A 144179-nucleotide genomic window follows, 5' to 3' on the forward strand; every position below is an offset into this window, starting at 1 on the left:
CTCGGGCCAAAAAGTTTTCCCACCCCTGACCTAGCAACAGAAAATCCCCATAAAAAGAAACTTGGAGAGGGGTAGGAGAATGGAGGGTGGGGGGGAAGTGCACCTAACAAACATACTCTAAATGTAGGTCAATAACCACCCCCACCCCCCAAAAATACTTCAAGAGTAAAAAGAATGCAGACAGCAGCTGAGTGGGGATTATCCAGTTTATTGCATGGAATGCAGCATGTATGATTACCTGCCTTGTGGGTAGGTGGTATATGTATGCATTTGGTACAAGCAGCTCATGGCCCTCAGAGACAAAGTATGGGCTCTTAAGATCAGATTGGCTGAACTGGAGGAGGTAAGGGAGACACACAGAGAAGATTTTCTGGGACACAATAGAGTGGTCCCACATCCCCTCTGGCAGCCTCTATCCTGTTATGGAGAATGAAAGTCTTGGGGAAGGAGAACATCAAGCTGCAGCAGAGGGAAACAATATCATAGGTGGGACCCTCCCTCCAGATGAAGTCATGGTATCCTCTCGTATCCCTCCTGGAAACCCAGTTACTAGGAAAAGACAAGTTATAGTTATGGGAGATTCAATTATTAGAAATATAGAGATTTGGATTTGGAATGACTGGAAGAACTACATGATAAATTCCTTGCCAGGTATGAAGATTTAGACTCTCAAGAAACATCTATACAGACTTATACTCAGTGCTGGGGGGAAACAGTGGTCACAGTACATGTAGGTACCAATGACATAGGAAAAGGTAGGAAAGAAGTCATGGAGGCCAAATTTAGGCTGCTAGGTAAGTCCAGGACCTCCATTGTAGCATTCTCTGAAATTCCTCCAGTTCCATGTTTAGGGCAACAAAGACAGACAGAACTGCAGTGTCTCAAAGCATGGATAAAATGATGGTGTAGGGTGGAAGGTTTTAGGTTTATTAGAAACTGGAGAATGTTTTGGGGAAGGAGACACCTATACAGGAAGGAGGACTCCACCTAAACTAAAACAGAACCAGGCTGCTGACATGTAAAATTAACATGGTTGTAGAGGACTTTTTAAAGTAAGGGCTAGGCAAAAGCTGACAGATGCAGAGGAGCATATGATTCAGGTGGAGACATCCCTTAGGGATGAGTTTATTAAAGGGAAAGCTATATAGCCTGATAAAACTGGTAAAGAAGTTGATAAAGCACTGGTAGGAGCTAGTGAGGAACAATGAAATATAACAGAGTCCCTTTTAAATATCACACATGAAGGGAAGCAACTGAATATTGACAAAATGTACAAATGCTTATATACAAATGCTGGAAGTCTAAATACTAAGATGGATGAGTGCCTGGCACTACTACTGACAAAATGAGGCTCAATTTAAATGTATACCTCAAGTAAAAACAGTAAAAGAAGACCAAAAAAATGAAACCATAGCTAAACTGCTGAGTAAAAGAGGAGGTTTGAGGCAAAAAGGAATCCTTTAAATATTGGAGGTCAAATCCTACTGAGGAAAATAGAAGGGAGTATAAACTCTGACAAGTCAAGAGTAAAAGTATAATAAGGCAGGCCAAGAAAGAATTGAATAACAACTAGCTAAAGACACAAACTAAGAGAATTATTTAATTACCTCTGAAACAGGAAGCCTGCAAAACAGTCAGTGGGGCCACTAGACGATCAAGGTCCTAAAGGAAAGACATTGTGGGAAAACTAAATGATTTTTTCCATTAGTCTTTACAGCAGAGGATGCAGGGGGAAAGCCCCACACCTAAGCCATTCTTTTTAGGTGACAAATTTGAGGAACTGTCCCAGAGTGAGGTGTTTTTGAACAAACTGATACATTTAACAGCAATAAGTCACCAGGACCAGATGGTATTCACCCAAAGGAACTCAGATATGAAATTGTGGGGCTATTAACTGTGATATATAACTTATCACTTAAATCAGCCTCTGTACCAGATGACTGGAGGGTAGCTAATGTAATTCCAATTTTTTCACAAGGCTTCAGAGGCAGTCCTAGCAATTATAGGCCAGTAAACCTAATTTCAGTTCCAGGCAAATTTATTGAAACTATAGTAAAGAACAGAGTTATCAGACACATAGATGAACATGATTTGTTGGGGAAAGTCAAATTGATTTTTGTAACGGGAAATCATGCCACACCAATTTACTAGAATTCTTTGAAGGAGTCAACAAGCATGTGGACAAGAGTGATGCAAATGATACAGTGTACTTGGACTTTCAGAAAGCCTTTGACAAGGTCCCACAGCAAAAGCTCTTAAGCAAAGTAAGCAGTCATAGGATAAGAGGGAAGGTCCTCTCATGGATCAGTAACTGGTTAAAAGATAAGAAACAAAGGGAAGGAATAAATGGTCAGTTTTCACAATGGAGAGAGATAAATAAGAGGGTCTCCCCAGGATCTATGCTATTCAACATATTTCATAAATTATCTGGAAAAGTGGGGGAAACAGTCAGGTGGTAAAATTTGCAGACAATAAAAAACTACTTACTGCTAAGAGTTACAGGAGGACCCCACTACATTCTGTGACTGGGCAACAAAATGGCAGATGATATTCAGTGCAGATAAGTGCAAAGTTATGCACATTGGAAAACAATCCCCATTATACACAAAATGATGGTATCTAAATTAGGTGTTATCACTCATGAAAGATCTTGGATAGTTCTCTGATAATATCGCTCAATGTGAAGCACCAGTACAAAAAGCTAACAGAATGTTAGGAACCAGTAGGTCGACCTGTGGAACTTGTTGCCATGGGATGCTGTTAACACCAAAAGAATAACTGGCTTCAAGAAAGAATTAGATAAATTTGTGGTGGATGGGTATATCAGTGGCTATTATCCGACATGATCAGGGATGAAACCCTATACTCTGGGTGGTCCTAATCCTCTGACTACCAAAAGCTGGGTCTTGACAGAAGATGGATCATTCAAAATTGCCTTGTTTTGTTCATTCCCTTTGAAGCATCTGGCACTCTCCACTGTCAGAAGACTGGATACTGGGGTAGATGGCCCATTGTTCTGACCCAGTAGAGCCATTCTTATGCTATTAGTATAAGTTGTTATTTGGGCGGGGTTCTTTCAACCCAAAGCTCTTGGTAACTTTTACTATATGCGAGGTGGTGTCAGAAAATAAATCAGGGGAGACACAGCCATCCGACCGATAGATGGCTGGCACAAACAGGACAACACAAGAGTGCTTTCACTTAAAGCTAAATTTTACTTCGTCTCAAGCACTTATACACACATCCGCAAGAGGTTACTAAAACACCCCCAATCCTTGATGATTACCAAAGCTGAGCATGGCTTTCGAGTGGCACAGCGGCAGCCCGTCTGCCGCTGAGAAACACAAGATGCACCCAGAGAGAGAGAGTCCAGTCCTGAAGAGTCCCACTACCTCAAACTTTTTCCCCTTATTTATACATTAGTAATAGAATGACATGTCCCTTAAAGCAAACTTGTTAAGTAAGCAGTTTCAATGGTCAAGTGAGAGGTTCCTTCTGATTATCGATTAACCAGGTGTGGGTTTTTCCAGCATTTGCAGCCTTGAGGCCCCAATAGACATTCCTGGGGCACATCCTGCTCTTCTAAGATGCATGTATCAGCAACTTCAACACAATTCTTATCAGGAAGGACGCAGGGTCAAGCTGCCTTCTCTGTGGCACCCCAAAAAAACCCCTCCCCTCCTGCTTTAGTCAAACTGAGAGTGCTGAATGGCCAATTTACAGCCTGCTGACTAGGCTGCTTTTAGTAATAAGCCATAGTGGTTTCAGGCACTTTACTGGTTTGCCAAAATCTCCCCATACATAAGTGAGAGTCAGGCTCTTATAATTTAGCGGATATCAAAAGTGTCCCTTGAGATAAATAGTTATATCAGCTTTGTCTCAGTAACTGTTAGCTCACAGGAAAGTAAATCTTGATTCTTACCTTAACAGAAGATAGTATTACTTATTATTGGCATAAATGCAAATGTATGTATGTATTAAATTAGTTACTGAGATAAACGTACCTGGTCACTTAAGGTTGAATTCACCTAATTGTATAGACCGGCACAGGGTTTCCATACTACTTAAACCCTGAATTAAGCGTTTACATAGGGACAAAATGGTTCAGTAGGCCATATACAGGACTTTTGCATGCCGGGGGTAGGGGTTGGGGGAGCGGAAAGCTGTCTAAACTAGGAGCTTCCTTGACATAAATTAGCTCATTGTATGAATGAGGTTAGCATATTGCCCTTTTTTCTCTTTTAAAACAGAAATTTAACTGGGTTTGATGTCCAACATGATCTCAAAAATGAGTTCTCTGCCCTATGCAATCAATTTAGTTCTGAATCTAAAACTAAAACTAAACTCGATAGTGAGTGCATTAAAGCCTTTATCAGCAATTAAGGAAAAGAGGAAAGGGAGAGGCAGTTGTGCTGATTCCTCTTGTCAAAATTTAGCCAAGATGATCAATTGCTAGATACAAATGCCTCATACTAGAAGACTGGGCAATACTGGAAGACAAAGTAAGATTTACTAACTAGGTACCTATTCAAATGCACTTAACACCTTCCCTTCACTCTGCCAGTCTGCTTCATTTGTACGAAGAAGTATGGTACTCAAACATACAAAGGCTTCTGAGAGCAGGATTAATATATCTTTCAATATCCTGCTTCCTCATGAGAACAGAAGAGACAGGCAGATCATAAAAGACACTCTAAGTTTTTTTGTTGGCTCCACACTTGCAGTGGTTAGCATTTTATAAGATTTGCTGTCTCTGTTTTGGGAAAGTAGATAACATTTTATTGTCCTCCCAATTCTGAACAATCTAACTCTTAAACTAAATCCATTATTTTGAGCCTGTCTCCCTTGGCAGGGTAGCTGTATGAAAAAGATTGTCAGTTATTTATTAACACAGATGAACTGATTCTGGGTTATGTGGGCCAGATCCTGAGCTAATGTAAATGGCCTCATAGGGATCAATATAGCTATGTCAGTTTACACCAGATGAAAATCTGGGCTAATAGACCACTTCGTGTAAGTAAAATTACACAACTGCTCAAGTGTTTGCATGATTGAAGTTTTCCCTCCATATTTCCCATGGCCTTCTCCAGCCTTCCCTTAGTACCAGATTATAAGAAGAAAAGAACTCATTCTAGTGCTCATAAATATAAATGGAAGGGTAACCACCTTTCTGTATACAGAACTATAAAATCCCTCCTGGCCAGAGGCAAAACCCTTTCACCTGTAAAGGGTTAAGAAGCTAAGATAACCTCGCTGGTACCTGACCAAAATGACCAATGAGGAGACAAGATACTTTCAAAGTTGGAGGGGGGGCGGGACAAAGGGTCTGTCTGTCTGTGTGATGCTTTGCTGGGAACAGATCAGGAATGCTCTTCATAACTCTTCAGAACTTCTGTTAAGTTAGTAAGTAATCTAGCTAGAAATGCGTTAGATTTCCTTTTGTGAAATGGCTGGTAAAATGGGTTGCGCTGAATGGAATGTATATTCCTGTTTTTGTGTCTTCTTGTAACTTAAGGTTTAGCCCAGAGGGATTCTCTAATTTTGAATCTGATTACCCTGTAAGGTATGTACCATCCTGATTTTACAGAGGTGATTCTTTTACTTTTTCTTAAATTAAAATTCTTCTTTTAAGATCCTGATTGCTTTTTCATTGTTCTTAAGATCCAAGGGTTTGGGTCTGTGTTCACCTCTGCAAATTGGTGAGGATTTTTATCAAGCCCTCCCCAGGAAAGGGGTTGTAGGGCTTGGGGGGATATTTTGAGGGGAAGACATCTCCAAGTGGGCTCTTTCCCTGTTCTTTGTTTAACAAGCTTGGTGATGGCAGCAAGGATTCAAGGACAAGGCAAAGTTTGTACCTTGAGGAAGTTTTTAACCTAAGCTGGTAAGAATAAGCTTAGGGCGTCTTTCATGCAGGTCCCCACATCTGTACCCTAGAATTCAGAGTGGGGAAGGAACCTTGACCCTGGCTCACAACAACTGAGAAGAACATTTCAGATTCTGTAGGCCAGTGCCTCTCCGTGTTACAAAAAAGAATCAAGCATAAAACTGTTCACAAGCCACTCCAGCTCATTAAGGGTATGTTCCTTCTTGCATTGACTGAAGTTGTGCAAGATTGTCCACTAAAAGAATTATAAATATTATATCACTCCAAGCACCATCTATCAAACCGAAGTATTATAAAATATTTCAACTAACCTCAAAGATCAAGTACATACAAAAGCCCCTCTCTTGCACCAGGGTAAATCAGGAGTTGATGGAATGACATGAGTGTCAAAATTGGTGTCATGTTCTATTAAACTGCAATTGTATTCTGAAAAGCAGCTATGTAAAAAAATCACTGTCCTGCTCAACAGAACTATTCCTTGAACACATTCAAAATCCTATTTTCTTTAGCGACAACAATAAATTATTTCATTATTCCTGCTAGCCATTTTGACTTGATAGTGCTAAGAGAGTGTGAGTGGGATTCTGTTCCTTCTTGTTGTGCTCCAACAGAATTGTTTACCAAGTTCTAAACAGTTACTCCTGGGTGTAGCTCCATTGGAGGCGATGAGGTTGTACAGTTGTAACTGGGAGTATAGTGTGACCATCAGTAGTTAAGGTTCTGTAGAAGCTGCATGAGAACAAGAAAAACTCAATTTCCAGATCCTTAGTAAAGTTTTTTAGGGATGGCAGTAAGAAAAAGGATTTTGACTTATAATCAGAATGCATTTGGTTGTTAGTCGGCAATGGAGCTATACCAGTTCACAACTGCTGAGGATCTGGTGCTTGATCTGGAGTCCTTAAAAGACATGAAACTCTGTGATAGCTTTTTTAACAGTCAGTTTTCAGAGTAGAATTGTATATCGAGTGGCTTAATAGTGCAGACAAGAGAACCTGGAAAAAACAGCAGCAATAATTTCTGAGTACAATCTCCCAAAGACCGGATGTTTATGTGGGGTGGGGAAGGTAGGTAGGGCCAGATTTTGCATTCATTTACAGCATTGTAAATCTCCTTTAGCCTTCCAATATATATTAAAAAAAAACAATGCAAGGGAATTATTTAAAGAAAGGTAAGTTGAAGAAATGGGTTGTGTATTTAGATCTAAAAGTTGTAAAGTCCATGTTCATTCTTATCGTTTGATTGACACTATGAAACTCACTGTTACAACACAAGTTCTGTCTTCTCAGCCCTCCCTTTGGCTGAGTGTTTTCTAGTTCTAGTGGACTATAATAGCTGTCACAGGAGGTCATGATTTGTGAAGAGAGAGACTTGGACCATTGCCATTGAAGGCTTTGAATATTAAGATTGAAACCATACATAAGATTCTGTATTCAGTGGGACGCCATTACACAGAGCAGACTACTGGGTGACATGTCCAGGGACCTCTGTTCCCGAGAAGCGAGGCTGCTGCATTTTGAACTTTTCTTTAAGTGTCTGCTTGGCTTTATTCCCAGATATAAAGAGTTGCAATATTTGAGTAAGGAGGTCACAAAACCTAGATCGCAATGGCTAGATCTACATCTCATAGGTTGGAGTTACTCCAGATTTTCATTGGGTGTAAATGAAAGCAGAATCTGCCCCCCTTTCCATTTCCTGTTATTTTAACTACATTGACAAATCATGTAATACATATTAAGAGATGGAATTTTGATTCCTGGTTCTTGAACATAAGAACATAAGAATGTAGGGTTGCCAGGTGTCTGGTTTTCAACTGGAACACCCGGTTGAAAAGGGACCCTGGTGGCTCTGGTCAGATCCTTACGCTGCCCCTGCCCTGAGTGCTGGTTCTGCAGGATAGGTGCCTGTGGGAGGAGGAAGCGCGCACTGCACAAAGCTGCCCGGCTGCACCTCCGCCTTGGAGCCAAGGGATAAATTGCCACTTCTGGGGAGCTGGCTCACATCCTAAATGCCCTCCCACGCCCCAACCCCCTGCCCCAGTTCAGAATGCCCTCCTGCATGCTGAACCCCTCGGCCCCAGCCCAAAGCCCTCTCCTGCACCCTAAACCCCTCATCCATGACCCCTTCCCAGAACCCACATCCCCAGCCATAGCCCTCACCCCCACACTCCAACCCTCTGCCCCAACCCAGAGCCCCCTCCTGCACCTTGAACCCCTCATTTATGGTCCCACCCCAGAGCCTGCACCCCCCAGCCGAGAGCCTTCACCTCCTCCCACATGCCAAAACCCTGCCCCATCCCGGAGCCCCCTCCCACATCCTGAACCCCTCACTTCTGACCCCATCCCAGAGCCCCCACCCCCAGCCAGAGCCCTCACCCCTTCCTGCATCCCAATCCCCCGCCCAAGCCCAGTAAAAATGAGCAAGTGAGTGAGCATGGGGGAGAGTGAGTGACAGAGGGAGGGGGGAATGGAGTGAGTGGGGGATGGGGCCTTGGTCAAGGGGTGGGGAAGGGGGCAGGGCAAGGGTGTTCTGTTTTGTGCAATTAGAAAGTTGGCGACCCTATAAGAATAGCCACACTGGGTCAAACCAAGGGTCAATCTAACCCAATCTCCTATCTTCTCAGAGTGGCCAATGCTAGGTGCTTCTGAGGGAATGGACAGGTAACCATCAGGTGATCCATCTCCTGTCACCCATTCCCAGCTTCTGGCAAACAGAGGTTAGGGACACCATCCCTACCCATCCTAGCTAATAGCCAATAATAGACCTATCCTCCATGAACTTATCTAGTTCTTTTTTGAACCCTGCTATAGTCTTGACCTTCACAAAATTCTCTGGCAAAGCTTTTACATGTTAAGTCTGTTTTCTAGAAACTGAGTTGAAATCTAGTTGTGTTTAACATAGCACTTTTAGCTGTTAATAAAACTGGAAAAAAGCTAGGTGTAAAAATATGAAGTGCTTTTATTGTGATTACTAATGTGAAAGGGGAAAGAAAAGATATCAAGCCATTATTAAAAAAACTTTCATTTAAGCTGAAGTCTCGCTTGAATGAAAGGCTTTAAAAACCATACCCATACAGTATATTTATAATATAGTTAAATTGTTTTCCCTCTAATGTTAGAATACATGAATAGATTCAGACAAAACTACTTAACCATGTTTTATGGTTTATAACCTGGTTATACATGGTTTATAACCTTCCATGTTTTATGACAAACCTCAACTGCTCTCTAGTCTCCCCTGTGGCCTGATACTTAGCAGTCTAGCTCCCTGGAAAGAGCAACTATACATCCTGGTATAAAGTTGGTATGTAAGGAAAGGTGTAAGTATGATAGCACTAGAAACTAACTTACTCAGTTTATCCACATAATAGGGTGTAGCACAACAGTGAAAGATCCTCCACTCTGCCTCACTGATGCGTTTCATTCCTAATCTGGATGGTTAGAGTCCTTTGTTCTCAATGCTTATTTAATTCCTTGGTCTCTTTCTTAAGAAGGGTGATGACAAGGACTAACTGTTTTTTTTTTTTCAAAGCCACTTAAATTGTCTGCAATTAGAAACCTACCTTTGCTCGTGCAAATGATTAATTCCACAGCAAGTGCTTGTTTGTGCATGCAATTGGCCATTTGGATATGCACCTTTTGTATGGATGTTTTGCTGTCCTTTTTTAATTTGCCCTTTTGAAAATTTGCCACCTGCTCTAGGTATTGGGCATTGTAAAAACCCCATTATTTACATGGGATTATAATGCCGGCACAAGCAGCCAGATTTGAATCAGTCACCTGGAGGTAAAAAGGCACTGTTTCTCATCAGCGGATCTGAGATGGCCAATCCTCCAGGCTCTCTGGGACAAATTCTGTTCTCATGTACACTACTGCAAAGCAGAAGTAACTTCCTTGATGTCAGTGTAAAACCATTTCAAGTGACATCAGGGTCAGACCCTTGTAGATCCCAATCTTTTAATCAGAGCCAGGCAGGGAGACACTGGGGTATATGCAGAGCCCAGCTGAAGGCAATTCATTATTATTGTATATATCCCTATGAGATTTCACATTTTTTCATCAGTTCTTAGAGCAAATTCATAAGCATAGTGACAATCGAAAAAGCTGGTCCAGATACTTTGACTCCTATAGAGTGACACAGATAAACACCAGCTGGCATCTGGCTCACTATGCTTATTCAAAGAGATATTTTGAGAATTCATTTACAGCAGAGGATGGTGTTCTGATTAGCATATTACAATGTATCCTTTATAAACATGATGTATTTCACCAATATTAATGATACGTTCAGAAGGCAATGTCTAGATCCAGATTAGTTTGAGGCCACATTTGGGGATTCAGGTAATAGACTGTATCAGGATTATGAACTGAGTTCTGATTCAATGGCACTGAAAAAGAAAAATGAAATAGTTATCGGTGAAAAACTTATAATTCTTCTTGTGAAGATTTCCTCCAGCTTGAGCTAAAATCTCATAAAATAAGCAGGAGCTGGGACTGGGTCCCTTCTAATTTTGTGTCCAGTCTGAGATGAAAACAGAATTTTGATTCTGAAGCACACGTATAGCCCTTAATTTGAAAGAGTTCAGACTCAGGGGTTTGGCTTTGTCCCTCCTTCGACTAGTAATGCTACACACTAGGAATGTCTACATTGTAATGAAACATCCAGAGCTGGCCTGTGTCAGCTGACCCTGGCTCACGAGGCTCAGGCTGTGGGGATATAAAACGGCAAGATAGACATCTGGGTTTGGGCTGCAGCCTGGGCTCTGGGACCAGGGCCGGCTCCAGGCACCAGCTTTCCAAGCAGGTGCTTTGGGGCAGCATTTAGAATGGGGCGGCAGTCCGTGTCCCGCGGCGGCAATTCGGCAGCGACTGCTTGGGGCAGCAAAATTGGTAGAGCCGCCCCTGACTGGGACCCTCCTCACTTGTAGGGTCTCAGAGCCTGGGCTCCAACCTGAGCCTGAATGTTGATATTGCAGTTTTTATCACTGCATCCCGGCCCTGTGAACCAGAGTCAGCTGACATGGGCGTTTCATCACAGCATGGATATGCCCACTAGTCTCTCCCCTTAAATTAGCAGAAGCAGCACTACATTTATTCTACAGTTTAATAACTGCGGCTAGAGGAGACCACACTGCACATTTGTTGGCATTTGATTTCTTTGCCCTATGTCTTAAAATATACTGGCTCTTAAAATTGCTTTAAGATCTACATAAAATTGACAAGACCTTCGTTCTTGGGAGTATAATAGTGAGACAAGAGCATAAAGGTAGCATTTTATCATTCAGAGTAAGTACTGGAGAGCCATGGTAGAATGGTTGGTATTTTGCATTTCGAGAAGCAGGTTACACTGACAAACTTTGGCTTGATTCATAGATTCATAGATATTTAGGTCAGAAGGGACCATTATGATCATCTAGTATGACCTCCTGCACAATGCAGGCCACAGAATTTCACCCACCACTCCTAAAAAAGACCTCACACCTATATCTGTGCTATTGAAGTCCTCAAATTGTAGTTTGAAGACCTCAAGGAGCAGAGAATCCTCCAGCAAGTGACCCGTGCCCCATGCTACAGAGGAAGGCGAAAAACCTCCAGGGCCTTCCAATCTGCCCTGGAGGAAAATTCCTTCCCGACCCCAAATATGGCGATCAGCTAAACCCTGAGCATATGGGCAAGATTCATCAGCCAGATACTACAGAAAATTCTTTCCCGGGTAACTTGGATCTTACCCCATCTAAAAACCCATCACAGTCCATTGGGCCTATTTACCATGAATATTTAATTACCAAAACCATGTTATCCCATCATACCATCTCCTCCATAAACTTATCGAGTTTAATCTTAAAGCAAGATAGATCTTTTGCCCCCACTACTTCCCTCGGAAGGCTATTCCAAAACTTCACTCCTCTGATGGTTAGAAACCTTCGTTTAATTTCTAATCTAAATTTCCTAGTGGCCAGTTTATATCCATTTGTTCTTGTGTCCACATTGGTACTGAGTTTAAATAATTCCTCTCCCTCTCTGGTATTTATCCCTCTGATATATTTATAGAGAGCAATCATATCTCCCCTCAACCTTCTTTTAGTTAGGCTAAACAAGCCAAGCTCCCTGAGTCTCCTTTCATAAGACAAGTTTTCCATTCCTCGGATCATCCTAGTAGCCCTTCTCTGTACCTGTTCCAGTTTGAATTCATCCTTCTTAAACATGGGAGACCAGAACTGCACACAGTATTCCAGGTGAGGTCTCACCAGTGCCTTATATAACGGTACTAAAACCTCCTTATCCCTACTGGAAATACCTCTCCTGATGCATCCCAAGACGACATTAGCTTTTTTCACAGCCATATCACATTGGCAGCTCATAGTCATCCTATGATCAACCAATACTCCAAGGTCCTTTTCCTCCTCCGTTACTTCTAGTTGATGCGTCCCTAGCTTATAACTAAAATTCTTGTTATTAATCCCTAAATGCATGACCTTACACTTCTCACTATTAAATTTCATCCTATTCCTATTACTCCAGTTTACAAGGTCATCCAGATCCTCCTGTAGGGTATCCCTGTCCTTCTCTAAATTAGCAATACCTCCCAGCTTTGTATCATCTGCAAACTTTATTAGCACACTCCCACTTTTTGTGCCCAGGTCAGTAATAAAAAGATTAAATAAGATTGGTCCCAAAACTGATCCTTGAGGAACTCCACTGGTAACCTCCCTCCAACTTGACAGTTCACCTTTCAGTAGGACCCGTTGTAGTCTCCCCTTTAACCAATTCCCTATCCACCTTTCAATTTTCCTATTGATGCCCATCTTATCCAATTTAACTAATAATTCCCCATGTGGCACAGTATCAAATGCCTTACTAAAATCTAAGTAAATTAGATCCACTGCGTTTCCTTTATCTAAAAAATCTGTTACTCTCTCAAAGAAGGAGATCAGGTTGGTTTGGCACGATCTACCTTTTGTAAAACCATGTTGTATTTTGTCCCATTTACCATTGACTTCAATGTCCTTAACTACCTTCTCCTTCAAAATTTTTTCCAAGACCTTGCATACTACAGATGTCAAACTAACAGGCCTATAATTACTTGGATCACTTTTTTTCCCTTTCTTAAAAATAGGAACTATGTTAGCAATTCTCCAATCATACGGTACAACCCCTGAGTTTACAGATTCATTAAAAATTCTTGCTAATGGGCTTGCAATTTCTTGTGCCAATTCTTTTAATATTCTTGGATGAAGATTATCTGGGCCCCCCGATTTAGTCCCATTAAGCTGTTTGAGTTTCGCTTCTACCTCAGATATGGTGATGTCTACCTCCATATCCTCATTCCCATTTATCATGCTACCATTATCCCTAAGATCCTCTTTAGTCTTATTAAAGACTGAGGCAAAGTATTTGTTTAGATATTGGGCCATGCCTAGATTATCCTTGACCTCCACTCCATCCTCAGTTTTTAGCGGTCCCACTTCTTCTTTCTTTGTTTTCTTCCTATTTATATGACTATAGAACCTTTTACTATTGGTTTTAATTCCCTTTGCAAGGTCCAACTCTACTTGACTTTTAGCCTGTCTCACTTTATCCCTACATATTCTGACCTCAATAAGGTAGCTTTCCTTACTGATCCCTCCCTTCTTCCACTCCCTATATGCTTTCTGCTTTTTCTTAATTACCTCTCTAAGATGCTTGCTCATCCAGCTTGGTCTACAACTCCTGCCTATGAATTTTTTCCCCTTTCTTGGGATGCAGGCTTCCGATAGCTTCTGCAGCTTTAATTTAAAATAATCCCAGGCCTCCTCTACCTTTAAACCCATAAATTCTTCAGTCCAATCCACTTCCCTAACTAATTTCCTTAATTTTTGAAAGTCAGCCCTTTTGAAATCAAAAACCCTAGTTGCAGATTTATTTTTGTTAATCCTTCCATTCAATTTGAACTGAATTAGCTCATGATCACTTGAGCCAAGATTATCCCCTACAACCATTTCCTCTATGAGATCCTCATTACTCGCCAAGACCAAATCTAAAATGGCATCCCCTCTAGTCGGTTCAGCAACTACTTGTTGAAGGAATCCATCAGCTATCGCATCTAGGAAAATCTGAGCCCTATTATTATTACTAGCACTCGTCCTCCAGTCTATATCTGGGAAGTTAAAGTCTCCCATGATCACACAGTTTCCATTAGTATTTACTTTATTAAAAACATTAAAAAGGGCTCTATCCATATCCAAATTAGATCCCGGCGGTCTATAGCACACCCCAAGCACTATCCCAGGGGAGGCTCTAATAGTTTTCTTCCCCAATTTAATTATTGCCCAGACAGACTCAGTCATATCCATTTCATCGCTTCTTATTTCTTTACATTCTATCTCATCATTGATATACAGTGCTACTCCACCACCTTTACCTTTATTTCGGTCTTTCCTAAACAGCACATACCCTTCAATACCTGTAGCCCAGTCATGACTACTATTCCACCAGGTCTCTGTTATACCTATAATATCTGGTTTCACTTCCTGCAGCAGTAACTCTAGTTCCTCCATTTTGTTACCTAGGCTCCTTGCATTAGTGTACAAACATCTTAATTTTTGCTGTTTGGCCTCACTCACATTCTGTACCCTATTAGGCACGGTTATTTTACTACCAGTATAACCTATTAGACTTGTATCTACACTGCCCTTCCTCCTACCTACAGCTGTATCCACTCTTACTTCATTTTCTTTCCACTCTATGCTAAATTCTGGCGTGGAGATTACCTGGACATCTCCCGACCATCTCCCCCAAATTCCTAGTTTAAAGCTCTCTTAATCAGTTGTGCCAGCCTCCATCCTAGAAGTCTATTTCCTTCCCTACTCAGATGAAGTCCATCCCGAGAGAACTGTCCTCTATCCATGAATGCCTCCCAATGGCCATACATCCCAAAGCCCTCCTTATAGCACCACTGCCTAAGCCATCTATTGATAGTCATAATCTTGTCACACCTTTGTTGCCCTTCTCTAGGAACAGGCAGAATCCCACTAAAGATCACCTGAGCCTCAATTTCCTTAAGCGTCCTCCCCAGCCTAGCATAGTCTCCCTTAATACTTTCCAGCGAGAATCTAGCCGTATCATTTGTTCCCACATGAAGGATAATTAGGGGATTCTTTCCCGCTCCCTTTAGAATCCTTTTTAACCTCAGGTCTACATCCCGTATCTTAGCACCTGGAAGACAGCACACCCTCCTATTTTCTGGATCAGCTCTGGTTACAGGCCTATCTATTCTTCTCAGTAAAGAGTCCCCAATCACATAGACCTGCCTTTTCCTAGTGACGGTGCTATTCTCCAGTCTATCCCCTGTTCCCTCTGGCTGCAAGTTTTTTCCATTCCCATTCTCCCTTGTAATCCTTTTTAACCCATCCTGTATCCTCCTGGGGCTCATATTTGGTGTAATCTCCATTAACTCTTCCCCTTTTCCTATAGGACTAACCGCTCTTCTCTTCTTCCTTGCCCTGTCACCTTCAGTGACTACCTGCTGAGCCACTTCTTCATTTTCCAACTCTGCAAACCTATTCTGAAGCTTATTTGAGTTTGACAATGGGAGTTTGGCTTGAGTTTGACAATGGGAATTTTAATAGGTGTGTGGTTTGCTGATGACACATGCAGTAAGGAGGGCATCACAGGACGGTTTAGGGACTTCTAAAAATGTTTCCTAAACTTACTTTGATTAGTTATATTTTTATAGCTGTGGAAGGAAGGAGAACAGAACTCCCACCTGGGACCGTCACAGTCACGAAGAGTTAGCTAGTAAATTGCTTCTGGAGCACTGATAGATGGAGGGAACACTTTGGCTGCCTTTCGCTGGTAAAGACTCTATTAGTGAACATTTTTCACCTGGAACAGTTGCAGGCAACTCCAAGACTGAAGTGTACTGCTCCTTCAGAATGGATTATGGCAGTAACACTGACAAATCTTACCCTACATTTGGCAGGGCCCTGTGAGAAGCAAGGTATATGGAGTCTCAGATGTACAAAAGGGCAATTCTTTCCCGTGATAGAACCAGGGAAGCAGCTAGCACCTTTGCTTGTGCAAGGACTGCTCCCATAATCCCTCTAAAGCTTTTGGAAGCAGGCCAGAGCCCAGGACCGCCTGGCTATGCTGCCTCCCTTCTGATTTACCTTCCCTCATGTTTTGACCCATGCTTGCTGTGACCTGGCCTGGCCCTTTCCTTATCTGTTCTCTGTGCCAAGCATAGAGGCCCCCCTGCTGAAGCAAAGGGGATGCCGAGCAATAGTAAATTCTCTGAGTAAATTATCACATGGAAATATTCATTCAGGTCTAGTATCAGACACTTGTCACCAGACAGTTGGGGAGGGAGGGAGGCGTGAAAAGCTGAAGGCTCTTGTGGTTTGGGATGCTCCTCAAAGTTGTGGGGCGTAAAAACAACAGAAGAAAAGGAAAAGTTGTAGGTTGTGTTAAAACAGAGTGCCTACATTAGAATACCTCCAGAAGTGACGCCTCTTATATGGTAATATTACTGGCAGATGCCTAAGGCCAACCTTGAGAACTGGTTATAGTCACCATTTCTCCCTTTTATTTTTTTTAATATTAATTATTTTAGCTAAGAGAGGTAAGTTCCCATCCATTTTAAGCACCTCTTATATGACTCATTGTTTTCCAAATACTTGGTAAGACTTTTAAACACTGAACATAAAAATATCATAAAAAATAAAATTCTCAATGCCCTTGAATTTTTCACATACAATACACCTTCTTCTTTTCAGACACGGAGTTTGCCAAGCCTATTTGCAGCAGCCTTGTCAGTGAAGGGAAGTGCCCTAAGTCCACAATCAAATCTGGTTGGAGGGTGGGCCTCGGGTATGGGTAACATTTTCTGTCTTTGGTCCCAGCCTCATGAGGGAGCTCTTGCTGGCCCCTGGTACAAAGGCTGGCTACAAATTTACCCTGGCTCATTCAAAATCAGTTCAGAAGGGCTCATGAGCAGTGTGGCAAAACCAAAGAGGGAAATCAAATATACAATACATTATACTGCATAACATGGTTGACATAAGGTATGGAAGCCCTGTGGTCAGGTTACTTGGTTGTGACTCAGGACACGTGGGTTCTATTCTCAGCTCTACACTTGCTTTCTGTCTCTTTGCCACAGTTTACTAATCTATAAATGGGGATAAATTTTACCTCTCTCGTTCATAGAGTGCTTAGAAATCTACAGCTGAAAAGCTAGGTATAATTATTATAAAAGTATCAGAAGATATACCTGTGATGAATTGCATCCCTTAGGAAGCCACCTGATGTGTTGAGATACCACTGAGTCTACCTCTTCTGCCAGCATGGGCCCCCTTTAACCTATCTTGCTGAGCCAGGCTCTTAAAACCTCCTCTAACACACACACACACAGGCAGGGCCACACCCAGCTGTAGATCAGCTCTGAGAAGACTCATCTTAAGGGACTTGCTCCAGCACTCAGATGTCCACCTCCCTTGGAGTGCAGACCCAAAGATATGTTATGAAATTTGCCCCCTCCCTCAATGTGGAGAGAGGTGTGCACACTTCTTGCCCCCGCACCCCATTAAAATGATAGAAACTGGGTTATATTATAAACAAAATAAATTGTATTAACTACAAAAGGCAGATTTTAAGTGGTAAAAGGGGTAGCAAACAGAACAAAGCAGATTACTAAGCAAATAAAATCAAACACACAAACTAAAATAGTTTCACTAAAGAAATTGGTTACAAATAGTATTTCTCACCCTAGATGTTGTTGCAGGCAGTTTGCAAAGCTTCTGTGATTCAGAGGTCCAGTTATATTCCTTTTCAGACTAGTCCCTGTCTCACTCTGGACTCCCCCCTTGCCGTCAGTTGTTCTTCTTGGGCAGACAGGTCACAGAGAGGAGGAGTCGTGTTTGCCTCCCTCCCCACCCTTAAATAGGATTTACATAAGGCAGGTGTGATGTTGCACTCTATATGTGTTATGGAAATATGCTTATGAGTGCGAATATGATGTAACTGGAATATGCTTTATGCAAAAGGTCTCTTGTAAGGTATCATAACAAAGGTTATAACCTACTGAATATATTCCTCCTATTTGTATGTATGTATCATTCTTGTATCTGAAGCTAGAAATATGAAGAATAAGTCTGAGGTCCTATTGTAATTATGCAAAGTGTGGGCCATTAATGGTGGTTTAGAATCTTGATGGCTCCCATTGACTAGGACAATTGGCTGTAAATGGCTCTGTTTACTTACAAACCTTCCTGTGTACATGTGGGCCAGCCCAGAGAGAATGGAGGCTGGGGTCTCACAGGACATGTGATCATGTCACCTGATACTGGAATCCATCTTAAATCTGGTACTTTTCCATTTAGAAGGAGAGGTCAGGACCAGAGAGACAAAAGGTTCCCGCCTTGTGCCAAAGCCATAAAACGGGGTGGAACAGAACAAAGGGGGCTGCCAGTCATGAGAAAGCCCCTGTTTTCCTCCTAAGATGTCTGCTGGAACTAACAAGGACTGTACCGGGGAAAGGATTTTACTACAGAGAATTCTTTCCTGGGTGTCTGGCTGGGGAGTCTTGCCCACATTCTCAGGGTTTAGCTGATTGCCATATTTGGGGTTGGGAAGGAATTTTCCTCCAGGGCAGATTGGAAGAGGCCCTGGGGGTTTTTTCACCTTCCTCTGTAGCATGGGGCATGGGTCACTTGCTGCAGGATTCTCTGCACCTTGAAGTCTTTAAACCATGATTTGAGGACTTCAAAAGCTCAGACATAGGTTAGGGGTTCATTACAGGAGTGGGTGGGTGAGATTCTGTGGCCTGCATTGTGCAGGAGGTCAGTCTAGACAATCATAATGGTCCCTTCTGACATTAATGTCTATGACTCCATGACTGGGCCCAGACTAGGAAGCAGTCTAGTCTGTGAAAGAAGCTTACTGAAACATCTCTGGGGGTAAGGTATTATCTGTAATCAGTTTCTAAGGGTATTAGGCTTAGGCTTGCATGTTTTTACTTTATTTTTCTTGGTGACTTACTTTGTTCTGTTATTACTTGAAACCACTTAAATCCTACATTTTATACTTAATAAAATCACTTTTGTTTATTAATTAACCTAGAGTAAGTGATTAATACCTGGGGGAGCAAACCACTGCGTATATCTCTCTATCAGTGTTATAGAGGGCAGACAATTTATGAGTTTACCCTGTATAAGCTTTATACAGAGTAAAACAGATTTGTTTGGGGTTTGGATCCCATTGGGAACTGGGTGCCTGGGTCCTGGAGATAGGTGATCTGCTGAGCAGTTTTTGGTTAAAGTCTTCAGCTTTGGGGGCGTGGACCAGACCTGGGTTTGTGTTGCAGCAGGCTAGTGAGTCTGGCTCAACAAGGCAGGGTTCTGGATTCCCAAGCTGGCAGGGAAAACTAGCTCAGAGGTAATTCCACAGTCCCAAGAGGGTCTCTGTAACCGAACCCATCATAGCGAGAATCTTTTGTTTCCCAAACTTGACCACTCCCCTCCCTCCCCTTACAGTGGAAAGTTACAAGAAGTCCCAGGTAATGTTTTAGTATCAGGTGACAAGACCACCTGACTCTGTAGTATCACAGTGTCCATGAGTCAGTGACAGTATAGAGCATCCACAGGAAGGCCAAGCTTTTCACAGTCCATTGTCCTCACTGATGGGCCATCCTCTGTCTGCCTTTTCCATTGTTGTACCTGAAGTGTTAGCAGTGGGAGTCACCCAAAGTAGCATAGTTGAAATACAGATACATAATCAATATTCCTAACTTAGATATAGAAATGGTACAGGCATACAAATTCGATAATCACATTCAGTAAATCATAACCTTTCCAATGATATCTCACATGAGCCATCTTGAATGAAGTATAGTTCAGTTATGTCATATTCATATCATAAGCATATTTTCATAAAGAATATGGAATGACATGTCACAATACCACTCTTTACAGATTTAATGAACATTTAGAATAATAATCATACTTTTAGAATAAAGTATAAGGATGTTTAATAATCAGTTCCAGTTTGAATGAACAGTATTCTTAGAAAATTGCCTGCCCCTTCATAATCCACTTACACAGGCACAGCTGGTCAGGTAGTTTCCTTACTTCTTTCCTTTCAGTGGCTGTTACTATAAAACAAAGTCTGTCTTTAGTAAAATTAATAGAACAGAAAAGCAGCACCAGCACTGAGAGTACCACATTCAGCAGCAGAGATGTAAGGTTTGCCCTGATGCTTTTAACTGAGGTGCCTGTCAAGCCGAAGGCAAACTCACATTCTCAAAATGGCAAGATCAAACTCTTTCTCAGCAGCCACTTTTTTAGGAATGCAGAAACAAATCAAAGATCTGTTCTGAAGTCTACAGGGCTTCTAAGCCAAGAGAATGTGAAGGAAAACTCTAGGTTCCACCATTTGTAAATGATATGTTTGATAGGTGTTACTTTTCTGTAACTTCTTTAGCCCCAATCCTGCAAACAGATATGCACATGTATAACTTTATTCTTATGCGTAAATCTCAATGGGACTACAAGTGCCTAGCTGTTTGCAGTTGGGGTGGGGGCAGGTTAAGATTGTAGTGAGGGCATTATTCACTTGCAGGCCTTTTCCTATTTAGGAGATCTCAGATACAATTCTTACCTTTGGAGGCTGGTTCTGCTCTTGCTTACAATATTTTACATCAGTATTAACTATGTAGGGCAAGACCCTCAGCTAGTGTAAATCAGCCCACCTGTAACTTCAATGGAGTTACATCAGTTTATATCAGGTGTAGAGTCCATTTCTGAAACAAAATTTCTGGGCACAATTCTTCTCCAGTCTCATACCTTGTGTAGTCATTTTACCCTGTGCAGAGTGATTCTAAGAGAAGTAAGAAACAGTCCCGCATTAAGGACAGGGTGATGGAGAATTGGGCCTAAAGTCTGTCATAAATATAAAGGGAAGGGTAAACCCCTTTGAAATCCCTCCTGGCCAGGGGAAAGCTCCTCTCACCTGTAAAGGGTTAAGAAGCTAAAGGTAACCTCGCTGGCACCTGACCAAAATGACCAATGAGGAGACAAGATACTTTCAAAAGCTGGGAGGAGGGAGAGAAACAAAGGGTCTGTGTCTGTCTGTAGTCGTCTTGGCCAGGGACAGAACAGGAATGGAGTCTTAGAACTTTTAGTAAGTAATCTAGCTAGGTATGTGTTAGATTATGATTTCTTTAAATGGCTGAGAAAAGAATTGTGCTGAATAGAATAACTATTTCTGTCTGTGTATCTTTTTTGTAACTTAAGGTTTTGCCTAGAGGGGTTCTCTATGTTTTTGAATCTAATTACCCTGTAAGATATCTACCATCCTGATTTTACAGGGGGGATTTCTTTATTTCTATTTACTTCTATTTTTTATTAAAAGTCTTCTTGTAAAACACTGAATGCTTTTTCATTGTTCTCAGATCCAAGGGTTTGGGTCTGTGGTCACCTATGCAAATTGGTGAGGCTTTTTATCCAACATTTCCCAGGAAAGGGGGGGTGCAAGTGTTGGGAGGATTGTTCATTGTTCTTAAGATCCAAGGGTCTGGGTCTGTAGTCACCTAGGCAAATTGGTGAGGCTTTTTACCAAACCTTGTCCAGGAAGTGGGGTGCAAGGTTTTGGGAAGTATTTTGGGGGGAAGGACGCGTCCAAACAGCTCTTCCCCAGTAACCAGTATTAGTTTGGTGGTGGTAGCGGCCAGTCCAAGGATAACGGGCGTAATATTTTGTACCTTGGGGAAGTTTTGACCTAAGCTGGTAAAGATAAGCTTAGGAGGTTTTTCATGCAGGTCCCCACATCTGTACCCTAGAGTTCAGAGTGGGGGAGGAACCTTGACATGGTGGCACAGTGGTGGGATTAACCTGAAATCATTTGAGATCCAGTTGAGATTTTTTGAACTAGAAATACAGATTTTAAAAAGGAATTTTTTTTTTCTTTGGAAAGAAAGTCCAGAAAGCAGCTTTGAAACTGAAAGCAGCTTGGTTTCTCTCTGCTTTGTGGCCAAGCAGAGACAAAAGGGGATTATCTTGTGAATTGCAGGTTTTCTTGCCTGGAGGCAGGGTACTTAACTCCTGCAGGGAAATTCACAGTCTTCCAACCGAGAGGTTTTTTTTCTTTTCTTCCTAAAAGTAAATAGGGGGGGTGTGCTCTACCCATTTGCCTGGAGACAAAAGTGGCAGGGGTTTTTTTAGGATTTTGATTTTGTTTTTTGTTTTTTGTTTTACAAGGAGCACAGGTTTGAAAAGAATTTTTTTTTCTTTGGGCTGGGTAAGCAGGTTTCCAAGTAGTTGGAGGTTTTTTGCTTTAATTTGGGCCCAGAGTAGAGACAAGGGAATTGTCTTTTTCTGTAGGCTGACAATCACTATCAGAGAATAGGTATTCTATTCCAGCACAGCAAAATTTTACAGCCAAGTTTTGTTTGTTTATTTCTAAACCTCGGGTGTAAAGTTAGTTAAAAACAGAGAGGTTAGAATGGCCAAATCCTCAGCTCGACTACAGCTGGAATTAGCCAAATTTCAGGCTGAGGGAAAAACAAAGGGAACATGAAAGACAGATAGAACTCATGCAGCTGAAGAAGGAACAAGAAAGGGAGGCAGAACAACACCAAGAGGCTGCCCACAAGAGGGAAATGGAGGCAAGGAAGCATGTGGAGGAGGAGAGGGAAAAAGAGAGGAAGCATATGGAGGAGGAGAAGGAAAAAGAGAGGAAGCATGTGGAGGAGATGGAGAGGATAAAGGCCCAGCAGAATATACCAACAAACCCTAGCAATCCTTCTCCAGGTACCACTTCCCATCCCAGAAAGTTCCCCACCTACAAGGCAGGTGATGATACTGAGGCCTTCTTAGAAAACTTCGAAAGGGCCTGCCTTGGGTACAACATCTCTACTGACCAATACATGGTAGAGCTGAGGCCGCAGCTCAGTGGACCCTTAGCTGAGGTGGCAGCTGAAATGCCTAAAGAACACATGAACAAGTATGAACTGTTTAAATCCAAGGCGAGAGTCAGAATGGGGATAACACCCGAGCAGTCTCGTCGGAGGTTCCGAGCCCTAAGGTGGAAACCAGACATGTCATTTACCCGACATGCCTACCACATTGTAAAACATTGGGATGCCTGGATATCAGGAGCAAGTGTTGAATCTCCAGTAAATTTGCCCTTCCTAATGCAAATGGAACAATTCTTAGAGGGTGTTCCTGAGGAAATAGAAAGATACATCCTAGATGGGAAACCCAAAACTGTAATTGAGGCAGGAGAGATTGGAGCCAGATGGGTGGAGGTGTCAGAGAAGAAGAAAACTGGTCGCAGTTGGAGCGGAGACCAGAAGGGACCACCCCAGACCACACCCTATTACCGGGGGCCGCCCAAAGCCCCACCTACCTCCCAAAGAACCCTCCAGACCCCTTATCGTCCCACCACCCCGTTCTCCAGCAACCCTCCTCGCCCCAGTGACCCGTCAGCTGGACGATGTTTTAAGTGTAACGAGCTGGGGCATGTAAAGGCCAACTGCCCCAAGAACCCCAACAGATTACAGTTCATTGCACCGGAATCACACCAGAGGTCCACAGGCCCAGATACCTCCCAGATACCCTTGGAGCGGAGGGAAACTGTGAGTGTGGGCGGGAAGAAGGTCACCGCGTGGAGGGACACCGGAGCCCAAGTGTCAGCTATCCATGCTTCCTTAGTGGACCCCAATTTAATCAACCCAGAGATCCAAGTGACGATTCAACCCTTCAAGTCCAACTCTTTCAATTTGCCTACAGCCAAGTTGCCTGTCCAGTACAAGGGCTGGTCAGGAATGTGGACTTTTGCAGTCTATGATGATTATCCCATCCCCATGCTGTTGGGGGAAGACTTGGCCAATCATGTGAAGCAGGCCAAGAGGGTGGGAATGGTCACCCGCAGCCAGGCTAAACAAGCCGTGAGGCCTAGCTCTGTTCCGGAAACTTCTATCAGGACCCAGTCAGAGGTGATGGACCTGGACCCCAGGCCAATGTCTGCAACAGCAGTAGTGGATCCAGTCCCAGAGACCCAGACGGAACCAGTCCCAGAACCGGAACCAGCCGAACAACCAACACCAGTCCCCGTGTCAGCACTGAATCCGGTACTTGCAACCTCAACACCAGAGGGCCCCACCGAACCTGAACTGGCAGCAGCCGATAACCCGACCCAAGAGGCTCAGCCGGAGCCTGAATCCCAACATAGTGCACCAGCGGAGAGCGGTTCACAGTCAACAGAAACAGCTCCATCCCCTATATCGCTTCCAGAGGGACCAAGCCTAGGTCCACAATCCCATGAGGAACTGATGTCTCCAGCATCAAGGGAACAGTTCCAGACCGAATAGGAAGCAGATGAAAGCCTCCAGAGAGCTTGGACGGCAGCACGGAGCAACCCACCGCCTCTCAGCTCTTCTAATCGATCCAGGTTTGTTGTAGAAAGAGGACTTTTATACAAGGAAACTCTTTCTGGTGGACACCAGGAAGACTGGCATCCTCAGAGACAGTTGGTAGTTCCAACTAAATACCGGGCCAAGCTCTTGAGCTTAGCCCACGATCACCCTAGTGGCCATGCTGGGGTGAACAGGACCAAAGACCGTTTGGGGGGGGGTCATTCCACTGGGAGGGAATGGGCAAGGATGTTTCTACCTATGTCTAGTCTTGTGAGGTGTGCCAAAGAGTGGGAAAACCCCAAGACCAGGTCAAAGCCCCTCTCCAGCCACTCCCCATCATTGAAGTTCCATTTCAGCGAGTAGCTGTGGATATTCTGGGTCCTTTTCCAAAAAAGACACCCAGAGGAAAGCAGTACATACTGACTTTCATGGATTTTGCCATCCGATGGCCGGAAGCAGTAGCTCTAAGCAACACCAGGGCTAAAAGTGTGTGCCAGGCACTAGCAGACATTTTTGCCAGGGTAGGTTGGCCCTCCGACATCCTCACAGATGCAGGGACTAATTTCCTGGCAGGAACTATGAAAAACCTTTGGGAAGCTCATGGGGTAAATCACTTGGTTGCCACTCCTTACCATCATCAAACAAATGGCATGGTGGAGAAGTTTAATGGAACTTTGGGGGCCATGATACGTAAATTCGTAAATGAGCACTCCAATGATTGGGACCTAGTGTTGTAGCAGTTGCTCTTTGCCTACAGAGCTGTACCACATCCCAGTTTAGGGTTTTCCCCATTTGAACTTGTATATGGCCGTGAGGTTAAGGGGCCATTGCAGTTGGTGAAGCAGCAATGGGAGGGATTTACACCTTCTCCAGGAACTAATATTCTGGACTTTGTAACCAACCTACAAAACACCCTCCGAACCTCTTTAGCCCTTGCTAAAGAAAACTTACAGGATGCTCAAAAAGAGCAAAAAGCCTGGTATGATAAACATGCCAGAGAGCGTTCCTTCAAAGTAGGAGACCAGGTCATGGTCTTAAAGGCGCTCCAGGCCCATAAAATGGAAGCATCGTGGGAAGGGCCATTCATGGTCCAGGAGCGCCTGGGAGCTGTTAATTATCTCATAGCATTCCCCACCTCCAACCGAAAGCCTAAGGTGTACCATATTAATTCTCTAAAGCCCTTTTATTCCAGAGAATTAAAGGTTTGTCAGTTTACAGCCCAGGGAGGAGACGACGCTGAGTGGCCTGAAGGTGTCTACTATGAAGGGAAATGTGCTGGTGGTGTGGAAGAGGTGAACCTCTCCATGACCCTTGGGCGTATGCAGCGACAGCAGATCCAGGAGCTGTGCACTAGCTACGCGCCAACGTTCTCAGCCACCCCAGGACTGACTGAATGGGCATACCACTCCATTGACACAGGTAATGCTCACCCAATTAGGGTCCAACCTTACCGGGTGTCTCCTCAAGCTAAAACTGCTATAGAACGGGAGATCCAGGATATGTTACAGATGGGTGTAATCCGCCCCTCTGAAAGTGCATGGGCATCTCCAGTGGTTCTAGTTCCCAAACCAGATGGGGAAATACGTTTTTGCGTGGACTACCGTAAGCTAAATGCTGTAACTCGCCCAGACAACTATCCCATGCCACGCACAGATGAACTATTAGAGAAACTGGGACGGGCCCAGTTCATCTCTACCTTGGACTTAACCAAGGGGTACTGGCAGGTACCGCTAGATGAATCTGCCAAGGAAAGGTCAGCCTTCATCACACATCTCGGGCTGTATGAATTTAATGTACTCCCTTTCGGGCTGCGAAATGCACCCGCCACTTTCCAAAGACTTGTAGATGGTCTCCTAGCGGGATTAGGAGAATATGCAGTCGCCTACCTTGATGACGTGGCCATATTTTCGGATTCCTGGGCAGACCACCTGGAACATCTACAAAAAGTCCTTGAGCGCATAAGGGAGGCAGGACTAACTGTTAAGGCTAAGAAGTGTCAAATAGGCCTAAACAGAGTGACTTACCTTGGACACCAGGTGGGTCAAGGAACTATCAGCCCCCTACAGGCCAAAGTGGATGCTATCCAAAAGTGGCCTGTCCCAAAGTCAAAGAAACAGGTTCAATCCTTCTTAGGCTTGGCCGGTTATTACAGACGATTTGTACCGCACTACAGCCAAATCGCTGCCCCACTGACAGACCTAACCAAAAAGAAACAGCCAAATGCTGTTCAGTGGACCGGAAAGTGTCAGAAGGCCTTTAACAAGCTTAAAGCGACACTCATGTCTGACCCTGTACTAAGGGCCCCAGACTTTGACAAACCGTTCCTAGTAACCACAGATGCATCCGAGCATGGTGTGGGAGCAGTTTTAATGCAGAAAGGACCTGATCAAGAATTCCACCCTGTAGTGTTTCTCAGCAAAAAACTGTCTGAGAGGGAAAGCAACTGGTCAGTCACTGAAAAAGAATGTTATGCTATTGTCTACGCTCTGGAAAAGCTACGCCCATATGTTTGGGGACGGCGTTTCCACCTGCAAACCGACCATGCTGCACTAAAGTGGCTTCACACTGTCAAAGAAACTAACAAAAAACTTCTTCGGTGGAGTTTAGCTCTCCAAGATTTTGATTTAGACATCCAACACATCTCAGGAGCTTCTAACAAAGTGGCTGATGCACTCTCCCGTGAAAGTTTCCCAGAATCAACTGGTTAAAATTGTCCTTGAGATGTGGAAAATATTGTTAGTCTTTATGTACTTGGTAGTATATTTAGAGATGCATGTGTCTTATTAACTCTGTTTTCCTAGAGCTCCAGGAAGAAATCCCAGCCAGTGTTTCACCCTAGCTGAGATTTGGGGGGCGTGTCATAAATATAAAGGGAAGGGTAAACCCCTTTGAAATCCCTCCTGGCCAGGGGAAAGCTCCTCTCACCTGTAAAGGGTTAAGAAGCTAAAGGTAACCTCGCTGGCACCTGACCAAAATGACCAATGAGGAGACAAGATACTTTCAAAAGCTGGGAGGAGGGAGAGAAACAAAGGGTTTGTGTGTCTGTCTGTAGTCGTCTTGGCCGGGGACAGAACAGGAATGGAGTCTTAGAACTTTTAGTAAGTAATCTAGCTAGGTATGTGTTAGATTATGATTTCTTTAAATGGCTGAGAAAAGAATTGTGCTGAATAGAATAACTATTTCTGTCTGTGTATCTTTTTTGTAACTTAAGGTTTTGCCTAGAGGGGTTCTCTATGTTTTTGAATCTAATTACCCTGTAAGATATCTACCATCCTGATTTTACAGGGGGGATTTCTTTATTTCTATTTACTTCTATTTTTTATTAAAAGTCTTCTTTTAAAACACTGAATGCTTTTTCATTGTTCTCAGATCCAAGGGTTTGGGTCTGTGGTCACCTATGCAAATTGGTGAGGCTTTTTATCCAACATTTCCCAGGAAAGGGGGGGTGCAAGTGTTGGGAGGATTGTTCATTGTTCTTAAGATCCAAGGGTCTGGGTCTGTAGTCACCTAGGCAAATTGGTGAGGCTTTTTACCAAACCTTGTCCAGGAAGTGGGGTGCAAGGTTTTGGGAAGTATTTTGGGGGGAAGGACGCGTCCAAACAGCTCTTCCCCAGTAACCAGTATTAGTTTGGTGGTGGTAGCGGCCAGTCCAAGGATAACCGGTGTAATATTTTGTACCTTGGGGAAGATTTGACCTAAGCTGGTAAAGATAAGCTTAGGAGGTTTTTCATGCAGGTCCCCACATCTGTACCCTAGAGTTCAGAGTGGGGGAGGAACCTTGACACATACCTTGTGTAGTCATTTTACCCTGTGCAGAGTGATTCTAAGAGAAGTAAGAAACAGTCCCGCATTAATGACAGGGTGATGGAGAATTTAAAGTCCTCAATCCTCCGTTCCCACCTAGATATAGACAGACTATAAGTGGTGTAGCTACTGTGATTCATCCTCCACAAACTGTAACAAAAGCATCAGGAGGAAGGCACTGGGGAAATTTTCTGCTGCTTCATGTGCTAAAAGCTGCAGAATATATTTTGTTGTGTGGTTACCACGGGCTTTAAATTATTTCTCAGCATTGTTATTCTTCCAGGAAATTGCAAACAGGAGGTAGGCAACAAATTCAGGCCATATAGTAACACTTCTTTAATAAGGGCCTGTGAATCTGGCTTTTTGTGTCCAGGTGATTCTTGGCATAATCACCAGGTTTCATTATTGTCCATGTTTCCCCTCATGAATATAGTTTGTCTGCAAAACAAAACAGAACAAAAAAACAACAGTTTTCATCTATGCACAGTCCAAGGCCTAAATTTTGCCTCTAGTTTGAAAGATCCTAAGTCCCAGTATCAGCCCCACAATGGTCTGATCTAAACCAACTCCATGACATTGAGTGGTGAGGCCCTGTGAGAATGGTGCTGCTTTTTCTTAGCAGTAATAAAAATCTAAGGAAGACATATAGGCAAGGGCTTTGTTTGTGCCATTTTTTCTTATGTCACTGGCTTTGATGGAGGCTATCTTTTGTTTTCTTTCAAAGGAGAAAGCCTAAAATGTTCACTACATCCCTTTCTTCATCTGCTTTTTATTGTATATTTACTTTTATAAAGAAAATAAACCCCAAAATTTCAGTTTCCACTTTCCTGCTGCTAGAAATTGGATACAAAAGACTGGAACATTTTGTCATTAAGTAAACAAATAAGCAAGAATATATATTAGGGTTTAGCATCACTTACATGACTTTTGTTAGTTCTGAAATACCCATACGAAACCCTCTCTGTGAACTCTTCCTGGACTTGTGGCTGCTACCAGCCACAAGATTAAAATTTACCTGGTGAAAACATGTAACAGAAAATGGAATTTACACCTTGATGTACAGCTTTTCTACCTCCTGAAATCTGTGAAACTGAGGCATTGTTTCCTTTGCCATTAGCCAATCCAAATAAGACAACTTCTCCCTCTGACTGGTTCTGTGGGAGACTATTTGGCCCATTATGTTCCAAGTCTCACTGCTCCACCTCTTAAGTGTTAGAGATTCTCTGAAGCTGTCTCTCCCCCTGAACGTACTGGGGTTTTCCAAGCTGTCATGTTGAACAATAAGCAAGATCAGCGATTGAGAAATCCCGCAGTGCACTCTAGAGTATATTAGCTCCACAGCAGAGCTGAGAGAATAATCCATAACAAGTAAATTATTCAATGAGTTCTCTTTATTCCTATTCACAAATATTCTCAGAATTGCTCATGTTTAGAAATGATTTGTGGATTTCTTCAGGTAATAATCCTTGGTCTGCATGTTGTTTTTGAACAGCTTGTTGCAAAATACTTACCATTTGCAATTTGTGCTGTATTGGTTACTTCTATCAGTCAGGTTCATTGTGTCTCTTCCCTGGCTGGGTACCTCATGTAACTCACTAATGCATTGGGAATTATTCCTTTCAGTCAAATATGAAACTCAAGATTCACCTACTGCAAATTTTGGGCTTAGAGAAGGACAAACAACCTTCCACAATATTAGAAGTGTATGGATGTGTGAGAGATTGTTGAGATTATTTTGGAAATTCTCTCATATTTCTCCAAAAAGACTATCAATAGCTTCTTGTCAAAACTACTGAAGATTCACCATGTCATACTCATTTGATTTCCAGTAATACATTAAGTTGTTTATTTTGAATCAGTTCGTAAATACAAGAACCAAGAGTCTTTCCTGATACCCCGACAGGTCCATGTGAACCAATCACAGAGGCTCCTCTGGTCAGCTTTCTGCAGTTCCTCAATCTCAACCTTCAGGCCTTCCCTGAATTCAGAGGTGCCAGATTAACTGAGGAACCCATGATGTGAAAGCCCAGAGCACACAAGATCTTGAATAGAGCAATATATCTCAGATAAAAAGATAGTGCACCTAAGACCCCCTTACCACAAGGAGAAAAGACTTATTGGGGCTGTGGGGAGTGGAATGAACAAGGGACTGATTAGAGAATTTAAGGGGTGGGAAAAGAAAGTTGATGAGACAAGAAGAAAAATTGAGGTTGGGAGAAGATTGGTTTAGGGGAAGGATGAGACATGATAAACTTGGAATAAGCGTCTGATTTTTTTTTATAGCTTACATGAATCCAAAACTCCAAACCTTTTAAGGTTTGTCTATTGCTTCTCTACACTCCTAAGTCTTATTCTATGATTTGTGAAAGCACTCCTGATTTTACTGTTGATGTTAAAAAGACAAACACAAATCAATACCTTGCTCTTTAGCTCATGGTAATGTATTTAGTTAAGTGCTGAGACCCCCACCTGTCCCCTATTAATGTATAATATAGCTTATTGGCTGGAGATACAATCAATTTCTCTCCATTGGATTTTTTCATACCCCTTTGCAGCTTGAGGACATTTGATTGTATTGACAATGGCAAATAAACAGTAATGTCAAAGATGAAACCCAATGATGCATTTGCCATATGTGATATGGTAAAAGCGTTGGCAACATATCTCCAGAAGAAAGTGCTACTCCTGGTGGAATTCTGCACCAAAAAATTAAAAATTCTGCACACAATAATTTTGAAATTCTGCAAACTTCTGCATATTTTATTTGTCAAAATAACACAATATAATCACACCGGTTTCAGTTATTTTTGGTCATTTCTTTAAAAGTACCTGTCAGCAAGTATGTCTATAACAATACAGACAACAAATAAGATTCCAGAAATGTTTTTTTTTTGACAAATAGATCCCTTACTAGGCATATTAATACAGAACTCTGAGTAATAATTCATTTAAACTAAAATACACAACTGTATTTCCCACACACCTCAGAAGCAGTGCAAAGGCTTTGGTGGAGTCCAAGGCTAATGGAGGAGCTGAGGGAGAGGGAAGTAAATTGATGGGAAGGAGCCTGAGTGTGAACTTGGAGGGTTGTTGGGTATGGGTGGGAAAAGAATGGAACAGGCTTTTTTGTGGGGGATGGGGATGGGAAGGGATTGTTAGAGTACTTCCCCCATGCAGACCCTAGCTGACCCCTAGCCTATCCCATTCCATCAGGCACCTCTGGTCCTGTCCCCATGTGTCTCTGTACCCTCACTGAGGCACTCCCCTGTCCCCCCTCCGCCGTCGCCATGTGTCTCTGTGCCCCCAACCAGCCACTCCCCTGTCTCCATGTGTCTCTGTGTCCCCATCCAGCCACTCCCCTGTCCCTATGTCTCCCTGTCTCTTCTCCCCCTGTCCTCATGTGTCTCTGTGCTCCCACCCAGCCACCCTCTGTTCCCATGTGTCTGTACCTCCCTCCCCCATGTGGCCCTGTGCCTCCACCCATTCAGCTCCTGTCCCAGTCTGTCCATTAGCCTTTATGAGCCCATCCGACACGCACTGCAGCACCCAGCACTGTCTGTCTCCCCATAACCCGTCTCCTGACCTGGCCTGACAAGCTCTGTGAAGAAGGCAGCTCTCTCTCTTCCCATACTGACCGTGAGCTGCAGCTTTGGTCTATTGCCACAGTGTCCTCTGGTAGGCAAAAGCAGAACTGCAAAAGTTATTTTCTGCTGGGAGCTGCTGCTGTTCTTGTGCCACAGCGCCCTCTCATGGGCAAAAGTCAGAACAGCAGCAACATTTTGGCAGAAGCTTTTTTATGCACAAAACAAAATAGAAATCTGTGGAGCTCAATAATTATGCACACATGCAGTAGTGCAGAATTCCCCCAGGAATAATGTGCAGATCATCTCCATGATGTTATCATCCTTTTCTATGCTATCATCTTTTTCTATCCCTAGCTTGGTAACCAAAGCCTTTGTCTCGGCTAAACAGAAGAATGTTTGCAGTCAGTCAAGCCCTTATAAATGTGTTAATTGAATATTTTAAAGTTAACTCCATTATAGTTAGTTTGCTCCCCCCTCAGTTATTATTTGGGAAAAGTACTTTGAATATTTTAGCTAGTTATGCGTTACAAAAAGGGACTTTATAATGAGTAACAGGAGAGATGGAGCAAGATACAGTAACTTATAAGGAACATTGTGTAGTGGTTGTAGAAAAGGCCTGGACATGACACGATCCAAGTTATATTTCTAAATTTACCATTGACTATATGTCCTTAGAACAGCCAGCAAACCCCTCTGTGTCTCAGTTTCTTCTCTGTAAAGTAACTGTTTACAGGTGGAATCTGTCCCCTCTAACCTTCTTTTCTCTGATGATATTCATGGCTAGCAACCATCAGTGATGGGTTGTCATTAAGGCTGGTTGAAAATTTTCCATCAAAAATTAGACACTTTTTTTTTACTAAATGAGGAGTTTATTATTGTGAAGGTGTCTATTTTCTTTTTAAAAACGTAGATTTTTTATAAAGCACAACATTTGGTCTGAAAACCAAAAAGTTTCCAGATGTTTGGCAATGAGAGAGTTTTTCTGCTAAAAGTTGACAAAAATATAAATTCTCATGTTCATCAAATTTTTCCATAAAAATTCAATTTTCCCAACTATCTCTAGTTGTCCTGCAGCTGCCAGAGATTGAAAGGAGTCCTACTGCTGATGCCCTGGTTCCTTCATGATGGAGTTTGTGGCTTTTGGTATTTGCTTTTTCCCACATGAGCTCTGTTCTTCCTCCTCCATCGCATCTGGCTTGGGGAGAAGGTATTTCTTGGACCTAGTACTCTGGAAGTGGTGTCCTCATGTAGTTCTGTCTATGAGAGATGTCTCACCAAGTGCTTAACCAACAGAATGTTCTAGTCTCAGTTGGTTGTGTTATATATAATATATAAAGATTTAAACACAAAAAATATGCAACCTTAATAATATTCTTTTAACAAAGCTGAGCACTCACAATTTAGGGAATACCAGAATGAAGGTTGATTGTGCAACTTTAATCTGCTTGCCTTGTGCATATGTATTAGGATACAATCTTTAATTGCCTGGTCATTGATTTTTTCCACAGGAAGCCTGCCTCATTCAGCTCATGTGATGGAGCTGCTCTTGAAACAGAGCAGGGCTGTGAAGTGAAGGAGACTGTAGCCTGCAGAACCCCTGGCTCATCTGTAGAGGAAGTTGGACAGTGTGAAGTAGTTGAGGCAGGGGATAGCAGGAAAAGGAAGGGTAGTTTCAGGGTTAAGTAAGTTGAAAGTTGCCCTGGAGAATAGGAATCCATCCCAGCCTCTGTCAAAAAGTTCTTGTGTGTTGTTAGTTGAGTCATATGGATTGGGTGCCCAACTTGAGACCCTGGGATCTGATTTGCAGAAATGCTGAGAACTCAGAGCACTATGAGGACAACCTTAATGATGGCATTTCCTAAGTGCTTGACTTTGCAGTCTTAATAATGTCCTTTTAAAGTTGTTTGTGCACATGCACATCCACCCACACACCCACCCAGTTAACAGTAACAATTAAGAGACATTGAGATATCAGAACCCCCATAATACTTAACCAGGTCAGAGTTAAGGTTCATATGTTGTGATGAAATATGCTAATATTTTTATTTGATAAGAAACATGTATTTGTTTATCATGTGTGAAGTGTCAGATTTCTGATGGGCTTGATTCTTCTTTTCCTTGCTTATGAATGCATAGGTATTGTATGTGATTTGATAGGCAAGTCCATTGTTGTCACTTATCAGCCTTAATTGTTTCTGACATAAAGGTTTTGGAATAAAAATAAATATCCAAAAATGTATCTTAAAACTTCAGAAGTCACCAGAATGAGGAATACTAGCTACAAATAAAAGTGCCTGATTCAGTAGTCTTGGAACAATGAATAATTTCTCATGCATTTTTAAAGACTGTTATAAGAAAATTGCAGTGCCGACAAAACAAAAATGTCTCCAAGTTCAAAAAGGCTCAGAATAGGGGAGGGAAGATTGTTTTGATGACTAAAGCAGCATAGAGCCACATATAACTACAAAATGAGATACTTAGATATTGGTTCTCAGGAGTTTCCTGCAATGACTTCAGAGTGAATAATGAGTCTATTTATGTCACGATACCCAGACACTTTGTTTGGCAGAGAAGTCTGTTTGCTGAGGGAATCTTTTGGGCTGGCACACCATATTTAGATAAACTTATAAAAAAATCAGGATAAAAATATTTTTACTTCTTACATGCAATCAAAGAAGAATATATCAATCTCCCCAGAGTCTCATAACCCCAAAAGACCTGATGCAAGAAGCAAAAAAGAGACATCATAATGATTATTTTTAGCAAAAGTTTAGTTGTCTGCACTTTAAGAAAGTTAGATTTTGTAACCAGCAGTATCTTGGCAAGAAACATAGCATCAGGCAAACAGCAAAGAGCAGCGATTGTAGAATGCCAAGGGAGGAATAAAAATGTTATAGTTTGAAAGTTGTAAAGAGCCTTACTTTAATCTCTATGCAGTGCTTTTTGGGAAGCCAGAGCATCATGAAAAGGCACAGTTCATTCTCAAAGATGGCTCTATTAGCCAAAGAATTTCCCAAAGAGTTAGGAGAACAATCTTAAACGAGGGTGATTGCAATGGGTCTGCTCTCAGCATTTCATCCACAGACATAAGAACATAAGAAAGGCCATACTGGGTCAGACCAATGGTCCATTTAGCCCAGTATCCTGTCTCTGACAGTGGCCAGTGCCAGATACTTCAGAGGGAATGAACAGAACAGCACACTTTCAAGTGATCTATCTTGTCATTCAGTCTCATCTTCTGGCAGTCATTTGGTAGACCAAGTAGCTGAAAGTGATGTTATAATATACTGCAGAAATGAGTATCTCACTGAGGATGGAGGTGGGTTTTTTTGTTTGTTTTGTTTTTTGGCATTATGTAGTGAAATCCTTGTGATTGAGAAGCATTGTGTAAATTTGACCTTACAGGTACAATATCAGAGCACCACAGAGTACTACAGGACAAATTCCCATAGCATTCTTGACTTTATGAACAATATTTAGGTTGACATTTTGTTTTATAAATGCATTATGGGCCAGACCCTACAATCTTTATGCAAGTACCACTCCCACTGTAACAAGTGAGAATTGTGTGCTCAGGGATTGAAGGATCTGAAGAATGTGTGCACACATTAAAGCATATGAGGTCTGATTTAAGTCTCCCATTGTTTTTTTTATGGGTTTGGAGCAAACCCATGGATACTCAAAAGACCCCCCAGAGATGGTTAACACTACAATACCCAACTTACCTTTGTTTATGAAAGACACATTGATAGGAAACTTCCCTCACCTCTTTCCTACAAAAGGGAGTTATGCCTCCAAACTCAGTAGAAATTTATAACCCGGGACTGCTCTAAACTTTGACTAGGCAGCATTCAGCACCTTTGCTCCTGGGAAAGAAATATATGCAGAAAACAAAGAAACAACATCTTTATCTGTGAGACTCACTTTTTCTTTCCTTACTACCAATGTGGCCTCAGCCTCTGTGTATTTTCACAGAGGCAAGTGACGCATTCAGCAAATGGATGAGATGTTTTACTCATATAGCTGTCCACATCTGACAAATATTTGCATCTTCCTTTTCAAGTTAATCAGGAAAAAAAATCCAAGTTTGTTTTTGTTTTGTTTTATGTAAAGGGAAGGGGAAATTAGTGCATAGCATTGTTACATTACTTTACAGAAGTAGATAAAAGCCATCTATGTATGATTTCTCTGGAAGAACAGCTGCAACAACATATTCCTTTAAGGCCAAATACTGAACTCAGATGTGCATATGGATCTCTCATTGAATATACACGATTTTTATTGACATGCACAGCCAGGGGCAGAGTTTGGCCCCTAGTTGTCAATTACTTCATCACCAAAAATTACAAGAAACACATGGGGCCAGATGTATCCCTAGTGTAATTGCATTTTCTTCAACTGACATCAGTGCAACTAAACCAGGAATGAACCTGATCCATGATTTCAACTCTAAGAAGTATATTTAGCAATTATTATTTCAGCTAATACAGAAACATTTTCTGCATCCTGCTGATTCTCCAAAGGCATTCCCTTTCCCTGCACTCTCCCATGTCTGCCTGGGCTTATTTTGTGATATGAAAATAATTCACATAGGGCTCAATTGTGGCTTCATCTATTTTTTTTTTTTAACCTGACACCCTTCGTCTTTTCTATTTGGAATGTAAAGCTTTTCAAAGCAGGAATTGCCTTTTACTATGTATCCATATAGCGTCTCACACAATGCATCCCTGATCTTAGTTGGTCTTTTAGATGGTACTATAACACAAATGATATCTATCTTAGGACTCTTTATAGATCCCATCTCCATAGAATCTAAGCATTGCCTTTATGTGATTTGCTGGGGCAGACCCTTAACTGTGACAAAGGAGTATTTAGAGCTACTGGGTGGGGAAGGGGGAGACAAAAGTAGATAAAAGCCATCTATGTATCTCCCCCTGCCACTGCCCTCGCCACTGCTAGAGCTACTCTGAGCCAGCCAACTACCTGGCATGAAACTTGTTGCTTCCAAAGCCAGAAGTATCAGTCAAAAAACCCAGGAAACAAATACCTTCTAACAAATGATTTTTGGTATTCTTATATTCTCCCCCTTTCTCCTCCAAAGTCAAATTTCACCTCATGCAGCCATTGTATTTCATTGGCCAGTCTACATAGTTGCTAGACTACCTAGGAAAACCAGCGGTACCTCTTTATCCAGAATCAAACAGTTTAAGTTGTTGAGTTTCTACCTGCTTCCTTTCCTTATCATCGATACAGCACTAATAAAAATGGCTCAGGCTGAAGCGGTTTCAAATTAAACCTTTTTTAAGGAGGCAGATTTAGGCTTTTTTTTTAAGCGTAGCTTAAATAATAGTTCATCTTTTAAAAATCCTGTAACCCCTTCTTCTGGACCTTTTCAAGTGCTATATCTTGATAATAATGTAATAACCAGGAGTTTAAAATTCTGAATGAGGCTTACTGGAGAAGAGTAGAATCTCATTACAGTTCCTTTAGAATTATACTCTGTTATTATAACCATACATCCAAACATTCTGTTGACTTTCTCAGTGCTTCTTGGAACTGTCTAGACAGCTTTGGAGAAAAATCCATTTTTACCTCAAGGTCCTTTACTGAGTTTTCATGCTTCATTCTTCTAAGTCATTTTATACTTGTAGAAAAGTTTTCTTTTTGCTCAAGTTGTTTTTAATCCATTTGCAAATATTACGTTTGTGGTAGCAAGCAAACAGTATAGCTAAAGTTCCTTTCATTATAAATCCCCCACTCTTGGTTTCCACACATTACTTTCTGAAAATTTCACCTTTTGGGTAGAAAATATATATGCTTGGTCCCAACTGAAAGATGGTATTTTAAAAGTTTTAAGAAATTCAGATTTTTTTTTCCAGTGAAAGAGATACCTTGTTTGCATTAGAAGGAAATCTAAGAGCTTTTTTATACTTGGATAAATCAAAAATGCTTGAGCTTTTAAACTTCAGACTTCATAGGTCTCATAATTCTCACTAAGGAGAAGGGAAAAAAAATCTAGGTCCAGAGCTTTAAAGAAAGTCTATTTCTAATTATATAAAAAGTGGCTTGATTTTGTAGACTGCTGAGCACCTGTCAAGGTTCCTTCCCCACACTGAACTCTAGGGTACAGATGTGGGGACCTGCATGAAAACCTCCTAAGCTTACTTTTACCAGCTTAGGTTAAAACTTCCCCAAGGTACAAATTAATTTTACCCTTGGATTTCCACTGCCACCACCAAACTTTATCTGGGTTCCTGAAAAAACGGAGTTTGGACACGTCTTTCCTCCCAAAATCCTCCCAACCCTTGCACCCCACTTCCTGGGGAAGGTTTGGTAAAAATCCTCACCAATTTGCATAGGTGACCAAAGACCGAAACCCTTGGATCTTAGAACAATGAAAAAAAAACATTCAGTTTCCTTACAAGAAGACTTTTAATAGAAGTAAAGGAATCACCTCTGTAAAATCAGGATGGTAGATACCTTACAGGGCAATTAGATTCAAACATAGAGAATCACTCTAGGCAAAACCTTAAGTTACAAAAAAGACACACAGACAGGAATATTCATTCTATTCAGCACAGCTATTTTCTCAGCCATTTAAAGAAATCATAATCTAACACATACCTACCTAGATTACTTACTAAGTTCTAAGACTCCATTCCTGTTCTGTCCCCGGCAAAAGCATCACACAGACAGACACAGACCCTTTGTTTTTCTCCCTCCTCCCAGCTTTTGAAAGTATCTTGTCTCCTCATTGGTCATTTTGGTCAGGTGCCAGCGAGGTTACCTTTAGTTTCTTAACCCTTTACAGGTGAGAGGATTTTTCCTCTGGCCAGGAGGGATTTTAAAGGGGTTTACCCTTCCCTTTATATTTATGACAGCACCCATCAACTTCTATGAAAATCAGGCCACTTATAGAGGTATCTAAATCTGGACATGGGAACAGTAGTGTCAATTCAGGTATTTCTTAGGGTCAGGGCAGTTTCTGCTCCCCACCCTGGCAGGGACCCCATTCCAGTCCCTGATCATTGTATCTATCCTCCAGCGGGGATCCCCGGGATCCCAGGTCTCTCTTGGGCAGGGAGATTTCCTTCTCTCCATGAGCTGGGGCCGCCCAGAGCCAAGTTCTCAGCAGACTCCCCTGCACTCTACCATACAGGAACAACCTCCCTGTGTGCCAGGTCATAACACCACTCACTGAAATTTGGCCCAACTGCCCCTCTGTATGTAGGGATGGGTGGCTGGGTCAAATTTCAGAGACATTGTAATCCCATACTAGGTTGCACACCACACACTGAAATTTGGCCTGGCCACCTCTCCATCCATACAAAGAGGAGTCTGGATCAAATTTCAGTGTCATGACCCTGTGCACTAGGTTGCACATGCATCACACACTGAAAATTGGCCCACCGGCCTTCTGCCTGTATGGAGAGGCAACTGGGTCAGATTTCAGTAGTGTTGTACCACGCAGCTGGAGCAACACTCCAGCAGCAGCTGTACTGTTTTGGTACAAGGCCCCTGCTTAAAAGTGGTGGGTTTGTAACTGCCCCAGCCCCCTCTGGCTCCATGGCCTTTCAGACTTTGATCAACTGGAAAAATCTTTGGGGAGCATTTGCACCCCCAGCCTCCCCTTATTGGAGTCCGTGCATGGGAATCTAACTTTAGGCTTCCTTTTTTCAAAATCTTATCCTTGACTTATGAGGTCATAATTGTTTAAAAATGTATAGTAAGGCATAAGGGTGGGATTTTCAAAGTGTTCAGCACTGGGCTAACTCAGCTCCCACAGAAGCCAGTAGTAGCACTCCTATTGAGTCCAATAACAGCAGAATTAGGCTACCTGTGAGTGCTTTTGAAAAGCCTGACTTTCACAGATGGAATACCTAGCTTTAAGCACTTACATAAAAGTAAGCTCATTCAGGTGGCCCAAGGACTCACCTCTCCCACTTGCGTTGAGAGGAATTATAGGGGTTCAGCAACATCCCTTGTCCCGCGCCACTTCCTGCACCCCCCATTGGTCTGGAGCAGTGAACTGCGGCCAGTGGGAACTGCGATCAGCCAAGCCTGTGGATGCGGCAGGTAAACAAACCAGCCCGGCCTGCCAAGGGGCTTACCCAAAGGTTGCCAATCCCTGCTCTACAATATTGCCAACGCTAAATGTTTAAAAAATAGGAGTTAGTTTCCAACAAGATTGTGAGACTAGCTTAAAATTCATGAGATCTAAAATAGAACTTTGGGTTCTTTTTGTTTGCCTTCTGGTTTTTGAACCTTTTGGTCATACTCAGGGCACATTTTCAAGCTTTTCTCTGAAAACATGGGGTCTAGAAACTTACTATCTTAAAATGAAAGCTGAGATTCTCAGGTAATCACTTGTTTCCAGAAGCTGGAGCTTTAACAAAGTATCAAATAATCACAAAACTTAGAATAAAATCATGAGAGCTGGCACTTAAGATTAAAAGATTTGGCCTAAATATTTGTATTAAGTTTTAAGTTGCACGACTGGTTCCAGCATTGTAAGAGCTGTGAAATAAGTTGCATAACTGAGTAGAGACAGAACTAGCTACAGTATTTTGTGTTAGCTATGGATTTAATTTCTATAGTGTTGCCGATATATGAACTTCATAGCACTGCAGCTAGAGTCCTGCCATCCCTTGCCCCCACTTTAACTAACCCACAACAAAACATAGAAATTCAGTGCAAAAGGCTACATTGATGCAACATTCAGGTTGTATATTAAAACGCACAGCTAGATTAACTGTCCCAAAGTCCAAAATCCTAGATCCAGCCAGAGGCTGCTTCAGCTATAGGGCAGCAGATTCTGCATAGAGTAGCAGGGGTGGCTGGGTCAGACTGGAGTGAATGGTGCTGGGACCTGGTGCTTGGTCCACCCACTTCTACCATACCCACGAACCGTCAGAAGGCTTGCTACTCCCCAATTGAAAACCTCTGTTCTACAGAGTTGGAGGCGGGCGTCACACTGAAGTTTTGCCTAGAGCAGCAGATTGTCTTGAGTGACCTCTGGACCCAGCCAAGAGCCTGGATATTGAAGTAAGTGAGGCTGAGGAAAGAGCTGCATCATACCTGCAGCTGCAGGGTTTCAGTCACCTTGGCATTGCTGTGTCACCCCCACCTGCCCTAGACAATGTGTGCTGATGGAGCCCGACTTGAGACATAGTTCTGAAATGAGATGCATGCTGGGGGTCCTCTATGCTTCCATTGACTTCAATATTTCTTTGCACAGAGGTGGGAGTCCACTTCCGCACATCTCAATGCAGGATTCAGGGGCCTTTTCCAGGGACGTGAACCACTTTTATGCAGGTTCAGGCATCCTGCCTCTCTTCTATCCCATCCCCAGCAACATACTGGAACTTCAACAATTGCTATGCATTCATGAGTAGCAGTGTGCCTTTGTTGCCAAGAAGGCCAAAGGCTTATTCGGCTGTATTAGTAGGAGTATTGCCAGCAGATTGAGGGAAGTGATTATTTCCCTTTATTCAGCACTGGTGAGGCCACACCAGGAGTATTGCGTCCATTTTTGGTCCCCCCACTAGAGAAGGGATGTGGACAAATTGGAGACAGTCCAGCGGAGGGCAACGAAAATGATAGGGGGTTGGATCACATGATTTATGAGGAGAGGCTGAGGGAATTGGGATTATTTAGTCTGCAGAAGAGAAGAGCGAAGGGGGATTTGATAGCACCTTTCAACTACCTGAAGAGGGATTTCTTAGAAGATGGAGCTAGGCTGTTCTTAGTGGTGGCAGATGACAGAACAAGAAGTAATGGTCTCAAATTGCAGTGGGTGAGGTCTAGGTTGAATATTAGGAAACACTATTTCACTAACAGAGTGATGAAGCACTGGAATGGGTTACCTAGGGAGGTGGTGGAATCTCCATCCTTAGAGGTTTTTATGGCCCAGCTTGACAAAGCCCTGTCTGGGATGATTTAGTTGGGGTTGGTCCTGCTTTGAGTAGGGGTTTGGACTAGATGACCTCCTGAGGGCTCTTACAACCCTAATATTCTATGATTCCATGACTTTTGTGATTTTTCCATATTATGCACATATTGTACATGGGGCCAAGATGAAAAATTCGGAATCCATATTTTTACCGCCCTATCTTTTCTTCTGTTCAAGGTTCATGGGTATTCAGGTGATCTCTTAAAACCAGAGAGGATGATTCTGGATTTACTTCCACTGACTTCCTGAAAACACAAGGCCAGATTCTGCTCTCACTTTCCTTGGTGTAAATCCAGAGTAACTCCCCGGACATCAGTGGAGTTACATTGGGGTAACAGAACAGCATTTTCAGCAATTGCTTTCCAATATGCCTAAAACCAAACCATAAAAGGAGCCAAATTATACATATTTTTCTCACTGTTATGCAGACAATAAGGACCAAGCCTCACCCTGCTCTTGCAATGTGTATGGAAAGTAAACATCTGATTCCAGAGTAATGTTCCATCCCTCCCTGAACCCCACAGAGAAACTCCCTACAGGTTAGTGGTGTTTTACCCATGAAAGCTTATGCCCAAATAAATCTGTTTGTCTTTAAGGTGCAGAGTAACACGGCCACCCTGTGATACTTGTCCTTATAGGTTTGAGGATCCACATCTAGAGAAAATTTTACTGGGGACAGAGTTAGGATATGTACTCAGAAAATTTGCTATTATGGACCCCCAGAAGTGCCACTACTTTCACCTCTATCTCCTTACTTAACCAATGGTGTGCTGTAAGGAACCTCTGTGATTTCATCTGTTACATGGTATGTCACTGTTACTCCACTGCTAATGTATGGTTATTTTTTCCTCCGGGTTACTGGAAGAGATGTCGTCCCACAGGGGCTCCTGTGATATCTTACAACATTCACATTACTAACTAACAATAAAAGTCACTCTTTTAAGCAATATTGCTGCTAATATCACCACTATCCTTGCAGCTCCTCTTTGTTCCTTTGACTGTATTTCTGCTTGTAGTAATAAACCCAGTTTTTGCTGGGTCTGGGAAAGTTATGATTAAGGATCATAGTATCTGCCAGTGTAGATTGGCACAGCTCCATTGGCCCCAAGGTGATAGTCCTGAGAAATGAGATGGTCAGAGTATCATGATCATTCAAGGAAAGGGAAATATATTTGTCTGCCTCTTCTTCTTTTCCCTTACTTGTGCCAAAAAGGACATTTCAGGTTAACACAATTGGGAATTGACAAATGTTTTCTATAGATTGGCAAAAAATCAGATATTTTTCCAAAATTCAAAGGGTTCTCATTTAGTATATGGGAGTATATTTAAATTTAAAAAGTGTCATTTCAAACACATATGAAGTAAAATGTAATAACTGCATTTCTCCAGTGCTGTTGCAAAATATTCACACTAATAATAATACAGGCTCAAAGACTGGAACCTGAGTTCTTTGATCACGTTCACTAACACCTTATCCACAAATAACCCTACTGATTTCACTGAGACTACCTGTGAAGAAAGGTACTTCTCTGCATGACTAAGGGGATCAATATCTGATGCCATGTGTTATCAAGCACAAAGACAGATCGGAGACACAAATCATGGCTCCAGATCTGCATTATACTAATGTGCAGGGTGCACTAATCTGGGGTTTTAGTTCAGCGTCATCTCTACCATGCATTTATTGAGTGCAACGGAATGATCATGTATGTAGTAACTTGGAAATACTGCTTGATATTGCATCATAATTTAGTAGCTAATTTTATTACTAGAATTGTCAAAATGGCCTATCTATTTGAAGTATTTAAGTGCTAATAAGGGATAAAGAGGAAGTGGCTATAATGATGGGATCTCATTTCCAGGGTTTATTCTCCCTCCATGCCACTTTCTGTTAGTTTTTTGGTAGTTCACAAAAAAAGATGAACATCTCTTTAACAATACTGACTATTACTAGCCAATTTCTTCCCAAGCCTCCTGATACCCATGATAAGCTGCATTTTAGATTTGAGTTCCTTTAGTCTAACTTGATTGCTAGCATTTTTTTTTTTTTGCTTTACTAATCCCGAAGCCACTAATGGAGTGTGTAGTTCTGTGCCCTCCTATGTAAAACAGCTTTAAGAAGTATGACTTGAATTTTGTTGGTAAAGATATCCTGAGGGCAGACAAACAAACAAACAAAATCAGCATAGTGTCCTCGTCTATTTACATAACTGTTGGCACTTTTCATTTTTCAACTTTATCTATTCATATATAAAACCCTTTTTTTTTTCTTTCTACCTCCAAGGCAACATGAAATGATGAAGAGATAAAATGTTCCTGGAAAATGGGACTATTAAATTCCTTGCTTGATGGGAGCTCTAACAGAAAGAATTCATTTACATGAAGCCTTTACTGATGTTCATTGACTTGAAATAAAGAATTAGAGCCAATAGAAATCAGTTAAATATGAACTATATCAAAGAGTTTCCATTGTTTTATTCAGGAGAAATGAAAATTCTTTACTTTTCTGCTGAAAAAAGTACAGAATAATACAGGAAGAGCCTTTAAATTGGCTTACTCATTCATACTGACCTGCTGAACATCACAGGTGTGAGAACTATTTTGAGCCCTTTTTTTTTTATATAGTAAAACTGTCTGATAGATAACTCTCAGATTATTACTTTTTTCCACATTAGCTTTGGGAGAGTCTTTAAAGACTTAATGTGTGTTGGGTTGTTGTTTTTTAAACACGATTTATATAGTTTTCTACCCCAGCTTTCCCAGGGTCATATTGTGTATTCTAGTTTAATCTTTGAATTTGTATTTGTACTGAGAACCGTAATAAAAATGCAAGTCTCTCTGTAGAACAATAAACTTGTCTATTCTTCTCAATACACTACTAAATTTCAATAGGTGATACATGCATCTCACTATTAACAATACACTAAACCATAGATATGGCCTAATCCCAATTTTACCAACAATTATGAACTACATAACTATGAACATGAGTAACCCTTAAGTTATATACAACCATAATTGCTAGCAGGACTAGGACCTCTCTACATCTTTTGCATGCTAAATAGGTGGGCTTAAAAATTCTTGGGGGTGCATTTTAGGACACTCCTTTGTTAATTAAGCTTTTGTTATTGCCATTTAGGCACATCAGTGTGTTGGGGCAGTGCAGAGATGCACTGCTTTAGAGAGAGGCATTCTCCCATCCTGAACTCCAAGGTGCACAACCTGCTACTTCACTGCAGTGTGAGATGAAGCTTGTTCCTTCTTGAGAGGCTGGCCAGCTATTCCTGCTGGTGAACAGGAATGGGGGAGCTATAGTCCTGCCACTAGAACTGGTGAAAAAGAAATTTTCTTGTAAAAAAATTGTTCAGGAGACATTTGTCTCTCTTCCCCTCACCCCTCCGACCTCAACAAATTTAAGATTTTTGACCAGCTGTATCTGCCTCCGATCTACTCCTTTTGAGCAGCCATGCACCCTGGAGAAATAGAGAAGGAGCAGAGCCTGCAGTGCTAGTGTGCAGGGAGGGACTGAAATTCTGCCTGGCTGTTACACAAGGAGCTCACTGAGGACATAGGCTGTTTACTCCCTTCCACCAACTGGGCACCCACTTCAGACAAAGCCTAGCTGGTCCTGTCTGTTTTTTAAAGATGCATTATCCTGGGTCATATTCCATTGGTTTTTCAAATAGAGACTCTTAGGGTATGTCTACACTGCGGACCTTATCACTGCAGCTGCGCTGCCATAAGATCTCTTGTGTAGCCACTCTATGCCCCCAATGAGCGGGGGCAGCTACGTCGGTGTGAGAGCCTCTCCCACTGACAATAGCACTGTCCACACCAATGCTTTTGGTAATGAAACTTATGTTGGTTAGGGGTGTGCTTTTTACTGTCTCTTTGTCTAGGTCATACTTGTGTTTTGAAAAATTTAAGAGCACAGGAAATAGATTTGGTTTTTTTCAACACAATTTGACCACAGGTTTATATGGCAGAGGCCGCCTGAGCATTTTGCCTAGCAGAGACCTAGCAGAAATGTGTTGTAGACTTTGTGTTCCTCTTTAAGGCTGACTAGTTCCTGGGTTTTACTATAAGAACTGCTTTTGAAGACTGACTAGAATCAATGAGAGCTGGGCAATTTTTTTTGACAAATAGTATATATGCTGAAAAATGCATGTTTGGTCAACACAAAACTATATGCAAATTTGACATGAATTTCCTAATAGTTTCAGTAACAATAAAAATAAAAATAAATAAAAATCTGGTTAGATTCACAAAACAGCCGGAGCCGCAGGTAATGATGGTGCCCCTCCCCCTTGTCCACCCTTCCCTCAGGCTTATAGCTTTTAGCCCAGTGATTAAAGCACTCACCTGGGATGTGGCAAACCCAGTTCAAATTCCCACTGTGAAGCAGGGATATGAACCCAGTATCCCCCACCCCAAGTGAGTGCCCCAGCCAATAGGTGAAAAGCTATAAGAGGAGCACCACCACCTACTCTTCTTTCTCCGGGTCTTTTGTGAATCTTGCCCTTTAAAGATGCCCAGAAACAAAATCGTTCTGTTTGAACAACATGTTTTATTTTATCCCAAACTGACTTTTTCGATTCGATGAAGTTTTGAAGTTTGGTTCAACCTGAACTAAACCTTATATTTGCAATTTTTCAAAACTGCCAGCAAGCCCAAAATCAGTCATTTGCCCAGCTTTGGTATCAATTTTATAGTGAGGAATGTTTTATTGTGTCATGCTTTTTAATTTAAAAAAGCTCACTATGTTTTCTTATGGAAAAAATAACACTTTTCATAGCCTCAACCTGTTTTTTCTCATCACATTAGGTACTATACTCAGTGAAACCTTGTTGGAATCACTGGGGTAGTATGGGATTGATAGCACAGATTCATGCAGTATCTTTAATTCAAATTTTTTTGCATTCCTGCTGGAGCAAAGGCTTATAAAGCTGTAATGTAAAACACCGTGTTTGCGTTTCTAGAATGCCTTTCATTCAAGTATTCTCACCACTTCCCTAGAAAGCACAAAAGTATTATCCTCACTTTACCAATGGGAAAATGGAGGCACCAAAGGTCTCAGGGACTTGCTCAAGGTAACAGAAGGTCCACTCAAAATCCCATTAAAGGCAGCAGGAGTCTTTTCATTGACTTCAGTGGCAGCTAATGTGAGTGCCAATCAACTCAGTTGGAAAACAGAAAGTTAGTAGCAGAGCCAGGAATAGAACAATGCTCCCTGAATCCCAGTTCATGATCTAACCATTATAACATGCACGTTAGCTTGTTGCCTGACTGAGATCATGGTATGGTAACAGGATCTCATAAATTCAATGGGAATCAGCTGTTTTGCACCAGAAGAACAGGGGCAGATGGGTTCCAGCATCAAAGAATCAACTTTTTCATTTCTTCTGGCCCAATTGTAGTAGGCCTACAGGCCTTGGGTCTCTAGTTATAAGATATAAGAGGAAGGAAAGGAAGAGATGTGACCGCAATATTTCAGAAAACAAAACAAAACACGAGGGTAACTCTTTTCCTCCTCTTTCTTCTTCCATGACAGCTTCAGAGAATTTAGTCAACTGCACATGTACACATTTTCAAAGAGGCATGGAAATATGAAAATTTCAGCTCCAGAAAGAGGATTATATGGAAATAGGAGCTCTCAGGACCTCTGCAGCCACAGAACTTTGGATTTATCCTACTATAGGCTCAAACAGGAACAGTACTAACATTTGTCTATCTGCCAAACATTAGCACCATCTGGAGGTTTTGCACAACATTATTTAAACATTTGCAAATGATTTAGAGCTCTCTCTTAACACACATATATTAAGCTGGCAGAATGGAGTTTCCACCAGTTTTAGTATGCCATGCACCAAATTCACTCATGGTATAAACAACTTCACTCCATTATAATTATTTGTTTAGGGCCTTTATTTAGAGCCATGGGGTAAGCTGAAGTCAATAGGGTTACCCTAGGAATGAATCTTACCCTATATGTATTTTCCCAGAGATTAAGGGTAAATTTCACTTCTGTGCAGAGAGCCAGCAAAAGGCCTACACACTTGGTAAGCTCCTCAAACTTTCAGGTAGAGTTATTCAGCAGGCGGAACTAAAAAGAGCTACCAAAAAAGCTTTTTAGTGCACTTGGAGGGTCTCCACAGGTATGCGCAAAATAAAAAAAAAATCCTCCTGCATTTTCATATCCTAAGCACCTTGTCTGATTAACTTTCGGTGGGCTTTGTTTAGCAGAGAGAACTATATTTCATAAATTGCATATGCAGAACACTTTTCCTTAATTATATCTGATAGTTTATCCATCTTCCTATAAGGGTCCTCAAGGGAGCAAAAACAAACAAACAGATTCCTTAGCAACAAAATGTGAGCTGAGTAAATTTAATTCTGTGTTGTGTTACAATAGCAGCAAAATGTCTCAATTCCTGCAATAAAATTTCCAAATTGTAGTAATCAAGAAGATCAGAGAAGGCATGTAGGTCAAATGACAGCTTTATTCATGCGTAAAGCAGGCAAAGAGACCAATAAAAGTGAAAATTAAAATACATAAATATTCCTTAAAAACAACATGGAACTTGTGCTTTCATATAATGCGGTCCATGGTAATTAAAAGCTTAAATGAAAGCCCAATTTTGCCACTCTTACTTATGTAGAATAGTTCATTACTCCAAAGGTAGTCCCATTGAGATCATTAAGACTATCTCATGCAGTAAGACATTAATCAATGTGAACAAGGGTAAGCGACCCAGCCCCTAATTTTTTTAGGAGCTAACAATATTAATCACAGGTGGAATTTCATTGAAAACAATGGAGTCATACAAGAGATGACTTTGGCCTGCATTTAATATCCTATCAAATAAGGCACTAGTAAGAGCTATCGTGCCTGATCAGCTTCTTTCCCCTGCATGGTTTTTTTTTTTTTTTTCTTTTTTGCAGTAAAGTATTCTGTTTCACTTCAATTACTCCAGCTAACACGCATGATTGTCTGCTCCTGTGATTACAGCCGATACCTCTGAAGCTAGCCAGGTATTTGCCACTTCACTTCCTTGACTACCCATATCTTCTTTAATTGCCACCTGCCCTCCACTATTGCTCTCATCAGCTTGCCCTTCTACTTCATTGCTGTTTTCATATCCTTTCACCTCTCTCAGCTTCATGTCTACTTCCATGCTTCCCTTATTCCTGCAAGGGTCTGTTTTTGGCCACCACACAACACCTCCGTCCTTCAAACTCCTCATTAAACCCTACTTTTCAAGTAATTCCAGTTCATTTTGTTTCTTCATCAGTGAAATATTGTCCAATATGTTTTCCTTATTTGTATTATATTATTTATTATTTATTAAGCTTTTGTGGCAGGGAAAGTGCCTCTATTTATATGTGCCATTTACTACTGTACTATGTAAACAGTAGATAAAAATAACTGGGCCCCAATAATTTAAAGCAATCTCTGTATTCTTCCTACTTCTACTTTGACCACTTTCCAGCACAGTCACTAATCAAAACCCAGACAAAGACAAAAAGAAAATAGTTATTCAATTTAAAAATGAGTTCCTGACTTCATTGTCTTGATCGGAATGTTATCCTACATTTCAGGAGCTCCACTGATCCCAAGCTTGGAGCAGCTGGAATTTTCCCCTGGTTCAATCTCACATTTAATTTTTTATGCTTATGCTTCCTAATGAAATTAATAGTTCATCTCAGGTTGGCCATGAATAGGGAGCCAAAGGAGCACATGGACATGAGTGCATGAACATGGATGGAGTCTAAGAATCCAATTCTAATTTATAAAGACTTTCTTAAATTTGAGCAGCAGACTTTTTATTTAGAGAGTTTCTGATATTGTTACATTCAGCAGTTTCTAATCTTAGAATAATGTGAATTAATTATATTCCAATTTTAAGATTTGTTCCATTTTTTTAGTTATTCTTTTACGTATGAGGTGTTCTTTATTTTGTGAAGCTAGCAAAAGATCTTCCTCAAGGAATTTTTTCCCCCATAACAAACATAATTAGCACACAGTCTTTAGACTTTCTTTAGCCGGAAGTTCTTCTTTTGGTATCTTTATTTTCTAATTTTTTAAAAATAAAATTCCTTACTGGGCTACGGATAATACCATATTCAATCAACATACATAATATTTAAATATATATAAGCCATTAACTCTTCATTTTTAAGTACATAGACAACAATAAACAATGTTTTTGAATGCCTATGTACAGTACAGCATATTTAATTTCAGAAAGGGGAACAACAGAAAAAAAAGGAGGTTAGTGAAACAGAAATGAAAAGGTACAGTACCAAAAGTAAAATCCCTGCAAGCTGCATGGAAACTTTTTAAAGACACCATAATAGAGGCTCAACTTAAATGTATACCCCAAATTAAAAAAGATAGTAAGAGAACCAAAAAAGAGCCATCGGGGTTAAACAAAAAAGTAAAAGAAGCAGTGAGAGGCAAAAAGTCATCCTTTAAAAAGTGGCAGTTAAATCCTAGTGAGGGAAATAGAAAGGAGCATAAACTCTGGCAAATGAAGTGTAAAAATATAAGTAGAAAGACCAAAAAAGAATTTGAAGAACAGCTAGCCAAAGACTCCAAAAGTGATAGCAAAAAAAAAATTTAAATACATCAGAAGCAGAAAGCCTGCTAAACAACTAGTGGGGCCACTGGACGATCGAGATGCTAAAGGAGCACTGAAATATGATTAAGCCATTGCAGAGAAACTAAACAAATTCTTTGCATCGGTCTTCACGGTTGAGGATGTGAGGGAGATTCCCAAACCTGAGCCATTTTTTTGAGTGACAGATCTGAGGAATGGTTTCAGAGTAGCAGCCATGTTAGTCTGTATTCACAAAAAGAAAAGGAGTAATTGTGGCATCTTAGAGACTAACAAATTTGTTTGAGCATAAGCTTTTGTGAGCTACAGCTCAGGAAGTGTCCCAAATTGAGATGTCATTAGAGGAGGTTTTGGAACAAATTGATAAACTAAACAGTAATAAATCTCCAGGACCTGATGGTATTCACCCAAGAGTTCTGAAGGAACTCAAATGTGAAATTGCAGGACTACTAACTGTCATCTGGAAGCTATCATTTTAATCAGCTTCTGTACCAAATGACTGGAGGATAGCTAATGTGATGCCAATTTTTAAAAAGGGCTCCAAAGGTGACCCTGGCAACTACAGGCCAGTAAGTCTCACTTCAGTGCCAGGCAAATTGATTGAAAGTATCATAAAGAACAAAATTGTCAGGCACATAGATGAACATAATTTGTTGGGAAATAGTCAACATGGTTTTTGTAAAGGGAAATCATGCCTCACCAATCTATTAGATTTCTTTGAGGGGGTCAACAAGCGTGCAGACAAAAGAGATGCAGTGGATATAATGTATTTAGATTTTCAGAAAGCCTTTGACAAGCTCCCTCACCAAAGGCTCTTAAGCAAAAATAAGCAGTCATGGGATGAGAGGGAAGGTTCTTTCATGGATTGGTAACCGGTTAAAAGATAAGAAACAAAGGGTAGGAATAAAAGGTCAGTTTTCAGAATGGAGAGAGGTAAATAGTGATGTCCCCCAGGGATCTGTACTGGGCCCAGTACTATTTAACATATTCATAAATGATCTGGAAAAAGGGGTAAACAGTAAGGTGGCAAAATTTGCAGATGATACAAAACTACTCAAGATAGTTAAGTTCCAGGCAGACTGTGAAGAGCTACAAAAGGATCTCACAAAACTGGGTGACTGGACAACAAAATGGCAGATTAAATTTAATGTTGATAAATGCAAAGTAATGCACATTGGAAAACATAATCCTAAGTATACGTATACAATGATGGGGTCTAAATTAGCTGTTACCACTCAAGAAAGGGATCTTGGAGTCATTGTGGATAGTTCTCTGAAATCATCCACTCAATGTGCAGCAGCAGTCAAAAAAGTGAACAGAATGTTGAGAATCATCAAGAAAGGGACAGATAATAAGGCAGAAAATATCATATTGCCTCTCTATAAATCCATGGTATGCCCACATATTGAATACTGCATGTAGATGTGGTCGACCCATCTCAGAAAAGATATATTGGAATTGGAAAAGGTTCAGAAAAGGGGAACAAAAATGATTACGGGTATAAAATGGCTTCCATATGAGGAGAAATTAATTAGGACTTTTCAGATTGCAAAAGAAGCGACTAAGGGGGAATATGATAGAGTTGTATAAAATCGTAAGTGGTATAGAGAAAGTAAATAAGGAAGTGTTATTTACTCCTTCTCAGAATATAAGAACAAGAGACCACCAAATGAAATTAATAGGTAGCAGGTTTAAAACAAACACATAAAAGTATTTTTTCATGCAACGCACTTGTCAGCCTCTGGAACTCCTTGCCAGAGGGTGTTGTGAAGGCCAATAGTATAACAGGGTTCAAAAGGTAGTTAGATAGATTCATGGAAGATAGGTCCATCAGTGGCTATTACCCAGGATGGGCAGGAATGGTGTCCCTAGCCTCTGTTTGCCAGAAGCTGGGGATTGGGTGACAGGGCATGGATCACTTGATGATAACCTGTCTGTTCATTCCCTTTGGGGCACCTGCCATTGGCCACTGTCAGAGGACAGGATACTGGGTTTGATGGACCTTTGGTCTGACCCAGTATGGCCATTCTTATGTTCTTATATTAACTCTTCTTTTTCAGATTCTGAGGGTCACATTTCCTTTTCTATTACAGCAAGTGAAGAGTAGCTATACCCAGGAGAATTTGCTGTTGGAGTTCAGAAGCTGGGTAATCCTATCACCATGTCCTATGGATTCCTCTCTGAAATCCCACAGTAACGCAGATGAATGATCTCCATTGGCATTTGGGAACTGGTATAGGGTTAGGTTGGGATGGATCTTGACTGCAGTGTGCATCATTGCTCCATTAAAATCCCTGAGGAAATCTGACCAAGAATAAATGATATTTTAAGGAACATTAACTTTTATTGGAACATGATAATGACTAATACTCTTCTGCCAGTAGGGAAGAGAAGTCATTGGGGCAGTGTGGTTGTCAAGAGATGCATGGAGCCCATAGGATGCATGGGGGGTAAGGCCAGAGTTCCCTAAATCCCCTGCCTCAACTATCATCTCTTAAAGGCCACTTCTCTAAGGAGACCATGTGGACAAAACTCCGGAGTCAGTCTCAACATTTCTAGGGCCCTCTGTATCCTTTCCTCTAGAACTTTCCAGAGGAGGTTACAAAATGGCCCTTTATCCCCCACAACCTTACGAGCACATCAGTCATTTCTGAAATCTCTCTATTGTGGGGTATCACTAGTGAATACTAAGTCCCTGCAGTTTCCTTTGGCAATGTAATTCACTACTGAAAAAGCATACACATTACAAACATGACATGTTTGACAATAGGACAAGTTCAATTCAAATAAGAGGTGGTTTTTATTTTTAAAACAATTACGTTCAGCCCCAGGGACTCCTTCGTCAGATGGAATGGAGAAAAGATGGCAGCTCGGAGCAAGTCCCTACTATTGCTGCTTTTGCAGATTTATTTTTGATTGAATATTTAAGAACTCCAAGAAGGTTTTGTAGCTTCCAAGAGTCAAACTGTACTTGCTGTGGGCTTGTGAAGATCTCTGTTTAAGCTCAAAAGCTTGTCTCTTTCACCAACAGAAGTTGGTCCAATAAAAGATGTTACTTGACCCACCTTATCTCCCTAATATCCTGGAACCAACACAACTTTAACAACACTGCAAACACCTTTAAAATGACAGTCGTAGAACTTTAGCTTGCACATTCTGTTCCTGTTATTTCCTTGGATGAAGAGTGCTGGCACTGGCTAGAACAGAAGTTCTAGTGGAAGCCAATTTGATATGATTTTATGCTCTGCTAACAAAAGTTTGATTAATGAACCAAAATTCCTCTGGGGAGATTGTCAAGAATTGGGATTTGGGCATTTGGAGAGAACTATGGCTTTTTGCCTGACTTACTGGTTTGCAATTTGTTCTTTTACATTATGTTTGGTCTGGTTATGACTCACGCAGAGCTGGATTCACAGCAGAGTAGTTGAAAGAAAAATCAACAACACAAAAAGAATGAACACTCAAAACTCTCCACTAATGACATATCTCTTCCTAGAGATGCAAACTGAGCCCTGTAGTCACGTCACAAGAGCTTCCTTTTTCTTGGCCAAGTTCCAGCTTTGAGATGGTAAAAACAACAACAACACACACACACACACAACCAACAACAACAAAACTTCTAAGCTGTACTGCATTATAACAGACACTCTCCTGATAGTATGCTCTGTTTGACGGAGATCAAACCAGAAAATAAGTCTTCAGGTTAAACAATGTGTATACATTTTTAAACTGTTGGGGTGAAATCCTGGGAGTTTTTTCATTGACTTCAGTGTAGCTGGGATTCCACTCTTGACCTTTTTCTTCTATACCACAAGTCTTTTGGTCCCGCAGATAAACCCCTACTTCCCTAGAGCCAAAATAAGTGTGCACAACAAATATTCTTTTGTATTTGGTGCTCTCTCACCACCTCTCATTATTCATTCTTTGTACTGCAGGAACACTGAGACCTCAGACAGGAATTGTTCAGAGTGCCATACAGACAGACTAATAGTTCCAGTCCTACACAGTTTACAGTTTGAGTAAGAATGCATAATATGCCAAAGATTTTCTAGTGTGACTAGTGATTTGGGGTGCCTAAGTTGAGGCATCATAGTGGACTTTGCTTTGCAGAGCATAGATGCAACACTTTCTGAAAGTTAGTCCCTTTTATATTGTCTCACTATGGGTGCCCAAAAACTGAGGCACCCAAATCTCTAGCCACTTCTGAAAGTTTTGACCCATGGATCTACTTGCCAATATATCATGTTCCCCATCACTGAATAACCTTGTGGATCTTTGCATTTTCTTCTTGGGAACCCAGTGCCTGTTAAATTAAATAGCAGCATAGATAACCCTTTGAAAGCACTGCAAAAGTGATAGTTTTGTCTCCTCTCAGGCTGTCAAGCCATTTTCCACTGTAACCCTTCTGCACGTCAGAGTTGGCAGCAACAAGGGCCGGGTTCAGTATCTAGGGGTTCCATTCCAATACACAATGCAAAACCATCTCAAGCCCCCACCCAGTGACCTGGGACAAATATATACCACCCCCACTGGGCACCTCAAAAGGGGCAATACTTCCCCTCTTGCAAGCTCAGAGTCTGAGTGTAGCAAAAGCCTCTTAATAACAGAGAAAAACAATGTGGCACTATGTTGGGGAAACACCACCAACAGGATTCATAACACAACCCATGAGCAAAAAAAACCCCACTCCAAGCAATTTGGGGCATGTCCTTTCCCTTCGGTTCTTGAGTCCAGCAACCTAAAGTCACCCAAAGTCCCAAAAGTCCAACAATCCAAAAGTCTCTGTCCCTGGTCAGTGCAGCAAATGAGCTTGAAAGTTTATCTGTAGAGTTTTACCTCCCAACCTGGGTGGAGATGGGGGGAGTTAGGGGCACCTTAAGTGGTCCAAAGCCGATTGTCCCACCTCTCCATGGGGCTCCGCTCCGCTCCACCAGCCATCCCACAAATCGCTCCTCTCTGCCAGCCGCGCCCCATGAGCTGCTCCAGCCATCCCGCAAACTGCTCCACTCCACCAGCTGCTCTGCTCTGCTCTGCCAGTCGTTCCATGAGCCACTCCAGCCATCGCAAGAGCCGCTCTGCTAGCTGTCTCACAAACTGCTCCACAATATATTTTCAGGCTCCCTCACTACTTAACACAACACTCAGTGATTTCAGCTCTTAGTAAGTTTAGCTCTTTTATGATTTCAGCCTGTAGTAGGGGAGCCTCAGTGCTGGTGCACCATTGGCCCAAACTGAATTCAACTCAGCAGCCTGTAACTAGACTCCTAATGGAATCAAAATTAGCTCTGATACTCCACAGTGGAAAGAGGAGGAAGTGCAATTAGCATATAAGGGCCTCACCAGGGGCCCCATACCACCAGATATTAATACCTGTCCTCACTCACTCTCAATTCACTGAGTTTTGGAACCCATGTCCTTTGCCTAGCGAGTGCTACTTAGTTGATGGCGAGTCCCTCCATCATAACAAAAGGCCAAGTACAGTTCCACTGTCCTTGATTCACATAATCAGGATAATTACAATTTATTCTTCCTGCCCCAATAACAGAGAAACTGGGGATCCCACAGCAGCCAAAGTGACCATTTGGGCAGCTATGGGCTCATGCTAGGTGGGGTGGGTGTGCCTATGCAAATGAGATCAGCCCCTGAAGTTATTTTCCACAACTTGCCACAACTCACCACCAGATGTTCGGGTGGAGCTCATCCTGACTCTGCTTACACCACAGTCCTAAATGTATGAGGCTTCCCATTCTCTTCCTTGATCAATCTCACGTTTTTTACAAAATGCAGAAAACATTTAGATGTGCTGTTTGGGGTCTTGTATTTGACACATCCCTTTTCCTTCTCTTAGGACTTGATCGTGTTTTGTAACCACTACTATGCTAGGATGTATGGAGGTAAATAGCTGGAGGCATTCTATCTGCTGGAGCCTGGAAGGTGGAACGACTGAGGTTTCTGCAAGTGCACATATGGAGTAACACCTAACACCAGTGACAGACATGGGACTTTGACACGTAATAATATGAACACTGAGGTGTAACGATTTTATGAACATGATATGGGACCTGGTCAGTGAGGGGAAGTTACTCTATACTGGGGTTATCATACTTTCCCATGTGAGTGCATTGATCTAGTTCAATAGGGGGCACAGGAAAGAACAAAGAGGAAAGCAGCACAATTGTCCCAGCTAAGGAACTGCCTAGCAAATATTGGGAGCAATTACAAGACAATGCTTCCATGCTCTGGGCCAAAGTGACACAGTTGTTTTGCCAGGTGGCGAGGCTAGAGATTAAAACAAAAACTTAACCAGACCAACCACTAAAATATTAAAAAGCCTTCTGAGGAAGAGAATGGAGGTGAGTTGCGGGGGTGTCCAAAATGTTGTCAGTGAGCTCTGGCAGGGAGACAAGCCGACAGAGAGACAGACTCTGCAGAGAGGGTCTATAAAGAAACTTGTCTTGCCAGGGTCCCCATGTGGCAGATGGCTAGATACATGCTAAGCAGACATGCAGACATTCTTTTATTGATTTCAAGATATATTTTCTCTGCAATGCTTTTGTTCTAAGTAAATGATACTTTGTTTAAAGGAGGCTGTCTGGTTACCACTTACCACTGCCGTTGCCCCAGAGGGAACAGAGCTGCAGAGTCTGTCTGGTGAAGATGCTCTATGCCAACAAAAGAGAGCTCTCTGGCCGGCATAATAAAGCCACCTCCTCGAGAGGCAGTAGCCATGTTGGCGGGAGAAGCTCTTCCCCCCCAGGACATAGTGCTGTCTGCTCTGGCACTTATGTCTGTGTAACTTATGTCACTCAGGGGTCTGGATTATTCTCCCTTCCCCAAGTGACATACATTATGCTAATATAAACTGTAGTGTAGACGTAGCCTAAATCAGAACTCCCCCCCCCATTTTTTTAATTATAAACATCCCCCAAATCTCAAGTTTCTAGTCATCATAGCTGCAGAGAAAAAAACTGGGACATGTGTATCCTGAAGGTCCAAACACCAGAAGACAAAATAAAAAGAACCAAACTTTGTTTTTTAAAGTCATGATTTTTTAAAAGCAATATCATGATTTTTGACAATTTAGGGTTGTAATGCTGCCTCCCATAGGGCACAGCTCATCTGCCTTTTAACGTCCACCTTGACCAGCCAACTGTTGATGAAGGGGACCAAGAGCCTGGTGTCTTGTGCCACTGGCATATGTGTGAAACTTTCTTTTGTAGAGTGAGCATGTAAGGCTAGCACTAAACTGTAGTGTTAGGCTCCAAAAATACAGGAAAACATAACATAAGACGAGTTTCATATTCTCTTTTTAAGGCTTTGGCCTTAAATACTATATTTATAAGACTATTTCTATAATACTATATTTCTAAGACTCTGGCTTCAGTGCACAGTGTTCATCCAACCCTCCTCCATCCAATTTTCAGAGAAATAGACCCTGTTTTCACTCTGTTTTTGGCTTATGAAGGCCTCTACTACCGAACTTTTGACAGATGCCTTTTACTCATTATAAATCAAAATAGAAATTAGAAATCACAGTCTCTCCCAAGAGCCTCCCCCAGCTGACCGCAGTCCATTCTCCTGGCTGCTCAGACAGGCTGTCTCACCTCCATTTTGGACTGGAAGAAGGATCTTTCCCTTCAAGAGACCTCTTTTTATTTAAACACCTGCCTTGCTGACCCCATGTGAATGTTCCAACCAGTATATTGACCTCCACTGTAAGGAATTAATTCTTTCACTACCTGCTCTAGTGGGTTATATACTCCCCGTTATGTGAAGGGCGGGGGGCTTAGACTATCCTCTCCGTCACAGAAATTCAAGGAGGAAGAAGTTTTGCCCTCACTGTTCTTTTTGTGCACTAACTCATGAGCTGCTGGAATATGGGTTCTGGGCTTCCTGATTCACTTCAGAGGATAGTGAACTTACTGTATTGATAGTATATGGCCTGCTGCTCAGTTCTTTTCCCTCACATTCCCTTCCATGCAGCCTGAGCTGAGGCATACCTCACTCCTTACCCACTTCCACACACCCTTTCAGAATATGATGAGGACATGGTGCTCTAATTCTGACATCACTCTTCATTTCAGCAGCTTTTATGGCTCCCTTGGTGACATTAAGTTTAAATTTTCAATCAGTTTTCTGTAGCATTGTTTCCAAATTTGTTTAGATGATTCTTTTGTGCAAGCCTAATGAGCACAATCAAGTTTGTAATGGAAAGTGAATTTATGGGGCAAACAGCCATCAGCTTATGAGTTCTCAGGAGCCTGTTTGGCCTTTTTGCCAGAGTTCAGCAGCAGGGTGAAAATTTAGCTGCAGCTTGTACACATGGGATGTGAAATTGGTGTCTTGCCATTGTATGCTTTAGCTTGTTTATTAAAACAACTGATAGTGAAGCTACCACTATGCATCTGAATGATCAGTTTAAACAGTAGCTTTAGAAAGAAAGAAAGAAAGAAAGAAAGAAAGAAAGAAAGAAAGAAAGAAAGAAAGAAAGAAAGAAAGAAAGAAAGAAAGATGCACTCATCCATCCCACTCAATAGCTGGAATAAAACTCTCCAGAAGTCAGCAGGCCCCATTCTCCTTCACCTTGCATCATATATAGTAATTCATACCTGTGCAAAATGAATGTAAAATGCTACCAAGTCAGAATGCTAGCATGACATCCACTTTGCACAGGTATAAATAATTAAGGTTCAGATTCTCTATTGTAACTGAGATGGAGGGGTCATCGGGAGCTTGTTAGGGCTCCTCGATTCTTTGCCCAGTTCTGTGCCAGCCTGGACTGCTCTCAACTATGCCAATTGGCAATGGTGTCCAAGGGACCCAACCATTACCTGGGGAGAGCTGGCACGCAGCATGCTCTGGTGGCACTCCACTATGTCACTTCCTTTTCTGAGGGCGGAAGAAGCTAATTATGCTGGATATATGGCTGAAGAAATGAATGAAGTAGAGTGACCATTTTTACCTGTGCTGAATATGGGACACCTGGTAAAATTACTCGTATTCAAGTGAGTTCAACTGCAAACAATCAGTATTATGCTGACCAAACATTCAAATTAACATCATGTTGACTGAGACCCTGGTGAAAAGAAATACTGAGTAGTTGGATTATTTTTATTTACTTTCTTATCTTTAAGGATTTAAGGTTCACATGGGGAGAGGTGACATACACACACTCCTGTACACCTATTTCACAAGTGGGGGGTGACCAACCAACACTACCCTCTCTGCCTGGTGCTCTCCACTCTCCAAGCCTGGCTGGACCCCCAGGACAGACCCAAATCTCCTGGTACCTGGCACCATGTCTTCCCAGGTGACACTTGGGGGTGGCACGCAGGGCCACATGCCCTCCCCCACGAGATTTCTGCCAGTGTTCACACCAGAATGTGGCCAGGAGAAGTCTTTCGACACAGTGCAGGAGGAAAGGGATGGAAGCTGCTTCCAGCCACAGAGGAGGTGGCGGGGGGAAGGAATAACCTGGCCCATGTCTTTATAGAGCTCATCTCTCCCCTCCCCTCCACCCCCACCCCTCATGGCTGGAAGCACCTTGTCCCCTCCTGTCTGCACAGTATCAAAAGGCAGCTAACACCTCTAGGCTGCTGCTGGTCACTGACATAACCCAGCCACCTCCTGTTCCCTGGCTACAGCATGGGCAGGAAGAGGTTAAGCCCTAAGGATGAACTGTGCACCAGGGCCCAGGGAACCTGACTGCAGGATAGGGGGTGGGGGCCTGCTGGCCAAGAGCCAGCAAACAGCAAACAGATGGTTCAGTCGGGGCGGCGGCAGCAGGAACCACCAGTACTGATGGGGGGCGGGGAGACAGAAAATACGGGACAACTTGTCCGTTTTAAAGAAAAAGTCAGGACACTTGCAGGAGAGCTTACATATGGGACTGTTCATTTAAAAATGAAGCATCTGGTTACTCTAATGAAGCTTCAGCTTCTTTTGTGCCCCTCGAGTAGCACAAAGTGAATGGAGATGAGCATGTGGACCTGTCAGATTCAGCCATCCTTTGCACATTCTATAGTACTCACTCATCTGACACTGATAATTAAGTCAATGTGGGTATTATGATCAGCAGACCTGGGCCCTGTATAATGTGTAAAGCACTGAAGAAGTTAATCCAGATTTTTGCTGGTGTAAATACAAGCAGAATTTGGCTGTGTGACTGTCATAAATATAAAGGGAAGGGTAACCACCTTTCTGTATACAGTGCTACAAAATCCCTCCTGGCCAGAGGCAACATCCTGTTACCTGTAAAGGGTTAAGAAGCTCAGCTAACCTGGCTGGCATCTGACCCAAAGGACCAATAAGGGGACAAGATACTTTCAAATCCTGGGTGGGGGAAGGCTTTTGTTTGTGTGCTTTGTTTACGTGGTTGATCTATCTTGGGACTGAGAGAGGCCAGACAGAAATCCATCTTCTCCAACCCATCCTGATCCAAGTCTCCAATATTGCAACCAGTATAGGTAAGCCAGGCAAAGCAGATTAGTTTATCTTTTGTTTTATGTGAATTTTCCCTGTGTTAAGAGGGAGGTTTATTCCTGTTTTCTGTAACTTTAAGGTTTTGCCCAGAGGGGGATCCTCTGTGTTTTGAATCTGAGCACCCTGTAAAGTATTTTCCCTTTTACAGATTTTACAGAGATGATTTTTACCTTTCTTTTTTATATATAAAATCCTTCTTTTGAGAACCTGACTGATTTTTCCATTGTTCCAAGATCCAGGGGTTTGGGTCTTTAATGATTTTGTAACCAATTGGTTAGGATATTATTCTCAAGCCTGCCCAGGAAAGGGTGTGCATAGGGCTTGGGGGGATATTTTGCGGGAAGACGTCTCCAAGTGGTCTCTTTCCCTGTTCTTTGTTTAAAACACTTGGTGGTGGCAGCATACTGTTCAAGGACAAGGCAAAGTTTGTACCTTGGGGAAGTTTTTAACCTAAACTGGTAAGAATAAGCTTAGGGGGTCTTTCATGCGGGTCCCCATATCTGTACCATATCTGTACCCTAGAGTTCAGAGTGGGAAAGGAACCCTGACAGTGACTTAGCTTAAATCCATTTGGCAAAAGTTTAGCCATGAAAATGAGTCTTGTTACCTTTGGAAGGTAACAAATTTGAGAGCCGACAGAATGTGTAGAGGATGAGTTTCTCACTGCCTCCTTACTATTCCTTTTTCCATCCTGCGGTAATCTCCTTATACTACCCAGTTACAGTATTGGAAAATGTCATTCTTCCAACTATCAGATAATTGTTTAAACTGAGGAACATGATGTAAAGTGATGGTTTTCTGGTTAATAGAACCTGCTGGCAGATAGTACTTTTAGCTTTATAAAGCCGATTGAACACAGTGAATTATTGTTTAATGCAGATCAATTACCATGAAAAAGTGTAGAATAAAAGCTAACACACTGTGATGGTTATTTATTATGACAAATTTAAAGAAGGCTGTTAGAAATAAAGGTTTGTTTGTTTGTTGTTACTACCATAACAAATCATAGTGTTATTAATTAAATGTAAAAGAATCATGTTTCTAAAGCCTAAATACTAGAAAAATTAAAATATTTCCTTATTAAGAGTTCTGTTTCTATTCAATCTCTTCCATAAAGAACTTAATGAAAGAGATAAAGATTGAGGAAAAGATAAGCAAGGTTAAAAACAAAAAGAGAGACAAATTAATTCATGTTTGGTGTGATATAGCTTGTAACAATTCAGCATACTGAAATGTTTCATGCATTCCTTCTGAACAGTAAATCCAGAAGCAGTGCAGTCAAAAGCTGGTGAACAAGCCCAAGCTCGAAGTCAATTGTCCATTAGAATCAGTATGAAAAACAAGTGAAACGTTTCAGAGTAGCAGCCATGTTAGTCTGTATTCGCAAAAAGAAAAGGAGTACTTGTGGCACCTTAGAGACTAACCAATTTATTTGAGCATAAGCTTTCATGAGCTACAGCTCACTTCATCGGATGCTGCAATTTGTGAAGTTCTTTGTAGAATAATGATGGCTGAGAAAGAGGAGAAAGGAAGAACATGGATAGAGCCCCAAGGAGAAGTAGAAGCACAGTAGTTCGGGGAGATTTTTAAAAGTCTTGGTAAGTAGTAAATTCTGCCTTCAGATGCACACATGCGGAGTCTGATTCCTTACTGCCTTGCAGCTTGTGTAAACATTTACAGCTATACAAAGGAGTGTGAACCTCTCGCAGGTCACACACTCTGTGCTTTGAGCAGGAATAAGTGACTACACAAGGTGAAGGGCAGTGCAGAATCCAGTCCATAGTTTCAGATAAAATTAATGAGCATGATAAACATGATTATCCTTTCATTTACTTCTGGTGATTCACAAGTAACTTAAACTCAAAATAAAATAAAATAAAATAAAATAAAAAAGGTTCAAAAGCCGACGGTTCTCCTTGGCTTCCGAAATTGTGTGAGGGCAGAATTTGACTAAATATTTAAATAGTATGGTTAGTCAGGGTGTGAAAAAGGAAGACTTGGACCCAGACTTCAGTTGTGGTTGAGGGCCATACTCAAAAGCGGCATTCACATGATCCCAGACTGCCTGTGTTCTGGCCTACTCCTCTGGCACATGCCAGGTGCCAAAGGCTCAAAGGGGCTAGTATGGGGAGTATGCTAGAATACAGAGTTGCTCCAGCTTTGCTCCCTTTACCAAACTGCTCCACTTACACTGGCAGCTGCATGTGGGAGCTGCTGCACTGTCACATGCCACAAGAGAATCCCCTTACCCAGGGTGATCCTCCAGTGGCCAACTATGCTGGCTTTAAGGATGATTCTCGCTGGCAGTGTGGCACCTCACAGTGCATGGTTGGATCTGGCTCTTAGTCTGCCCAGGATATGATCATTCCAAGCCAAGTGTACTGTTTGTCTTGGAGATATTTCTGTGTTGATTGTAATTAAACTCCAGGATCATAAACTCCTGGAGCTTTCATCATTTTATTTATTTTTGTTTTTGAAAAAAACAAACTGGCTTGCCAGGTGAGTTTTCCCAAACTCTCACAGCTCTTTGTCTTATGTTTTATTGCTTCCATAATTGCTCACAGGAAGTGTAATGTCTTTTGGCATAAATATATCAATTTTATATTGGTGTGACATCTTTAAAATGAAAAACAGTTCCCGCCTGGAAAAAAAAATCCCTATTTCATTTTGTAGAGGGTGTTGGATAAGAAAATTCCTAGTGTACTCGTGGGAATACAAAACTAAACAACAGACATCAGTGCACTGCATAAGGGCCTTATTCAGATAAATTATATGAGGCCTTCAGGGCATTGAAGCTCCATGTCATCACTATGAAACTGGTGACCTATCCAAGGGGAGGTCATTGCAGAACTCCTGGGAGTATCAACAACAACAAAATAGCCACTGCCTAAAAATTAACTCATTTGCTCCATGGGCAAGAGTAGCAGAGCTACCAAGGAGATGGGAGCTGGTTTCCAAGGGCTCCTCGTGCCCTGGCAGGAAAATCTTTTGTGGGCTCAGAATAGAAAACCATCAAGACCAAAAATTAGCACAGTATTGTACATAGGGCTAAAGGATGAAGAGTCTTTTGGGGCACATGTTTTACCTATGCACCGGGTAGTTTCTGCAGGCACAGGTCATACCAGGGTGCAAGGGAACAGAAACCTCCATTAGTCTATGGGTGACAGTGCAGAGAGTTGCTGGGCAGGCAGGGAGGGAGTTCATTTAACAAAGCTGTGTTCCTTCCCATTTCCACAGATCCCTATGATGAGTCTGCCTCTCAGTGTTCCAGTGACTGAGCCGCTGCAAACATTTTTACAGGGCTAAGGACTGTAACACAATCCTCTTGAGACTCCAGTGGGAGAAACAAGAACACGTCTAGTCTTACTCTTTTAAGGCTCCTACCCCAGGCATTGTACTCATGATCAGAGTCACAGTTCCCAGCACAGGGAAGGGCACCAGAGAGGGAATAGAGATTGTGTTTCTAGTGCACATCCAATAAGCACAACTGGGGTCATAATGGAAAATGACTTTATACATTCAGAGCAGAGAGCTGGGCTTCTCAACTGCAGAGGCCAACGTGGGCTGAGCTGGAGAGGTGCAGGTTCAATATACTCTGTGTAGGAAGCCAGGCTGCAGAAAAGGGACTGCATGCACCTGGGCCATCGGACACACCAGCCCATGGGGGAGGCAGGGGTGTAATGAGGAGAAAGTGAAGGTGTAGTCTGTGGGTCTGAAGTATGCTGATCCACTAGTCAAAAGTCCCAACATATATACAAGAACTGCAGCCATGATATAGCTCATGGACTTCTATAGTGTCTAGCAATATCTTGAACCACGTGCCAATGGGTGACAGGGGTGAATTCCATCTCTCTCTATCCCCTTATATATGGCTTGTTTACCTGGGCTCTACATATGGGACCACCATTTAGTGTGGCTATAAAGGGGTGGAGAGGCACACATGCAGCTTTCCCCAAGCACAAAAGGACAGTCCCTGACCTCTGGAGAATGCAGGGATCCGGAAGCAGGATGTTGAAAAGAGGGTGGGATGAGACATGCACCAATGCCTCCACCATCTACCACAGTGGTCAGTGGAGCGAGAGCAGCACCCCAGGGAGCAATCTTGCCCCATTGAACGGAGGATGCAAATTGTGAATCTCCCAGAGACTGCCAGAGATACAATTTCATTGGTGCTCCTTCCTGGGTGAGGAGGCTCCACAGTGCTCTCTATGTAGGGCTGTGTCTTAAAAAACACAATTTAGTCCTACTGAGTAACTCAAAGAATCTGCATCCAAAACAGCATTATTACAATCAGCCAGATGCCTGCACAAGTCAAAATAAGTGTTGGCTTTTCTTCACTTTCTTCAGTTTTCCTTTTGAAATTGAGATACAGAATCTTTGCTAGACAGGGACAAATAAATAAACATATAAATAAAACCCTTCCAATATTTTGACATGTACATTATATAAAATGACACTGGCGTGCTTTGTATTTTAAATATCATGAATGTGGTCATTTAATATGGTGTTTTAAATAATCATATTAATGCCATGAAAACTATACCTTAAAGGCAAATACACCTGGAACATATGATGTGAAATGCATAACAGCTGCATTGAAAACATGCCTCCAGACACTCGTCTAGAATAAACGGGTGTAGCTTTAGTGAAGTCAATGGAAATACATTGATTTACACCAGTTCAGGCCTATATTATTTTTTTCCATCTTGGTCTTTTGTCCTGAAATCTAATACTGATGACAAGTGACGGAATAATTACTGTTTATGATTTTTTAAGTGAAATGCAATTCTGAACTGAAAACTCTATAGAGAATATATAGAGTATATAAAATTCTATAGAAACTCTAAGAATGAATATTTACTAGGGGACTTCAGTCCATTTGAATCAGGTTTACACATTCTAAGCACCATAAAGTTTCTTTTTTGTTTATTTGTTTATTTATTTTTGGAAGTCTTAATTCCAAGAGGTTTTCATTTCTTTTTTTTTCCTTTTTTTTTTTTTTCCGGCTTTGAAGGAGCTCACGTCTCAGATAATCTCATAGACGAGATAAAGCAACATTTCTGCAAAAGCTTGCAGAAGAAGGAAGCGTTACAACAAATGACAAGGTGGGAACATTCCCTTTGATCCCCAGCTATTCTAATTCCTGTTCCATCTCTGTGACCTCTTAGTGATTTGAGGGTTTTCCCGCAGTTTCACATCACCACCTGCAATTTGCATAATGTAAAACTCCAGAAAAACATGGAGTAGGACAGGCTTAAATTAACCTTGTGATGTGTGAGTTTTACTCTAGCTCATTAATTTCAAAGCACATGTAATTCTAATTCTGAACAGAGAGTAGTTGCTTCCATTTGTAACAATAAACTTCAATAAAAATGACACTTTAATACAGATGCTGGATCTGCTAAAAATGAGATTTTAATTCTCGCTTCAGTTGACATCTTACATACAGGAAACCTAAATATTACAACCTAATAATTAGGCTATGCCACAACATACTTACAAATACTGAAAATCCTATCAAGGTGTGACAAAATTATAATGTTCAGCATAGGAAATATTATATTTTCATTGAGTGAAATCTAATCTTCACTACCCAGGTCCTTTAGTGTGGTCTGTGTTGTGGTTTTATCTCAGAGGAATATTCTTTTGTGTGCCCGAAGCTTGTTGTAGGCCAGTAGTTCATCTAAATAGACTTCACTACCACTTGAATGTAACTTAACATATGTTTATGACCCATGGAAAATTGTCCTGGAACAGTATCTTGGTAAATTAAAGATATAATTCTCTGTTGCTTTCCCCTTTGCCGAGTTTGAAAGCATTTTCTGTGCTTGCATGGTGTTGCTCTAAGTTACAGTAAACACCCTGCACCATGGGTCATTAACATAATAATACTTACCATATTAAACCACAGCAATCTGTCCTACAAAACAATTGCATTTCACTGTATTCAAGGGAAACACTGGCACATGAGATTCAGCTGCTCTGACTGAATATATTTATTGATTTCAGTTTATAAAAGTGCTAAGAGAGTACCAATCCATGTGCCCTAGGAGCCCATGATATAATTTAAAAGTACATCATCATATGTCTAGCAACTTAAAAGAAGCAACCACAGAACTCCATACCCCTCAGACAGTTCCTTATCCTTACAATTACTACTTGTCATCCATTTTCAAATGGCCCAGAATAAAGAAGCACTTTGAAATACATGAAAAAAATAATTTCAGGCACTCAGAGGCTATAAAAATCTAACATTCCCTCACAAACAACAATGAAGGCCAAATCTTCCAAGGGATGTGTGCTTGATTTAGGCACATACGGTCCCTGTGTTATATGGGACACACACTACTGAAATTTTGCCTCTAAAACTCTCATTAAAATGACATTACATGAATCCTTTTCCACCCAGGTTTCTCCCTCAATTTGTTATTCCTCTCAAATATCAAACCTTGATTAGTAAGGGCAAAATTGTCCTTTTCAATTCCCAGATCAGATCTTGATTTTGATATTCCCAATATGTCCTGATTTTCCAGTATTGCCTCACCTATGTTGGGAGAAGGGACTATTGGAATCAAGCTTTTCCAGGAGAATGCAAAAGCAGACTTGTAAGGCGGGGGGGGGGAGGGGGTAGAATAAGATGTGATCATGAAATTAAAGTCTGTATCTTACTGCATACTTGAAAAAAAATTGTGAGAAAAAAAAATTGTGAGAAATTGGCTTGGCACTTACTGGTTGTGAATCTTCCCTCCAACCCAGAGTTAGGCACCTAACTCACTCTCGGTACATCTACAGAGAAATTAAACACTTGTGGCCGGCCTGGGTCAGCTAATTTGGGCTCACGGGGCTTGGGATGCAGGGTTGTAAAATTGCTTGGGCTTTGGGCTCAGGCTGGAGCCTGAGCTCTCGAACACCATGAGGGAGGAGAGCCCTGGCTCTAGCCTGAGCCCAAATTTTTACATAGCAATTTTTAGCAGCCCACACTTATTGAGTCCAAGTGAGTTGACCTGGGCCAGCTACAGCCATGCTGCAGATCTCTTATTACAGTGTAGATATTCCCTTTGAGTGTGATGCTTAGGCTACAGGGAAGAACAACAGAGATGCCTGAACTTGGCTTAAATGTGAGGGAGCTGCTGGCAGAGCATTCTCCAGCTCCTTGTCTTTTAGAACTTACTTCTGTCTTTGGACCATCAGAGGCTGGATCTGTTAACCTTTCAGAAACACTCATAAGCCTGGGGATTTAGGAAGGGGGTAGGAAGATACTCCTGGGACAGGGCTTGGACCCTCTAGAGGATTTTGAGGAGGTGGGTCACGTATAGGGATAGAGATTATGAGTATGGCAGTAAATAGGGCATTCCATCTGGAATTATTGTCAATTTGAAGGATTTTGAATATTGTAAGGAGGCCCAGAGCATGCTGAAGGGGAACTTCTTGCTGCTGTGTGATTATACATAGAGACAAATACATGCAAAGACAATACATATGCTTTATTTTGTGATAAAGTAAAAAAAAGTGTTTACAAATGCACCCAGTCATGGCCTGGAGAGCCCTGACCCTACTGCATTAACTTGTAGAACTCTTTCCACATGCAGTAATTGTGGAAGGGCTTCGTGCAGTCCCAGGGAGGAGACATCCTCCCCACTTTGAGCCACATTGGATAGTTCCACTCACTATTAATAATAATTCCGCTTATTATTCATTATTACGGTTGTACTAGTGCCTAGAGGCCCCTCGTATTATGGCCCTATTCTGCTAGGCATTGTACAAACACAAGATCTTATAACCTAAATGGACACGGCTGACCAACATTATGAGTGAAAAAGGGCACAGAGAGGGGAAATGGAGCGCTTAAGATCACCGAGAAGATCAGTGGCAGATCTGGGATTAGGACCCTTGTCTCCCAAATTTTAATCCAGTGCCCTATTCCCTGGACCATGCTGCCTCAAGAGTCCCCTTGCTCTTAATAACCAGAGGGGAAAAGCCTCGTCACAGCTGTTAGTTTTAGACTACCCTCCTGCTCCTGTATCCAAAGCAAGCCACATCTTTGATGTCAGTATCATTTAATAGTTTTAGGAAGATAGGGACAGAAATACATCACATTGCTTCTAAAGCCTCAGAAAAGAAGAAAAAAAATGATTTTTTTGTAAGATGGCATTGCCTGAAGTTGCCCTCTTGGTAGCAATAATGTGTGTGGCACCAGAGTATAGTTGCAGGGAACAACTTTTGCAGTTGATTAAATGCCTCTGCTCCACAAAGGCCATTTATTGCTTTGTCTGCTTCAGCTCAATAGACATTCTCCTTTAAATAGAACAGAGGTCAGTTCTGGAAAATGTGATGCTCAAACCTTCACTTTTTAAGTAGAAACCCTTGACAGAATGTGTTTTTCCCCTAGTATGGCAGATACTAGTATTTTGTCTCAGTGCTTCAGATTAACATCATTTAGAACTAAAATGATATAATAGGTTAGAGCAGGTTGATAGGAAGGGACACAATGTATCTTTAGCTATTCATTTTTCCAGTACATTTGGGGTTTTTGCAACTTTGCAGTCAGGCTGTGATTTGTTGTTTTGGATGGGATTTAAATATTATTGAAAACCCATTAGTAACAGTTAGAAATACTTTTCATAGCTATAAAAAGTTAGATGGATTTATGGAGAGCATATTTCCAGTGCAGTGTATGGGAACTTATATCCAAATTGGGTATTAATAATAATCATAATAATACAATATGTGCTGTTAAAATTAGGAATATATTTATATGCTGTACAGACTATGGTTAACATAAAGGAAAGAAAAAGGAAATTTAGGATATAAAATAGGTTCTAATCTCAGAAAAATATAATGCCTGTCTCTTTATCACACAAGTTTCTATGTCCTTTGGTCAAGGTTATTCTGTTATTAAGTATCTTACCACTAAAAATATGTAGATTAAATGGTATTTATTATCCTAGGGTGGATGTCTAATGGCATATAGTATATGGTCACTTTTGTGTATGTGTGTTTGTGTTAATGTAATTGTGCTCAGAGTTCTTGTTTGAACCTCAGTTACAAAATCAGACATTTTATAGCCTACCTCAAAGTACTTGCTTTCTGGATGTGATGTGAATAACTATGAAGATGAATTAGGAGTGTTCCAGCAAAACACTAAGAACCCCTACTTTACAGAACAGCTCTGAACTTAAAGGGACATGTTACAATTTTTCATTTTTTTCTGTGATCAGAAAATGCTTCCATGAAATATACAGTATTATGCGGTGCTGAGTAGCCAGATGGAATGGACCCATTCACTTACTACCTGGCTGCGTCTTAATAAAGAGATCTATTTAAGCAACTGGACAAAGGTGAAAGTAAATCAAATAACTTACATGACATGAGTCATAAAACACTCTAGAAAGATGAAGTCCAAAACAAAGTGGCACTAAATATTTTATCTTGCTTGCAGTGTTCTATAAATGCTTTGAGTCTTAAATTTAATTAATAATATTTATTGATGCTGCAACAACAGGCTGTGAAAAGCACACAGTCAGGATTATATTTAACTTTTATTCCTCTGTTTTGTAGTCTTGGGGCTGTCAGGGTTTGGATTTGTTTTTTTTTTTTTTTTTTTTTAAGTTTAGTAGGAATAGATGGGTATTGAAGTAAGTATCCTGCTTCAGTAACTGCAGGTATCCAATTATCCATGCTAATAGATTGACTGATACCCAACATACTGCAGAGAATATGTTTGGTTCAAATAGCTACTGTAAGCTTCAAGATACCAGCATGATGGCTTATTTATACATATACTGCTATTTGCAAAAATTCTAAAAGAAACATGGAGCTGTTTGAAAATGTTACTAGCTGTCAAACCATGTTTGCCATTTCAAGCCTGTAAAGGGGAAATGCTCAACTATTGGACCTAAATATTCTTAAACTTATGCATTACCTCACCCTATTTGCCAAAGCATTAATCAGTCTGTCCTGTTCACTCAAAGTCACAAGCTTCAATAAACACATTAGCTAAGCAAATACTTGTGATGCACAGATACTCCATGAAGCCAGCTTTGTCAGTATTGGCTAAAATTCTCCTGCTTCCCAAATTAAAATAATAATAAAACAATTTTTCTGCTTTACATAAACATTCTCCTGTTTTAACGATGCATTATGAAATAAAAAAAAACATGCAAACCATAGGGGGCCAGATCCTCACATGCTTGCTCATGTTGAATAGTGTATTAAGTAGATGTAGATAGGAAATGGATTTCCTGTCTGACATGTCTCACAAAGGTTTTTGAGATTTCGAAATTTTTCCCATCTCAAATCAGGACAAAAAAAAAATTGAAAAAATTTGTGAATCAATAATCCAAATTAAACAAAACAACGAAAATCCAGGTCAGGTCAATCAAAATGTTTCATGTCAATAATTTCAGTGTTTCATTTTGATTTGGACCTTTGGAAATTTTTTAACCACTCCTTTTTTTAAAACTATAAATTAACAAAAAAAGTTTCAAAAACTAAAAGTAATTTTGAACTAGAAAACACAACTTTTCATTTAGAAAATATTCACTTGAGACATTGACAATTTTGAAACTTTTCAAATCAGGAGATTCTTCAAAACCAGACCTTTCCAACAAAGATTTGTTTTTGATGAATAGCCATTTTCTGACAAAAATATTTCACTAGAAAATTCCCAACCAGCTCTAATCCTACAGCCAGATTACAAAGGTGTTTAGGGAACTAAGAATGTAGATTAGCACCTAGTTGGATAAACAAGCAGGCCTAAGCATATGAGGTAGTAACTCCTGTGCTTAGGTGCTTTTGTAAACCTCATTATGTATCTATCTGCATCGTTAGGCACCTAAACACCTTTGTAAATTTGGCCCTTACTGTTCAAATTGTCCCACTGATTTCAACCAAATGAATAAGAATGAGAGAATGAGAGAATGAGAGAATATTACACTCCTGACAGACTACTGCACCACAGAGCAAAACTAAGAGATACTGAAGGTCTGTGACTAGAGCTTCAATTTTTTTTTCCAGACAAATAATTTATTTTGACCAAAAAATGAAATTTTGGTTGACTCATGAATTTGACACAAATAGTTTTGGCCAGTCACAAAATGGCTAGAGGAGAAAGAGGTGAGGCTGCTGGTGTTACCATTTACCCTGATAGTGTTTAACCTAGGGGATGGGTAGTCATCGAACATATAGAAAATCCATGTTTGAATCCCTTCTCCGTGGCAAATTCAAAATTGACTGTCTTAATTCACCACATTTTCACATTCAGTATGACCCGAACAGAAATTTTCTTTCCATTTTTCAGAACTACTACCAAACTGAAAAATCAATTATTCACCCAGGTCTACTTGTGGATATTCAAGCACAATATTACCTCTCATGGACATTCCTGTACAGTTAATTTCAGTGTATGGTGTACACTGTACAGTGCCATTGGGGGAATCTTCAAAAAAGATACTAGTAAATTCAAGAATAACTCTGGAAATAATATAGAGTAGTTAGACTTAAGTTACATGAATAAGAGCCTGGAAAGAACATTAAGAGTTTGCTTAACTATGACATTCTAAACGATACTGCCCTCAGTTTGCAAGTGTGTTTTGAATATAATCATACTTTTCAGCATGGATACCCAGAGGACACAGTATGCGTCAGAGACTAAAGGCACTAGCTTATGTCAAATGTCCCAAAGGAAAAATAAATGTAAAGGATGCAATGAAGAGAACAATCCATACACAATGTAGTAAACATAGCACTAGGGATAAGGGGAAACTCCAGAAGGTTCAGACTTCAGATTCATTTTACAGAAACACTCCAGAATTTGACCATTTCTCCAAACTCCAACTGAGCTATCCAGTGTCCTCTGTGGTCTGCAAAGTTGCATTGGAACTCTTGCCGGAACAGGTTCTGCTTTGCTATTTCAGCACTTCCAGTTCTAGTCCAAACACATCCTAAATCTGCAGTGGTGCGCAAAGAGGAAAAAATAATTGGGAAGTTTGCTAACTTGAACTCCTTTAAAGCTCCTAAAAAGCTTTTGATTTGAGATAAGGATGGATTTTTTATTTAAAGTGAACTGGTTCACCCATCCCTAATTAGAGAGTAAGCATAGACTAAAGACTGAGAAATATTCAATACAGAGTTTGCATTTACACTGGTGAAATGAGGGCCAGTTTGTACACTGTACCTGAATGTATTGGTAAAGCTAGAGGGTAAGATCCTTACCACTGCGCTGGCCATTTTACACTAGGTAAAAGGGTAGGAGTTGTTTAAGGGGGCTGCTAAAGGCCCAAGATCTGGCTGGGGAAGAATTCTCCCATCACATGAGCTGAGGAAGGCTTTTTTCTGAGGATCCTATACGTTTATGAAAGATTGTGATTTGGAGAAACTCCCTCATAAGGGATAGTGTTGTGGGTGTGGAAATTTGGAGGTGGAGGTTGGGGACACTGCATGGCTCACTACAGAAGCTCTCCAGTTTGTTTTATTAAAGTTTTGTTTTTTTCTCATTGACTGGTTTGTCATTTGATGAACCCCAAGATCGTTACACCTCTTACCAACCCTAGCTTAAGGGGCATATCAGGGTGTGCGTAAGGACATGTTGGGGACAGGGCCATAGTATCCAGTGCTTTGAAGAACCTAGACAGCACTTTGCCCTATAATGGCTTAAAATCATCACAGCCTCTACTTCCTGTTGGGCTAAGTTCTTGCCAAGAACTTGGTGTGAATTTCCTAAGAAGAGACAGACCTGCAATGTATTACCATCATTTTTATTTGTATCACACTTGTATCCAGAGGCCCAAACCAAGATTGAGGCCCTGTTTGTGCTAGGACTGCCCAAACGTAGTGAGAGACAGTCCCAGCCCCAAAAGAGTTGATGATCTAAATTGACAATTCAGAAAAAGAGTGGGAGGAGAAGCAGAGGCAGTGGAAGTTGAAGTGACTTGCTGAAGGTCAGGCAGTAGGGGGATATTTTCATCAGGGCTGTGTGAGGAATTAATTAAGATCCCTGAAATCAGGTGAACTTGAATTCTGCTGTAAGTGTGGAAAAAAAAAAACAACAACAGCTTGTGGCCATGAATATTCATGGCATGAAGCAATGTTTACACACTCCTAGCCTCAGTAATCCCTCACTCTCTCCACAGACAGGCTTGCCAGCCAAATGGCCAACATGTCAGGCTCTGAGGGATAGCCAACTTAGTTTTAAATATCTTCTGAGGAGTGTGGGGCAGAGGCCTGAGGCCTGACCATTCTCTTCTTAGGTTGGATAATCTCTTTCTAGGATGTTTAGGTGGCACTGGGTGGCTGTACTCTCCAGGGCCTTTGGTGAGAGTCACCAAGGAAGAGTAATTGCAAGCAAATCCTAAAGCACCTTTGGGAGTGTCGGAGCAGGAAACCCCACCTACTAAATCAAGAGTCAGAGCTGGGAAATGCTCCTGCATCTGACAGCCAGTGCTGCTACACTTAACCCAAGGACATAGATGCTTTTCAATCCATAGCCTAACAGCTCTCTCTTCAAAAGAGTGTGTGGATGTAGGGTGGTGATTATTGGAGATTTTGGTTCTATAGGTTTAGAATCTCCAAGCAAACCTATAAAATTTCACCCACTACCACTTGCTGCAAACAGACTCTGAAGGGTATTGTTGGTGTGGGGAAATGGAAATGGAAAACTCTAAATGTTGCGGGCTCTGGGTGCAACCCTCCACCTCCTTCTTCTTTTTTTTTTTTTTTCTTTTTTTTGGTTCTCCAGAATTCTTAAAAATCCTGATGCAGCCACTAGTAAGGGCTTAAAGGACCACTAGCCCTCTGAAACAGTTTAAAAAGAAGAGACAAAAAAAAACCTGTTCATGACATTTTATTTTGGAGTCTATTTTTTTCATTGTACATCTCACAGCTTCCACTTACTGACTGTTTCAAGATTGGATGTTTGCTACTTTCTCCAGAACTTTTTTTCTGACCCATTTTTGTTTGTTCTGTCTTATTCTATATACTTTTTTTCCCTTTCATCCTTGCAAAATTCTACACAGGGCAAGAAATTGTTTTTGATGGATAAGTAAAATATCATTTTTTTCAGTGTCATCAATGATCATGGTACAAGACAGATAAGTAGATTTTGTGCTTGGCCTGGTAAGTCATCATGGCAGTTTTGCAAGGCTGCAGCATTTACTTTAGCCATTAGCCTTGCTGACTCCTCTGCTTGTTCTGGCATTTTTCTCTTTTCTGTGCCATTTGGACAATACTACTTTTATCTCGTTTTTCCTCCTTAGAATAAATCAGCAGTTTTGCTTCATTCGGAACAGCTATTAATTTCAGAGAGTAATCTGGAATGTAGTTGCCTTTTGAACACATCCTGTTGTGTAATCTCCAGATTGCAAAATAAAATAAATCCCTAAAGTTTCACATAATACAAGAGCCTCCACTGATATGCCAGCAGAATTGTTCATAGTGGTTTCTCCTCTTGTGAGTTCTAAGTAGAGTTTCATCTAAATTTATGTACATGTAGCATACCAAAATGGTGGATGTTTTTCATTAGCAGTTTATCACCTCTGTGTTTCTTCCTACAGTAAATACAGCATTGCCTGAGCTCTGAAGTTTGGAGGAACCAACATGCAATGAAATAAAGACGTATAAATGAAGCACAATGAGCTAACACATATTAGCTGGTGTTTGGGGAGAAAAAAAAAAACATATCAAAGTGACACTCCAGCAAGAGTTACATGTAAAAAGCACTAATCAGACATTACATTTTCTATTAAGTGCTTCCTGTCTCATATAGCACACCACACAGCATGATTTTTTTTTTATAATGAGCAAACAGTAATAATGGATCAGAAAAGGAGCAATCATGTTTGAGTGAGAGTTGAACATCCTAGTTCAACGTACTCCCACTTTTGTTAGTAAGTGTGAGAAGCACCACAGACTTTATTCTGTGTCCCATTATTATTTATATTTGTATTACAGTAGCACTTAGAGGCTCCCTGAGATTGGAGACCCATTCCATACAAAACCACACCAAGTCAAAGACCTTGCTCCAAAGGATTAAGCCCTGGTCTACACTAGGACTTTAGGTCGAATTTAGAAGCGTTAAATTGATGTAAACCTGCACCCGTCCACACAATGAAGCCCTTTATTTCGACTTAAAGGGCTCTTAAAATCGATTTCCTTACTCCACCCCTGACAAGTGGATTAGTGCTTAAATCGACGTTGCCGGCTCGAATTTGGGGTACTGTGGACACAATTCGATGGTATTGGCCTCCGGGAGCTATCCCAGAGTGCTCCATTGTGACCGCTCTGGACAGCACTCTCAACTCAGATGCACTGGCCAGGTAGACAGGAAAAGAACCGCGAACTTTTAAATCTCATTTCCTGTTTGGCCAGCGTGGCAAGCTGCTGGTGACCATGCAGAGCTCATCAGCACAGGTGACCATGATGGAGTCCCAGAATCGCAAAAGAGCTCCAGCATGGACCGAACAGGAGGTACGGGATCTGATCGCTGTTTGGGGAGAGGAATCCGTGCTATCAGAACTCCGTTCCAGTTTTCGAAATGCCAAAACCTTTGTCAAAATCTCCCAGGGCATGAAGGTCAGAGGCCATAACAGGGACCCGAAGCAGTGCCGCGTGAAAATGAAGGAGCTGAGGCAAGCCTACCAGAAAACCAGAGAGGCGAACGGCCGCTCCGGGTCAGAGCCCCAAACATGCCGCTTCTATGATGAGCTGCATGCCATTTTAGGGTGTTCAGCCACCACTACCCCAGTTGTGTTGTTTGACTCCTTCAATGGAGATGGAGGCAATACGGAAGCAGGTTTTGGGGACGAAGAAGGTGATGATGATGATGATGAGGTTGTAGATAGCTCACAGCAAGCAAGCGGAGAAACCGGTTTTCCCGACACCCAGGAACTGTTTCTCACCCTGGACCTGGAGCCAGTACCCCCCGAAGCCACCCAAGGCTGCCTCCTGGACCCAGCAGGCGGAGAAGGGACCTCTGGTGAGTGTACCTTTTAAAATACTATACATGGTTTAAAAGCAAGCATGTGAAAGGATTACTTTGCCCTGGCATTCGCGGTTCTCCTAGATGTACTCCTAAAGCCTTTGCAAAAGGTTTCTGGGGAGGGCAGCCTTATTGTGTCCTTAATGGTAGGACACTTTACCACTCCAGGCCAGTAACACGTACTCGGGAATCATTGTAGAACAAAGCATTGCAGTGTATGTTTTCTGGCATTCAAACAACATCCGTTCTTTATCTCTCTGTGTTATCCTCAGGAGAGTGAGATATAATTCATGGTCACCTGGTTGAAATAGAGTGCTTTTCTTCAGGGGACACTCAGAGGAGCCCATTCCTGCTGGGCTGTTTGCCTGTGGCTAAACAGAAATGTTCCCCGCTGTTAGCCACAGGGAGGGGGGAGGTTTGAGGGGGTAGCCACGTGGTGGGGGGAGGCAAAATGCGACCTTGTAATGAAAGCACATGTGCTATGTATGTAATGTTAACAGCAAGGATTACCCTGAAAGAGTGTAGCCACTGTTTTATAAAATGTGTCTTTTTAAATACCGCTGTCCTTTTTTTTTTCTCCACCAGCTGCATGTGTTTCAATGATCACAGGATCTTCTCCTTCCCAGAGGCTAGTGAAGCTTAGAAAGAAAAAAAACGCACTCGCGATGAAATGTTCTCCGAGCTCATGCTGTCCTCCCACACTGACAGAGCACAGACGAATGCGTGGAGGCAAATAATGTCAGAGTGCAGGAAAGCACAAAATGACCGGGAGGAGAGGTGGAGGGCTGAAGAGAGTAAGTGGCAGGCTGAAGAGAGTAAGTGGCGGGCTGAAGAGAGGGCTGAAGCTCAAATGTGGCGGCAGCGTGATGAGAGGAGGCAGGATTCAATGCTGAGGCTGCTGGCGGACCAAACCAGTATGCTCCAGTGTATGGTTGAGCTGCAGCAAAGGCAGCTGGAGCACAGACTGCCTCTGCAGCCCCTGAGTAACCAACCGCCCTCCTCCCCAAGTTCCACAGCCTCCACACCCAGACGCCCAAGAACGTGGTGGGGGGGCCTCCGGCCAACCAGCCACCCCACCACAGAGGATTGCCCAAAAAAAAGAAGGCTGTCATTCAATAAATTTTAAAGTTGTAAACTTTTAAAGTGCTGTGCTTAAAGTGCTGTGTGGCATTTTCCTTCCCTCCTCCACCACCCCTCCTGGGCTACCTTGGTAGTCATCCCCCTATTTGTGTGATGAATGAATAAAGAATGCATGAATGTGAAGTAACAATGACTTTATTGCCTCTGCAAGCGGTGATTGACGGGAGGAGGGGCGGGTGGTTAGCTTACAGGGAAGTAGAGTGAACCAAGGGGCGGGGGGTTTCATCAAGGAGAAACAAACAGAACTTTCACACCGTAGCCTGGCCAGTCATGAAACTGGTTTTCAAAGATTCTCTGATGCGTACCGCGCCCTCCTGTGCTCTTCTAACCGCCCTGGTGTCTCGCTGCGCGTAACCAGCAGCCAGGCAATTTGCCTCAACCTCCCACCCCGCCATAAATGTCTCCCCCTTACTCTCACAGATATTGTGGAGCACACAGCAAGCAGTAATAACAGTGGGAATATTGGTTTCGCTGAGGTCTAAGCGAGTCAGTAAACTGTGCCAGCGCGCCTTTAAACGTCCAAATGCACATTCTACCACCCTTCTGCACTTGTTCAGCCTGTAGTTGAACAGCTCCTGACTACTGTCCAGGCTGCCTGTGTACGGCTTCATGAGCCATGGCATTAAGGGGTAGGCTGGGTCCCCAAGGATACATATAGGCATTTCAACATCCCCAACAGTTATTTTCTGGTCTGGGAATAAAGTCCCTTCCTGCAGCTTTTGAAACAGACCAGAGTTCCTGAAGATGCGAGCGTCATGCACCTTTCCCGGCCATCCCACGTTGATGTTGGTGAAACGTCCCTTGTGATCCACCAGATCTTGCAGCACTATCGAAAAGTACCCCTTGCGGTTTATGTACTCACCGGCTTGGTGCTCCGGTGCAAAGATAGGGATATGGGTTCCGTCTATGGCCCCACCACAGTTAGGGAATCCCATTGCAGCAAAGCCATCCACTATGACCTGCACATTTCCCAGGGTCACTACCCTTGATATCAGCAGATCTTTGATTGCGTGGGCTACTTGCATCACAGCAGCCCCCACAGTAGATTTGCCCACTCCAAATTGATTCCCAGCTGACCGGTAGCTGTCTGGCGTTGCAAGCTTCCACAGGGCTATCGCCACTCGCTTCTCAACTGTGAGGGCTGCTCTCATCTTGGTATTCATGCGCTTCAGGGCAGGGGAAAGCAAGTCACAAAGTTCCATGAAAGTGCCCTTACGCATGTGAAAGTTTCACAGCCACTGGGAATCGTCCCAGACCTGCAACACTATGCAGTCCCACCAGTCTGTGCTTGTTTCCCGAGCCCAGAATCGGCGTTCCACAGCATGAACCTGCCCCTTTAGACCATGATGCATGCATTGGCAGGGCCCATGCTTTCAGAGAAATCTGTGTCCATGTCCTGATCACTCACGTGACCGCGCTGACGTCGCCTCCTCGCCCGGTATCGCTTTGCCAGGCTCCGGTGCTGCATATACTGCTGGATAATGCGTGTGGTGTTTAATGTGCTCCTAATTGCCAAAGTGAGCTGAGCGGCCTTCATGCTTGCCTTGGTATGGCGTCCGCACAGAAAAAAGGCGCGGAACGATTGTCTGCCGTTGCTCTGACGGAGGGAGGGGCGACTGACGACACAGCTTACAGGGTTGGCTTCAGGGAGCTAAAATCAACAAAGGGGGTGTCTTTACATCAAGGAGTATTTCAGGCAGGACTTCACGGAGGGTTCCAATAAGAAATGGTGCACCTCAGTTATCGTTCTTATTGGTACAAGAAGGTTAGCCTGGCCTCTGATTGATACATGGCTAGATTTACCTCGCTGCACCTTCTCTGTGAGTAACTGCAGTGTGACCTAGAAGAATGAGTCCCCTAGACGGGGGAGGGGGGAAGCAAATGAATACAGAACAAATCTGGTCTATTTCTTGTTTTGATCCACTCCATCTATCTTTTACATCTTTGGCTGGCAGCAGACGGTGCAGAAGGACTGCATGCCATCCACATCTCATGGCTGCTCGGCAGAAGATGGTACAGTACGACTGCTAGCCATCCTCATCTCTTGCCTGCCTGGCAGAAGATGATACAATACAACTGCTAGCCATCCTCATCTCTTGCCTGCCTGGCAGAAGATGGTACAGTACGACTGCTAGCAATCCGTATCGCCTGCCTGCTCACCATAAGACGGTTCAATAGGACTGACTGCAGGACTAAAGAGAATGACCTGGTCAAGTCACTCCAGATTTAGTCCCTGCGCCCATCTCTGTCCAGGCGCTCCCAGCCGACGTGGCCAGGAGCACCTCGGACTTGACGATGACGGCTACCAGTCATACTGTACCGTCTGCTGCCACAAAGCAATGGGTTGCTGCTACTGTGTAGCAATGCCGTACCGCGTCTGCCAGCACCCAGGAGTCATAGGGTGACGGTTACCTGAGCGGGCTCCATGCTTGCCATGGTATGGCGTCTGCACAGGTAACTCAGGAAAAAAGGCGCGAAACGATTGTCTGCCCTTGCTTTCACGGAGGGAGGAAGGGAATGGGGGCCTGACGATATGTACCCAGAACCACCCGCGACAATGTTTTAGTCCCATCAGGCACTGGGATCTCAACCCAGAATTCCAATGGGCAGCAGAGACTGCAGGAACTGTGGGATAGCTATCCACAGTGCAATGCTCCGGAAGTCGACTCTAGCCTCGGTACTGTGGAAGCGCTCCGCCAAGTTAATGCACTTAATGCACTTAGAGCATTTTCTGTGAGGACACACACACTCGAATATATAAAACAGATTTCTAAAAAAAACTACTTCTATAAATTCGACCTTATTCCGTAGTGTAGACATACCCTAACAATCAAAGCAAACAAAATGGATAAAGTCTATGTCATCATTTCACCCATTTCAGATGTGGAACTAAGGGAGATTGATTGACACACCCAAGGTCACCCAGAAAGTCTGTGGTAGAGCTCAGAATCAAACCCAGCTTTACTGCACCCCACTCCAGAGCCTCATGCACAAGCCTATCTGTTGCCTCATGGGAAAGGTTCCCTAGGTTGGCACAAATGGCAATCTTTTCACTGAGACAAGGTACGTTAGGCAATATATTTTACTGGATTAACTTCTGTTGGTGAAAGAGAAGCTTGTGAGCTACGCAGAGCTTGTCTTTCACTCTGGGAAATGTACTTTTACCAGTTACCTTTCCCAGACATGAAGAAGAGCTCTGTGTAAACTCACAAGCTTCTGCTAGTGAACAAGACAAGTTGCTCAAATAAAAGATATTATGTCACCTGCCTTGTCTCTCTAATATACTGGGACCAACACAGGTATAATAACACTGCAAACAATCTTTTCATGTGAGAAAGAGGAAATTTATCCTACCAACAGTGTATTTTAAGTTGAAATATCACTGGCTACTTTGTGAAGTCCTACAATGGCCGGGTCACATATCTAGATGACATGAGTCAGTGGTTCTCAACCAGAGGTACACTAGGAGTATGCAGAGGTCTTCCAGGGGGTACATCAACTCATCTAGATTTTTGCCTAATTTTATAAAATGCACTAGCAAAGTCAGTACAAACTAAAATGTCATACAATTGTTTATACCGCTCTATATACTATAAACTGAAATGTAACTACAATATTCATATTCCAATTGATTTATTGTATAATTATATCATAAAAATGAAAAAGTAAGCAATTATTCAGTAATAGTGTACTGTGATGCTTTTGCACTTTTATGTCTGATTTTGTAAGCAAGTAGTTTTTTAAGTGAGATGAAACCTGGGGTACACGAGACAAATCAGACTCCTAAAAAGGGTAGAATAGTCTGGAAAGGTTGAGAACCACAGCCATGAGTCATGAGTCAGTTAAGCTTTTCTTCATTCTTAATAAAACTGTTGTTGTGACATTCACATTGGGGATTTTGATTCTCATTCTCAGCATTCATGGCATTTTCACATTCTTGTTTGAGTTACATTTTCATTGTGGTTTCAGAAGTAAAATTGAACACATCTCCACCACATTCATCTACTTTTAAAGCACTTTTTAGTGTGTAGGCACTGCCTGCATAAGCTGTTTCATAGGGAAAGTAGATTCAGGTTTTTGACTTTCTTTTTTAAAATGTTCATGTTTTACTTCACACACTGTGGGTGTTGTTTATACTACAGAAACTGACCACTACTGACATCAGGGTGCTAGTCCTGCACCACTAAAAATCAGTGAAGGGAATGGGAGCTTTGCCATTCAATAGGCAACGGGTGTCAAACATGGAACTGTTCCTCTGCTGCTGACCCTAGATAGTGTTGAAACAATTATGTCAAACACGGCAGTTTCTGCAGTGCAGACAGGACCTTAGCCATGGTATTATTGATGTAGACAACACTACAACACAACTGTTGTAAAACATTCTGATACCAATGAAGCTGCAAGTCAAGAATAAAACAAAGTCACTTCATTCCCTTGTGCTCAACTCCAGGCTATGGAGTGATCGGAAATTGAGTGTACAGAAGGAAATGCACAAACATTTGCACTTCTGCAGTACTGTCAATTAATCACAAAGTTCAGCAGATCACAACCTCAATCCAAAGCAGGGCTAAGAATCCATGAACCTTTCCTGGAGAAGTTCTGTCATAGCTTCTTTAGGGCAGGTCTACACTTAAAATGCTGCATGACGGCAGCTGTGCCACAGCAGCGATTTAATGAAGACGCTCAATTCCAATGGGAGAGAACTCCCCTATCAGCGTAATTAATCACCTTGCCGAGAGGCAGTGGCAGTCTTGACGGGAGATGCTCTCCTGCCAGCATAGTGTTGCCTACCTGGGGGGTTAGGTTGGTATAACTACATTGCTGAGGGGTGTGAAAAATCCAACCCCCTGAGTGAAGGAGCTTTACTAATATGGGTCTGTAGTGTAGACCAGACCTTACTAAGAGCATAGAATGTGAATAGACATTTAGGGTGGGATTTTCAAAGCGCTCAGCACTCAACTTCAATGAGAACAGAATTAAGCCAACGCCGAACACTTTTGCCCATTGACTTGAAAAGAAACAAAGGTAGGCCAATGCTGAGTAGAGCAGAGCTGGTAGGGGTTGGAGTTGTCGGTGGTGTTCGTTTTCAACTAAACATTTTTGCTGGAAAATGCCAATTTGTCAAAAGCAAATGTTTTAGAGGAAGGATCTGTTTCAATGAGAAAAAAACAGTTTCAGAGCTGTTTTGACATTTTCAAAATGAAAAAGTTCTTTTTTTTTTTGGTTCAAAATGCTTTTTTAATTCTAAATGAAAGTTATTTTACAGTAAAAATGTAAGGGAAGGTTGAAATCTGCACAAAGTGCTTTGAAATGATCAAAATGAAGCATTTTAATGGACCCCATCTGATTTTTTTTTCAGATTTTTTTTTTTTTTTTTGAGATTTCAACTTTTTGGCCTGATTCGGGATGGGAACATTGTTTCCTACCCATCTGTAATGCTCAGCACTGTTGAAAATCCTACCCTTATTATATATAATATCTCATCAAAACAACCATTACTTTAAATATTTTAATAATAGCCTAAACATGTTGGAGCCTTCACAGTTGGGCCATTATGTGTCTGGCTTAGCTGCTCACACTATTCCTACAGCACTGGAAGTTACTCTTCCTTAGAATATCAAGTGAATGTGTAGAGACATATCTGGATTCGTTTATAAAGAATACTGATTTACATGAATCATTATACTGATTCGTTATATTTTAGCTGTATTGGAGAATTTTATTTGAAGAGTTGAAGAGTTGATGTGTAATGTTCCAGAAGTTGAAATAATTATCAAGTCCAAGTTACTGGTTATCCTATGGATAAAGACTGGCTGCAATAGAAAGATTTGGAAGGATTTCTTACCCATTCTTATATCTATGTCTCACTTCCCTCTGTGATCTAATCTGACCAATATTATTGTCTGACAAATGCAAATAGTGAAACAGTTTGGTGTGAATCTTCACTTGCTTTAACAAGAAAGAGCTCTGAAGATTGCAATGGAGTAACTGAAGAAACCTTGTTGATGAAAAAATTGGAAGATTCTCTCTCCCCCTATATATAGAGGCAAATTCTCCTCTCACTGGTTTTATACTGATTTTAAAGGAGTTGGACCTGATTTACACCAATATAAGTTAGAGACAAATTATGCCTTTGGTTTCATCTTAGGGCTTGGCTACACTTGCGAGTTACAGCTCAGTAAAGGAGCCCTGGGTGCACTAGCTCACTACCCGTCCACACTGACAAGGCACGTAGAGCGCTCTGACTCCGTGGCTACAGTGCTGCTGGTACTCCACCTAGGCGATTGGAATAACGTTTGCTACACCCCCTGCTGGAGCACCGCGGTGCCAGTGTGGATGCCCTGGTCCTATAGTGTGCTCTGATCAGCCTCCAGAAGTGTCCCACAATACCTGTGCTAGCCACTCTGGTCATCACTTTGAACTCTACTGCCCTGCCTCAACCATCAGACCCGCCCTTTAAATTCTATGGGAATTTTGAAAATCCCCTTCCTGTTTGCTCAGCCAGAAGTGGGGTGCTCTCAGCGAATCTTTCCAGGTGACCTTGTCATAAATATAAAGGGAAGGGTAAACCCCTTTAAAATCCCTCCTGGCCAGAGGAAAACTCCTCTCACCTGTAAAGGGTTAAGAAGCTAAAGGTAACCTCGCTGGCACCTGACCAAAAAGACCAATGAGGGGACAAGATACTTTCAAACGCTGGGAGGAGGGAGAGAAACAAAGGGCCTGTGTGTCTGTCTATATGCTGGTTTCTACCTGGGATAGACCAGGAATGGAGTCTTAGAACTTTTAGTAAGTAATCTAGCTAGGTATGTGTTAGACTATGATTTCTTTAAATGGCTGAGAAAAGAATTGTGCTGAATAGAATAACTATTTCTGTCTGTGTATCTTTTTTGTAACTTAAGTTTTGCCTAGAGGGATTGTCTATGTTTTGAATCTAATTACCCTGTAAGGTATCTACCATCCTGATTTTACAGAAGGGATTTCTTTACTTCTATTTACTCCTATTTCTATTAAAAGTCTTCTTGTAAGAAAACTGAATGCTTTTTCATTGTTCTCAGATCCAAGGGTTTGGGTCTGTGGTCACCTATGCAAATTGGTGAGGCTTTTTGCCCAACATTTCCCAGGAAAGCGGGGGTGCAAGTGTTGGGAGAATTGTTCATTGTTCTTAAGATCCAAGGGTCTGGGTCTGTAGTCACCTAGGCAAATTGGTGAGGCTTTTTACCAAACCTTGTCCAGGAAGTGGGGTGCAAGGTTTTGGGAAGTATTTGGAAGGAAAGACGTTTCCAAACAGCTCTTCCCCAGTAACCAGTATTAGTTTGGTAGTGGTAGCAGTCAATCCAAGGACAACGGGTGGAATATTTTGTACCTTGGGGAAGTTTTGACCTAAGCTGGTAAAGATAAGCTTAGGAGGTTTTCATGCAGGTCCCCACATCTGTACCCTAGCGTTCAGAGTAGGGGAGGACCCTTGACAGACCATGCCTCCACGCGCCAGGTGATCCCCAGTATGGAGCAATGTCGAGGTTCTGGACCTCATCTGTGTTTCGGAGAAGGAAGCTGTCCAGTCCCAGCTGTGCTCCAGCCTTAGAAATTATGATACCTTCGGGCAGATATCAAGGGACGTGATGGAAAGAGGCCAAGACCGGGATGCACTGCAGTGCAGGATTAAAGTGAAGGAGCTGCGGAATGCCTACTGCAAAGCCCGCGAGGCAAAAAACCATTCCAGTGCTTCCCCTGCGACCTGCCATTTCTAGAAAGAGCTGGACGCAATACTTAGGGCCGACCCCACCTCCACTCCAAGTACCACCATGGACACTTCAGAGCCCAGTTCAACAAGGCAGGAGGAGGAGGAGGAGGAAGAGGAGCAAAGCGGGAGTGAGGGTGCTGAGGCAGAGGAAGACACCCTGGAATCCCTAGAAGCATGCAGCCAGGAGCTGTTCTCAAGCCAGGAGGAAGGTAGCCAGTTGCAGCGGCCAGTGCTTGGGGAAGGACAAACACCAGAGGAGGTTCCCAGTAAGCAGCTGTTATTTTGGGAAGGAAGTTATTCAGTGCGGGCTCTTGGGGTGAGGAGGGTTAGGGCTGCATGCATGCCTAGATGCGGAATAGGGCATTGATGTGCTCTCTCACATTGTGGTAATTGGCCTCAGTGATCTCTTCAAAGGTCTCATCCAGAATTTGGGCAATGCACTTGTGGAGGTTTCTCGGCAGATCCACTGTGTTCCTTGTCCCAGTAAGGCTAACTTGTCCACGCCACTGTGCTGTGAGGGGTTGCGGGACCATTGCTGCACACTGGCAAGCTGCATATGGGCCAGCGCAGAATCTGCATTGCAGTAGAAGACCCTCCCTTGCTTTCCAGGTCACCCTCAGCAGTGAGATATCTTCCAGGACGAACTTTTGGGGAAAATGTGGGAATAGTGTTCAGTACAGGGGCCCTTTGCCACTGTTGGCTCTCCCCAAGGCACAGCAACCCAGAGGACAGTACAGCCGTGAAACAATCAGTCATGCTTGACCCTGTGCTTACTCACCATTTTGGGTCTCCTGTGGGTTATGTGCGCTCACTTTGGGATGGGCAATTTCTGCTATTGTGTAGACTGTGCTTGTCTACTTTGAGTCTGGCTAAATCATTGCTCTGTCTGGTGTGAACAATGCTGCCTCTGTTAAGTGTTGCATTTTGCCTTTACAGATGCAACCTTGAGATCTCAGCCGTCCGTGTTATCACCGGCTGAAAGACTCCAAAGCATCAGAAAGAGACCACGTAGAAGCAAGGGAGACATGTTGCATGAAGTAGTGCAGCATTCAAGTAATGAAAATCAAGACGTTCAGGAGCTGCAGGACAGTGAAAGGAGGATCCGCCAACAGAATGAGGAGCACCGGCACAAAAGTGCGGTGCTCTGGCAGCAAAGCACTGATTGGCTGATAAGCATCATGGAGCACCAAGCGGACTCTATCCAGGCACTTGCAGCCTTGCAAGAGCAGCATTACCACGCCCGTCCCCCACCCCATGCAACCTTGTCCCAAAACTCTTTCCCTTGTGCCCCCATGTGACCTCCAACCCACTTTCCCCAACATCCGGGTTCTTACCGCCACCAGCTGCCTCCAACACCTGTAGCTTCACCACCCAGCCCAAAAAACTATGACACTTACCCTCTGCACTCAACCCCCCATCACCATGCAGTAAAGCCATCCTGAAACGCAGCACGCATTGCACAGCACTTCAGACAGAAAGGCTGAGTATGATAACCAGACATATGCAAATCTGTGATTGTACCTTCCCCACCCCTCCCCCTTGCCCTTTCTGTTTCCCAAGCAGTTGCGTTTCTTTTCAAGAAATGAATTTTCTTTTCAATAAATGAACGTTTTGGCTTTGAAAACATTCATTATTGCATAAAGTAAAAGATACCTTAGCCCAGGAAAGAAACAGGCTCTGCAAGTCAGTGTAGCAAACACAGATTCCTACTAACATTGGAACCACTGCACTTCACTCCCATGCAGGGCACTAGACATTACTGGTGGCTTTCAGCCTCAAATTGCTCCCTCAAGGAATCCCTAATCCTTTCAGCTCCACGCTGTGCCCCTCTAATAGCCCTTCTCTCTGGCTGTTCAAATTCAGCCTCCTGGTGTTGAACCTCCAAGTTCCATGCCTGAGTGAATCGTTCACCCTTCCCATCACAAATCTTATGGAGGGTACAGCATGTGGATATAACTGCAGAGATGCTATCATCGGCCAGGTCCACCTTCCCATACATACTTTAAATGGTCAAAAGCACACTCCACAGTCATTCTTCACCTGCTCAGCCTGTTGTTGAACCACTCCTTGCTGCTGTCAAGGCTCCCTGTGTAGGGTTTCATGAGCCACGGCATTAAAGGGTAAGCGCGATCTCCAAGGATCACAATGGGCTTTCCTACGGGGATCTTCTGGTCTGGGAAAAAAGTCCCAGCTTGCAGCTTCCTGAACAGGCCAGTGTTCCGAAAGATGTGTGTGTCATGCACCTTTCCGGGCCAGCCTGTGTTAATGTCAATGAAAAGCCCATGGTGATCCACAAGTGCCTGGAGAACCATAGAGAAATACCCCCTCTGATTATCACATTCGGAGGCTAGGTGGGCTGGTGCCAGAATTGGAATATGTGTGCCATCTATCGCCCCTCCACAGTTAGGGAAACCCATTTATGAAAAGCCATCCACAATGTCATGCACGTTACCCGGAGTCACAGTTCTTCTGAGCAGGATGCGATTAATGGCCCTGCAAACTTGCATCAACATGATTCCAGTGGTCGACTTCCCCACTCCAAACTGGTTAGCGACCGATTCGTAGCTGTCTGGAGTTGCCAGCTTCCAGATTGCAAAAGCCATCTGCTTCTCCACTGTCAGGACAGCTCTCAGTCTCGTGTCCTTGCACCACAGGGTGGGGGCGAGCTCCTCACACAGTCCCATGAAAGTGGCTTTTCTCATCTGAAAGTTGTGCAGCCACTGCTCATCATCCCAGACTTGTATGATGATGTGATCCCACCACTTTGGGCTTGTTTCCTGAGCCCAAAAGCGGTGTTCCATGGTGGTCAGCATGTCCGTGAATGCCACAAGCAAACTCCATTCCCACAGACTGAAAGGGAAGACAGAGCATGCAGGACAAAAAACATTGAAAGATGGCACCAAATGTGGACGGAAGCACAGGGATTGCTGGGATGCGAACCGATGCATCATGGGGGATTGGGACAGAACCCAGAATGCCCCAAACCCTCCCATCCCCCTCCCACAAGCCACAGTGCCAGAATGGGAAGAGGTGCTCTGTGGGATAGCTGCCCATAATGCACCGCTCCCAATGCCGCTGCAAGTGCTGCAAATGTGGCCATTCCAGTGCGCTTGTTCCTGTCAGTGTGGACAGACTGCAGCGCTTTCCCTACTGCGCTCTTTGAAGGTGGGTTTAACTCAAAGCACTCTACATCCGCAAGTGTAGCCATGCCCTTAGCAAAATCTGTTACCAATAGTGGCTATTATGAACAAGAGAGAATTAAAGATCTGTGTAAATTGAGACAATGTCCATTAGAGCCAGCATTAGCTGCCTGTCTATAGCTCTGCGCATGGCTGCCTGGAAAATGGTCCCTCAGAGTTTAACTGAAATCTAAAAAAAGCAAACCAGAATTAACATTGAAAGTTTAGGCTCATAGTCCATCCCTAACTCATTCTATTGTGACTGTGTAAGGCTGTGGTCTCAGAATATCATATGACTCTGCATTTCAAGTATACAGCAAAGACTGGGGTGAGTTAAAGACTGCATGTCAGCTTTTGGATTAAAAGTTCAGAGTATAGCAAGCCCTTACAATTTTCACTCTACTCTGCTTCCTGATTATGTAATAACACTGCACTTCTATAACATCTTCCATCCAAGGATGACAAAAGCTTTTTATAAACATTAATTAATTTTGCCTCCCAATAGACCTATAAGGTAGGGATATGTTATTTTACAAATGGGTAAAAAAAAAAAAAGAGAGAGAGAGAGAGAGAGAGAGAGGTTAAGATAAAACGTTCAAATGTGTTGACTCCATTTAGTTACCAATTTAGCATAAATGGCCTAATTTTCAAAAGTGAAGAAAGACTGCAGATCACATTGATTTAAAAAGATCTGCTGGAAACTAGCTTATTAATTTAGGTGCCTACAGTTAGATATAGGTACCTAATTTTAAGTACCTGAGGTTGAAAAATTTGGCCTTAATCTCTCTATATCTTAATATTCGCTTAAGTAATTTGTCCACTATCAACCAGTGAGTTAGTAATAGAACAAGGAATAGAACGGATATCCTGACTTCTAGCCCTGTGCTTATAAAGTACAATTCAGCAGTGTGTCACTCCCAGTCTCATGCTCCCCCCCATAAGCCACATTTCTTTCCAACAGTTTTTGATAACTAAAATCCAAATGAATCCTTTCAGTGCACGGGGCATTCATTATGGCAGCTGAATGCCCCATAGCAGCAAGTCATATCTTGGCTGAAATTTACCTATATGCATTCTAAGCATGTGATCCTTGGAATGCACTGTGCACTTGCTTCGCAAGGCCATGTGGCTGAGAGGTGCAGGTCTCTCAGCACCAGTGAGCGGTACTGGAGTCATGAGTGCTCAGCATCTCTCAGACTCTGGCTTCACGTGATAGTTTGCTAAGAAGAAACAAAAAATGGAATAATTTTTCAAAAGCAGGTATCAGAGGAGTAGCCATGTTAGTCTGTATCCAGAAAAAAAATGAGGAATCCGGTGGAACATTAAAGAGTAACAGTTTTGTTTGGGCATAAGCTTTCATGGGTAAAAAATCCACTTCTTCCGATGCATTTACCTATGAAAGCTTATGCCCAAATAAATCTGTTAGTCTTTAAGGTGCCACCGGACTCATTGTTTTTTCAAAAGCAGCACGTTTTTCCAGGTCTTGCCCTTTATGCGCTCTATGGATCAAATTCTGCCATTTTTACAGCAGAATTGGATCCTTATTGCTTAGGACAGGTGACAGTTTATAGATTATCTCTTTAAGAGAGTCTTTAAGAGTAATTTTCTTTGTAAAATAGCATTTATCTGCAGCCCTTCATTTGTGGCTCCCAAAAGAAGTCTCAGAAGACACTGTAAAATGGCTCTTAGAGGTCCTGATGGCATTGGGACGATAGCAATTTAAAGAGCATAGCATATTATCCTCACTATTATTGGGTGCACTGGGGTACAGAGACTTGATTCTGCCTATACTCCTTGCTTCTTCTGGAGTAGAGGGTACAGCTTTGTGTGGCTCTTATGCAGACTTGGTAATGAGTGTCAGGTGGAAGAGTCCCTCTTTCTCTATGTGACCGCATAAGGGCTAGCCACTATTGAACCCTGCTTTGTCAAATATTACTCACTACTTGTGCTATTTTCTAATTCATTAGCACCACCACATCACCTGTTACTGTTGGACATTATTTTTGAATTGCCATCTCAATGTGTTGTCAGCTAGAACATGGGCCAGTTCCACTGGCATTATCTGGCTTTTCAGCGGTGCTCTGACTTGACCAATAAATCTGACAACCAATTTGTGGGTGATTTGCTTTGAGTCTGGCCTCACATTCCCATTTATAAAGGCAATTCTGACCCAATCCTCAGATTTTCAAATTGTTTCAGGTTTCCTAGACAAGACGATTTTTTCCCACATCAATACTAATACTAAGTTTTAGCCAGTAGCAATTTTTTACAACAGAAGAAATAGCCCCAGAAAAAGTGGAACCAGTGACAGCCTAATAATTATAGCAGTGCTAGAATGTGCTGTTGTAACATGCCTTTATAGTGGAGCTAGAGAAGTATGTTCCATAGCAAATTGCATTTTCATAAATACCAAATATTTGGGGATAATTACTGCAAGGCATTTGAATGCCTGAGGGCTCACTAGTTTGTGAATGGAAGTTACAGTGAAAAACAGATAAGGAACAGCCACACATTGTTCAAAGCTCTTTATATCTAACATTTTCCAAAATGCTTAGTTCTAAATAACTCTTAAAAACAACTTGAAAGGGCCAGCATTAGCTGCCTGTCTATAGCTGTCTGCCGTTTGTGAAATCAAAAGAGTGTTAAACATAAAATAATAACTGCTTTTTTTGTTTTACAAGCAGTGTCCTCATTCCAGGGCCATATTTAGCAATAAAGTTTAAAGTTTCAGAGCTGGGGCACTTGTTTAAAGAGAGCCAAAACCATAAATGAGAGCATTTTCTAAAGTTGCTTCACCATTTTTGTAGTCTCTTACTCACAAAAGAGACAGGTAAAGATTTGCAAGTGCTGAAGTATTTGCATATGCTCAAAGCTACTGAATACAGCCATATTTATCAGCTTTCATAATTTATCTGTCAAAGCACAATTGCATAATCTCTGTGGGAACTGACAGCTCATACACAAGCCTCCTTCCTTTATTTGCATACATCATCTTAATCCTGTATTATTGTATTTTCTTGCTTTATGAAGGCATTCCAAGATCTAGGTCCATTTCTCTGTTATTTCAGGTGTTAGCTGCATCTAATGGTGGTCTTATGCAATTTCCTATGTTGTTTCTTCCCTTGTTACAAATGTATCTTGGTCTGATGTTCACTGTCAAACTATCTTGTAAGAGATGGATCAAAGGCCACTGATTTAATTTTGCCTGTACAACCCCCTTGTTAACTGGTGACCGTGCTATTTTGGATATTGTTGATCCCAGAAATAACGCATTATCCCTAAAAACGTGACTGACTCATGCTATGATACCACAGTTACCAGACAAGTGCCTTCTAGAACTGGCAGTTTCAGGAATGACTCAAAATTTCCCATAAAACCTGCAGGTACTACAAAGATTAATTTCATCCTACATTTTGCCTCTCCTTTTGGAGTTGCCTTTTTTGTGTCTCTCCTTTTAGTGATGTTTATGAAGCGTCTTTTAAGTCATTCTTGAAACTGCCAGTTTCAAGAAGCACAAAGACTGGTAACAGTGGTTTCATAGCATGAGTCAGTCATGTAAGTTTCATGATCATTCAGGGACGTTACAATATTTCTGGGAGCAACAATATCAAAGGCATCAAACAATTCTGAAGGATATTGAATAGGCTAAATGCATTACTAAAATTAGTCATTTTGGTTATTAGTCATTGTAGTATTAGCAGTATTTTGTCAAGTATCATGGAGGTGCATAGTACTTAACAAAACTAGAAAAAGGTAGATTCCCACATCCTCAAAGGCATTTAAACATCTAACTCCCTGTCACATGTCTAATCAGGTGTCCCCTCCTGGCAGCTCCTGAGATTGCTGTGAAGAGAAGCATACATGGAATCTCTCAGGTGCTGGCTGCCCTCAGTCTGAACAGACTGCAGCAGTGTTTATTCCCTTAGCCTCAATGACATATTTCCAGGGCACCAATTATGTTTACTACGCTATCATAGAAATGGGGTCCTGCAGCCTACCTGTCTTAGGTCCCCAAGTCCAGCTCTGACCCCCCCAAGATACCCCAGTAGCTTAAACCCACCATCTCCCAGAACTCCACCCCAAGGTGTGAGCCTTCTGGTTTTCCTCTTCAAGGGGCCACATGGTAAGTGTAGCATGAAACATACAGATAGACAGGCACAGGCACAGACAGGCACAGAATTCTAACAGCAGTGCTCTTTACTTAAGAAATAAAGAAAAAGAGAGAACAGATCATTTAGAAAATAAAAAAGGCACAGAAGAACACAAATTATTTAGAAAACAACTCACACCATGAATGTAACACCCCTCACTAGTTTACCCTTCCTTTGGGAATTCACTGGGGGCCATCTGTGTTCCGGAAGGCAGAGTTCACTCTGCCTAATCTGGTTATTATATGCAGTTCTCCTCACTTTGAGAAAGAGCAAATAGCCAAACATCAAAGAAATCAGCTCCTGTCCTTTTCTAACCTTCCAGACCCTCTGTCAGGTGACCTCCTAGTCAGTCCAACTGGTAACCTCATTGTGTCTCCCCAGCTAAACCAGTTCCTCTGGGCACGGGCCAGCCTTTTGTCTAGAGAAATTGCATTTCAGTGGTCAAGCACTTAAACCAACAACCTGGTTTGGGTGGGGGGGGGGTTTGGACTCTTTGCTACCCACCTTTGGAATTCTAGTCTCACACAGAGGCAAAAACACAACAGAGAAGACAAGCACAAACTCCATTTTGAATGTGGAGGTAACTTGGTAAAGATACATACAGAGAATTTATAATCTCATACAGAATTCATAAACTATACAGACAGATTACCCAAATCACCACACTTTCATTGTTTTCAGTGGAAGTTAGGCGCCTACATATCTTTGAGGATCTGGGCCAGAACATCTGTTCTAAAGAGATTAGAGTATAAGGACCTGAGCCTTACTCACACAAATAGTCCTCCCTCACTTGAGTAATCCCATGAATCTCTAGGGAACTATTCAAGTAAGGGCTACACACATGGGTTAGGACTTGCAAGATCAGGCTTCAAGTTATATTAAGAACAGAAAGAGAGTATGACAACATAGTGATGGGCTGTGAATTGGCTATTGTATACTCTCCCATTAGATAAATGACACTGAAGGACATGTAGTCCACATGAGTTCAATAATTAGTGTGCTACTTTGAAACATACTGGTCTCTGCATGTATACAGACTGCATAAGTCAACACTGGAGTTTGAATCCTCAATCTTCAGAATCAAAAGCATAGCCCCTATCATTTCAGGTAAAGGAGTGGGTCTATAGCTATTAGTAAATAGCCAGCTTTTATCTTCACTGGGGTCAGTTATTAAGGGGGAATATAATCACATGCACTAAGCAAAAGTATAACACACATCTTACAGGTTACATAGTGTTATTAATAGGACTGTTTACTGATGCCTACGGAAACTGAAACAATTAATTTATTTTTCTCTGGGCTAGAATTTCAACATTTAGAATCTCAACATTTGAAACAATTCATCATTATGTGCCTTTAAGTCCTGAAATAAATGACATATTTGAAATTTGACTTTTCCATGTTCTTCTGTTCAAGTGGTACAATACATTTCCATATTCTCAGGAAGCTAGAATCTTGAAATTTTATACGTTCAATCAGAGTTCAAACCCTACTCATCCAACTGAGAGAAGAAACTGTACCATATGCCTTTCTGAGTTAACAACTAGCACAGCCCTAATTGAAAATACTGATTACTTATTATTATACTTAATATTTTAATTAATGTACCAAATGCTCATAGAAAACTGATCGATTCATTATGAAAAATGAATAAAAACCATGCTGAATAAATTCAACAAGTAAATCTGAGAAGAAAGGGAGAATAAATTTGAAAAATTATATTGCTATTTTTATTGCACTCTGTAAAGTGTTTTTTTTTTATCGTTCAGTTTGTCTTTAATATTTTCTTTTATGTGTCATCCCCAAGCTCCTTTCTAGGTATATTGCTATTAAAGAACTTAGGGTCTGATCTTCCTCCCACTGGGTGTAAAATGTGTCCTTTTATTTCTGGACAAAGATAATTATGAAAGTAGCATGATCGCCTATAAATAGTAAAATAAATACAATAATGATATAATTATCTGCTGTTGAGATTCTACAGTGCTCACCACAGGATGGACTTTGAATGAAGTTAAAATAAATAAAAATAAAAAGAGGTACAATAAATAGCTGCAGATGCAATGTAGTCAGACTCTTTAACATTTGAATCCTCAGAAACATTTTTCTTGGTTAAGAAATCTCATCTTAATAAAATTAACTCTATTTTTCAATTATTTGTTCCTAATAATCCACCCCCTTTGACCATCCTCTGAAGTCTATTAAACAGTGTATAATCAAGTTCTTAAACAAACAACAGCAAATGTACCATGCCTAGAGAGTGGAGAGTAGGTCCATTCAGTGTAATTAGACTGGAGTATTACTACCATTCTGATTGTATTAACTTTCTTTTCTGTTGGCAGGTTGATACTAGTTCACTGATCTGTGTTATTTTCCATTTTCTAAAACCACCATGAGTGTGTTCTTTATACCAAGGAGATTTAAACACAGAAAATTGTACCACAGAATATAATTGACTATCTGCAACGATGACAGTCAGCGCAAATGATAATTTTTACAAATGACTACCCATGATGTTGTGCAATAAGAAAATTAAGGCTAATATGGTGTGATATTTATCTAAAATCAACTGAATATACATTTTATTGTCTATGTGCTGGTTTGTTATTCAGCAACAACAAAGTAATCAATAGAAAGGCACTATTCTAAATGAAGATTAGAGAAATCAATCATTTTTATTTCAAATTAAGTTGATGCCAACCACAAGATGCCATCAATGCTACTGTCAGGCCTCTCTGTTGTCACATACATAATGACCGTCTCACTTCAGGGGGAAAAAAAAAGCTTTATTGTTTGGATATTCAAAGTCAGCTCTTGAATTTTCCATCTAAGAGCCTGATCCAAAATCCACTGAAGTCAGTGGAGAGACTCACATTGACCTCAAAGGGCTTTGGATGAGGATCTGCCAGCTCAGTGATTTGTTTAGGTTATAGTATGCACATAATGAAAAAGAAATCTACTTGGTGCCTACGGCAGCTGCTGGCCATTAAAATAATGTAATATATATGACAATTATAAAGCAACAGATTATCTCTCTCCTTCTATAATTATATTTATACATTGTTACAAATGCAGTATTAGCTAGAATACATAATTGTAATGAGTAAACAATTTGTTTCCAATAAGAAGAATTAGTTTGAAAAGAACAAGATGAGATTCAATAGAGACAATTGCAAAGCACTTCACACAGGAAGGAAAAAATCAAACACAGAATGTCCCAGGGTTCACTCACTGCTAGGGCACCTCTTCCTAGCTGCACTGGGGCTTAGCTCCTTCCAGGTCCAATACCCCCTTCTATTTCTTGCTCATGCACCCTGTCACTTCTTTCTATGTACAACTCAGGGTCCTCTTTTTGCGGCTTGGCCCTACTGCCAGGTCACTGTATGTTTTTCCCTTATAGGGATTATCAAAGTCTCTCCATCCAAAATGGCAGTCTTCTCTCTCTCTACCCTGACTGTGCCACTTCCCCAGTGGCTGGTAGGGCAACCTAGGCCCTTTCCAGCCCAGGGACCCTCTAATCAGTAGTCAAGGTCTACAATGTCCCACCTTTCTATTATTTCCCTGAGCCTTTTCTTGCTCCACCTCTCAGGTTTTCAAATGACCACCTTTCTGATTTAAACCTTCTTTCAGGGCCTGGATCCCCTGGGGTTTCTATTCTCCACCTGGCTTTACTTCCTTCCCTCTCTAACATACTAAGAGTAGCCAGAGTCTCCCTCACTGCTGCCCCCTTCTGCTGTCAGCTTCCGGGCTTTATACACACCAGGCCTGCTCCTTCTCTGTTGGGCTCCATCATCATTCAGGGGTTACTTAAGCCACCTAATTCCCCTAATGACTGTGACCTATCCATTTAATGACTTGTTCTTAGCCTCATCAACCCCTTCAAGTCTAGTGTAGGGTGAACACCCCACCACAGACAACTACAAAGTGAGGAATTACTGGCTAAGTGATGGTATTGCTGAAGATGTTCTGGGGTAATAGTGGACCTTAAATTGAATATGAATCAACAATGTGATGCAGCTACAAAAAAGACTGCCATCATTCTGGTGTGTATTAACAGGAGTGTTGTATGTATATAATTGTCCTGATCTACTCAACACTGGTGAGGCCTCAGCTGAAGTACTGTGTCCAATTGTAGGCACTACACTTTAGGAAAGATATGGACAAATTGGACAGAGTCCAGAGGAGACAACACAATTGATAAAAGGTTTAGAAAACCTGACCTCTGAGAAAAGGTTAAAAAACTGGGCATGTTATTCTTGAGGAAAAAAAGACTTAAAAAAAATGTCTTCAAATATGTTAAGGGCTATTATAAAGAAGATAGTAATCAATTGCTCTCCAAGTCCACTGAAGTTAGAAGAAGTAGTAATGGGCTTGATCTGAAGCAAGGGAGATTTAGGTTAGATATTAGGAAAACCTTTTTAACTAAAAGGATAGTTAAGTTCTGGAACAGGCTTCTAAGACAGGTTGTAGAATCTGTACAATTGGAGGTTTTTAAGAACAGGTTGGACAGTCCCCCTTGGTTTCAGAACAAAAGACAAATTAGTACAGATCTCAATTGTGTGGACTTGAATGGAGACACAACAATTTACACAAGCTGAAAATCTGGCCCATAGTGTCTAATTCTGATCCTCATTTTCACCAATTTTACAAAGAGGTAATTCCAAGCACTATCAGTGAATTTAGTCCTGATTTACAACCATATAACTGAGATCAGAATCAGGGCCATAATCTTTACAACATCCTATCAAAGCAGAGATGTCAAACAAACACTATTTCTCTAACAGGGTACTTTTGTGGTTCCCATTTCTATAGAATCTGAGCATCTCAGAAACTCATGGGAGCAGGGGAACATTTTAAGACATGTGTAGACATGGGGAAGAAATGACTACTTTATGGGGTTGAGCACTAGGTAATTTTATTCCAAAAATTATTGAAATGTGTCTAGAAGAACAAGAAAAAAGGCCGAATATGAATAATTGTCTGTCTTAACGACAATTCAGAATGTGAGCCTCACTGTTTATTTTGTCATTTGTGGTTCTTACCATGCCTTAGGGGACACTACAAATGAAGTCAAGCAAAATTTTACAGTAATTAATTATGAATATTAATAAAGAAAAGGAAAAAAAAACACAAGCAAGTAGTAAACTTCTTTTAAACTAAAAAAATGGTTACTTCAGTCACAATCTCCTCTTTATGTCTCTCTCTGTAGAGTTTTCAGCAAGGGTTACCTCTTAGAGCATGGGCTCATCCTGGTAGTGATCCTCTTCTCTAGGTAAGGTAAGAACACAGTATATTATTCCTCATATCAATAGAAAGTCCTGTCTTAGTGTATCAGAGGTAACTAATACAGTTTATAGATGGGCAAGGACATTCATTTAAGGATTGGTGAATCCATCTTCATTTATCATGGATAATATAAACAGTTAATAAATGGGCAGAGGTAAGCGCTCCTATGATCTGAAGAAAGTATTTAATTCAGTTACCTAAAAGAAACCATTCAAGAGTTCTTCAGTTGCCTTATAAACTCACCAGATCACTTCAGGGAGGGCCTTAAAATAGACAAATTAATTAATGTATCTTAAATTCAAAGTTGGTTCCACTGTTTCTCTCTGTTCATGTCTTCTCTCCAGGAGTACACAGGCTAAACAATCTGGTATTTTAATAAAAGTTGTTAGTACCTTGGTGTCAGGGTTCCTTCCCCACTCTGAACTCTAGGGTACAGATGTGGGGACCCTCGTGGAAGACCCCCTAAGCTTATTCTTACCAGCTTAGGTTAAAAACTTCCCCAAGGTACAAACTTTGCCTTGTTCTTGAACAGTGTGCTGCCACCACCAAGTGTTTTAAACAAAGAACAAGGAAAGAGACCACTTGGAGACGTCTTTCCACATAATATCCCCCCAAGCCTTACACACACCCTTTCCTGGGCAAGCTTGAGAATAATATCCTAACCAATTGGTTACAAAATCATCAAAGACCCAAACTCCTGGTTCTTGGAACAATGGAAAAATCAGTCAGGTTCTTAAAAGAAGGATTTTACATATAAAAAAGAAAGGTAAAAATCATCTCTGTAAAATCGGGAGGGAAAATACTTTACAGGGTGCTCAGATTCAAAACACAGAGGATCCCCCTCTGGGCAAAACCTTAAAGTTACAGAAAACAGGAATAAACTTCCCTCTTAACACAGGGAAAATTCACATAAAACAAAAGATAAACTAATCTGCCTTGCCTGGCTTACAATACTGGTTGCAATATTGGAGACTTGGATTAGGATGGGTTGGAGAAGATGGATTTCTGTCTGGCCTCTCTCAGTCCCAAGAGAGAACAACGACGTAAACAAAGAGCACAAACAAAAGCCTTCCCCCACCCAGGATTTGAAAGTATCTTGTCTCCATATTGGTCCTTTGGGTCAGGTGCCAGCCAGGTTAGCTGAGCTTCTTAACCCTTTACAGGTAACAGGATGTCGCCTCCGGCCAGGAGGGATTTTGTAGCACAGTATACAGAAAGGTGATTACCCTTCCCTTTATATTTATGACACTTGGTTAGAAAAGTATTTCAATATCCCATTAAAGTTAGTATCAGAACAATTTAAGTCTAATCCCTAGGCAATGCTTTTATAATCATCATCAAACCAATGACACTGAAGTCTTTATGATGTTGTCATTTGCAGAAGCGGTGATGGAGTAGATGATTGCTTCTTCTTAGTGCTGAATTATGGTTTCTTTGTTCATGGTCTTCTTGCTGATGTTTACTTGCTTGGATAAGATAAGATGAGCAGGTTGCAGAAGAATGCACTTCAGAGGAGAGTGAGGAGCTGGCATCTCAATTCAGAAAGATATATACCCTTTGTGCTGGCTTTAGAACCCCTTTGTAATAATTTACGAATACTGTATGTTGACCTGGCTATTGGAATATTTATGGTATCATTACATTGGTTTATTTTAATAGGAAACTGTCTGGAAAACAAACCAGAAAAGAAAGAATTGCTCAAGATAAGCTAACCCACAGCAAACACTTGACCACTGTTAAGAGACAAAGCTAGGCTAGGAAAAGGCCCAGGAGCACAGAAAATCAGAAAAAAACAAAAACAAAAAACAAAAACAAAAACCTCTCACAGGTTTAAAAAGCACCATTTTCAAGAGTTGGGTAGTTGTTTGGGGGGAAGCAGACTGAGACACAGGGCCCCTTTGGGGTTGACTGAAGTAGTTAGGCCTGCCTAGGTTATCATCTATTGCTCTTAGGTAAGATAGACCTTCATATAGACTATTTTAAAATCCTTTTTTCCTCTGAATGCTTTGTTCCTACTGTTCAAATAATTAGGTAATCCTACTTTGGTTTAAGAAGGCTGTCTGATCAATGTACACAACTGGTCACAGTCTTCTGAAGAGAAAAACTTCAGGACCTTCAGGGAAAAAAACCCAGATACTGTAGTCTTACACCCAGTCTAGAAAAAGATTAGCTAAATTCTAACTCTAGATAAATAAAATCATGAGACCTGACACATGAGGGGGTGCACTAAAGATTTTAGGAAGGGGACAGAGGTGCAGCTAGCCCTGTAACCGTTGTCAGAATTTAGGGAAAATACATGTGTAGTCCCCTATGGAGCAGCAAGAACACCCATATTCACTTCTCTTAGGTGGAGACATGTGTCTCTCTCCCTTCTGACAGGGTATCTCCAGGTTGAACAGTTCCCTGCCTTCACTGTGTTATTCTCAGCAAAATACAGTCTGCCCAAGCAGACCTTTTTGCTTCCTCTTGAGAGACTAATAACATTGTAACTGCCCACAGTTAAGCTATCACACAGCTCTTTTTATGCAAGCTTATTTATTCTTACGGTGAATGCACCATAGAGAAAACATATTACAATCAATAAAAGAATCTACACACATACTAATAAGCTTACCAGAGATCACCCCTACTTCAACATGGACTCTGGCAGGAGTAATCCTTCAAACCAAACAAAGGGGTTTTGTCTATGTTCACAAATTCATAAGAGCCTCATGAAGTAGCACCCTCATGAAAAGTTTAGACCACCCTTCATATAGTTCAAGTAAGGCTGCCAAATTTTCAACTGGAAAGTCCAGTCAAAAGGAAGCCTATACGGTGTCCAGTCAGAAATACTGACCAGACATCAAAAGTCTGGTTACTGCTTGCAGAGTCTCCAGAACAGGGGGCTTGCTGCCTGAAAGCTCCACCACCGGCCTGCCTGCAATCTCCTGCCATCCTAGCTGGTGGAGTGGGGGCCAGGAAGGGCCAGAGTAAGGGGCAGAGGATCACAGGGCAAGGGGGACACCACCGGGTCATCAATATGCCCCTTCTAAGCCAGGGCTGCCTCCTATCTGCATCTTGTGGGCAGGCAGGCAGGTAGACTCCGCATCAGCTCCCAATCCGGCTCTGCAGGTGGCAGGTGAGTCATGGGGGAAGAGGAACAAGTGAGGAACAGTGGGGAATGAGCAACTGCAGGCAGGGTAGCGAGCAATGGGGACGAGGGGGCTGTAGTGTCTGGTTTTAAGAAATTGGAAAGTTGGCAGTCCTAAATTCAAGGAATCTTTGATTTAGAGTTTCTAGGAGCATGTAGTCAGTAGACAATGTTTGTTTCTCCACAGGTCCTAACTTCAAAGGCCCTCATAAGTATCTTCTAGGAAACCCACTTCACATGTATTGTCCCAAACAGTTCTTTGAAGTTCCTAACATTCATATTAGTCATGTCTCTAGAAAAGTTACATACAATCATACAATAATACTTTCTTTCCTTTTTCATACAATGGACCTCTAAGGTATTAAACTTAATTCAATAAAGTTTATTCAGAATATTGAAGGAAATTATCCTCTATCAACGGGACACCTTTCTCTTTCCATACTCTTCCTAAAGGTGGAAGTCATACCTCTTTTAGGGACTTGGCTGAATCCAAATACAAATCACTGTCGCCATTTTGTTGGCCCAACAGCTTCATGGGATTTGCTTGGTGGTAACTTCATGAACACATAATCTGCTAATGCATATGCAGAAGGACTATAAATCTTAAACTTATGCTTGTGCATATTGCTTTTGTCTTTGTGGCAGGACATTCTCAGGACATCTTTAAAAATGAACTCTTTCTTTTATTCAGTAAATTTTCTGAGATATCCCTTTACTTCCATCAGGATTTAGTAGATTAAATTCTCTTTCACATGAGTCTAAGCACTCCTATTTTCAATATAAAAGTCTTTGAGCTTTAAAAATAGTCTTTTTAAACTTAAATTATTTTTAAGGAGAGTCTTTAAACATAAATGGTCATCAAAGAAGGCAGTCTCCTCTTTTTAACAATACTTGCTTCTTGTCTTTCTGAGCTGGATAAGGCAATTACTGAAACTTTGCCAAATATCTAATTAGTTCCCCAGTTAATATAAGTATTTGATACTCAATGAGTTCTTATAGTAGTAACCAATTGTAGCAAGATCATTTGAATCCATAATGGTACATAAAACACCTTACTATTCACGTAGGTATCGTATCAGTAAGTTATTGCCTTAGATGCAAAACATTTGCAAATGAACATCACAAAAGAAGCTGTGACTGTGGTCACTGGAGAGTCCACACTGAGAATTCTCAATCAGGGCAAACTGCAAAGAATAGGGCAGACAATCTCCAAAACTGGTGGTTTATTCTACTAATTAGATTTACTAAGCCAATAACAAAACAGCTTCTGTAATACCTTACTGATTACCAGGAAGCTAAAATACAGTTCCCTCTAAGCACTCCAGCCTTTGGCTCTCACCCAGGCAGCCAAGTCTATATGGTGAGGGTTATTTAAAATCTTATTCACCATATTTTAAGTTCTTCCAGTCCCAAGAGATTGGACATGTTACCTATCAGGTCAGTGAATTTTTCAGATCTTACCCAAATACATGCTTGCAGACAATTTTATTAACTAATCTAAGCTTTATTTTAAAAAAATAGAAAAGAAAAGAAAAGAAAAGAAAAGAAAAGAAAAGAAAAGAAAAGAAAAGAAAAGAAAGAGAGTTAACAGTGGTTAAAAGATTAATATGCATACAGATATGAATAAAGTTCTTCGGTCAGTTTCATAGCAGAGATGGTGAGGGTGCTGGTTTGTAAAAGTCCTTCTAGAATCAGTTCAGTAGGTTATAGACCAATCGGCAGTCCATCTGTAGAGTTTGTTCAAATTCTTCCATGAAAATTTTCAGGGATAGTCCAAAGCTAACTCTACAGTTCTCTAGCAAGCAGATAACATGTTGACAGCAGACATCACAGCAGGGGCCTTCCTGGATGAAGAATAGGCATAGTGTATATTGTTGCTTTGAAGCTAAGCTTCTATTTCCTATGTATACACAGGTAAACTAGTGGTATTAATTAACATAAGGCAATTATGCACTCAAACTATCAAGGTATTCCATTATGGTACAGACATTTTAAGATGAAGACAAAGTAAGTAATGTTATTTCCTGCAATATCTTACATCTTTGATCTTAAGGTTAACTGAACCTTCTGCATGCATAATATAATGTAGTTAAGACACAAAAGTGAATTTGCATCCACCAGATAATCTGGTTACATTATTAACTTCTAACAAGATATAGGTAAACACAGACAAATACAACTAGTATCTACCTCTAATTCTGTAGCAATATAGGTTTACATTTCAAAGAATTTAGTCTACTTAACATGGCTTTGATATGTATCTACAAGAAATGGCATTGTTTGCCATTTCAATACTTCTCTAATATGTCCTTAAAGGTCGATTTTGGGTCATTCAGCCTGCTGGCTGTTTAACCTTCTCTGGCACAGTGTCACAGAAGCTTCGAGAATTTTAAGCATTTAAGAGATAAACAAAGATTTTGACCTTAAAATGGAAACATGAAGTTAGAAGTAAAATTTTCCAACTATAATATTTTCCTTAAAGTTAAATGAATGAAAACTTAAATCTTTATAAGAAATGAGGTAACATCTTTTATTAGACCAACTTCTGTTGGTAAAAGACATGAGATTACATTGAATTCTTCTTCACAGCCGAAATGTACTGTCACGGCTAACTACAAGGTGGAACAGATTGTTTAGCATAAGTAGTTAACACATATTTCAAGGGACCATTCAAGATGAAGTGGCCCGGTAACATCCTTCTAGTCATGGGGTGGGGGGGCGAGGGGGGAAGGAAAGGAAGAGCAGGAAAATTCAGCTGTTCGGGGAGGTTGTTAATAGGTTATAGATGGTTCTAAAGAGCCATAAATCCAGTGTCTCTATTCAGTCCATGATTTTTAACGTGTAGAAAAGTTATGAATTTAAGCTCCTTGTCTTGTCTTTTGAAAGTGTTGTGCAGATTTCCTTTGAGGATGAGGACTCATAGGTCAGATATTGAATGATCACTTTGTGAAAAGTAAAGGAGTACTTGTGGCACCTTAGAGACTAACCAATTTATTAGAGCATAAGCTTTCGTGAGCTACAGCTCACTTCATCAGATGCATATCGTGGAAACTGCAGCAGACTTTATATATACAGAGAGAATTACACAAGTACTCCTTTTCTTTTTGCGAATACAGACTAACACGGCTGTTACTCTGAAATTTGTGAAAAGTGTTTACCCACAGGTGATGTGGTGTTTTTTGTCTTTTATCTTTTTCCTGTGTGAATTTGTTCAACAGGATAGTGATTGTCTGGTTTAACCCACATAGCTGATATTAATTGGGACATTTAGTGCACTGGATGAGGTACACTAAATGTTGTTATAGGCATGTCTAGTATCCATGGATCTTGAAAGGTGTGATGGGGGGGGGAGGCAAGGGGGATTGATCATTATAGCAGTGGAGATATGTCTGTAGGTTTTGCATCTGTTATTCCGCCAGGGTCTGAGCTGGTATGTCCTGGTGTCTGGGGAAGTTGCTTCTGGCGTTGAGCTAGGAGAGGTTGGGGGGTTGTTTGAAGGTCAGAAGATGGGATTTAGAAAACACTTTTTTCAGGATGTGGTCCCCATCAAGAATGGGTTGTAGTTGTTTGATGATACCCTGTATGGGTTCCAGTGTGGTATGGTAAGTGACAACTACAAGTGTGCAGTCGGAGGGGGTTTTATATCTGTACTGAAGCAGGTTCTCTCTGGGTATTTGGGTGGTCCATTCCATGATTAAACCTGTTTCTCTGGTGGAGTGTCATTGTTTGATGAGGGGAGTTTTATGTGTGTTAAGGTGTATCTCCCAGGCACTCAGATACCACAGAATATGCTCTGAGGAGAAAGTCCCAGGCTATACACCAAATTGATTATCTTCACAACTTCTAAAAAGGGAGAAGTGTCCTGCTTTCTGAGAAGGCACTTCTGTTTGCCTTTTAATCAAAGAGTTCCTTAGATTACAATCTATAAGAGCTTCATTCACAATTCTCAATCAAAATGTCTCCCAAACATTCTGTGCAAGGTAACATTCACAACAACTAATATTGAAATATATCTTTCTAATATGGCATAAAATTATATAGAATATTAAAGCAAAAATGAAATTCTAAAGCTGCATTCCAGCCTGTGCAATCAGACCTGGAGGTGATAAGTACAGATTTATGACCAAGGAGAGGCATTCTCCTTGAAATTTTTTGTGCCTGTCACTTGCTGGGAGGAAACAGATACTTGCTAGGAATTCCTTTAACTAGTCTGAACATTTCATTTAATAAAATAAGCAACGAAAATATAAGCATGTAAGCTATTATTCTCCAATCATCATATGTATTAAAATAATTATAAATATTTCCTAAAATTCAGTTAAGGCAAAGATAAGTTTGTAATAACATAAAATCTAAATTACTATAATTTTATTAATAACCATTTTGCATCAGTTTGGAGGCCTATCCCCTATATCAACCTGGACTGAGATCAAAGTAAAAGGAGTCTTAACTCGCCCTTATTTTGAACTTGAACCTGTCATATAGTCTTAGCAATTACATTTGACTCCTGTGCTTGATTTCCAAGAGAGAAGTACATTTGAGAGGTTTGCATTTGAGAGAAGTACATTTGAGAGGTTTCCACAGGATCTTCCGAACCAGAGAATGAGATACTTGGCCCACAGTCTGAACCAGTATATCTCCAAAATTAAGTTAGTTTGTGATTGTTAGGCTTTTGGGATAGCCCTTTTAAAATAATTTTAATATTGTGCTACTTCCTTCAAGAGGACCTCCTTGCATGATCCATTTTTAGTCAAAAGGTCAGTTGTTAAAAAGTTTAGTGAAAAAGAAGTATGGTAATGAGCTTACTGCTATTAATTGCTGCAGGCTTTAAAGCAATTTATGAATTCCTTTTTACAAATTAATCAGTGTATATTTTAATATATTTTATTTCTTTAAAAAAGCTGGATTTTGTTTATTAACATCTACTTGCTTTGAAAGGGGTGACAGTTTGGGGTCCTACTAATTTATCCACCTCCCTTTAATTAAATTACATTTGCTCCTGTGTATGTGAGTATATGTTTTCTTTCTGTGACCTAAATTCAACATTTAATCTATAGTTGACTTATGCTTTCAGCATACTCCACCTACAGGATCTGTTCTGCTAACTGGTTTGATGTTTTCAAAAGAGTCATTGTTTTTTTTTATATAACAGTTGCAGTACATTTAAACCAAGGGTGAGTGACACCCGCTTGCTTTTATGTGAATATGTAATATGGGTACTCAAAAGTAATGGCAGTTAGTAATGGGCCAACTTTAAAAAACGTTCAGAAGTTTGGTTCAATTCAGATAAGTACACAAATCTTTGCAAAGCTTATCAGAACTCTGAATCCCTGAGGTCTGCAAAAATTGGGTCTGGAAAGCTTATGAGAACAGATTTTTGTCCTGGTGCCAGATGGGCTGGAAATAGAGTGATAACACCTTTTCTTGTGGTATTTTAGTACTTCTGCTTCCTTTCCTATATAGAACCAGAAAATGCAGAGGAAAGCAAAAATAATGGTAATAATGACAACAAATAAAACTTGAGCTAGTGAACAGGAGCAGCAAACAGGGGAGATTTGCAAGGGAGTTGAGACAGGAAGCATGAGAGCCAATGCACCTAACAGTCTCTAAACGTAGGTCAATAATCACACCCCAACAAACAAACAATATTCCTCTCCCTCCACAAAAAGCTGCAGGAGTAAAAAAAATGCAGGCAGAAGGCCAGCAGCAGAGTGTGAACTATCCAGTTTATTGCGCTGCATGCAGCATGTATGATTACCTGCCTTGTGGGCAGGTGGAATATGTGTTCGTTGTAAGGAGCCCATGGCCCTCTGAGGCTGAGTATGGGCTCTTGAGACCAGAGTGGCTGACCTGGAGAAACTAAGGGAGACAGAGCATCACAGATGACATTTTCTGGGACACTTCCAGTCTGAAAGCCTCTGTACTGTTGAGAAAGATGAAAGTCCTGGGGAAGTAGAACATCAAATTGGAGCTGAGGGAAACAATCCTGTAGTTGGGATCCTTCTTCTAAATCAGTGTTTCCCAAACTTGGGATGTTGCTTGTTCAGGGAAAGCCCCTGGCGGGCCAGACTGGTTTGTTTACCTGCCGCATCCGCACGTTCGGCCAAGCGCGGCTCCCAGTGGCCACGGTTTGCCGCTGCAGGCCAATGGGGGCTGCGGGAAGCAGCGCGGGCCGAGGGATGTACCGGCCACCACTTCCCTCACTGTTCAAGATGATGTCATGGTATCCTCTTGCACTGAGGAAACCTTTCTTGGGGAGGGAATACCAGTTATTGGGAAGAGACAGATAATTGTAATGCAGGATTAAATCATTAGAAATATAGATAGCTGGGTTTCTGACGATGGGGAGAACTGCTTGGTGAACTGTTTGCCTGGTGTAAAGGTTGCAGATCTTCCAAGACAGCTAGACAGAACTTCTAGCAGTTCTGCGGAAAAGGACCTAGGGGTGATAGTGGACGAGAAGCTGGATATGAGTCAGCAGTGTGCCCTTGTTGCCAAGAAGGCCAATGGCATTTTGGGATGTATAAGTAGGGGCATAGCGAGCAGATCGAGGGACGTGATCATTCCCCTCTATTCGACATTGGTGAGGCCTCATCTGGAGTACTGTGTCCAGTTTTGGGCCCCACACTTCAAGAAGGATGTGGATAAATTGGAGAGAGTCCAGCGAAGGGCAACAAAAATGATTAGGGGACTGGAACACATGAGTTATGAGGAGAGGCTGAGGGAGCTGGGATTGTTTAGCCTGCAGAAGAGAAGAATGAGGGGGGATTTGATAGCTGCTTTCAACTACCTGAAAGGGGGTTCCAAAGAGGATGGCTCTAGACTGTTCTCAATGGTAGCAGATGACAGAACGAGGAGTAATGGTCTCAAGTTGCAGTGGGGGAGGTTTAGATTGGATATTAGGAAAAACTTTTTCACTAAGAGGGTGGTGAAACACTGGAATGCGTTACCTAGGGAGGTGGTAGAATCTCTTTCCTTAGAGGTTTTTAAGGTCAGGCTTGACAAAGCCCTGGCTGGGATGATTTAACTGGGAATTGGTCCTGCTTGGAGCAGGGGGTTGGACTAGATGACCTTCTGGGGTCCCTTCCAACCCTGATATTCTATGATTCTATGATTCTATGAACTTATGCGCAGTGCTTGGGAGAAGCAGGTGGTCATGGTACAGGTAGGTACCAATGACATAGGGAAAGGTAGGAAAAAGGTCCTGGAGGCCAAATTTAGGCTGCTAGATAAGGGATTAATTCACCTCCATGGTAGCATTCTCTGAAATGCTTCCAGTTCCATGTACAGGGCAAGTCAGATTGGCAGAACTGCAGGGTCTCAATGAGTGGATGAGATGGTGGTGTAGGGAGGAGAGTTTTACGTTTATTAGGAACTGGGGAACCTTTTGGGAAAGGAAGATCCTATACAGGAAGGATTGGCTCCACCTAAATCAAAATGGAACCAGATTGCTGGCTTGTAAAATTAAAGAGGTTGTCAGGGAATTTTTAAAGTAAGGGCTTGGGGGGAAGCTCATAGATGTGGAAGAGCACATGGTTCTGATAAAGACATTCCATAGGGGAGGATCCATTAACAGAGATTCTCTATATCCTAATAAAGAGGAGAGGATAGAAATTGATAAAGTACAAGAAGGAACTGATGAGAAAGAGTCTGATGTAAACATCCCATTCAATTACATCGCGCAAAGGCAGACCACTAAAAAGTGACAAATTTTGTAAGTGCTTATATACAAATGCTAGAAGTGTAAATACTAAAATGGGTGAACTTAAGTGCCTGGTATTAAATGAGGCTATTGATACAATAGGCATCACAGAAACTTGATAGAACAACGATAATCAATGGGGCACTGCAAAACAGAGCACAAAATATATAGGAATGACAGAATGGGGTAGTGGCACTATGTGTGAAAAAAAGTATAGTCAAATATAGTAAAAATCTTAAATGAATCAAACTGCACCATTGAATCTCTATGAATAGAAATTCCTTGCTTGAATAGCAGCAGGCATATACTACTGACCACCTGACCAGGATGGTGATGGTGACTGTGAAATGATAAGGGAGATTACAGAGGATATACAAAAAGAAAACTCAATAGTAATGAGAAATTTCAACTATCCCCATATTGACTGGGTACATGTCGCATAAAGATGGGATGCAGAGATTACATTTCTAGACACCATTTATGATTTCTTTTTGGAGCAGCTATTCCTGGAACCCACAAGGGGAAAGGCAAATGCTGATTTAATTCTAAGTGGAACATATGTTCTGGTCTAAGAGGTGAATATAGCTGAATTGCTTGGTAATAGAGACCACAATATATTTGAATTGAAACAAAAATGCCAAAAAGGTCCACCACAATAGCATTACGCTTCAAAAAGGAGAACTACACAAAAATAAGGAAGCTAGTTCAATGGAAATTAAAAGGAATAATCTGAAGAGTAAAATGCCTGCAAGCTGCATGGAAACTTTTTAAAAGCACCATAACTAAATGTATACCCCAAATTAAAACATATATTAAGAGGGTCAAAAAATCCCCCCAAAAAAACAAACAAAAAAATGAATCCCTGCCCCCCATGACCATGGCTAAACAACAGAGTAAAAGAGGCGATTAGAGGCAAAAATGCATGGTTTACAAATTGGACATCAAATCTTACTGAGGAAAATAAAAAGAAGCATAACTCTAGCAGGTCAAGTGTAAAAGTACAATTAGGCAGGCTGAAAAAGAATTTGAATACCAACTAGCCAAACACTCAAAAACTAAGAAAAAAAAGAGTTAAATACATCAGAAGCAGGAAGCCTGCCAAACAATCAATGAATAATCAATAAGAATACAGGGATTCACATATTTCAAGGTTATCCAGAATAACTAAATGATAATCATGCAAATAACACCCACACCAATCAGACTGCACAAAAAAGGAATTTTTCAACGATTAAAACTAAACAAACCAGATATGCTAAGGAAACACCACATACTAAGGAAAGAAAATTCAATTTGCTTTAGTTATTGAATAATGACCTATAAATAAATAAATAAATAAATAATAATAAAAAATAAAACTATTTAATCTATATTATTTGAAAAGGAAAGATTGAGTTCATGGTATTCAAATAACACAGGACAAATTAGCTTGGATCTACCTTCATCCTTTACTGCAGAAACATATACATATATATTCATATTCCTGCATAAGCCAATAAGAAAAGCGTTGAGATTCTAGCTATGCAGAATGTATGAGAATCACAGTTTTACAATCCCATTACAAGATTTAAAATATTTCCAGTTAACAGTGTTACATTAACCTATTCCTCTTCTCAATTTATGAAGTCATCTCAAAAGAAGGATGTAATTTCCTTTAAAAAAAAAGTTATTGTAAACAAAATCTTGAAAAATGTACTTACAAGTAGATGGAAGGTAAAGGAACTAAATGAAATATTTGCTTTGATTTCTCTTTCCCTGTTTTCTGGGAATAGACTCTTTAGGGAGATCGCTAGATACTAAAATCAATGCTGATTTACCTAAAGTATATTGCATATGTTTCCTCAGGTTTAATAATTAGAGTATGTTGCTGATTAATTGTGTTTTTAACTTCTTTGCTATGTAATAAGAGGTTTCATAATAATGTTATGCTTGGCTGGTGAACAGTAATTTTGCTTCTGACCTTTTCTGTTACTCCAGAGGTCTTCTGCATTTATAGATTCAAAGGCCAAAAGAGACTATTGTGATCATCTAGTCTGACCTCCCATATAACACATATGGTAGAACTTCCCAGAAAATCATCCAATCTTGATTTAGAAGCTGTTAATGATGGATATGCCTCTACAACCCTTGATAAATTATTCCAATGGTTTATTCTTTCACAGTTAAAAAATGTATGCCTTATTATCAGTCTGAATTTGTCTAGCTTCAATTCCAGCCATTGAATTGATGTCATGTCATATCTTTCTCTGCTAGGTTCAAGAGCCCATTATTAAATATTTGTTTCCTATGTACATACTTACAGGCTGTTATCAAGTCATCCCTTAATATTCTCTTTGTTAAAATAAATAGATTAAGATCATGAGTTTATCAATGTAAGACATATTTTCTAATCCTTTGGTAAACCTCATGGCTCTTCTCTGACCCCTCTCCAATTTATCAACATCCTTCTTGAATTGTGGGCACCACAACGTATTTCCGAAGCAGTCATAGAATCATAGAATCATAGAATATCAGGGTTGGAAGGGACCCCAGAAGGTCATCTAGTCCAACCCCCTGCTCCAAGCAGGACCAATTCCCAGTTAAATCATCCCAGCCAGGGCTTTGTCAAGCCTGACCTTAAAAACCTCTAAGGAAGGAGATTCTACCACCTCCCTAGGTAACGCATTCCAGTGTTTCACCACCCTCTTAGTGAAAAAGTTTTTCCTAATATCCAATCTAAACCTCCCCCACTGCAACTTGAGACCATTACTCCTCGTTCTGTCATCTGCTACCATTGAGAACAGTCTAGAGCCATCCTCTTTGGAACCCCCTTTCAGGTAGTTGAAAGCAGCTATCAAATCCCCCCTCATTCTTCTCTTCTGCAGGCTAAACAATCCCAGCTCCCTCAGCCTCTCCTCATAACTCATGTGTTCCAGTCCCCTAATCATTTTTGTTGCCCTTCGCTGGACTCTCTCCAATTTATCCACATCCTTCTTGAAGTGTGGGGCCCAAAACTGGACACAGTACTCCAGATGAGGCCTCACCAATGTCGAATAGAGGGGAACGATCACGTCCCTCGATCTGCTCGCTATGCCCCTACTTATACATCCCAAAATGCCATTGGCCTTCTTGGCAACAAGGGCACACTGCTGACTCATATCCAGCTTCTCGTCCACTATCACCCCTAGGTCCTTTTCCGCAGAACTGCTGCCTAGCCATTCGGTCCCTAGTCTGTAGCTGTGCATTGGGTTCTTCCGTCCTAAGTGCAGGACCCTGCACTTATCCTTATTGAACCTCATCAGATTCCTTTTGGCCCAATCTTCCAATTGGTCTAGGTCCTTCTGTATCCTATCCCTCCCCTCCAGCGTATCTACCACTCCTCCCAGTTTAGTATCATCCGCAAATTTGCTGAGAGTGCAATCCACACCATCCTCCAGATCATTTATGAAGATATTGAATAAAACCGGCCCCAGGACCGACCCTTGGGGCACTCCACTTGATACCGGCTGCCAACTAGACATGGAGCCATTGATCACTACCCGTTGAGCCCGACAATTTAGCCAGCTTTCTACCCACCTTATAGTGCATTCATCCAGCCCATACTTCCTTAACTTGCTGACAAAAACTTGACAAAAACTTGACAAAAAACATACTTCCTTAACTTGCAGTCACACCAGTGCCATTTAAAGAAAGAAAATAACTTTTTTATTTCTACTCTAGATTCCCCTGTTTATGCATGCCAGGATCTCATTAGCTCTTTTGGCCACTGTGTCACAGTGGGAGTTCATGTTCAGCTGCTTATTCACCAAAACCCCAGATCTTTTCAGAATCCCTGCTTCCCAGGAAAAAAAAATCTTAATCTCCTGGTCATAGATTTCTCCTTGTGTTCCTTTGCTTCCCATATCAATTTTCTATAATTCCTAACTTCTGATTTATATTTATTACTATATGTGAAGGATACATGGGGGAGAATGTTGGCTTTGCTAAATGTTTAGTCACACCATACATATGGTGCAAGCCCCTCTGTATGAACATTGTGTTTGCGAGAGAAACTGGTTGGAGTGCAGACAGAGCCAAGGAGCACTGCTGTACTCAGCATCATTCAGTGGAAAAGGGAATGAAGATGACATTAACTTGTTGTGGATTTTAATGCATGGGATTTAGCATGGGATAGGAACACACATTCGTGGTGGAGAACCCAATAACAGCATAGTAAGAGAGCGGGGTGTGCTATTAGTGGGGAGAGTGGACAGTCTAGTGCTCCATAGGACTCATCTGCAGGCTTTGGGCCTGCTTCTTCATGGATTCCTAGCCTATCTGGGGTTAACAGGACCCACCTGTGACCCTTTAACAAAGTCACCAACCCCAACCCAACTGAAGATTGATACTCCAGGGATGTGGCACTGGTTACCACATCACAGTGTCAGAGAGCCAGCTGCACTAGGGCCAGTCTCATAACAACACATTGGAAATGGCTGATCCTAACAGCGGCCTACTGATTGATTTCACTTCCGGATTGATTGAGGGCTTGCTACTATTTGACTCAGAAACAGGCCGAGCTCACTGGCTGCTCAACACATTTCATGTTTGCAGCTGTGTTTGGTCCGGATTCCTGTACCTGCCTTGGGCTTCTGTCCCACTTGCTCTCATACCTGCTTCACTCCTGTCTTTTTATATCTTAACATTCTTGGCTGTGACACTGGCTTTGCTTCCTGACCATGTGTCCATCTCACCCATTGGCTCTCGCATTCAGCCTCTGCTTCCTGGCTTTGACCCTCAACTCTGCTCTCGACTACACTTCTGGGTGTCTTGTGGCCCTGATCCTTGAGTCTATATAACCTTTAGGCCTGGCTACCCCCAAGGCGCCAACCATTAGACCTGACTGCCCACATCCTGGTCATGTCTCTGACACACAGTAAAGTTTCCTCCCTCACTGAAGAGAATATTCAGGGCCAGATCTGCAATCACAGCTCACTCCACATAGTGGGGCAGAAGCTTGTAACAAGGCCACTTTTAAAATAACAGAACCCAATATTCCAATTTTCTTCTTATGGGTAGTTCTGGTCTAGAAAGCGGTAGTTGCATATGCAACAAGTCTGGCCCCTGTGTGCATTCAGAATCATAACTGTTCACCTTCGTGACAAAAGGTGTTACTGCTTTTAACTCCTTTTAGCCCTGGTGAGCCAACTCAGCTGGGAGAGTAAGTGCTTTTTATTATGCATCATTGACTAGCTTCCATTCAGTCTGACCTGAGTAAACCCACTCTCTGCCATTGGCTTATACAGGTATTATTGAGAGCTTAATTTGAAAACAAGGGGATTTGCACTGTTTTCACTAAGAGCAAAATTTGCCCAGTAGAAAGAACTCACTTTGATGATCAGAGCTGAATCTATGGGACTGGAAATAAGAAAAACATCATTTTATATTTTATACAGTCATCACTGAGAGACTAAACACTTAGCCCCATGCATCCATTTCCACTGTCACTTTTCACTAGTCACTGTAAGTATGGCCTACGTTCTTTGTTCCTAGATGTACACATTTACATTTAGTTGTATTAAAACGCATACTGTTTGCTTGTGCCCATTTTACCAAGTGATCCAGACAATTCTGAAACAGTGACCTGTCCTCTTCATTATTTACAGCTTTCTCAATTTTTGTGTCATCTGTAAACTTTCAGTGATGATTTTGTTTTCTTCCAGATCATTGATAAAAATGTTAAATAGGAGTAGGGCCAAAATGGAGCAGGACCTCTCTTAAAACACACCTGTTTGGTGACAATTTCCCAGTCACAATGGCATTTTGAGTCCTATTAATCAGCTGGTTTTTAATCCATTTAATGTGTGACATGGTATATTTATATAGTTCTCATCTTTTAATCAAAATGTCCTGCAGTACCAAGTAAAGTGCCTTAGAGAAGTCTATTATATCAACATTATTACCTAAATAGAGGAAGGTGATGATAGCTGTTTCATATATGAGTATCTATCACTTCCATTCCAGATGTTTTGTATGTCTAATTTGTCAAAAACAAAATTTGCTAGTTTGTACCAGTATGCTTATATGTGTGCAATTGCAAATTTTTCACCCCAGTAACTATCCATCTGTCCTGGAGTAGTTAGAGGTATGCAGGAGCTGAACTCAACTCAAAATCTCCGGTTTAGAATCCATACGTAGTAATTGCAAGACTGACACACACATAGACACTGTGACGACGGGTTCCAAACCTATCCTATTGTAGAGCTCCTAGAATGCTCACTACTTTTTACTCATAGTGACCCAAGAGCAGCTTGCAGTTCTAGATATATTACCTCGCAGCTCAGTTTTAACCACATGAACAAAAGTGTGATGTAGATACCGGGATCTTTAATTACAACAATAGAATAACATAATAATAAGAATTAATAATGATATGGAGAGTATTTATATGAGGATCAAAAGACAGTTTAGAAACACTTTTTTACTGAACTCCCCTTTGTAAGGCAAGTGGATACAGTATTATGCCACCCAGGAAATAGAGAAGCTAAATGAGTGGGTAGTTAGTGACAGCATTAGACCTATCTATCTTTCTGTTTGTCTGCATGCTCACCTAAAACAGCTATCCTTAAAAGAAATGTCCAACTTTCCTTTTGCAATTAGATAAAGTTATGGTGGTAGATGGCTGCCACATAGGCCTTGAGGAATAGATGAATAGTTTAATATTGAACAAAAGACATGTTTATTACATAAGAGTTCTGACTGACATATAGCTTCTTCCTACTTAATAAGGGCCTGATCTAAAGCCCACTGAAGCCAAAGGAAGTATTGCTATTAACTTCAATAAGCTTCAGCTCAGATTCTAGCACAGAACAGAGAATGTTAAAATGATAGCCATAGACTTTGGGTCTAAACTAAGCTATGACTCATTGCTGGTATTGCAATTCCAGGTTGGGCATCAGAACTACATACCTTCATTCACACTGTATTGAAGTAATGTAACTATAATCCGGTGCCGTTTTGTTACAGGGTAATACGAGAGTTTCAGAGAGAGCAAAGATACAGCATTTCTGGTATTGTTTTTTTCCTAAGGTCACATTATTACCTTGTGTAGTTTAAGTTTCATTATAAATAAATAAAGTCTGTCCTACAAAGTCCTGCTGTATAACATCAATTAAATATGAATTTTATTGAAACTGAATCAGGACAAGAACAAAACCACTGTGGATTATGTTAGTCTTTCATCTGAAAGTAATAATACTGTGATACTCTGTAACTGTTATCAGTGTTTTATTGTAACTTGCTTCCATGCCTAGTTTAATAAAAAAAGATACCAATTTTGCTGTAAGCCTTTATAAAATATTTTCCATATGTGGTGCATCTTTTTTAAAAACTTGGCTGTCTTAAAAGTGTTCTTTTCTATGTTTAACAAATGAGAAAGGTTTGTGGATGCATATGGGAGCTGATGCTAGGAAATGCTACTTTCGCATCCTTTCCTATTCCATGCTTATATTTTTTAATGCAGTTTGTTTACGCAATCTGAAACTGCCTTGCATTTTACTGAATCCATATCCCTTTTCTACCTCATGTCCTACTGGTCAGATACCATGGTAATGTTGCATTATAAATTGACAGACAGTTAATATCAGTTAATATTAATATGGTTAATATCAGTCTTCTTGTATCCTTTCCTCATGACATTCAACCCTGCTCTCTACATAAATGAGAACTTAACTCACAGAGGGGAATTATTCTGTTATTCTTTTCTCAAATTGAATCATACCTGACTCTGCAAGAAGTTATATTCATTTCAATGGGATGACTCAACATGAATAAGCCTGGAAAAATATGATCCTGAATAGAGAAAGGGAATAAGTAAGTTTATGACATAGCCAACTAACTTGAGGTAGGTCTTGCAGAGAGAAAAGATCTTGAGTAGGGATTCAGGGGAAGAGAAGGTTGTGGCTTTGCCGACCTGCTGAGGAAAGGTATTCAACAAGTAGAGATTAAAGTGGGAGAAAGCATGGCAATAGATATGAGAGAAGAGGGCCACTGGGATGTCAAAACTGGCATGATTAGCATCATACAAGGACAATGTAAGAGATATGAGAGGGAAGGAGTTACTTAGTCTTGCACTCATGCAGTAGTCAGGTCAGTGGAAGAGTGTCACTGAGGATACACATATGCCATAAAAATGAAGTATAATCTTAAAGACATTTTTTAGATCAGAACAGGAACAAGCGCAGGGTTTACAGAGAGTAGATTAGCTGCAGTATGGTGCCATGCCTGCCTAGTGTAATTGACTATAGCGTTAGGACAACAAGAAATACCACTATTCTCTCTGTGGGCTAGCCTCAAGAAGGAAAAAAGAATGTGGGGAAAACCTTTCCTAAACGTTAAGGACAGATTTACAAATTTTCAGCAGTGAATTAACTGAGCTGTCATATGATTCAAAATAGAATATAAAATTATTTTCCAAATGTTCCAGTTCTCTTTGATTGAAGGAAATCTATGGTAGGGAATGTTAGCATATTGTCTAAAAAGCAATATATAACAAACCCAAACAAGCATAATCCCAAGAGTTAAGTCGGTTAATAAAGTTGCTGACAATTTGAATCAGAACCATTTGCTAGCAGTTTCATTCTCTCTGTCTAGCTTTGGAGTCTTAAAGCTCCACAGAAAAGAAATCAGCAGTATGACAGGTGTTCTTTTTTTTTTTTTAAACATTGATTCATTAGATTCATTTGGGTCTCTTTGAATAATCTCGTCTTCAAGTGTTCATCAAAGGGAAGATCTAGTGAACGCTGATCTGTGTGTGAAATGCTAGGAAGTCTAGGAAACAAAATATCTGTTAGATTCCACTAGGTTCCTTAACAGTCAAAAAATTGAGAAGGGCATGCACACACAACTACTGGCAATAGGCCTGTTCCATTTAATACTTACCTAATAACTGACTTCCATAGTTACCCTCCCCTACTGGCTTGTTGTCCTCCATTTTTTGACACACTGCTTATTGATAGCTCCCTATTTGTTAACAATATGAACTGTCTGTCCCATCATCCTTTCTTTCACAATGATTTGTTTTCAGCAGGCTCTCAACCCCTTCCTTTACACCTCCTTATTATATCCTCCTGTCTGCTTCGTGCTTTCATATTCTGTTTCCATGTTCTTTTCAGTCCTCTACCCTACCTTCTAATCTCTCTCTCACACTCTCTCTGTAGATATTGCAATGGTCCGATCAAAGTTGGACTAGAGTCCACACATTTCTCTGTCTTTTCACTGCTCACACTCTTTCTCATTCTCTTGCATATAAGAAAATGAATGGATTTAAAGATAATGGCCCAGCAGGCAGTTGAACCAGGTGGTATGGCCCTGCAATTAGGCAATAGAGGGAAGAAGAGCTCCACTAGCTAAAATAAAAATTCATACAGACAGAAAATGTATGTTTTGTCTACAGCTATGAAAGGGGAATGAGAGTGACCAGTAAGGGACTGACTGGTGGCAGGGAGACAATAAGAGGATCTGCTAAGTGAAAGGAAGGAGGAATTCTGTTGGTGAAGGGTATGGGATATGAAGGGTGGAAACAGCTTCTCATGGCACAATTCTGTCTTTCTCTGACCAGCAAAAATCTTTAGGGGGAGGCTGCTGCTAACCTGACAGACCTCACCGTCCAAAGCACTAGGAGTTCTTCACTAGGAGGCAACTGGAGGTTTTCCAACTACACCCAGGACTCTTCAGGCGAAAGCTGCTTCGACATCATTTGCCTTTGAGCAACTGGAGACCTCTAGCTATTGCAAAACATGGAAAGGAGTATGCTCGCTTTGAGCTGTAATACAAATTTTCCATTCTAGTCCTAGCACTAAGATATATGGTTGCTGCCAGATAAAGTCTCACCCTGGCTACAGTGAACTACAATATATTTTGCTACTTACGTATGTCAAAAAAGCTATTCAAGAGACACCTTTAATAACACAAAGGAAGCGGGACATGGACTAATGTTCTATTAAAATGCTCCCACTCACTAAATCTGTATATTTTAGCAGATTTTACTGTAAGGTACTGAACTGGAAAATAAATAAATAAATAAATAAGATAAATAAAAAGGTTAATCGACTACTGTACATTATCCACATTTTCTGGGTAAGGATAATTGTATACAATTCCAAAGCGTTGGGCAGACTAATCTATGGTGTGCTATTTTGGAATCATGAAACCAAATGCACTGGCTACTGTTCAATGAGTAGAGCAGAGAGTTCAATGCTAGATTCACTGCCAAATCTATCCAAATAAATGTGTTTTCTACCCATTTGATCTAGGATGCCTTCTCTAAGTCACCACTCTATGTTTTTGCCTATCCTTTCCCCTACAGCTGGCTCAGCCATTCGCATCTTCTGTGCCAAGTGATCAGACAGCTCCTGCCACCCATCTTTAAAATCCACTTTTGTCAGCTAGCATCCCACCACTTTTGTCATCTTCACCTCCCATTGCCATGCCTGCAGCCAATCATGCGGCTGGTAGAAAAATTAAATAACACAAACTGCAAAATAACTAAAACACCAAAACAAAAACAGAAAGTCACTTCAGATGATTGCAGATCCAGTCTACAAATGTAAATAATACTCTTCTGAGGGCATATCTGCCACTTCTGTGAACCCTCTATCTCCCCTAGCCCCTATGGTTTGTTGGATTTACTTGATGTGGTTCCACTTAATTTTAAAATTCTTGGGTGAAATCCTGGCCTCCTGAAGTCACTGAAAAAATTCCCATTGACTTTAATGGGGCCAGGATTTTACTCCTTTTCTCATATAGAATGTCTGCAAAGCAATGTGTGTGTTATGATAACATAATATAGTTTTTAAAAAGCATCATTTTAACTTGTTCTTCATAATCAAATATATTTGGTTTTGTTGCTTGTACATATTGTGGTGACTGCAGTGAAAGAATAATTGAATTTTAATGGTTGACTGTGAAAAGGGGAGTCTACAATGAGCCATGTAGGCATTTGTGTTAGGATGACATGAAGCAGTGTGCAAAGAATAGTAAAATGCATCCACATAGTTGCTGTCCATTATTACTACTTCTTGACCCTATCATTTCATACTATCAGATTTTCTCAGAAAATTGGGGCTAACCCACATTGCAGGTGTTGCACTAGATTAATCAATATTTGAGCTTTTCCCAACCTTTGAATGCACAAGTACATTTGTTCTAATAATACCAGATTTAGAGTCAAGCTTCCAGATTGAAATCTTTCTCAGTGTGATCCTAAGTGAACATAAAGCTGCTCAGCAATGTAATAAAGCTGGGACAAATAACTGACTAGGAACACAGAACACTGGGTTAGCTGCAACTGTGAGTTTAATTAAAGTTTTTCTGGAAACCACCAATGTGATCCCACTTAATTTTGAAGTCTGGAATCTTCAGGCCTATGCAGCTGGGTGATTTGGAATGCCCTATCTTTGGCTTTCATGATGGACTTCCATTTGTTAAAATGTGACTGGCCTTTTACCAACATTAAAGCTTTTTTGGAGCATTCTGCTGTTGGTTTTTTACTGTTCACAATGTTTTCACTGCCAGAAGCACCAACTAGGTTCTGTCCATTCGGCACATGCTGGAGTCACAGGAGATCTAGTAGACTAACCATGGACCCAGATGCTCCTAGTTCTACTCATGACATAGCCACTGGTTTGCTGTGTGACTTCAAGACAGTTTTTGCACTTCTTTTTGTTCCAGTCCCCCTCATCTGTGCAATGGAAATCATAGAACATTCTTACCTATTTCACAAGGGTATTTGAGAGTTGATCAGTTATATCCTCAGTGGGAGCAATATTAAGTATAATTATGAAGTATACAGTGTTATGATGCTTTACAGAGAAATAACTTTAAAGCAACAAACAAACTCACAAAAAGAGAAGAGGAAAAGAAAGATAGGAAGAAACTGGGGGACAAAGAGAAAGGGGTTTAAGGCAGCAGTAAGATCATGTGGTTGTGTGCATAAACTGCTAAACATCTTCATGATTTTGCTTTTCTCAATACATTTTATTTGATACTTTGAAGCCACAGTTGTTTCTTAATTGCTTGTTTGTTTTATAGCAGTGGCAGATTTTAGTGGGCAGCCTGGTTGAAAAATGCAATTGGGCCCCCTTGTCTGTCAGGTAAACAGAGGGGAGTGGTGCTCCAGCAGCATACTAACCCTCTGGTCTCAAAAGAAAGCTGGCCTAGGATAGCTCCTCATTTTCTCCCTAGACCGATTCAATCGCTGCCCCTCCAGTCCCACACCCTTCCACAGCAGTTTCTTGGATATGTCTCCACGAATCACTTCAGCTTTGATGAAACAGCATATTTTGACCAAAACAAAATAGTCAAAAATGTTCCATACAGTTCTAGTTAGTATGTACTTTTGAATGCAGTACGTTATTGCAGTTATTTCTCCCCAAAAAGGTACAAGAACCAGAGACTCTATGAAGTATGCTAGGGACTTTACTATTGTTAATCCATTTTACATGGAAGGCACTCAGATACTACGGTAATGAGTGTTAACATAAAACCCTAAAACAGACAGATAGGTACATATAACTAGTTATTGTAATCAGATCTTTTGCCTGAGACAGATTTGATTCTCTTTTCCTGTCTATGGTCACATTTTCTATTCTTTTTTTTCAACTTAGGAGATATTTCTATACTTTTTGACATTTGGAATCTCATTGTTAGACGTACAGTACAAATTTATTCCTGGCACAGTGTCTCTATTATGGTACATCCTGTACCTCATGAGCGTTTTGAAATCTTGGCTCTGACTATGTAATGCAAACTAATGCTTATTAAAAAGGAATTCCTGTTAAGACATAAAAATCAATCATGAAACATAGGTTGTTATACTCAGTTCAAGTCTTGATCCTCTTATAAGTGCTTTAATTCTGGTTCACTGAGAAGAGATTAACTGAACTAGTGGGAATTACATTTAAAATACTTACTTATGAGCTTAATTAATGAAGAAAAGATTTATCACATTTGTGGTTAAAAAATTCACTGAGGCTTATTTAGGAATGCTTTGTCATCCTAAATGCCTAGCCTGACTGAAATTACTTTTACAATAATTATGCTAACTATTTTAACTTAACCTTAGCAACGAATATTTAAATAACCCTATGATGCCAGTGAGGACATAATTTTAGCTTGTTTACTGCTGGAGTTAACATTTCATTAATATATTGTGTAGCAGCAGGTACAATCTCAGACCTAAATCTCATTATACTGTTTATTCGCCAAGTTCAGTGTTATATTTACAGTTTTCATTGACATAAAAAAGAAATCAACTTGCAGTTTGATTTTATGGAACTTTTCAAATCTTATGGTATAAGAAAATTTTCCTTTTAAAACCTAGTATTTGTGATTAGTTTTCATATATGCTTGGGGTTGCCAACTTTCTAATCACACAAAACTAAACATCTTTGCGCTGTCCCCTCCTTCCCCTGAGGTTCTGCCCCTTCCCTGACCCATCCCACCCTGCTCCGAGGCCCCGCCCCCCATCACTCCCTCTGTCACTCACTCTCCCTCACCCTCACTCACTTGCTGATTTTCACTGGGCTGGGACAGGGGGTTGGGGTGCAGGTAGGGGTGAGGCCAAAAATGAGGGGTTCATGGTGCAGAAGGGGGCTCTGGGCTGGAGCAGGGGGGTGGGTATGTGAGGGGATACCGGCTCTGGGCTGGGAGTGCGGGCTCTGGGCTGGGGCCAGGGATGAGGAGTTTGGGGTCTAGAAGGGGGCTCTGGGTTGGGGCCAAGGGGTTTGGTGTGCAGGAGAGGGTTGTGAGCTGGGGTTGGGGTTGGGGTGAGGGTGGGGGTGAGGGCTCTGGGTGGTGCTTACCTTGGATGGCTCCTGGAAGCGGTGACATGTCCCTCGGCTCCAAGGTGGAGGCAAGCAAGGTGGCTCTGAATGGTGTGCGCTGCCTGAACCCACAAGTATCACCCCTGCAGCTCCCATTGGCCGTGGTTCTCAGCCAATGGGAGCTGTGGAGCCCGTGCTTGGGGCAGAGACAGTGTGCGGAGTTCCCCTGGCCACGCCTCTGCCTAGGAGCTGAGGAACATGTCGCCGCTTCCGAGGAGCTGCACGGGAGCCAGGTAAGAAGTCTGCCTTAGCCCCACTTTGCTGCGAACTGCACTTTTAATGGCCTGGTCAGAGGTGCTGACTGGAGCTGCCAGGGTCCCTTTTCAATTCAGTGTTCCGTTCAAAAACCAGACACCTGTCAATCCTATTTATGTTGTGGGCCTATTTAAATGGATACTTGAAGTTATAATATCCCAATATGTCATACTAACAGTTGTTATTAACTCACTGAATCTCAGTCACAATTACACTTTTAGATCAATGAAACCACTGCTTCTCTACATATACAATACATGCAATACAAATAAAATTTTAGTGTTCACCTGTTAACAAAGCATTTTGCCTTGTCACAGAAGCAAAAACGGGAGCATTTTTTTCTAATACTCTACCCCTGCCCCAGTGTCTCTAAAGCTGATGTTGGCAGAAGTACAGCTGAAGTAAACATGTACCCACGTAGAGTTGAAAATTCAGCTGGGTTCCATTTAACATTTATATTTGCAGAAAGTCAAACTGGATTTTAGCCATCCAACTCCCATTTTGCCTTGTCCCTTGGAAAATTTTCAAGGTCATGTCATGGATGTAAGTATCATTACCTTTTGCCAGGAGCAACATGGAACTGTTAAGTATGGAACAATGTAAATTATCTTTTATAAAAGCATGTTTATTGAAAGTCATCTATTGGAGAGTTGTTCTGAAACTTCCTCAGAGCAGCTTTGGGTCAACTACCATTAGAAAATATGAGACTTTTCCTATATTTCCTTTTAAAAGATTAAAGACATCAGCCTGTGAGGTGCTGTATGCCCCTTCGAAGGTGCTGAGTAACCTAAAGTCCCACTGAAATCAACAACTCTTACTGAAGAGAGGCTCTCAACATCTAAAAGAATTGGGCTGGATGGATTTATCATTAAATCCATCATAAGCAGTGAGCTTATGATCTAGCTCCAATTGCATGTCCCACTAGGACAAAGACATTCTATTTTTTGTGTTCACTCAATGTGCTTAAGATTTAGGGTCTATGTCTGTAAATAATTAAAATGCTGCAGGTTTGCATGAGTGAATCCAGCATTTCCAATGTGGACAGTTAGCAAATGACATAGTACAAATGGAATGAGCTATCTTAAAGACACTCGAAAAATAGAGGCGAAAGTTGGCAACAACATTTTTACCATGAGGACTGCAGGAACAATATAAATATTGTAAGGAAAGATATAGTGCTCATACAGTGTATAACATGCAGAATAGAGACCCAAATTTGAACTAGTATTTCTTGCCTCTCTGTAAACAAATCATCCATTTTGCTGCTGTCCATTAGTAAATATTCTTATCAGGTATCCTCTGTATAGCCAAACTGATTGTAGCTTTCTAATTTTCATTTAAGTGTTCTCATTCACTTGTTCAAAGCTGAGCTGCTATGATTTTTTAAAAATAAATGAATATAAAATTAATCCATATACAAAGCCATTATCAGAATGCATATATTTTATCTTAAATAAACACACTTTAAAAATGAAAATATTTGAAAATCAACTTTGAAGATGAAGTGCCAGCAATGTGCTTGATTCTGCACACGATGTAAAATACACAGTCCATAACAGAATAGGCGACATGCATACAGAAGATCAAAGATGGGAATGACATGACACTATGATGATTTCTACAATTATTACTTGTCTTCCAGGATCCAAGTTCAGGATGCTCTGTATTTTTTTTTCTGCAGTTGATGATGTAATAGGACTATAACTGAAATTGGAGTAAAGGATATAGAGAATGCAGTGCCTAACCTTGTGATAAATCAATGCTGTCATCAGCTGATGAAGATACATGGAGTTCTGCATTCAGGTTTTGGTAGCAAAGAAACATCTTTTCACCTTTCATTATAGCTGTTGTATCACACTTACTATCGCACACTGTGTTATTACTTTCTGTCACCTGATAAACTGGTTATAAGCTGGCACTGCAATACATTGTGACACAAGGCAACAGCTAACAAGATGATAATCCAGGTAGTTTGTAACTGCCACAGCTGGGTTTTCAGTGAAGGCTTCAGATTAAAATTTTCATATGTAGGTGCCTAATGTTGGGTACCTAAATCCAAATTACAAAACATCAGAAAACTTATTCTTTATATTAAATCACATGATTGGCCATTTTTAGGCCCTGATCTAGGAAAGCATCCCAGTTCAGAACCAAATGTTAGGATGTGCCCAAGTGCTTTCTTGATTTGGTGCCTATAGTTGCAAAGGGGAATTGTGCCACAGACTTTAGGTACAAGAGTTGAAGTTAATATCACCTTTTCAAGCATTACTTATAAGGACGTTAACATTAAGCACAAGATTATTTCCAATCATTTTCAGATCTGAGTGTCTATTTGATTCACTCAAGGCCAGATTCTGGCACCCTTAGTCCCACTGAATACTCCTCGGGTGGTCCATTTGTGGAGGAAAGTGATATTTGTAATAAGCATGAGCATTAACATTTAATCCTTAGATTGATTAATGTTTATGATAAAAAATGTTCATCCAAACCTCACATGTGGATATAAAGGAAGTCAAAGGCAACATAAATAAACAACAATTATCCCCACTCCTCCACATTGGCATGTACCTCATTTATTTCAGAAAATACCCGTGTCATCTTTTATACGAACATGTTCTAATATCAATTCTTTTTTGGTTCTACTAGACCTAAATTTCAAAGCTATTAAAATATATTTCATTAAAAGAATAGCAATACCCAAATTAAACGCTCTTTCCCTTTAACTATAATGGCAGCATCAGTAAGATTTTGATTCTTTAACTTGTATGATTGTATTATTACAGACTGTGCGACAATTCCTCTCTAATGGATGTCTAGTAGAGTGGTGTCCATAAAGAGACTTTGGTGCATATAAAGAAGCAAGTGAGGAATGTGATCAGTCCATGTGCTAATGGAATAATCCACATTAAGGGTTTCTTTCAGCCTTTGTGTGTGTAACTACTGAGCGAAAATAAGTCTCAATTTTAGCTGATTAATGGGAAAAAAAATCTACTGACTCTGGAACTGTGTTCTAATTCTTTGACCTGTTTCCAATATATTTACACTGTACAGATATCCAACTACTAAAGGGTTTTATTTACTTTCAAGGCTTTAAGCACTAAAGTTACATTAGGTTCTTTGTGTATTTTCTCATAAGCATGCACAAGAATTCCAATCTGAACTGATTCCAAGACTAACAAGAAAGTTGTGATTTCCATCAAGCAATCAGCATTAAATGTAAAAACAAGACAATTATTAAGGAGTTGAATGTAAAGTTTCTGAAATGAGCAGTAACAAGTCTGTCACTAGACCAGTACTTATTATATACCTGAGAGCAAATACATTATAACTTCATTCTTATTTAAATTAAGGGTGAGATCCTCACCCCTACTCTGGCCTTTTTGGCTGCATCAAAGAGCTGGGAATGCAAATAAGGTGCTCTAAATTTCCTGGTATTAGTAGAGAGAGGGCTCCCTTGGCAAGGACATGGTAGAAGACAGCTGTCAGCCTGTCTTTGATGACCCCTCCACAAGCCCTTGTGTACAGGATGTGCTGTGGGAGGGGCTGCAACATGGAGTGCTGTAGAGATTCTGGGCAGCACAGGGTCCCATAAGGCAGCTCCAGCAAGCTACTATCACTTAGGCCCCAAAGCTAAGTTACCTCAGGGGCCACTCTAGAGCAGCATAAGAGAAGGAAGCAAAGCTACCTTAGCTGCCCATTTCCCTTGGGCTGAGAGTGCTGTGCTGCACTGCTGTGTCACCACAGGAGTCTCCAAGGGAAGGAATCCAGAGCCATAATTTCCTCTCAACTCCAGGGAAAATAATTTGTTGTTGGCCTAAATGAACATCAAATTACTACCTCCTCAGCCACCTCAGCTCTGGGGACTGCTATATTGAGGTGGGGATGGAGCTAAATCTCTGCCCATTCCTTGCCATTCCCTGGCCACTTGCTTCAAGAGGTGAAGTGTTAGTGGCCATGCAGTACTCGTGATTGCCACAAGGTAAGTCTAGGTAGACTATGCAGGGACACTGGCGAGGCTGGGAGAACTTGTTATAACTTGTTTTGGATTTTTTATTGGAAATTAGAAAGCAATTTCCTCTCACATGAACTTGAAAACTCATTGTCTTATATTGAAAAAAAAAAAAACTAATGTAAACTATCACTGTATTACAGGGATCGGCAACCTTTGGCATGCAGCCCATCAGGGAAATCTGCTGCAGGCCAGGTCGGTTTGTTTACCTGCAGCATCCACAGGTTCAGCCGATCGCAGCTCCCACTGGCCACAGTTTGCCGTTCCAGGCCAATGGGGGCTGCAGGAAGCAGCGGCCAGCACACCCCTCGGCCCGCGCCGCTTCCTGCCGCCCCCGTTGGCCTGGAACAGCAAACCATGGCCAGTGGGAGCTGCAATCGGCCGAACCTGCGGACACTGCAGGTAAACAAACTGTATTACATAGAAAACAGATTGTATCTCTTAAATCCTGCAGTTTCGTCCTTTCCTTACCCAGACAAAAATAAAGTAGTATTTTAAGCCTCAGTTGCACGTTATTAATGTCTTTCCCATCATGTGGGCTAATCCGAGCTTGATTGTGAAATGTGGCTTTGCAATTGGCAGGCCCTTAGTGTGGTTGAACTGCAGAGTAATAAATCCGGCACTGTTGTACTAAAAATAATGCCAGAGAGCTAATTTAGTGTTAATCCATCAGACTGGCATCAGGAAATATCATATGACTTCTAACTAAAAACAACACATAACAAGAAAAAAGCGCCCAACCCTGGATCCATTATCCCTGGACGATGCCGTGAGTCAGATGTCATTAGAGTTTGGCTGATCTGCTTATATTACACTAATACATTACCTGTGTGCTATCAGTTTCATGATGTCTTAGTGTAATACATTGCAAAAAAAAAGAAAAAAACAGTAGTCCTTTGAATGATTTTGTTCTCGGGTTGTGGAGTAAAGATGATGTATAGTATTTCCCCATTCAGGACTACTTGCTAGTCTTACTGTCTCTACTGTGTTACAGAATTCCTGAATGTAAATTCTCCAATCTAAGCTCAGTGCAAGCATATTAGTGGAGACCTTTTCCTGGACACTGAAAATTTTCTCCAGAGACCTTGCCCTGCTATCACAGGGAAACAAACATTGAAAGTGCTCTAGGAAACTATATCCACAATAACAGACATTTTCCTGGGAAGATAAGGTTCTCTCCACTCCATTCACTTTAGGTAGTATAACAGATGGTAACCCTAACCTAAGTAAAATTAATACAGGAGCAGACTAGTGTGGATAATTGCAAGACAAGATTTAGATATCTAAATCAGCTTATTTTTCTTTTTTAAATGAACTGACAGCTATCAGACATTTTAATTTTTACTGTCACCTTCATTTGTTAGTAGAATTTCTTTTGAATTAGCTGATTTTTTTTTTCCACTGGGACTATTAAATATCAAAATTGTAAAGCACAATAATCTTATCATGGGTTTCAACATATGTACTTTCACCAGTACATAGTACTCAACATATTTACTAGTGGAAGTAGAGGGAGGTTCGGGTCATATTTATGTAACCCCTTCCCTGAGGGATAACACAAACCTCCTCCCTGGTGTCTGTTAATTTCAGAGACTTCTCTTCTCTTCACAGGAGGTTGGATCTTGGGTTCTTTGTTCTGACGCTTTATGCCTCCACCCAAGGTAGCCCCCCCTCACTGTGCCTGGGACACAAGGAGTGCTATCCCTCATGAAGATAACTAATGCTATTACTCTTAACAAGGAGTATAACACAGTATACAAACAAAAAAATACATTAATACAAACCCCAATATCTGAAATATATATGTTTCAGAGTAGCAGCCGTGTTAGTCTGTATTCGCAAAAAGAAAAGGAGTACTAGTGGCACCTTAGAGACTAACCAATTTATTTGAGCATAAGTGAGCTGTAGCTCATGAAAGCTTATGCTCAAATAAATTGGTTAGTCTCTAAGGTGCCACTAGTACTCCTTTTCTTTTTTTGAAATATATATGTAAGGATATCTGTATAACATAGAGGACTTTATTGGGAACAGGAAAAAAGAGAGGCTCTAACTTTAGGGAAGGAAAGGGACAAGATTAACTAAAAGACAGCTGTAACAGATTCCCCACCTCCCGACATTCACAACAATACCATAAACTCCAGCTCCCGACCTGGCACCTTCCCAGGCAGATGGAATGCCTAAGATGAACCCAGGGATGGGTGTAGCAGTGCTGCAAAATTTGGCTGGTTAAAGAAAACAAAAGGGCCCTCTTACAGTGTTTTCACCCTGAGTGGGGTAAGGTTCTCTCCTGGCTCCCTGAAGCCATGTGGTGGTCTCAGGTGGCTCTTAGTAGCTAGTGCTGGGTTAGATCTCTGCTACTCTGGACACTGCTCTCTGAAGGGCTGGAATTGTCTAACCATGCACTAGATGCCAGAGCAGTTTGAAGTCTCCCTCCATGCAGAGTGGGAGTTAAGCAGAGACTTCCTGAGCTGCTCTCCTTCTGTCACAGCTCCAAACTTAAAAGCTCTAAAAATGAAACTAAAATTAGTCCCTTTGTCTCTGAGTCAGGCTTTTTCATCCCACTGAGGGACTGAGCAATCCTGGCTCTTCATTGGCCCCGCAAACTGTTGGTATAAATCACTCCAACTCCATCAGAAACCACAGTATTAGTTTCAGCAGGAGTTTCCAGTCCTTTTGTTCTCCCCACTTCCCAGACTCTAAATAGGATAGCATTTGGTGCCTGGAGGCTCTACAGCCGTTGTTTTGTGCTCTATATGTAACCCTTCTGCCAGTTGGAGTTGGCAGCAACAAGGGCCTGGTTCCTTTCCAACAATACAACACAGAACTGGCGAGAGCTCCCACCCAGTAACCTGGAACACACCATCCTTTGGGCATTTCTAAGAGGCAATACTTCCATTCTCACAAGCACACAATCAAAGTGTAAAAAGAAATGTTTAATAAAAAGGGAGAAAGCTACCCAGCATTAGCTTGGGAAAACACCACAAGCAGATTCATAAACATACTTTGGGCAGTGTCCTTTTGCCTCAGGTTCTTAAGTCCAGCAACCAAAAGTTTCTTTAACATGCCCTTCCCTTCGCCCTCTACCACATCCCACTCACAGTAGTTGTCCTTGGCCAGTGAAGACCAAGAGTTCAGAGGTTCATTTGATGAGTTCACATACCAACCCAGCTGGGGCGGGGAGGAAGAAAGGCATCTTGCTCACTCCACTGTCCAGTAGCTTGTTCTGACATCAGCCGCGCTGTGGCCGGCTCCACCAGCCATGCACCGCTCTGCACACTCTGGGATGTCTTGAGCTCCCACCACTTAGCACAGCTCTCAATGATTTCAGCTCTGTTGGTCTGCAACTAGATACTCTGTTAAAAGAAAAGGAGTACTAACCAATTTATTTGAGCATAAGCTTTCATGAGCTACAGCTACAGCTTCCGATGAAGTGAGCTGTAGCTCATGAAAGCTTATGCTCAAATAAATTGGTTAGACTCTAAGGTGCCACTAGTACTCCTTTTCTTTTTGCGGATACAAACTTGCATGGCTGCTACTCTAGATACTCTGTTGAGTCTGAAGCAGCTCTGTTATTACACAACAGAGAGAGGAAGGAGCTATGAGATATGCTGATGGGTAGAATCTCTCAATCTCTCCTATTGAAGCTGTTGCTCTGTGGCTATGTCTACACTTAGAGCTGGGTGTGTGTGATTCCCAGCACATGTACACATACTCACACGAGCACTTCTTGAGCGAGCTCTCCAGAAATGGTCATGTAGCTGCAGTAGCTCAGGCACCGGTGGCATGGGCTAGCCGCCCCAGTAGAAACCCTACTGGGCCTCATGGGTATGTACTCAAGGCAGTTAACCCATGCTGCCACTCATCACTGCTTGTGCTGTGGCAGTTACACTATTATTTTTAGCATACTTGCTTGGTGAGAGCTAACATGAGTATGTCCGAGTGGCCTGGCTCCCCTAGCTCCAAGTATAGACATAGCCTCAGAGCAACAGCTTCAACAGGAGAGATTGAAGGAGTCCCACATCCCATAGCTAAGTAGTTAGAGCATTTCTGAGAGGTGAGAGACCCCTATTAATATCTTTTCCCCCACCTCTGGAAGGGGGGGGGGGGAATTGAACCTGCATCTCCCACATGCTAGGTGAGTATTGTAACCACTAGAGAAAGTTATAAAATGAAAATCACTATCATGACCTCCTCTTCCATCTGTTTGGCATGGAGAGAGGCAGGCACATAATTCAATTTTGCAAGAAATGCCTAAGGCACCTGAGGCACCTGACTGTAGGCAACAGGTTCGTGTTCATGGAACACATGAAGCCGGGTCAGAAATGCCTATATCAGAGAGTGGGGTGCGGTTTAGGCCACACCTTTATCATCAGTGTCTCCCACTGGATAGCTTAGGCTGCTCCCCACCTAGCATGCTGTTTTCTGTGGATTGTATTGGAAGTGAAGGGGTACCACATACATCCTAGTGCCCTGTTTAATCACTGTTAGGTTGTTGCCTTCTAAATCATGGTGGCAGATGACAAATACAGTACGTGGAGCCCACTGACTCAGTTCAAACTCAAAGCACCTAGCTTTAAAAGATAAACAAACAACTCACCCGACTTCTAGAGCAAAAGAGACTAACCACCTTAAATAGTCATTGTGACAAATTGTGGCCAACATGCTGTTTCAAAAGAATATAAATTACATTAAATTTATAATACTTGGGTCAAATTCTCAGGTGGTGTAAATTACTTAAATCAATTAAACTATGCTGATTTATGCCTTTTCTAAATCTGTCCGATTATTCCTTTAAATACCTTATGTGGTTGTTTTTACATTTACAGGTTTAATAATTGCACACAGGCAAGTCTGATTGTTCTTAATGCTAACAGAAGTAGGGCCTGATCCAGAGCCCTTTGAAGTGAACAGAAATACTCTCTTTGTTATCCGTGAGCTTTGAATCAGGCCCCAGCTTGCCTTGTGGAGTTAGGGAATGTGAGCATCCAGATGCTAAATTACACTTTGGGTCAGAAGGACAAAGAGGTCTAGGAACAGAAATAAAGTGCAATTCAAGAAGGATTGACTAATTTACCTATGGGAACTTCTCAAACCCCACAGCAGGGAAATGTGGATAAATGGTATTGCCACTTCTAAATTATAATGTTTTTAATTTTATGGAACACAACCTTTCTTTATTTTTCTAACTATCGGCTGATCTCTGGAGGACATGGCTATTTGTTTCCAGGTGAAATTGGCATGGACACTAGAAGTGAATGTGGAGTTACTCTACTATTCTCTCGGAGGTATGATGAAAAAAAGTTATCACCACCACACTGTCATGCACCCAGTTATACAGCAGAACAGAAGAGCAAACTCAAGAATGCCTGATATTGGGAAAAGTATCAATTTAGCTTAGCTAGCTACAGTGATGTGTGTTACTGGATTAAAGCAGCCTACTGGAATTCAGCAAAAACCTTTGCTAAATTGTCAGTATAATATTGGGATGTATTGCATTGGATAAATATGGTGGTGTGAGGCATATGAGGCATTTTCAGTGTGCATTTGTTGCTTATTAATAGGTTTTTCTGACATTGTTGGACAAGACTCCATGATTTTTATGGTTTTCTGGATGAATTTTCCTCTCATGGATATACTCTGTCATGGATATATATATATATATATATATATATATATATATATATATATATGTATATAAAATAACATGTATTAACAACTACACATTACTAAATGAATATAAGACATGGTCCTCTACATATTATCACTGCACTATGTGTATATAACTCATCCCAACAATAAAATATTCTCACAGCAAGCATTACTGGGTCTGTAACACCACATACTAATCAGACTGTAGTGATTGCTCATATCAACCAGAGTCCGCTTGCTCCATAACAGAGTCAACAAATCTTATATCACCACTTCAGTGATTCTGCTTTTATGACAGTTGTTATGGGTACTGGAAACTAAATGTGTTAATATAAATTTAAGCAATAAAATCACAAAAATATACACAATAGGAAGTTTAATTAGTCAAAGGATAAAAAGAAGAATTGTCCATCTTATTAAGAAAGATGTGATCTAAGAACTCCATTTAATAGCTCACTTGGGATTTTGGTCATTTGGCTTTCTAACCACGGTCAACCTCAGCACTGCATTTAGGCAAAATTAGGTGACTCATTATCCACAGTTTATTTGCTCTATGAATTTGCCTATGAATAACAGAGATGCACAAAACCAGTAAAAAAGTACAGTATTCTGCTATGATGTCAAAGACTTCATCTTACTTACTGTTACTTCATTGTTCACTGATTCAGGCATAACCAGTAGTAATATCAGTAATATTCATGTTATTCTTAGTAGTAGGGTTTACAAAATAAGTAATAACAGTAGTAGATTGCAGCTAACTGAGGATAACATGACCACATATTCGAACAGGTCTGACTGACATATTTCATCCAACAGAGGGCAGTATATTCATATTGTTAGAGGAAAGAGATTAACGCAGAAACAAAGTATATTATTATCCAAAAGCTGGACTTAAATTCTTTGAGTAGGTCCCTAAATTGTGCAGCACTCTGGCAAAAATTCTGGGAATCCTACAGCAGCTTCAAGTAAGTTTTTAAATAGAGAATTTTAGTGAATTAAACTGGAAAATGAAGAATATAGTCAGTACCATAGCCTATGGGTGATTCATTTTTAAATCAAATTCATTTAACTGTACACTATTTTCATAGTTTTAGCTTTCAGACTTGGGTTTCAGAGTCAACAATCTACTAAGCTGCATTAGACTGCTCACACCCCAAAGATATTATTTCAGGATGTCATCAGACTCAGGCAGAACTCTCTGCATTCATCTGTTATACTCGCACCACATTCTCAAGTTTATCTCCACACCTATGTGAGTGTAGTTAGTCGTTGGCTGCATGTGTGTTCTCTCTCTGTGCTGCACTAGCTCTGGCCAGATAGCCCATTCAGCAGGCTCCAACTGACCTGCCCAATAAGAACACAAGTCTTGGTTTAGTAGTGAAGGCATGAGGCCAAGTTTATTGTCAAGAATAGTGTTAGATCCCCGGATCAATGTCCACAGTTACACTAACACATGTATGCCCGTTGCAATGGACTCAGCTCATTTAATGGCAGGACTTTCCATTCCCTCCTTGGCTGGCCAAAGACACTCCCTCTGAGACCCCTCTTTATACACCGATACAAATAAGTTACGTATTGCTCCTCTGACATGGCTAGTTAATACCCTTTACCTTGTACATGTTGGTTCAATCAAAACATCTATGTCTACCACACTGTCATTTGATCTTTAAGAAGGGGTCAGTGTGTCCGTGTATCATCTTTGGGGAGTGTGTTCGTACCATACTTGGTATCAGGGTGTTCTGGTAGCACCCTTCTGGAATGTGTTTACATGAGTTTCCTCTGCTTAGTACTTCTCAAGAATGTGTGTGTTTTCGCAATACCGGCCCCTTTCTTCCCAGTTGCTGGGATCAAGCAGACATGTTTTATAACAGGGTCTGACTTCTGCTCACAACCTGACGTTTGCTAACTTTGCTTTATATTAGCAAAGCTTGACAACTACTTTAGTTCAGGCCTCAGACCTCATCCTGGGCCTCTGATACAAGGCCTCATGTCTCAGGCTCTCTTCCTACTACAGTGGGCGAGAACTATTTACCAATGTAAGGTACCAAATTCTGGAGCACAATTCTGTGGCAAGAAGTAAATTCCATAGCAAATTTTACAGGTAAATTATGTGGCCACAGAACAAATGGGGCTCTCGTTATGATATAAAAGTTACTACATCATTTTTCATAAGGGTATGCCTTGAGAAGTTGCCTCTCATAGGTCTATAGAGCTACTATTGTTTGCTATTCTTGCCATGGCATTGAAATGTCATGCCTACTGCCTTTCAAAAGAGGGATCTTCTCTAAGCATATACAGAAGTGAAGCTCTCAAAGCGATCATCTGCATTAGCATATAGTTGTATTGTAGCCATTGGGGGATCAGGAAGAAAATATTAAAATTAGATGCATTATTAACACAAACATATTTTCATTTCCTCATTAAAATATGAAACATCTATGTTTCCCTTAATAATCAGCGTTGGGGAGGATGAAAGTCTTCTGTAAAGCACCAGATGGGAAAACGTAAGTATTGGTTTAAGGGTGCCCATTGCCTTTGTAAACATTATTATTTGATCTAAAAACAAATTACATCCAAGGCTGCTATCATTAAAAAAAAGCCAGCACAGTCCCTCCTTCTCTGTCTTTTTTACATTCAATTATGTTGTTTACAGATAATACTATACGCTCCACAGGCCGTGAAAAGATTGATGGATGAAAAACGCCACCAAATGCTTTATCAGCTGCCTGCCTGCCTGCCTTTAAATGTAGTCCAGCAAACATGAACTATAGTCTATACAAATACCTGTAACTCATTTCAGAGAAAAGTCTGTTGGGAAGAAAATGCCATAGTTCACTTTATGAAAAAAAATATTTTTTTTTGAAGAAGCAATGGTCTCACTTACACAGAAGCAAATAACTGATGCAACTCAATTTAACATAAACTTTGAGTGTAGAGCAATGTTAAAAAAATACCAAACGTTTTGACTAACTTCAACAGCTGAAGACTGACCTACTCTTAGCCACCATCAAACTACTTCATCTTTATAAACATTCCTTCAGATGAAAGCCTGGATATGGGGTGTGATGCGGTGTTCACCCCACACCAGCCTCAAAAGGGTTAAGGAAGCTAAGGAAAGGGGCAATTAGTGAGATAGGCCACAGGAGGGGCTTAAGCTGGAGAAGCAACCTTTGATTAGAAGATGGAACCCAGATGCACAGGTGTGGTCTGGGATAATATAAAGCCAGAAAGCTGGCAACAGAAAAGTGGCTGCAGTAAGAAGTTTGCAGTCACTCTCTATGCAGTAAAGCGAGAAGGATGGAACTGAACAAAAGAGTAGGAGTCTGGTCCTGAGGGATGGGTGCAGCCAGAAGAGAGAAGGGTGGGGAAGAAAGCCTGTGGGGGGTAGAGCAGGAAGCAGCCCAGGGAGATACAATAAGGCTGAGGATGGAGCAGACATTAACTACATGTGGTAGGGTCCCTGGGCTGGAACTTGGAGTATGGGTGGGCCCAGGTTCCCCTTCCAACCACTTATGGAGTGGCATTGATAGGACAGTGGATGCAGGAAGACTCTATACCCTAGAAGAGGAAACCACATAGTGACCTGTCTGAATCACAAAGAGGAAGTTGCAGCTCCTGGAGTGAGTATGCAGAGTGAGAGAGAGGACAATGGGTGGAGACACTGCAAGGGGAGGTGCTGGAACAGGAAGAGAGCTATTCCAGAACAGACAGGAAGATGTGCCACCTGCAGTGAGTTAATACTCCATGACATGTGGTCCTACACCATGCCAGGAAAACGAGTAGACTTGGCTGCTATCAAAGCAGTAGAAGAAAGGAATTCCTAAACTCTCTACCAGGAAGGTCCTAACTCCAAACTTTCAAAACTCAGGATTATCGGTAAAATCATCCTGATTTTTGATAAGTCCGGGATCTGCTAGGATCACTGCTACAAAGGGGGAAAAAATGGTGTGGCACGTAGCCATCCTAAAGTGTGGAGGGCTTTATACATTAGACTGAACACTTTGAAGTGTTCAAAGAAGCACAAATGAAACCAAAGCACACTTTGAACACTTGGAGCTGTACGCTTTCTGCAGCTCACACCTCTAAACAGGCAGGGTCCCATTGGCTATAGTTTCCAGAAGGCTTTCAGAGGTAGCCCCAAGTAAAAAGAATATTGCAGAATGTGACCCTAGCCATGTGGGGAAAGTATGGGCTGTTTGACCAGTACTTGACACTGCGATCAAGTGCACAGGAAGGAGATTAAAGGGGTTGGGTAATGAGTAGGGACCTACCAAATCAGTGGCTGTGAAAAATGCATCACAGACCATGAAATCTGGTCTTTTGTGTACTTTTACCCTATACTATCCAGATTTCATGGGGGAGACCAGAGTTTCTCAAACTGAGGGTCCCAACCCAAAAGTGGTTGTGAGGGGGTTGCAAGTTGATTGTAGGGGGGGGGGGAGCAGGTATTGCCACCTTTATTTATGTGCTGCTTTCAGATCCTGGTTGGGAGCCCAGCTCTCAAGGCAGTGCCATAGCCAGCAGCAGGGCAGAAGTAAAGGTGGAAATATCATACGATGACACCCTTATTTCTGCATAGCTGCTGGTGGCAGTGCTGCTTTCGGAGCTGGACTCCCAGCCAGGAGCCGCAGAGCTTCCTGCAGACAGGGGAGGTTCCTGGAGGTGAGTTTGATCCAGGCCCAAGAGTGGCCCCTGCAGGGAAAGGGGAAGTCCCATCCCACACCAGCCTACCCCGGACCAACAGCTGGAGCCCGGCATATGGTATGAGCCCTTGGCCAGAGCACCCTGAGACCAGCTCCAGGCCCAGCACCCTCATATTCAGGAGTTAAGTGGGCCTGGGGCTGGCTCTGTGTGCGTGCGTGTGTGTGATTCCCATGGAACCCACTCCCAACCACAGCACTCTGGACAATCACCCATGTTGCCCAGCTGTAAGGCTGGCCTTGCTCCCCCAAAAGTGAGAACCCCTCCATACTATGATGCCTTCAGCTCCGAAGGCAGCGCCGCCGCCAGCAACAGTGCAGAAGTAAGGATGGCAATACTGTGATCCACCCACAGACCCACTTTTGGGTTGGGACCTTAACCGTTACAACACCATGAAATTTCAGATTTAAGTATCTGAAACCATGAAACTTAGGATTTTAAAAATCTTATGACCAACTGACCAAAATAAACCGTGAATTTGGTAGGGCCCTAGTAATGAGAAGAGCTCTGGCTTTATCCTGCAGTTCCCAAGCCATTATAGCTGACTAAGCATGCAGCAAGTCGTTCCAAAAAGGGAGGAGGGGGTGAAATAATATTCCTTCTCCTCAGAGCAAAGCAGGAAAAGGAGAGGAATTGTCATTGAGTCCCAGTTCATTATCTGCTCTGCTTTTGGAGCAATGCAGCTATGTGTTAGCCTTTACTCTGGGCAGATTATAAAGTTGCAAGCTATCCATTTGTGATTTGTGCATCTGCTTTTCATTATGAACAATCAGTAATTTGTTAATATATTAATGAACATATTGTAACTCATTAAGTAACAATGTTTAGTGAACTAAAACTGCCTTGGTAAAACTTAAACATTAAATTAAAAATACGTTCAGTATAAATACATATTAGTGCATTTAATGTATATAATACTGCACATCCTTGAGAACTAAGCACTTCAGAGTCTTATCTTCTCAATGCATGTGTCATAAATATAAAGGGAAGGGTAAACACCTTTAAATCCCCCCTGGCCAGAGGAAAAACCCTTTCACCTGTAAAGGGTTAAGAAGCTAGGACAACCTCGCTGGCCCTTGACCAAAATGACCAATGAGGAGACCAGATACTTTCAAAGCTGGAGGCTGGAAACAAAGGCTTCTCTCTGCCTGTGTGTTGCTTTTGTCGGGTCCAGAGCAGGAATGCAGGTCAGAACTCCTGTAAAGAGTTAGTAAGCAACCCAAGTAGATACACATTAGATTCTGTTTTGTTTAAATGGCTGATAAAATAAGTTGTGCTGAACGGAATGTATATTCCTGTCTGTGTGTCTTTTTGTAACTTAAGGTTTTGCCTAGAGGGATTCTCTATGTTTTGAATCCGATTACCCTGTAAGGTATTTACCATCCTGATTTTACAGAGGTGATTCTTTTACTTTTTCTTCAATTAAAATTCTTCTTTTAAGAACCTGATTGCTTTTTTCATTGTTCTTAAGATCCAAGGGTTTGGGTCTGTGTTCACCTCTGCAAATTGGTGAGGATTTTTATCAAACCTTCCCCAGGAAAGGGGGTGTAGGGCTTGGGGGGCATTTGCGGGGAAAGACATTTCCAAGTGGGCTCTTTCCCTGTTATGTTTGTTAGACACTTGGCGGTGGCAGCAAAAAAAGTCCAGGGACAAAAGGTAAAATAGTTTGTACCTTGGGGAAGTTGTAACCTGAGCTGGTAAAAATAAGCTCAGGGGGGGTTTTCATGCAGGTCCCCACATCTGTACCCTAGAGTTCAGAGTGGGGAAGGAACCTTGACAGCATGTGTGTGACTACAGCTGATGGGACCATAGACTTAGGGCTTGTCTACACTGGCAATTAACAGCGCTGCAACTTGCTCACTTAGGGGTGTGAAAAAACACACCCCTTGAGCGCATCAAGTTGCAGCACTGTAAACACCAGTGGAAACAGTGCCCCAGCGCTGGGAGCCGCACCCCTCATGGAGGTTATTTTTTTTAGAGCGCTGGGAGACCTCTCTCCCAGCCCTGCGCCACGACCACACAAGGCACTTTAAAGCGCTGCCGTGGCAGCACTTTAGCATTGCCAGTGTAAACTAGCCCCAATATTCATCCATTTATATCACAGGATTCAGTGAAAAATTAGAATCCAAGCTACATCATAAATATATCAGGGAATATTATAATAAAAGGCCTTAACAGAGTGATTTGAGTTTTGTGTAGTCCTTGTACTTTTAATAACTATGATGTTGGTTTGGTGGGGCTGAAGGGGGAGAAATAGCACCTGAAATTTCACAGTAAGTAAGACCCTCCACTACCTAGAGGCTGGTGTGTGTGTGTGTGTGTGTGTGTCAGTCACACATACACAAAGAGAAAATTCAGCTAATGCTTGCTCACCTCTACCTATCAGCACGTGGCAGTTAAGCCTAAAGACCCTGCATCTTCTCTTACTGGTCTTGCTATGATAAATTAACCCCACTAGTCAATTTTCTATTAACAGCCAGAATTCAGCTAGAAGAACTGCATCTGATCCCATCTCCAGCTGTACCATGCAGTGTGACATGGGGGGGGGGGGCACTCCTCCTCTAGCAGCACCTCTCAGGCTCCTCCATTCACATCCTGCTTCTGAATCCTTAGGTTTCAATCACTGCTACTGTAACTGCCTCTCCGACCACTGTCAATACCAGCCTGATCCTGCCACCCTGCTCATCTCTTATTCTCCACCACTAGATCTGCTTCACCTTAAAGCAGCTGCTGCTGCAGTTCAGCTCAGGACAGTTTCTCCAACTCCAGGTGCAGCTTGTCACCAAAGTAGCAACATTCCCTTCTCTTTAGTTACAACGAAGGGAGTCACAGGTTGCATCACTCAGAGGCTAAAGAACAACCATCAGCAACTGGTTGCTAATGGGCTGTGGCCTCCAGGCCCAATTTTTTAATGCTGAAAAGCCACCTCCCTTCCAGGATTGACCCAGGCACCTGCTCGCCAATGATCAAAACTTCTCCCTCTGAGCTTTAAGTAACTACATTATGGCTAACTTCTGCTGTCCGTGAGACTGGTAAATCTGGAGAAAGCCAATTGAAGTCAGTGGCATTATTCCAGATTGATACCAGTGTCAGTGAGAGCAGAATTTGGCCATTACTAATAACAGGTCAGATTCCTAACACAGGCATACAGTAGTGGGAGTGGGTTTAAAGAGCCTTCTACCCCCATTTGGCATGGCCTGCGTAAGGGCCAGGTTGAACTACACTCAGATGACTGGAGGAATTGTGCCATCAGTATTCAGCATGGGTCAATGGCACCCCAAGGAGGATGGGTAAGTAGAAGGACTAAGATGTCCTTCCCAAAAGGATGAAGCAGCGGGTGCATCCCCTTGGCATGCTCAAGGAGTTCAGGGAAGCCAAATTCCTTTAGGGCCTCCCCCTCTGGTGATGTGTCTGTTCATTGCCCCTTATGTGGCCATATACACTGTAGACTTTATTCTGTCTAGACATGGCTTAAGGTCAGTGGGAGTTTAGCCTGAGTAAGAATGATACGCTCTGGGCCATAATATCTTTTAAAAGTTCATTAAAAATGTAATTATTGGGATTTGCCACAGCCGGATTAACAAATGCAGACTCCTTTTGTCTATGGTTCTGAATTCTGCCAGGTGAGATCCCTGGAGCAAGTTTCAGCCATTCAGCTGTTGCTGATTTTATTCATCCTAATTCAGGAAAGGAAATTATTTTCTTCCTACCCATGGATATTGGACTGCTGCCTCTGGCAACAGAAATAGTCAAGCATAGAAGATAAGGATGTGCCAAGATGTAACAAGCATTCCACTGAAATGACAGGTGTCATAAATATAAAGGGAAGGGTAAACCCCTTTGAAATCCCTCCTGGCCAGGGGAAAGCTCCTCTCACCTGTAAAGGGTTAAGAAGCTAAAGGTAACCTCGCTGGCACCTGACCAAAATGACCAATGAGGAGATAAGATACTTTCAAAAGCTGGGAGGAGGGAGAGAAACAAAGGGTCTGTGTGTCTGTCTATATTCTGTCTTTGCCAGGGATAGACCAGGAATGGAGTCTTAGAACTTTTAGTAAGTAATCTAGCTAGGTATGTGTTAGATTATGATTTCTTTAAATGCCTGAGAAAAGAACTGTGCTGAATAGAATAACTATTTCTGTCTGTGTATCTTTTTTGTAACTTAAGGTTTTGCCTAGAGGGGTTCTCTGTGTTTTGAATCTAATTACCCTGTAAGGTATCTACCATCCTGATTTTACAGGGGGGATTTCTTTATTTCTATTTACTTCTATTTTTATTAAAAGTCTTCTTGTAAGAAAACTGAATGCTTTTTCATTGTTCTCAGATCCAAGGGTTTGGGTCTGTGGTCACCTATGCAAATTGGTGAGGCTTTTTATCCAACGTTTCCCAGGAAAGGGGGGGTGCAAGTGTTGGGAGGATTGTTCATTGTTCTTAAGATCCAAGGGTCTGGGTCTGTAGTCACCTAGGCAAATTGGTGAGGCTTTTTACCAAACCTTGTCCAGGAAGTGGGGTGCAAGGTTTTGGGAAGTATTTTGGGGGGAAAGACGTGTCCAAACAGCTCTTCCCCCAGTAACCAGTATTAGTTTGGTGGTGGTAGCGGCCAATCCAAGGACAAAGGGCGGAATATTTTGTACCTTGGGGAAGTTTTGACCTAAGCTGGTAAAGATAAGCTTAGGAGGTTTTTCATGCAGGTCCCCACATCTGTACCCTAGAGTTCAGAGTGGGGGAGGAACCTTGACAACAGGATTCTATTGTAAAGTCATTAGTAAATCAGCATATATGATTTTCCTATTGGAAGATATCTTATTTTACTTCATGTCCCCCTGTGTTGCTTTCACAATGCTGGGTATTCAAGAGGTCTGATGAATAGAGTTTCTGTTTGTTGGAATGTTCCAATAGGAGAGTGTTTCATGTTCCAATAGGAGAGTGTTTCATGTTCAGTCAATCTTGACTGATTCAAGGGGTATGTGGGATAGAGGAGAAAGGCAGTTAGGATGGTGAAAGCCGCCCTAGGATCACCCCAATTCCAAATATACTTTTTTGGCTGCAGGCAAAGAGGGCTCCTTGAAAGCCTCCCACCTTCTATCCATGTTAGAGCATTAAATCCTAATTCAGCCAATCACTGGGCAGGGCTGGAGGCCTGCAAACGCAGGCTTCACATCTCTGCTTCCATAGCGTTCAACTCAACTTCAACAGGACATGGAAGCTGACTCCATGTAGCCACCATCTCATGACAGGTGCCTGAAATGGGGAGTCAGAAAATGAGAGAGCAAACTAAGAAAAAACGCACAGAAATGAAGACCGGTAAGAATGCAAAAAGCAATATCTAAGAGACAAGTACAGAGCTGGTGGGTTGGCACATGGTGGAAGGCAGATACAGTAGGAGGAGGTGTCCATCCTCTAATTCATTCCCAGGGGAGATATCACTGGAACAATGTTGGAGAACATGATTCCAGCAAGAATAATTCCCCCCTCCTCCCCTCAGCAATAACAAAGATTCAGGTAGTTTATGCTAAACACGTGATAAGAGGCAACAGAAACTCTCTACAATTGTCTGATACTTCATTATTCTGCACACATATTTATTGTGTGATATGTATAAAGGTTGCGATTTCCAAAGAAGCCTGTAGAAACTGGGGGGAAAATTCCCATTGAATTCCAGCTTCCTTAGGCTCCTTTGAATAAATTCCCAGGCAATATTATGTTGGGGGAGTGTTGAATAATCATGATGGGTCTCTTCAAATAAAGCTATTATTATTTTGTTTTCCTTGCACAAAAGCCATTTTATATATGCATTTAAGCAATAAAAGGAGGTGTTACTTGCTAGTCTATCTTATTCTCAATGCCTTTATTCAATAATTACATAAAATAAAGGCAATAAAGTTTTCCTTTCCTTTCCTAAAGTATCCAATTTTCAGTGCCACTGCTTTAAAGGAGGACCTAGCTATTATCTCTGAAAGCTGAAGTTGCAACGAATGGATTAAAAATGTGAAGGAATTACATCCAGAGGAGGTGGGAATGTAAACAGATCAGATGTTGTTTCAGTCATATAAACATAACTCGCTGCAATAAGTGGAGTTACTTCCAATTTACACCCATGTAACTGAGATCAGAATATATCTCTTATACCCCAGACCACTGAATGAGACTAGCATTGCATGCAATTTTTCTAATTTGTTATAATTTATGAGCAGTTTAACAAGGCAGCAACTGACAAGGGCTGGGGGATGAACTCATAAATTTCACAAATATCTATTCAAATATTCTTTGTCAACAGGCTCATGTGTGCAGCTGATTGAAAGGTGTTCCATAAAATTTACTGTTGATGTGGCAACTTTCTTTCCCACCCATGTCCTGCAGCTGTTGTAAAAAGTGAGCCTTAAATCTGTGTTCTGCAGGACATACCATGTTACAGGGGGAGATGAGAATTTTGAAACTGGATGACTCTTATCTTGGACCAGATTACAAACTTCTTCCTCACACTGGTGGGCAATTACTCATGTGACTCATCCGGCTGACTATAGGGGAACTCCCCTGTGTGAGTAAATGCACATCAGTGCAATAAAGGATTCACAATCTGGCCCTAAAAAATAAAGAAGCCAATTCTCTTTGATGTTGTGCTACCCACCAGTTGATTACTATTAAATTGTCTAAACAAAGTGATTGATATGCTCTTTCCTGAGCAAAGAAGAATCACTTTGCATACTAATACTATCTTGT

The sequence above is a fragment of the Lepidochelys olivacea genome (genome assembly GCF_965140295.1).
Source record: "Lepidochelys olivacea isolate rLepOli2 genome assembly, chromosome: 1".
Classification (NCBI taxonomy): domain Eukaryota; kingdom Metazoa; phylum Chordata; order Testudines; family Cheloniidae; genus Lepidochelys; species Lepidochelys olivacea.